The 144,179-nt window shown below is 36.1% G+C and overlaps 2 protein-coding genes and 1 long non-coding RNA gene across 3 annotated transcripts; 2 read left to right on the top strand and 1 right to left on the bottom strand.

Moving 5' to 3' along the window:
- The first annotated feature begins 19,572 nt into the window (after window positions 1–19,572).
- LOC108336798 (gibberellin-regulated protein 14-like) lies at window positions 19,573–21,249 on the top strand. The gene is made up of 2 exons (XM_017573248.1): window positions 19,573–19,828; window positions 21,029–21,249. Exons 1-2 carry the CDS (start codon window positions 19,573–19,575, stop codon window positions 21,247–21,249), a joined length of 477 nt encoding a protein of 158 aa, XP_017428737.1.
- Window positions 21,250–52,986: 31,737 nt separating this feature from the next.
- Window positions 52,987–126,789, bottom strand: LOC108337961 (BEACH domain-containing protein C2). Its single transcript, XM_017574552.2, has 31 exons — window positions 124,965–126,789; window positions 119,068–119,855; window positions 112,180–112,836; window positions 109,886–110,020; window positions 101,439–101,543; window positions 100,570–100,683; window positions 100,387–100,463; window positions 99,119–99,200; window positions 98,514–98,840; window positions 94,398–94,933; window positions 84,780–84,864; window positions 84,465–84,659; window positions 82,587–83,132; window positions 82,369–82,512; window positions 81,613–82,071; window positions 79,302–79,447; window positions 76,819–76,888; window positions 76,552–76,635; window positions 76,418–76,474; window positions 66,032–66,100; window positions 65,853–65,939; window positions 65,658–65,774; window positions 64,534–64,683; window positions 64,247–64,331; window positions 64,016–64,136; window positions 63,311–63,407; window positions 57,294–57,407; window positions 55,650–56,013; window positions 54,058–54,851; window positions 53,697–53,819; window positions 52,987–53,381 (listed from the first exon to the last, which is right to left on the bottom strand). The coding sequence occupies exons 1-31, from the start codon at window positions 126,787–126,789 to the stop codon at window positions 53,307–53,309; spliced, it is 8,628 nt and encodes a 2,875-aa protein (XP_017430041.2). The 3' UTR covers window positions 52,987–53,306.
- A 6,038-nt stretch (window positions 126,790–132,827) lies between these two features.
- LOC108337659 (uncharacterized) lies at window positions 132,828–134,129 on the top strand. The gene is made up of 3 exons (XR_001832931.2): window positions 132,828–133,262; window positions 133,368–133,433; window positions 133,733–134,129. It is a non-coding gene; the product is annotated as an uncharacterized LOC108337659 (long non-coding RNA).
- The last annotated feature ends 10,050 nt before the right edge of the window (window positions 134,130–144,179 follow it).

Genomic DNA, 144,179 nt, shown 5'->3' with positions numbered 1-144,179 from the left:
ACTAATTCCCAGGAGAGAAACCGTGGCATCCATCCTTTCAACAAGTGGTGGTCCCTCTTGTCCCCATTTTCTTCTTTTGTGCTGGCTTCATTTGGCTATGTAGTGTAATTTGCAAATCAATCAATAATCCTTAAAATTTAATAATCAAGGTGTTGCTTCACGTGAAAGTTGTGTGACATGGCCCTCTCCTTCTTCCTTCACTTGTTAAATTTTGGATGAAAGCAAAGAATTGTTCCAGCCGTAGAATGTGAGTTGAAATGCCACTGTGTTGCTTATTTTAAGTGCATGTTCCAGCCAAGACAAAAATTGAATGCTTTTCTCCAAATCTCCAAATTGGAAACCTCGTGGCAAGAAAGGGTGTGGTGGATCCCACTATTATTCCAACTTAGATGCTTCCAAAATAAATTTTTCATGGGCACTAGGCCGTGAGCTTTTGATAGAAATGAAAATGAAAAAGATCACTTTTGATGGTCCCCATACCGTGACATTTGCTTAAAATTTGGCAACCCACTTTCTCTTTAATGTAAAATTATTTTCCTCATTGAAAACAGTATTATGCATTCCAACCAAAATATATATATATTCTTTAAAAGCTTCTCATGTGATGGCAACGCCTTAGTGTTGCTAATTTCCATCCAGCCGTGAAACATTGGTATTACTTCTACCACTTTCCATTCCTTCATCTCAATTAATTGGCTAAGTGTTACCATTCCAGCCGTAACACCATTCCTCTCTTTCCTTCCAAATTAAAACCAAAATTCAAAAGTTTCTAATTAATGGCTTCACAAAAGAAATTAGTCCCTGGATTTTACCCAAGAATTTCCCTACAATTAATAATGCAAATATTAAGCTTAGAAAATTCAAATTAATCAAAATAAGAATTTCTAGTCAATTTAAGCACAATTAGTAAAAATAGGAAAATACTGGACATTTAAGCACAATTCCCGGATTAAATTCGGTACAATAAACTAAGTGAAATGTAGAAAATAATGATTCATCATCGGGCAATCTTGCCATATGTGGTGCTCCATCTCTCTGTTAGGTGGCAGCCCCGTAGGCTCTACAAAAACCACGTGATGTTTGTCCAGAAGTATCTCCATTTCTTCTTTTTGTTTTTGGGTGAGGCCTAAATACCTCTGCGCGTCATTATGGGCCTCCATTGAGCCCAATTCCCAAACCATGAACCAAGCCTCTACTTTATCAATTTTTTGACAAAGCACTAGCTCCCACCACTTTACGTTCCAACGTGGGGTCCCCCTTCACCATTATCTCATTCCCTCCTTGTTGATACACCATTTTCAGCTTCCCCTAGTCCACCGTCACTTCCCCCAGTTTCTCCAACCACTCCACCCCGAGAATCACTTCTACTCCCCCTAGTTCGAACAGGTAAAATCATTCAACAATCTTAGCATCCCCAACTCCAGTGCTGCCTGCTCACAACAACCACTGATTTTCCTTTTTTGGCCGTCTCCCAGACTCACCATATATGGTCAAGTATCCACCACTGCCATCTTCAGTTCCTCCACCACCCTTCGATCGATAAAGTTGTGGCTCGCGCCACTGTCAATCAAAACCAGTACCTCTCGTCACCCAATTCATCCTCGTAACTTCATCGTCTTGGGTGACGTGAGTCCGCCGGCTGATAGAGCCGATAACTCCATCTTAGCAATATTCAACTCAGTTCCCACATCGCTTTCAATTTCTTCCTCCTCCCCGCTAAAATTAGCATCCTTAGACCCCTCTTTGGGCAGCGATGGCCGGGGCTGAAGGATCCGCTGCACCTGAAACATCTCCCCTCCTTTCTCCGTTTGATATACTCCAAGTATGGTAAATTGCGGACATTCTGATCACTTCCGTCGCTGTTGATTCTCTCGTTATTTTGCCCCTGAGTCGCGTCTTTCCTAATAAACCCAACACTTTTAGCCGACCCTCCTCGTACCGTCGTGTCACGATTAGATTCCACCCGCGTCACTGCACCTGACGTTTTTCCCCAAGAACCTTGATTCTTGGACATACATCCTCCTCCCGCTTTTGAAGTCGTACACAACTTCTCCACGTCCCTCGCCACTCGCATGGCGGTCATCAAATCAGGTGGGTCATGCGGTCTGACATGATCACCCACCTCTTCCCGTAGGCCGGACATGAAATAACCCATAATCTGTTCCTCGGGTATCTGGTTTGTTTGCCCAACCAACACTTTGAAATCGCGAATATACTCCTCCACCGGCCCCACCTGTCTTATGGTTGACAGCCTCTCATAAATTGTCCCCCGTGTTCCTCCCCCGAAGCGTATTCCCAAAGCCCTCTTCAATCCATCCTAAGAATGGTTCCTAGTCTTTTCCCGCCAAAATCGGAACCAGTTCTCGGCGTAGCCCTCCATGCTAATAAAAGCCAATTGTAGCTTCTCCTCCTCAGCCACCCTTTGGACCTTGAAAAACTTCTCTGCTCTGCCTATCCATACCCATGGCTCGCCCCATTCAAACATGGGTAACTCAACCAGTTTCCTCCAATTGACTAGTCCTCCTTGGTTACCTTCTCCGCCTCTTCCCCTTTCGCCGTTGGGTCCACCCCCATTATCATTCACCAACGATTGACTCTCATCTTGATGTTGGCCTTTGTGATTGTGATTACGTTCTCCAAGCGCTTTCAAGATTGCTTGAATGTCCTGTTGTATCGCTGTCGTCTCTTGTCGCAGAGCCCCCGTGTCTACTTTTGTCTCAGCTATTGAAATCTCGACCGCCTCTAAGTGCCCTTCAACAGCCACCACTCTCCCCTCCATTATGCGCTAGCTTCTCCTCTCTAATTATAATTCGGCAGGTCGGACCAATTGATAGGTTCCTAAATTGGGAACCTAATCAAGAATGCTCTTCCTCACACAAGAACACAAGAAAGGACGAAAGAATATAGAATGATATTCAAAGAATGAATGTTTGTACAGTGAGAACAGAGGCTTAACCCTCTTCACAAGTCAATACCTGTCAACAACTAACTCTCCAAAAGTCCCTCTCCCACTAACCAACCCTTTATTTATAACTTTCTCATCCTCTCCCCCTTAATTGTCGATAAGCTAAATGATGACAACTAACTCGCTCTCTTATTCCTTCTCTCATATACAATCCACCCCTGCTTATTATTCTTATGCCTATCAATTTCTGTAAGAAGAATTGATCTTGACACTTTCATATCCTTTTCAATGTGTTCTTTGAGATCTTACAAAAGAGAGAAAAGCTCCAAGAATCAAGAATTATCGTGGTGATAAAGTCTTGAGGATTTCTTGTGAAGCAAGTGACTGAGGAGGATTCCATGGAAATATCTAACTCAGATTAGGGTCTCAGTGTTTTGTGTTGAGTCTAATTGTTTGTTTTGGCTTTGCTATAGTTTTCTTATCGTTTTTCTAATGGCAATGATTGCCATATGTTTTGTGTTTCATTTGTTTGTAATCGTTTTTAATATGAATGAAATTAGATTTCGTTTTAAATTAATTTTTGGGAATTATATCTTTGATTGATGACTTATTCTAATTGATATAAATCGATTAACCTATGTGTATATATGCAATTTGACCAATTTTACTATTACATTGATATCATTGCATATTCATATCTTAACTGTGTTGATCACGATACATCATTGATACTAAAATGGTTGATCTAGTTAAACCTGAAAGGGTATGCAAGAACAGTGCGTGCTGATTGAGCTATAATGGAAGTTCAACATTACTCTACAACATGAAATCGATTAAAATGAAATTCTAATCGATTGGTTTTCGTAACTTGGTTTGAAGATTCCAAACTTCTGATATCTTATATCTTTAAACCTTGTATGATTATCTGTTAATTGATTATTCTGCTTATATTACTATATTGATCCGCTGTGAATATGTTTTGAGATTATAAGTGATAAATCTATTTTGTTGGTTCAACATGTATCAAATTACTCTGATATCAAGTGATTCAAATTGCTCTGATACATTGCTTGAATAGGCTTGAGTGATACATACTCTGATATATATGTATTATGCATCTGTGATTTAATGCTTAAACATGCATAATGACAGGGGGAACATTGTATACGATTGATTAGTTCACATGTTTTTCAAAACGGGAAGAAAATAAATGAACTCGTGTGAATGTTAGTAATAGGGAGATCATCACATTAATTATGTTATTTTAAATGATGCAACTCTATATGCTTTTCAATTATATTATACTCTCAATAACTTTTTTTATTAATATCCAAAGGGGGAGAATAATTTGATGTAATTGAGGAGAATTGTAATTATGGATAATCTGTGTTTAATCTGTGATTGTGACTGTACAACATGGTTTTATTAATCATGGTTGTGCATCATCAAAAAAGGGGAAAATTGTTGAGATTGTTGATAGGGGAGCACATGATTAGCTAAACCCACAATCTCAGTGATATATGTGTTTTTGATGATGACAACACATAGTTAATGAAAACACATGTGTATGTACTATGTTACATGTTACATGTTTTTATGCTTACTGTGTTATATTTGTATAAGCATAATTGTGAACATATTGTGTTGATTATTGCATACTACTGTATTAGAAATGTGTTTTTATCTTTTAATTAATACATTTGATTATTGTTAATCTATTATAACTGTAAACTATATTCGACTAGATTAATAGCGCAATCGATTAAAAGACATATGATTTGTTTTATACTATATATAGATGCATGATTTGATTTTTGTAACAAGAATTGGTCTTGGCACTTTCATATCCTTTTCAGTGTGTTCTTTGAGATCTTATAGAAGAGAGAAAAGCTCCAAGAATCAAGAATTACCGTGGTGATAAAGTCTTGAGGATTTCTTGTGAAGCAAGTGACTGAGGAGGATTCCATGGAAATATCTAACTCAGATTAGGGTCTCAGTGTTTTATGTTAAGTCTGATTGTTTGTTTTGGCTTTGCTATAGTTTTCTTATCGTTTTGCTAATGGCATTGATTGCCATATGTTTTGTGTTTCATTTGTTTGTTATCGTGTTTAATAGGAATGAAATTAGATTTCGTTTTAAATCAATTTGTGGGAATTATATATGTGATTGATGACTTATTCTAATTGATATAAATCGATTAACCTATGTGTATATATGCAATTTGACCAATTTCACTATTACATTGATATCATTGCATATTCATATCTTAATTGTGTTGATCACTATACTGCATTGATACTAAAATGGTTGATCTAGTTAAACCTGAAAGGGTATGCAAGAACAGTGCTTGTTGATTGAGCTATAATGAAAGTTCAACATTACTCTCCAGCATGAAATCGATTAAAATGAAATTCTAATCGATTAGTTTTTGTAACTTAGTTTGAAGATTCCAAACTTATATTTAAAATGAAGTTCTAATTGATTGGATTTCAAGATTCAGTATTTATTTCTCTCAAATTTAGAAACACAATATTTATTTCACTCATATTTTTAAATTTACTCAACACTGCTACCAAATTTCGAAATTCGATTAACACTAATATAATATATTTACGTGTTTTAATTCATAAATGGTTTGTGATATTATTATTGATATAATACTATTAATGATATTATAACTTAGTATAATAATATTAAGGATATAATCTTCCATCGTTAATTATTATAGTAATACTATATCAATTTTTACTATTTTTATTTATTATAATCAAATTCACTCGCGAAAACAAATTGTATTCTTTAAATAATTAATTTAAATTATGATATTCCTTCGTAATCATTAATAATAATTGATCTACACAATTGTTTTTGCATGGTATTGTGACACCATAATATTTCCAATAACTTATCACAGGTTTACATAACAATATAAAATTAGAGTTTATATTTTTACTAAGTAATTTGTGGTTCAATTTTTTAACTTTATTTTAATATTTATAAACACTAATTAAATTTATTTTGATAAAATTTAGTAGGTTACAAAATTTTCCATGCATGCAATATATGACTAATGTATTTATAATTCAACATTATTATTTAAATAATGAATTATATTGGACTCATTTGATCCCTCATCTATTTTATGTATAGAAATCTGTTTAAAAATTTTATACTTAATTAGTTCAGATTTTAATAACTAAGTTTAATAAATATTATATTTGATAACAAAATAACCCTAACTAAATACAAATATTTGTTGTTATATTTATTTAGTAATACATAATCCTCTCGAAAATGAGGTAAGTTTTTGAATAAAATCGAAACACTTTTGAATAAATACCATAATTTTTAAATTCGGTTTAAGAACTCATGAGATTTTAAAATTAGGTATTTCTTTCTTTCAAATTTCGAAATTCATTTATATTTCTTCTAAATTTTGAAATATAGTATTTATTTCTCTCGATATTGAAATCCTCTTAACACTCTATCAAATTTCGAAATCCAATAAAAACTAATATAATATATTTGCATATAAGAATTCATAAATGATTTATTATTAATACTACTAATATATTAAAACTTATATAATAATATTAATGATGTTATAAGTTATAATATAATAGTATTAATGATATAATTTTCCATAATTATTTATTGTATAATAATTTATCAATTTTTACTAGTTTTAACCGAATTTGTCACAAAAAAAATTGTATCCTTTAAATAATGAATTTAATTTATGATATTCCTTCATATTTATTCATTAATTATAATTGATCTATTTTTAAATTAATAATAATTTTTTTATGGTATTGTGGCACCATAATGTTTCCAACAATTACCAACAAGTTTACATAATAATAAAAAATTAAAATTTATACTTTTACAAAGTTTAATGTAATTTGTGTTTTATGTTTTTAACTTATTTTAATTTCAAATATTAAAACACTAATAAATACATACCAGATTCAAAATTTGACTAAAGAATTCATCTTATTTCTACTTTCATTTAAAATATACTAAACGTTTATAAACAAATATAATTAAATAATGTCGATTTATTGAAAAAAAAATAGTTAAGAAAAAGAGGAATAAGAAAAAATTTGATACAAAAATGGGATGAAAATGAACAAAAATGAAGAAAACACGTGCCACTAGGTTTAAGTTAATAAAACTGAGAATAAAAATGGGTGATAGATAAGTGGGATAATAATAGGAGATAATTTTTTTTTCCCTTATGAAAAATATAGTTTTGACATAAAAGAGAAAATGATAATAGGATGAGAGTCAAGAAGACTAGTATAAGACCGGATGGTCACTATGGAACCAAGCGGTCGAATATGATAAATACAAGAGTCTAAATTACAATCAGAGTTGAGAAAAGAAAATCATCTCCGATAAAAGTTATGAGTGTACACCCTCATTACTTCTATAAGAAGTTTTCTATCCTCAAAACTTCAAGTTAGATATAAAATTCTTTATCATCTAGATTTGGATAAAATGGTAGAACATACCATTTAGACTTAACTTTCCACAGGAAAGGCACGACAAACCCATAACCCGTAGGTTATCCTAAGAACAAACTGCTTTGATACCATTAATGTAACATCCCAAAAATATAGCTGTAAACTATATTTAAGAGTACTTACATTTACAATAAAATAGAACACTTACAGGAAATAAAGCTAACTTATAGTTATCCTAAAATAATCATAAATTTAAAACTTACAAAAATCCTACACTGATACAACCCACAAGAGCAGACTGATCGGTCATACAAGAGGTGTATCAACCGAACAGTCCTATCTTAAGGGGTTGAAGACTCCTCGCTTAGCACTTGCTCCAGAGAATCCTCTTCGCACTCTGCTCACACCCACAGGGTGTTCATTGCAAGGACGTAGACGACCGAACGAACAACATGACAAGACAGGAAAATAAGGGTAAGTTAATGTAATTTAATTATAAACACATCTATACATTTCATGTAAGTTCAAACCATGTGAGACCAATCGCTACATTATGACAACACCGAACACAAGAAATCATGTACAAATCGAACACCATAATTCATATATAGACCGAACAATATGTCTTGACCATCCGGATTGTATGAATATGTAGCTACAGTCGTCCTTGCACTTGTGGTAGTGCAACAGCTGACACCAATCAAGCTACAACCCAAGGTTAATCCCATAATACCTACCTCAACACCCTAAGCTGGTAGGACCTCCTACTATTCTCACAAATGAAATATCTCTCTCTATGTGAGAATGATACTCATAAAATTTCAGGATGAACGCCAACTTATCAATATCCAGATTCATACTTTACAATTCAATAACCATCCACGTGACATTCCGTCTTGGAATTCTCTTCCATAGTATTTGAAAGCATAATTCTCATAAATTAACATAAAAAATCATTCATTAGTTATATTTTCACTCATAAGACAAAGAGAACCTGTGAACATTGCGAAAACCTTCACACTATCCAAAAGATAGGACCAAACAGTCCATAATAGATACAACTGAAAAATTGCCTAAGCTAATTACTGGCTGATCATTAGAGAAAAACCAACCTCTAGGAGCTTAGCCCAACCTTAAGAGTTTAAAACAATCGCTTAAGAACTTAAACCGAATGCGTATAGCTCAGACCGAGCGCTAGTACGAGACCGAGCACTACTAATAACGAGCGCTAGTACAAGACCGAGCAATACCAAGAACGAGCGCTAGTACAAGACCGAGCACTACCATGAACGAGCGCTAGAGACCGAGCGCTAAAACAAGCATTACTGCCAGTATAAGACCGAGCGCTTAACAAGAAACCATGCACACACATAAGGCCGAACGGTCATGAACGGGTAAGACTAAAGAGACTAAACCTAGTTACTGACCGAGTACCTGAACATGGTCGAGCGGCCTTTCAGTATATGACCGAGCGGCCCGATCTCTATGACTACCGAATACTAGTGTATGACCAAACGCTATAATCCATCGAATACTACCAAAACCGAACGCTAATACATAGTACTACTAATAGCGAACGCTAACTGTAGTACGACTAAGAACGAATGATAATACCAACCCGAAGACTACCGAGGTCGAAAACGAGTACATTTAAAACTGAACGTCAATATTAAACTGAACAACACTAAGACCGATTATCACTATGAAACTGAACAACACATGAACGAGCGCTCGACTTTCTACATAACTCTGCAGAACTTCTCAACCAATTCACAGGTTTCGTCAATACACAGAAATCAAGCCAACAACAAATTATCCACACATGCACACGTCCAACAATGCCAATACTAATTCATTTACTTTTACACACATGCATCACTACAAGAAATTGGCGTATTACCGAAGGGTTTTTACAGACGGCTTCTCGGCCTTCGGTAAAAGTAAGTTACCGACGGTCAGATAATTGGTTACCGAAGGCCATGGTGAAATGCGGTCATTACCGGAGGATTTTTTCCGAAGGTCATTGGGTCATCGGTATTGGCTTTGGTGAATTAACTTACCGAAGGATATATGACCCTCGGTAAGGTGTTGGTGTAATTAACCCCAGCAGACTTGGGTTTCCCTCTGGTAACTTTCATTTTTCGAGCCAAAAGTTTCCCATTCTTTCTTCGAACCCTCACCAGCATTCCCCCCTTCTTTGTTGCCATCAAACCCTCACCAGTTTTCCCCTTTCTTCGAGCCATCGAACCGTCACCAACATTCCCCAAATTTGCGAGGTTTTGTTCACGGACGTCGTCTCTGTCCTTCGCGCTTGCATTCCGGTGGCGGTCCGTTCTGTGGTTGTAGGGGCTGCATGACAAATTCGTTGTCGCTGCGTCAGGAGGGCTTCGTGGAGGAGGCGACAACGGTGACGAGGGGCTGCGTGACAAATTGGTTGTCGCTGCATCAGGAGGACAACGTGGAGTAGGCGACAACGGTGGCGAGGGGCTTCTTGGTGCGTTGAGAGCGGTGTGGGGTTCGTGGAGGAGGCAACGACCGAAGACAACACAGCTGCTCGACTTCTCTCGCGTCGATATGTAAGTCTGTTCACTCCTCATTTTTCCCATTTTTAGCTTTAATTATGCTCATATGCACTCCTGTTAATGGTAGACATTCACATTATTCTTCAAATTGTAATTTTTTTTTCATCTGGCTTGCTGAAATGGTACTGATTTCTAGCTCATACATCAGGTGATGGTACCCTATTGGAAAACATATACATATGTATACATGATTTAACATCGGATGGCAAAGTGTTCGTTCCTTATTTTTTTTATTTAATTTTCGTTCTATCCTATACTTGAGAAGTCTCCAGCAACACAAATTTTATCTTCCACTAGAACCAGTTTTTTCATGCAAATGTAAAACTACAAAAATGTTGTGCACAATCGAAATTTTTATGAATATACAATCCTTCATAAAAAACTTTATGTTGCTTGTCATATAGCTATTGCTTCAGCAAATTCTAGATAGATACAACTCCAATTTGCAATTGAACTTTCTTTTTGGTCATTTATTTTATCAGGAAGAATTGAACATTGAGCTAGAATAGTTCAGAATTGAGCTAAGACATGTCCAATGACTTAATGCAGTAGCTCAAAGTGAGAAAGTTGAAGCATCCCGGAAGGTAACATCTGTTTTGTTATTGCCAAAAACACTTTCTTCTACCTAATAGGTACAATAATTTAATGAACCCCTGCACCCTAGCATACCTAAGTTGTTTCCTTGTTAGGTTCTTTGCTTTGACATCCATAAAGATACATTACCCTATTATAGCAATTGGAAGATGAATTCACCTTCCATATTCGGATTTGAAGATGCTCTCTTTAGTGTAGTGTGTGCTTTCTTGCTGCCAAAGGGTGAAAGTGTTCTTCTTATAATAGTAGGGTTGGTCACATTGGACTTAAAAAGAGACCTAAAGTTGAAAAATGAAGTCAGTTAACAAGGGAGAGGGAGAGGATTGAGGAGCACGTTCTAGGGGTCGTGTGTGAGCTTTGTTAGCAATGGGTAATCATGTTCTTTGACTTGGTCTGAACTGTTTTTTTGTGGAGATCAAGGTTGTTGAGATTAATTAGCTGATTAAATACAAAGATATAAATTGTAATTAAGGTTTTTTCTTTTTGTTTTCTCTATGAATTAAGTTATATAACATTAAAAAAAATCAGCAAAAAAAGAAAATAGCTACTTTCATATCAGAAAAGAAAGAAAAACTTGGGAGAATGCATGTTCGTTGTTAAATCAAATATGCAATTGAGTTTAGATTTAAGAGTGTGAAGATATGTTGATTAGGAAAATATGAATGTACATTTTCTGGGCCATCATTAATTCATAATGCAGGTATTAGAAATTAGAGGTCATAAATTTGTTTAGCAAGACATGACATCAGTGTTAATTGTAGTCATAAATTTCTGGCTCTCTTCTTCTTTCTTTATTGTTCTTGCTTTCTTGTTGGCAATAGGTTGCTTTCCTTAATCTTTTTGGCATTTCCCAATTCCACCATGGTTGCCTCTGGAATTTCTTCCTAGGTTAATGGAGGTGTTTTATGCAGTGAGGGGTGAAGAAACTGAAAGAATGAATGATATAATTTGATTAGGATTCATGCTTCAAATCAATGATGGTTTTTACTTGTCTAACAAAAGGTCATTTTTCTTAGTGAATGTTGCACTTTTTGAGATATTAATGAACGTGAGATATCTTTCTTTCACCTTTATGATCATGCTGCTTTTGTGGTTCTTTTTAATTTCTTATTCATGGTGCAACTCTTTCTTGTTGGCGGATGAATAAAAGTAGTATTCCCTTTATCTCCTTTTCTCATATTAAGCATACTATACTCTATTTTTTATTACATTGTTTCTGCAAACTGCTAATACCTTATATTATCATTTTATTTTATAATACATGAATTATGTAGTCTTTATAATACAAGAATAAATCAAAATTGATTAGGATTACAGTAATGTTTAAATAAATTCTAAGGTCAGATTTTCATGTAAAACTTGTCTAAGAAGTCAAGTCTCCCAGTCAAGTTGTTTCCATTTACATGAAGAGCTCCAAGACATGTCAAATTTGCCAAACTTCTTGAAACATTTTCAGAGAGATTATTGTTGGTGAGGTCCAGAAAACTAAGAGCAACTAAAAGGTAGAGTTAACTGAAATTAGATTCACACACAACTCAAACAACATGGTCCAAACTCAAACTTCCTCATACATCATCATTCATTCACAAACAACAAACACATATGCAAATCTTAATTAATTAATTATCTTCCTTTTAATACTTTCCTCACAATTCACATGAACCTTCACACTCTATTATCCGCTTCCATTTCCATCATACATACCTTTGAATTTGACACTTTGGCACCCCATTCTCTTGAAACAAAATTAAACATGTTGCTCACTTTGAAACAATTCATTTTCTTGTAAGTTGAAAGTAATACTCACATGAACAAGATTCTTAGAATCTTTCAGCTATGTCTGTCAATTTAACCTGGTATGATGGAGGGAAGAGATATTAGGTTGAAGTGTGATGGTGCATTGTTCCTAACTGAAAATTTAGGCCATATACAGTGCATCAAATTGATAGCCCTTGCCTAATTTATATGTAATATATGTGTGTGTGTGTGTGTGTGTGTACACACACACACACAAAGAGAGAGAGAGAGAGAGAGAGAGAGAGAGAGAGAGAATAACTAATAGACAAAATCATTCATTATTGTTTTCAAAAGCATCTTAGAAGCACAAAATAGGACAACTTGTTTGGACAAACTTCTCCAGAAACCCTTATACGAGAAAAATATACGAAGAAAATTTGAAATGAGTTTCTTCATGAGCTAAAATTAGTAAATGCATAAGCTAATTTGTAGAAACTCTTTCATGACTTCTCTAAATTCTTATTTTTAACCTGCGAAGATAATTTGAATTTATGGAGAAGCTAATTTCATTTCTTCCTTCTTATTTTATTTCCTATAAGTATTTATGAAGAAACTTGTCTAATACAATTGAAAATGAAACTCCTAATAAGGACTATTAAATACTTTTAAATAATACTATCTGCCACTAGTCACCTGCTTGAAACATCTATTCAAAGTTTTGAATATACTTTTTCAAACAATTGAAGAAATCTTGCCTCCCTCTTACAAACAGATTTATGGCTGCATTGTTGCAATTGAGACCCCCTCTAGACACTTGCTAATAATAAGTTTTCCTTTTTCATGGAAACCGAATAAACACAATAGCACATACACTAGTTACTAGCTACACACCTTGAGTCGTTTGTGTGCTTCTCCCACAGTTCTTCCATCTCTTTTCTTGCGCCAGTTATGACCATCTTTCCGGAAGAAACGCAGAACTCTTTTGTTAAATAGAAACAGGGATCCACCTATTAAGTAGATCAAATGATAATGTTGTCATTTTGAATAAACAAACAAGAATGACAAAGGTTGTCACTTTTTCTTATTTCTACAATCCATCAGAAAAAGGGAAGACGGCTGTTACTGGTTGGCTGTTACGGGGGCTCTTGGGTGAGCTAGAACTTTTCATGATTGTGTAAAATGTACATCACTTCTGCAGGCTTCATCCATCTGGCTTGAGCTTCTTGAACTTTACACATAAATTAGTAGCACTCTTCAATCTTCCCATTTGAACTTTGTTCACACTTTAAAAAAGTTTAAAAAAGGAAGAAAGAATTAAAAGTAAAGTCTTATGCACCTGATTGGGTCATAGTTTGGTTTATATGAAGATTTTCTTTCTAAACCATCAATTTTTGAGTTAAAATGGAAGTGGAGTAGTGATTTTGAGCTGGAAGCGTTTTATAACTCATTTTAGAGTTTAAACACAAATAAAATCATCAAACAAAGTTGCTTGAACATTGAGCTGCGTGTTAAAATCTCTTCCATACGTGTTTTAGTATAAATACAACCAACTAGGGACTTTGTGTAGTGCATAATTTTTGTTCAAGCTACTGTTTGTTTAATTTCTTTGGCCCAAAGTTGTCAAAATTCAAAGAATTTGGTTTGTTGAATTCTGGTGCAGTATGATAAATTTGTTTGGTGATGTTTTAGTTGGTTATTGTTATTCCTTTTTGGATACTATTAGGTAATGCTTAAACTGTTGCTATGGTTATTAAATTAATGGAACAAAGTGTAATGAATAACCTTAAATACACTTCTATTTGATGTCTTAGGTGAGTTTTTAAAGGAATTGTGGCTAGAAGGGGAGGAAGAGAGTCTACAAAGAAGACTTGATCAGGAAAGGATAACAAAGGCGAAGGTATGTTGTTATAAAATTTTATGTTGTTTGATGAATTTTATACAAAGAGTTTCATGAATTTTATGTTGTTATAAAATGTTCTGAATGTCCAGTTTCAATGTTAAGTTATGTTGAATGGAGTTTATGATACTATATACATTGAGTTTTGTCAAACTTTGTTTTGAATTGTTTGAATTTGATTGTGAAATATGTCAGAGTTTATAGACTTAGAACCTAGAACCCAGCTAATTAGAAACTCAAACTACGAAAAGGTGTCATTAATATGCAAGCTCTTAATTCATACTAATCATGAATAGAAGATTTTATACCTTTATTAACCCAATATTGCTGATATTGTTGATCCATGAAAAGGGTGATGAACCTGATATTGCTGATCCAACCTTTTCCGGAGATGGATTCTGAATTTTGAACAGCTTTAGAAGCTCCATAAATACATTACACTAAAACACACATATCAGAGTCTTATAGAATAGAAGAGAGAAGTCTCAAAGCCTTTTTCCCAAGTAAATTATGGAGTTGCCTTCCCTATAATTTTCACCGACCTGAAAACAGGTTAATTGACAAAAAGCTAAAACATTATTCAAATCTGGAAGGACTTCAGAAGAGGGATGTTATGTTTTGAAACGCTAGAAAGACCTAAGAGGTATAGCAGCTAGTTGCAGATAAAGAAAGAATTTCACATCTGATAGGTTTTCATGTTGATGCTTTCATTCACCTTTCTTGTCCACGTGATATAAACATTCCCGCAGCTGTGAGAGCCTTGGATTAGCCAACTTTGTTGTTAACATATTCTTACTATCTTACCTCTCTCAAATGTTAATATACAATTAGTATCCAGAAAAGTAGACAGATTTGCTTTGCGCTCCACATGAGTGAACGTGTGAGAGAGAAAATAGACCAAAAACAACATTCCTCTTTGAAAAGATAGCAGTTCATTTTAAAAAATATCAGTATCCTCTTAGATGAATACTATTCAAAAGCAAAGAATTCCATAAACCACAAATTATAGTATATATCCATGCTTTTATAGATATTTGATTGCCTAAATTATGTTGATGTCTATATGGTGTTCATTTACATTGTCTTTCATTTATTAGGCTATAACTTCATTAAGTGAAGTAGTAATTTAAAAACCTATGGTACTACACATATTCTCAAAGCAATGAGAAGGGTAAAATACACTAAACACTTATAACCTACAAAATATTTGGAAGTTCTCTAGACAAGAGAACTTCAGTAGTAATAAGTTGTCTCCTCCAACTTTAATACACAGCCCCTTAGTATGTCTAAGGCATTTCAATACCGAGGACTTCTCTTTGCATGCCCTTATTGAATGCCTATGACCATAGTGTTCAAATTGTCTTCCATGTTCGACTTGAGTAGTAATAGATTTATTACTTATGTCATATGGAGTGTTGCTGTTTTGGCTAAGTTTTTATTTGTTTGGCTTGTCACAGAACATGACCCATTTTCCCAACCATCGTGGATGGATGTACGACCGTTGTTATAGTGGAAGGAGAGGTTTGAAGGAATCTTTTGTCATCGGAGTTGAAGAGTTCGTGGAGACGGCCCGACGATATCAATATTATGCCCTTGATGGAGGGATTCGATGTCCATGCATCAAGTGCAAATGTACAAGGATTTTGAAAGATGAAGTCGTCAAAGTTCACCTTTACCAAAAAGGGTTCATGCCTAATTACTCGATCTGGACATTTCATGGTGAAGAAATTCCTTCGACCTCCACTGCAGCTGAAAAATGGCTTGCATCAGGTTCGAATACTATTGTACATACATCTGAGATAGATCAATTTGTCTATATGCAAGAGATGGTCGACAATGCTCTTCGTCACCATGCTGAAGAAGCAGACGATAGTCATGATGAAGAGCCTCCAAATGAAACGACGCAGAGGTTTTACAATTTACTTACAGAGGCAAATCTACCTGTATTTGAAGGTTCATCTGAGTCAAAATTGTCAGTGTGCATTAGACTCATGGCTGGCAAATCTAATTGGAACGTTCCCATTCAAGCAGTGGACTTCTATACAAAATTGATGTTAGATTTGACACCACCAAACAATTTCATGCCGAAGAATTATTACCAAGCCAAAATATGTGTTTCAAAGTTGGGATTGGATGTCAAGAAGATTGATTGTTGTGTTAATGGATGTATGTTATTCTATGACAATGACAGTGGCAAAAATGATGCATTGTTGGTTGAATGCAAGTTTTGTGGCTCACCTCGATATCATACAATGCATGCTGGACGGAGGCAAAAAAAACCAATTCCAATAAAGTCCATGTTCTACTTGCCTATAATTCCAAGATTACAAAGATTGTTTACTTCAATGCAAACATCACAACACATGACATGGCATGACGGTAACAAAACTCCGGGATTTTTGCGTTATCCTTCTGATGGTGAAGCTTGGAAGCACTTCAATCGTAAACATCCATCCTTTGCTAGCGAACCACGTAACGTCAGACTTGGTCTATGCTCTGATGGGTTTACCCCGTACATTCAGGCGTCTGCATCACCATATTCATGCTGGCCCGTGATAGTTAGCCCATACAATCTACCACCTGAGATGTGTATGAGAAAGCCTTACATGTTTCTATCGTGTATAATACCAGGTCCATCTAATCTCAAATCATTGATTGATGTTTATTTGGAGCCTTTGATTAATGATTTGAAGAAGTTATGGAATGGTGTTTGGACGTATGACGTATCAAGGAAGCAAAATTTCCTTATGAGGGCAGCCTTGATGTGGACTATTAATGACTTCCCAGCGTACGGCATGTTATCTGGTTAGAGCACGCATGGTCGATTAGCTTGTCCACATTGCATGGAACATACAAAGTCATTCCAATTGAGTTATGGTCGAAAAAGTAGTTGGTTTGACTACCATCGACGATTCTTGCCCATTGATCACCCCTTTAGAAGAAACAAAAAGGCATTTCGCAAAGGGTAAGTTGAAACGGATATGCCCCCGCCCAAGTTCACTGGATCACACGTTTGGAGAAGAGTGAAAGACTATCCAAAAGTCACTGAATCTGGTCAGAATAGGATAGAAGGGTTTGGAGAATGGCATAATTGGACTAAAAGAAGCATATTCTGGGAACTTCCCTATTGGAAAGACAACTTGCTAAGACACAACCTCGATGTCATGCACACAGAAAATAATTTCTTTGACAATGTCTTCAAAACAGTTATGAATGTTATAGGTAAAACAAAAGATAATGAGAAAGCAAGAAAAGATTTACCTTTGTATTATGGACGAAAAGACTTAGAGTTGAAGGCGCAAGGTAACGGCCGATTATTTAAACCAAAAGCAAATTACACCATTTCAAAAGACGAGGCAAGAATAGTGTGTGGATGGATCAAGGAGCTTAGAATGCCAGATGGATATGCTTCTAACTTGTCCAGATGTGCCAATGTTCAGAACGGTACTATTCAAGGGTTGAAGAGTCATGATTGTCATGTATTCATGGAGACTTTAATCCCTCTTGCGTTCAGTTGTTTGCCAATGCACGTGTTAAATCCACTGATAGAGATCAGTAACTTCTTTAAAGATTTGTGTTGCATGACACTAAAGGAGAATTCCCTTAAAAAGATGGATGAAAATATCCCAATTATTCTCTGCAAATTGGAAAGAATATTCCCTCCTGCATTCTTTGATTCAATGGAGCATATTCCAATTCATCTTGCATATGAAGCTTGGCTTGGGGGACCTGTGCAATACAGGTGGATGTATCCATTTGAAAGGTTTATGGGAGAATCCAAACGTTCAGTTAAAAATAAAGCTAGACTAGAAGACTCAATTTGTGCAGCTTACTTGCATAGAGAGACAACCTATTTTTGTTCACATTATTTCAAAAACTTCATGTTGTCCCCCACTCATGTCAGAAATGAAATGTAATGGCAAGTTGAACCACGTGAAGGTGCATTATCAGTGTTCCGACAATAAGGCCGTCACGCAGGGAAAGAATTCACTCATTGGTTAACTGATGCTGAATTCAACTCTGCTCATGTCCATGTCTTAATCAATTGCAGTGAAGTAAAACCGTACCTTGAGTATGTCATCATCCATCTCTTATCTTTCAAACGGTTGAATTATTATACACTAATGAATTTCATTTGTACCAGCTCATTTGTTGTGCTGAGCAAGTCATAGAAGGAAATACTTCTGCTAGAATACACTCAGAGTTTCCCCATTGGTTTAGAAATCAGGTCCGTACTTTTTCCTACATTTAGAGCAAGGTTAATTTGACTCTTGCTTTTATAATTTTGTTAGTACCTTTGTAGGTTTTTAATCAGGCATTAACTCCCACGGTTCAAGAGTTAAGACATCTATCGAATTGGCCAATGAGATGTGTCAAAGAATGGCACACTTAGTTCACCAATGGTTACAAATTCCATACACATGAATAGTCTAAAGGAAAGAAAACATCAAATTATGGTGTGTATGTGAAGGGCCTAACAGAGGGTTGTTATGATGATTTCTGTGGCATCATTCATAAAATATATGAGTTAGAGTACAACAGCACTACTTCTCCAAACAGAGTAGTACTTTTTTATTGTGAATGGTTTGATCCTTCTAGAGCTGGTACTAGAGTCGATCCACGCTTTAATATTGTCGAACTCAACCAGAGATTAAGATATGGACTGTTTGATCCTTTCATTCTACCAACTAATGTTAGACAGGTTTATTATGTGCCATATCCACCATTCCGCAATATTGACAAGCGTGGTTGGGCCGTAGCAATACAAACCAAGCCTAGAGGTCGCATTGACTCAAATCAGGTTGAGGAAGATGTTGCCTACCAACTTGACCAAATGTCACAACCACAAGAATTTATTGAAGTTGAACGTATAACCGCATTGGTCGACCCTGATGGTGATGGAGATGAATTACAAGCAACAATACAAGGTGATGAAGAACAAGAAGAAGAGGAAGAACAAGAAGAAGAAGACGAACAAGAAGATGATGATGATGATGACGACGACGAAGAAGAAGACGAAGATGATGATGATAAAGACGATGATGAAGAAGAAGATGAAGATCAAGATCATGATGACGATGATTGAATGTTGGACATCCATTGTAGCAAATTGAACTGTCATTTCAATAGAGTTATCTAAAATACCATCTTAAAAGTTGTATGCAATTATTTATACATTTACTTTAAAAACCACTGATCCTTCGTTAATCATTTCTATTTTTTCGCTTTATTTGTAACCATTTCAATGCAGTAATGACAGGACAAGGTTCAGAACGTCCTGATAAAGGAAAGGGGGTAGCAAGGCCTAGAAAGAGGCAACGGCAGGCACCAAAGTATGTACTTAGGGTGCCTGCTAGACTACTCACCACTACTGTCGGTAGTACATGATCTATGGGGCCTCCTCCTACCCCTACAGTACAGCCTCCTACACCTGCAGTAGACCCTACTCCTACACCTGTAGTAGACCCTACTCCTACCCCTGCAGTACACCCTTCTACTACCCCTGCAACAGACCCTATTCCTCCTCCTATAATTATAACCCCCACTCTTGTCCCTGACCCTACTTCTATACCTTCCTCATCTGTTATACCGCCTTCTGACACTGTCACACCATCTGCTGATCAAGATTCAAGTGCTGATGGTGAAGGTCTTGACCCGCCCCTCCATGATCGACCATGGATTGAGCCGTATGGTAAAGGGTAAGTTTTTAATCTCTTGATATAATTTGATGTTTAAACCCTACTGTAATTCAAATGACTTTTATCCTGCAGGGTTATTCCATCTAGGGTTGCTTCCCAGGCCATCACACGTTCAATTAAGCAACAGTTTCTAAGTCCATGGCCTACTTGGGGAGCAATTCCTGATGACGACAAAAAGCCATTCTGGCAGCGCTTTCAGGTGAACAATCTATTTAACTAATTGTCCCTCTTATTTTAGTATGTTCTGTAATCAATGTTTGTTCTCTTTAATGTTACAGATGAAGGTGCAGTGGAAACCTGAACATGAAAGTCAGATACATAGAAATTTCCACATGAAAGCATCTCATCGACTGTCAGAGATGTTTAGGGATGCCCGCAATGCAGAACAACGCCCTTACTGGCTGGGTGAAATAATTTGGAACTCTTTACTGGCTCATTGGAATACAGTAGAGTTTCGCAATAAATGTGCCAAAGCTCAGAGGAACAGAGCGTCTGAAAGGGGTGGCACCCTGCATACTGGTGGGTCGATCACCATTCATGAGCATGTCATTCGTATGGTATAATTTCATTACATAACTTTTTCTTTCATATATAAGTTATGTATTTATTTCATACATACACTTGTAATTCTAAATTATGTTACAAGCACAAGCTCTGGGACGCGCGGTCCATGTTGATGAGGTCTTTGCACAGACTCATGTAAGGAAGGGCACTAATCAATTCGTTGATGAAAGATCTCGGAAGACTCATGTAAGAAAATAACACTATTACTATTACTATTACTATTACTAATTTTTCATTTAAGCTATTCTATCATTCCCTAACATTGCTTTTAATGTTTCAACAGGAAGAATTTTCTACGAGACTTTCACAGGTTAGATCTGAACATGAGTCAGCTCCTAGACCGGATGATGCCAATAATGCAGAAGATGACATCCGTAGGACACAGTGCTGGATCGACATCGTTGGTGGGAAGAAAAAGGGATGAGTGTACGGTGCAGGAAAACTTGCTGCAAACTATACAACATCGAGAGGAGGTACTTTGAAGCACCAACCTTCTTCTTCCACCACTACTCCTGACGAGGTCGTTCTTCGCCTCACGCAGGCACTACAGCAACGTGACCAGGAAATCACTGATTTGAGAGCAGAGTTTACAAACTTCAAGGCCTTGGTCATGAGAGTGTTGCCTGCTACTTCACAAGATGAATTAGTTATCCCTCCAACCCAGCCACAACCCTCCTTGTCACCCGTTGTCCCTCAGCAGCCCTCATTAGTCCAACCCTCATCAGTCCAACCCATAGTAGTCCAACCATCTATACCGGAGCAAGATGATGAAGATCATTCTGATGATAACTATGTACAGTATTGAATTCATTTTGTTATAATCAAGTTATAGAAACAATTGGATATTATCACATTTGGAGTTTACATCATTTGGATGTTAGATCAGTTAAATGATTTGGATGTTAGAATATCATTATGTTACATTCTTATATGTTATTAATATAAATACATGTTCTATGCATTAATCGATGTTCTATGGATATTATTGATCAATGATTGCATCTTTGAGATGCACATTATGCAGGTCTGTATGTGCTTGAAAATTGTTATGCAGGTCTGTTTGTGTATGAAAATTGCTATGCAAGTTTGTTGTTGGTTTCATAATAAATACAAATGACTTTGAAATCTCCCTCGATCTTACCGAAGGCTTTCGCCCTTCGGTAAATACCAACGCTTGCTGATTACCGAAGGCTTTTGCCCTTCGGTAGATACCCACGTTCGCTGATTACCGAGGGCTTTCGCCCTTCGGTAATTTCCGAAGGGCAAAAGCCTTCGGAAATTACCTAAGGCTTCTGTCCTTCGGTAATTAGCGAAGGCTTCTGCCCTTCGGTAATTAGCGAAGGCTTCTGCCCTTCGGAAATTACCGAAGGGCGAAAGCCTTCGGTAAAGTACCGAAGGGCGAAAGCCCTCGGTAAATGTTAGCGACAAGCGAATTACCGAGGGCTTTTTGGCCGTCGATAAGCCGTCTGTAAATGTCTTCTACCGACGGTTTTGGGTTGTTTCCGAGGGCTTTTGGCCTTCAGTAATTCCCTTCTTTTTTGTAGTGCATAATCATCAAACAAGATATTCATACATAATAAATCATAATTAAATTAACTAGCTTCCTTTACCTCTATGACCGAACCGAGAGCTCAGCAACTACAGGCTCGATTACCACCAGAAATCCTATGAACACTTACAATTCACTGATTGGTGAGAAAAGACCACGCAATGACCAAAATGAAGTTAGAAAGGGGAAAAGAAGGTTAAAGAACACTTGCAAGCAGTCGAACTACCTTGCATGAGACATAATTTTCAAGATTTTAACCAAACTCAATAAATGAAACTTACGCGTTCAAAACACAGGTTTGATCGGTGAGAATGGAAGTCCTTGACACTAGGATAGCTTACGCACAATCTGATTGTAGATCAGATGAGGTGAGATGAAAGATTTTTAGAGAGAATTTGTAGAGAGAAGGAGGAGAAAAGAGAATAGAGCTTTGAAGAGTGATAATGGTTTCTCAAATAATGAAACCAACTTTGAATTTAGCGTTTATATATCAATATTATTGTATTATGAAATGTTCGATCCCATTATCTGGTGCCACTTGTTCACTCCTAAGACTGATTTCTCTCAGTCTTTACATGAAACACCTGTCCCTCTCTCTATAAACTAATTTTTCTGGTTCTTACAATTTTCTTTTTTTCTGAAATTAAGATTTAATTATTATAAACTATTGGCTTAAATTAGATTCATTAATTTTGAAAAATAATTAATAATTAATAGATCATTAATACTTAATAAAATAGATTTCTTGTATTCATTTCAAAAAATGCATGATTAAATCACTACAAGAAACTGAGAATGAGGAAAGTTGTTCTTAGTCTTCACCAGAGCAAGTACTCCATTTTTTACTTGTTTGAAGCTTCTACAGTCTTAAACTTTATTATTGCAGGAACCATATTTCGTCGTACAAAATTTCTTACAATCTCAAGTAAGAAAGAGGCTATTTAGGTAGACATTGATATAACGAATAAAGAAAGGAGCAAAACATTTAGAGAACAAAAACAACCTAGGGTATTTTACTTTACCCACCTCACTTATGTATCATTTATTTACTGTTCTTTATAATAAATGCTTGGATTTTAAAAAAGGAGAATAAGATTGTTAGATATATTATCTTTATTTTATATTTATCTTTTATCTTTATCCTTTATCTTTTAGTTAGTTTGTTATTATTTCTTATTTGTATTTTGGGTTTAGTCCATATTTCTTCTATTATAAAAAGAGAACCCTATGTTTGTATTTAACACAAGGGAAATTAATCCTAAATATAGTTTTTCACTATATTCAACATGGTATCTAGAGCCTAAGGTTCTTTTGAGAAAAAAGTTTATGGCACCTCTACCACTATATCCGCTGTTGTCGGCAGTAGCACCATCTACCGCTGCCGGCAGCGCCGTCGTCTACCGCTGTTGTCTATCGCTACCATTACCAGAGTTTCAGTTTCGACTGACGATCACATGGTTTTGATCGTCTCGGCCAGACAACCATCATGCCATTACTGACGCCTTCATCGGAGCTACTATGCGCTCTCAGCGCCTTTTGAAGTTTTGGATTTGCTCCCTTTTTCGTCGTGCATGGTGGAATGTCTAGTAGTAATTTAGAGCGTCGAGGTCGTTTGTTTTCCGTTTTCAGGTTCATCGTGTGTTGTTGCACGTCCCGTCTCCTCTCAGGCAGTTATTCAGAGCATCGAGGTTGCTCTTTTTCCTTCTTTAGGTGCCTTGATTGGAGAATTTTTAATTTTTATAGTTTCTTTCTCTTGTTCATTCATGGCTTCTTCCGCTGCTGTCTCTTCTGTCATCTCTTTTATCAACATTGCATTTGACCCATCCATATATGTTTTTTTTACCATGGAAAAGATGGTTTTGTTAGTTTATTTATAGCTGTGGTGGCGCTCCAACAATTACCTCTTTATCCACTAATGGCAATTGATGAAAGCAACTTCACTCTTCACGAATGAGCGGCTTCTCGGACCAGAGGTGGCAGCGGAATTGGAAAACGCAGATGCAGTTAGAGGTGCACAGAAGGTGTTTGTGAAAATGTCTGGTGCGGTTTTTGGAGTGTGTAGGCAGAGGTTCTAGCTCATACGACCTTCCAAGAGAGAAGGAAGCTAGAGATAAGTGTGCTAAGAAGGCACAAGTCAGTGAACCTGAAGAAGAAGTAGCTGGAACCAATTCAACAACATTTCTTTATACAATTCAAGTTAAGTTTTTACAATGAATCAAGCTCATTTTTATAGGTGCGGATGAGTTGGGAACTGTGCAAAGGAAGCTATTCAATTAACATGTGCTGATGGAGATGACCATCATGGTTTGCATTCTTCATAAGAACAACATTTAACATGTGTAAAATGTGAAATGGTTGATGAAGAAATGCTGGCTGCTTGTTTTTTGGGTTGGGCGCATGCTTTGCTGTTTCACATGGAAAATGTGGAAAATGTTGGCAACTGGTTGTGTTCCATGTGGGAAATGTTCTTCAAAGGTGAGAAGCTACATGGTTGGCTTGGAAAATGCACTCTTCTTAGCTTCCTTTGTGCTCCTTTGATTGACAAGCTTCCTAGGATGTGTACGAATGATTTCCCCACCTTTATTGGTGACCTACAAAACAAAGTAAAGGTATTTAGTTTAAAAGAGAATTTGTCTAAGACTTAGATAAGGAAAGAGTTTTGGAAATCTTTATTCTACTTCCCTTTCTTTAGTCTTAGTTATAGTTGATACTTCTTTGGATGGGAAGTCCCTAACGGGGTTGCCATCATTCCCTCCTTCTTTAAAAACGATTTGTCCTCAAATCGGGAAGAAAGAAAGAAGCAGAAATTTGGTTTTTGTTTTCCTTCTGGATCAAAAATATATCTACAAAATATAGCAAAAATGAGTATGAAGAAGATGTAAACAAAGATAAGAAGGCAAAAGAAAAGTCTTGTATTTTTGAAAAATATTTTCTGAAAATAAGTCTTGGAAAAATGGAGAATTCCATAATCCCAAGTTATTTGATTTTTATCTTGAGTTACTTGTTTACACAAGGGTAACATTAACTCAAGTTTTGAATTCCCATATTTGGAAAATTATTGCAAAGAATATGGGATGACAATTGATTTAAAAGGAAAATTAATAATGGAAGAGTGCACAATAATGGGAAAAGAAGTAAAGAATGAGAACCCTTCCCTTTTAGGTTCCATGGTAATGGTAAGAGTAGGAGTTGCCAACATTAGCAAGAGCTCCTTCTTTTTACTTTCCTCTTCTTTCTTCTTTTCTTCCTCTCTTTTCTTTTCTTCTTCTCTTCTCTCTCATTTCTCTTTTTCTTCTCTTATCTCTTCTTTTCTCTCTCTTTCGTCTCTTTCTCTCTTCTCTTCTTTCTCTCTTTCTTCTTGCCTTTGTTCCTCTTTTTGTCTCTCAACATCTCTTTTTAGTTTTAATTCTATTTGCTTAGCTTGCAGCTCCTTAAGTTTAATCTTAAATTCTAGTTCTGTAATAAGGAAACCATTGTCATTTAAGCTTTCAAGAAATGTTTTTCCATCTTTAATGTAAGCTCTTAATAATTGGAGGTTTCTGTTAATATGTGAAGGCACAAACTCTTTTCTCATGCAAGCTTTTAATTCAGACCAATCATGAATGAGAGATTTTCTACCTATCCTAACATGATATTGTCTCTCATCCCACCACTCTCTAGCATGCATTTCAAATCTAGATGTGTAGAGACTAAGGACATAAGATTCACTATTACTAGAATGAAAATAGGATTCAGGTTTACTTTTTCTAGCAATAAATGGATGCATGTCATTAATGTCCTTTTCCTAAGCTAGGTATGTTAAAGCACCAATATCCACACCAAAGTATGGAATATTTGCCCTAGCTTGTTTATACAATTCATCCTCAATCCGATCAAATTCATGAAAGGAACAAGTCCTTTTTCTAGCTTCATCAAGTTTTCTTTTAATTTCTTTGAAACTAATGAATTGATCAAAACTAGAAGACCAAGAGGACCTATATGAACAAGAAGACGGATATGAAGTATAACAAGACATCAAAATTTTTTTTTAGATTTTTGTGAAGGACTTCTAGAAAGATTCTAGAGGTAAAATGAACCAAATAGCTCCCAAGAAGGACAGGTAAGTCACAAATGGACAAGCTTAAGAACCTTGTCCTTCCTAGCCAGAGTGTCTTTGGTTGTTTCTTACCTTAGTGTCTAGGTAGAAATCTTTCAAAACTTTTTAAATGCAAGAATGCTATGAACTTAGAAACCAAAAGAAGGTTTATCTATATGAAACACGCTCCTAAGTACCACGGAGACTTAAAACATAAAAGTCAACAAGCAATGTAAAGTAAAGCAAATGGAAATGAATGAGACACGACCGTAAGTGAAAGTGCAAGTGACACTTGGAGCCACTTGACACACTTTCACATTAAGAAGTGGAAACTAACCTATTACAATGTTTGATGGTGCACTTGGAATTGCTTGAAAAGCATTTTTCCAAGTCACTTTAAGTTGAAAATGAACACAAAATATGGAAAGAAATTACAAAGGTTTCGTGATACCAAGCCAAAATTACAAGTAAAATTTTTACAAAAGTAGCAAAGCCAAGTGTGGCTGCTGTTTCACAAAGTGCTGGTCCAAAATCATGAGCAAAAAGGTGGTATAGTTGTTGAAACTGCTGTTGAAATTGGTGTGGAACAGCAAGAAAGAAGTGCACTTGGAGTCCAAGCTTGTGGCCCTTTTAACACCTCATCCACTTTCTAAGATGCTACCCCCTTGAAACAAGGAATCTGAGGTAAAACAACTTCACCAATTCATCACAGCCCCCAAAACAAACACCAAACAGTCAACAAAAACCAGCTGCTACACCAGAAATGAACTTTTGCAGAACAAATTTTGGGCACAAATTAGAAGCCAAACAAGTTGAATTCAAGTGAATGTAAGCTTGGAATAACATAAGGGACACAAAAGGAACCTAGGAGAGGCACTAGAACAGATTAAACAAGCAAGAAAAGACTCAAAACAGTGATGAAATTGTGTGCTTCAAAACTGTTTGATAAAACTCAAAACTGTTTGATGAAATGCCACAAAGAATAACAGATTTTGTGTTTTCTGGTTTTGACCTTTCAAATTTGGATTGCAGGGTGTAAATTGCTTTTTATGATTGCTATACACTTGGATAAGCATATAAATGTATCTGGAAACTTAAACCCAGCTTTTGCCAATCCAAAAATGAAAATTAGAATATGGCTAATGCCAAACAGCACCAAAAAAACATTCTGCACCAGAAATATGACTGAAAATTGGTGGTTTCAGTGTCAAAATTGATTGGCAGTGACTCAAATGTGTAATTGACACCTCAAACAGTTTGAAATCAACATTTGGAGTATGTGCAGACTGTTCAACAACAAAGAAAGGAACCACAACAGAAAATCAATGGTCCACTTGCCAAATTCAAGCAAATTCAATGGTTGGAAACTGATTTTGCAGTGCTGGTGTAAAATTGACCAAATGAATAGTAACTACAAGTTTCAAATGGTAAAATACACATGCACAAATGTTTAAATTGCACTGAAACAATCAGATTCATTAATTCACAGCAGTTGTAGCCTAAAATGCAGCAAAATGTGATGGTTTAAAGGTGAATTCTACATATAGGCTTCTCAAGGACCATTTGAACACTACACACAAGTTTCAAATGACACCATACACTTTCTCAATTTTTCATAATGCATAAAAACAGCTAGATGCTCCACATCACAGGTTGAGTTGCTAATTATGTAGAAATTTGAAGCAAAACTGGACCAGAATTAAAAAATCAGTGGAAGCAAAGCTGGATGGTTCAAGAAACATGTAGGAAAAGTCCTAAGCAACTAAATCTAGCTTGGAAATGTGAACTAGCAGATTTAAAATGGCCTAAAACATGGCAAGGATTACAGCATGGTGCAAAGCTGGACAAATACTGTGACAACACTGTTTTATTGAAATTTGAATCAACTCACATATGATTTTCACAAAGCAGTAGTTAATCTGAGTTGATACAACTTTAAACATGTTTAGAAACTTCAAATAAACTTGCACCAAGGTTCAGAGACAAAAATCTGGACAGAAACAGCTTGCACAGATTAAAACAGATTTGAATATTTGATGCTGAAGTTGCTAATAGTTTTGGATGAACTCAACCACTCATTTTTTTGAATTATGCACTTTACAGGAATTATGAGGATTTGAGAACTGGTTAAACACATCAAACAACTTGTGTAAAGCTTTAGAATCAGAAAAACTTAGCCAACACAGATTATAGAAGATTAAACCAGAAAATGAGTTGTTGTGCAGAGTTGGCTACTGGAAAACAAAGCTTGCATTGCTTTCAGCTCCAATGATCAAAGCTGGACATGATGTCATTGCTTATATGATCAACATATAGCTAGCAAATGCACTAGAATCAATCAACAACGAAGAAATAAAGTTGGAACAGATTTAAACACTTGACAGCATGAAAACGGCAAAAACATTTGCACAAGACTTGACAAAAACTGAAATTGATTTATAAAGCTTGATTTGAACTCAAACAAACAAAGTGCACCGATTAAAATGAAGAACAAACACTAAGGAACAATAAATGAACACAAACATCCACAACAAACACGAAATGAAACCACAGAAGTAAGGAAAAAAAATCAAACAGTGGCAAAACTGGAACAACACAAGACAGAAGTGAAAGATGAATGAAAACGTGACTTATCTCTTGGAGACTTGTGTGGACGACCTGGCTCTTGATGCCAAATGATGGAAGCAGCTTCACTCTTCAAGAATGAGCGGCTTCTCGGACCAGAGGTGGCATCGGAATTGGAAAACACAGATGAAGTTGGAGGTGCACGGAAGGTGTTTGTGAAAATGTCTGGTGCAGTTTTTGGAGTGTGTAGGCAGAGGTTCTAGCTTAGACGGCCTTCCAAGAGGGAAGGAAGATAGAGATAAGTGTGCTAAGAAGGCACAAGTCAGTGAACTTGAAGAAGAAGTGGCTGGAACCAATTCAGCAGCATTTCTTTATACAATTCAAGTTAAGTTTTTACAATGAATCAAGCTCATTTTTATAGGTGCGGATGAGCTGGGAACCGTGCAAAGGAAGCTACTCAATTAACATGTGCTGATGGAGATGACCAACGTGGTTTGCATTCTTCATAAGAACAACATTTAACACGTGTAAAATGTGAAATGGTTGATGAAGAAACGCTGGCTGCTTGTGTTTTCGGTTGGGCGCATGCTTTGTTGTTTCACATGGAAAATGTGGAAAATGTTGGCAGCTGGTTGTGTTCCATGTGGGAAATGTTCTTCAAAGGTGAGAAGCTACACGGCTGGCTTGGAAAATGCACTCTTCTTAGCTTTCTTTGTGCTCCCTTGATTGGCAAGCTTCCTAGGATGTGTACGCATGGTTTCCCCACCTTTATTGGTGACCTACAAAACAAAGTAAAGGTATTTAGTTTAAAAGAGAATCTGTCTAAGACTTAGATAAGGAAAGAGTTTTGGAAATCTTTATTCTACTTCCCTTTCTTTAGTCTTAGTTGTAGTTGATACTTCTTTGGATAGGAAGTCCCTAAAGGGGTTGCCATCAGCATTCTTCAAGGGCGATTTGCAAGAAGAGATTTACATGGAGAAACCTCCCAGATTTGTTGCTCAGGGGAGTCTTCTGGGTTGGTATTTCGTCTTCTATGTCGTCTTGCAAATCATTAGCAATTTGGTGTCTCTCGAGTGGAGAAGCAGATATTTTCATTAAGTCTTTATGAATTATATTAGTAACAAGTTTGGTACATACGATTTGTATACACCAGCTTGAGGGGGAGTGTTAGATATATTATCTTTATTTTATATTTATCTTTTATCTTTTAGTTAGTTTGTTATTATTTCTTATTTGTATTTTGGGTTTAACTCATTTCTTCTATTATAAACAGAGAACCTTATGTGTGTATATAACACAAGGGAGATTAATCCCAAATATAGTTTTTCACTATATTCAACAAAGATTTAATTTAATTGATTTCTTTTTACAGTTCATTAAAAAATGCTTGGCACTAGAAAAATATATATAGAATATATTACTTATTTTAATATTTGTTTTGCTTCTGGTTATATGAGAAAAGGTATAATTAATTTCTTTCTATATATATTTGGTCTAAATGCACTTAATAAGAATTCACTAGATTTTCATAATTTTATTATGTTTTTTAATAATTATTAATATTATATATTGTTAATATTAATTTATTAAATTACATAAAAATATAGAATTAAAATTCTATAAAAATATATGAAATTTTATTAAGAAAAACATTCTAAAAATTCATACTCATTGTTATATTTGTAAACAAATTATTTATTTTTATTAATTTTAGTGTGAGATAATCTTTTACACTTTATTCACTTAAATAGATTTAAAGAAGAGTAATTAAATGAATTTGAGAAGATTTAAAAATAATTTTTTTATTATTTATTTGAATGTATTTTAAAGATAAGTAAAAATAAATTTAGATTTATCTTAAAATTCTTTCAAATTCATTCAATCAGTTTCTTGTATATCTATTTAAATGAATAAAACCTTAAATAATCACGATTTTTCAGTAACCTACATTTGTGGATTGTGTCACTCATGCACCCTTTCACTGTCACAAATAGAAAACAAAACAAACCAAAATTTTAACTCGCATTTAAAACGTGGAAAGAAAGATCAAACAATAAAGCGTCGTTGGATTTGACTGGGTAAACAATTCTCAATAATGGTGAAGAGGGAACATTGCTATCGCTGTAATTAATGCAAACAGAAAAAAAAAATTAATAATAATAAATGAAGCACGTCTTATCACTGTCCAATGCTTCATGAAATTCAATTGCAAAGGTCCATAACTGGTTGGAACCTGTGCCTCATGTACCTTTTCACTCTCAGAAAACGAAACAAAATTCAATAAGCATATTCTTATAAATATTCAATAATTTTTTAAATATTCAAGTTTTCAACAATTTAACTAATAAATATCATTCATAATATAAATTTAATTAAAATATTTTTTTAAGACTTTAAAATTAAATAAATTAGGTTTAAACTCTTATTTGGTCCTCGTATTTGTATGTCGTGGATCATCGTGTTTTTTTCGATATCAATCAGGTTATAAACTTGTAAAAATGAATCAATTAAGTCATCTCCGTTAAATTTTTGCTGACGCCGTCTGCAGATGCTGAAATGTAATTTTTTTTACTTGACGTGACAATATGTATTAAATTGAATGAGTGTTCTGTTGTATAATCAACCATTCCTTCTCCTTCTTCTCTTCACGCGTGAGAGAGGAGCTCTCTCATTCCTCCATCAATCGTCTCTTGAGCGAGGCCGGCCGCCACGAGCTAGGACGCCACCAACGCCACTGGTCGCTGCCAAGCTCACCGCTGGTCACAACAAAATTGTATCGTTTTCGAAAGGAAAGACGGAGCTGGGATTTTCCCTTTCCGTTTTTTGCTTGGTGTATTTGCTTGGTCTCCCAACAAGGAATCAACACTTGGGAATCCTAAACTGACCCCATCTTTGCTTCTTCCTAGTTGATCAATTCAATCATACATTCTAATCAAAATTGAGCTAATGGGTACAACCAGCCATTGATAGAAGCTGCAGAACAAAAATACTGCAAGTGCAAAAACATATGTACATGGAGATTTCAGAAGCCAAAACTAGTCAAAATTCCTTGCCACTTTAAGGGATATACTACAAGTACAATTAATTTGAATTCATAGTTTGTTGTGTTAATTGCAATTATGTTGGCCATATACTGGTTTCTTTAAGTTGTAATTTGAAGAGTTCTGATCGTATATATTGTTCATAGAAAAAAATACTGATATTCCTAGACTTGTGTTGTGTTTAACACTTGGAAGACTGTATCCAAGTTTTGTCCATACCAATTGTAGTTTATTAGAGAACAAGGATTATACATCTTCAACACTTTTTTATATTCTGATATTGGGTCATCTTCAATACCGCTTCGTCTATCGCTAGGTTGAGGCAAAGAAAGTTGTTCCCAGGGAGGAATTACCACTTTTCTTATACACTAAAAAGCCACATGCAGATAAGAATTTGAATATTAATGTTGAGTTATTGATATTAATGTTCAGTTATGGGAGCTTTTAGTGTTTATGGGAGCTTTTAATGTTAGAATTTTCATCCTCAGAGTTTGGGGAACTCCTCCTAGATATTGGTAAAGAATCACTGAAACCCTTCTGCTGCTCCAGCGCTACCAACAATTATTATTCCTCCGCACACAAGCCTTCAACCTGCAAGAGAAATATAGAAATCTAAAAACCCAATTGGAGTAGAAGTCGTAGTTGTAGAGACCACCCTACTCGCAATCTCCACCATGCCAGAACACCATCTTCGCACATCACCGTAAAAACACATTTGCAGAGTGAACTAGACCGCGAACATCTTCTCAATCGTGACCTCCATCATCAATCTCACGCAACCATGACAGCTTGCACCTCCATTCGAAACCTGCACCCAGATTCGAAACCCAATCACAAAGAGGAAACACTATAATTTTAACATTAACCAATTAAATTTTGCCATTTCATAATCTTTTAATCAAACAGTACACATCAACATATTAAGTGGGCACCATGTCAGCAACTGTAAACGGCGTCAGCGAAAACTTAACGGAGATGACTTAGTTGGCTCATTTTTACAAGTTTATGGACCTGATTGAGATCGAAAAAAACACGATGACCCACTTGAGATTTACACAAAAATACGAGGACTAAATGAGGGTTTAAACCAGTAAATTAATACTAAATACCAATTTTAGTCTATAATTTCGTTAGATGGTAAAAAGTGATCCTCCTATTTTTCAGAAGTTCATAGTGGTCCCTTATTTTGTAAATACGGTTCAAATTAATCACTTTTTCTTTTACGACGTTAAAAACGATAATGTCCACCATAACCAAAAGTGAATGACTTGTCCAATTCTTGATTGCGTGGCAAGCTCAAGTGAATTACGTGGCAACATAAGGTTTTAGGGGTTTTTCGTGAAGGAGAAAATGAACTTGCGATTTTGGTCTCGCAATTTTAAGGGTGTTTAGCGATTAGGGTTCTGAATGAATTGGAGATTTTTGTTTCTTTGTGGTTTTAGGGATTTAATGTGGAGGTTTGGTTTGACGAAGGAGCCTAAGAAGGGATTTCTCGACTTGGACGAAGGGGTTCTTCGCGAAGGAGAAGATGAACTCGCGATTTTATGGGTTTTTAGCGATTAGGGTTTTGAACGAATTGAGGATTTATGTTTTTTTGTGGTTTTAGGGATTTGATGTGGATGTTTAGTTTGACGAAGGAGTGCGAGAAGGGATTTCTCGACTTGGACGAAGGTGGTATACAATGGTGTTTTAGGTGGTGTTGTGTTTCTGGTTTACAAGTCGTGGCCACAGATGTTTAGCGGTGGAGCTCGCAATGAAGGGAATGATGATGGTTTCTGGGTTTTTCATGGCTGTGCGAGAAGATTGGTGGTGGCGGCTCAAGGAAAATACCATGGTGTTTGCTGAACGCGAAGGTCATGGCCATGGTGAAAACAATGGCTGACAGCGAGACTCGTGGTGGTTTGAAAGTGGAAAAAGACTGATGGTTAATGGGTGGAGAAGTTGAGTCCTTACCGTGGAGGTGATGGTACGAGGTTACTGGTACGAGTTTGGACATTGGTGGTGCAAGGCTGACGACGACAAAGGTGGTGATCGGCGAAGATGCGGTAGGTGACAATGGAAGGGGAAGGCAAGGGGAGTTAGGGTTTTTGGTGGAAGAGGGTAATAACGTGGAAAAATGTGGTGATGTGAGAACTTGTGGTCTTTCACTATTGGGTAGGGTGGACATTACATCATTAGTGTTTTTAACGCTGTAAGCAAAAAAAGACTAACTTGAATCGTTTTTACAAAATATGGGACCACTATGAACTTCTGAAAAATTGGAGGACCACTTTGAACACACCTAATGAAATTAGAGACCAAAATTGGTATTAAGCCTAAATTAATTTGTTGTATGAGTTTAAGATTGTGTTTGTTTGGAAATAAAACACTCATGAAGGGTATTTAAGCATTAAAATTTATGGTTACTATGTTCATTTTGATGAATTTGAAAGTTTCATTTTGATGAATTTGAAGGTGAGAAAAGACGATGATTTGTAGGATTGAATGTTTTTTTTCATTTTTCACAAATTCCAAGAGGTTGAACTTAAAGACAAATCAAGAATTCACAAGTTTGAGCTTGAAGACGATTGAGGAATCCATGAAAATGAAGAGAATTTTAAGGTTGAAGACAAACAAAAAAATTCCTTATAATTCATTTCATAATGCAAATTGAACGAGGTGAAATTAACTCCACAAGGTTTTGCCAGATCGTGTAATCTATAACCGATTCTACCAACTTAGAATTGAACAAGTGAAGAATGTAATTCATTCCACGATTTCTTTTGTAAATGATTCCATGATCTTGGAATCGATTACCTACATGGACTAAGCTTCCTATGCTCTTTTCATAGACCAAGTTTCCCCTCCTGTTTTATTTGTCGTGGCTATGTTTCTTCAACTTTTCCCAAACATAAATAAATATTTCAAGGTTACTCTTAGTATATTTGCTTCGAGACAATCATGGACAAGGTTTCTGACTTGAGACTTAGCTACAATGTAAACTTTATAACATGTTGTCAAGACATGGTCTACGGAACGGAGCCTTCTATCATTACCGTAATATGACAACAATTTCTAAAAAGAAAAAAAAAATAATTATAGGAAAGATTAAAAGTTGCTCCAAATGTGTATTTTTTTTTTCTGTATAAGGAGAGGATAATGTTTCAATTGGTATGCGACCTATTAGGAGGAGTGATGGTCGAAACGGTTCTCACGGAATTGGTTATGAAGTTTTGAAGTGGGAAAACAAATAAGATAATGTTATGAGAGTTTTGCTTACCTCTCTTTGGAATTTCAAATGTCACTTACCTCCTTTTTGAAGTTTTCTAATTAATTATTTTGTAAGAGTTTTTACCAAACTTTGATTATAGTTATTTTGAGCTTTTACTTACATTATTAATTTTAATGCAGATTTTGATAGTTGTTTCTTAAAGTTTTTTCTGAAAGTTTTTGGGATTCCTATAATCCATGCATAATGCTACCAGTATTTCTAATAGCAATTGAAGATGATGCCGATTTGGTATTTTTATCCACTTCCATCCATTCAAAAATTAAAGGTATTCCATAATTTCATATATTTGTGCTTTTTTTTACATAATTACTATGTATTTGACATAATTATATTTTGAAAATATTATTTAAACAAAATATTTTTTTTTAAATAAATATTTTATTAATTATTTAATTATTTAATTCTATTATTTAAAATTATTTTTACTAAAAAATTATGTTTTTCATAAATATAATTTTATATTACTATTACCCTACAATTTGATAATATTTAATTTTTATCTATTAAAACATTTTTTTAATTTATTACATCAATTGATAAAAATTTTTATTAACTTTATTTTCGAATTCATTCTAATTATTTTTAAATTCTTTAAGAAAACAATACCTAATTTATTCAAATTGCTTCAAATTGATCGATTCGCTCTCCCTAGTATAATTAACCTCAAATGAATACATCTAAAATTCGTTTGCTCAGTATATAAATTGCATGTGGAGTTCTAATAATGTTCGTAAGTCAAATTATAAAAGTTAATGAAAGAAAGTCAAATCTGTATAGTTTTTACCATAAAATTTAACCAATATGTTTCAATTTTAAAACTCATAAAAAAAAGACTTTAGATATAATAAATAATGTATTATTGAAGTTTTGGAAATTTAGAATATAATATAAGTGAAATTTTGACAAAAACTAATATTTATAAGAATTTTATGATGAAAGAATAAGATTAGATGAAACTTTTTAATTACTTAAAGGTCATCACTTTCTACCATATATAATTGACTATAATCTATCTATTAATTTTATAAAAAAAAAAATTGAGAAAAAAATGATAATATATAATAATTGTGATAGTCTCAAACATGATAAAAGAAACATTCACTCTAGCCAAAATATGAGAATATTAAATTAATTTTAATAAAATTCACACTAACTTTTTCTATAATTAATATATATATATATATATATATATATATATATATATATATATATATATATATATTTTGATTATTAAAGAGAAATAAATAATAGGTATAATTTAAGTATAAATAAGTCATGCATTAAAAAGAAAAAAAAATATAAATAAAATATAATAAGAAAAATTAATAAACTTATTATTTATAAATTCATTATTTTAAACTTTTAAATTGAAATAGCTTATTTAGTTTTGATAAGATCTAGATAAATTTTTTGCACAACAAAATGAAATGACTATTTTATATACTTTAAAAATATGTTTAGTCAATCAAGAAAAAATAAATATGTTTATCCAATTAAAGATTTCAATGTTGCTGCCTTATTTTCTTAGATAAAAAACAGCAACTAAGTTTATTGAAACCTTTATAAAATCTATGTTAATCTCATTAAAATGTTTGTATATTATTTTTTGACAAATTAAAATCACTTAGATTTGTGGTAAATTAGGTGTTAGTTGCATTTATTCTTATATTTAAAATGAATATATTTTTTTTAAAAAAAGATTAATGTGCTCACCTTGACTCACATGACTTTTATGGATATTTGGCCATATGAACTTGAGAGTTGCTCTCTCCACCACCCCAAGTGCTCCCTACACCTCAACACTATTTTTTATATTGCAAAAATACTCTACGTTAATTTAACTTTATCTTTTTTAAAATCCTAAATCTCCCTACACCCCCTCACCTGCCACGTCAGCTCTCCCTTCTACACAGAAACCCTAATTCCATCACCACCAACCTTGCCGCTGCTGCCACCAACTTTGTCACTACCAAACCTTATCTCCACCACCATCAACCTCGCCGTTAGCCGTGAGCCTCCATGGCCATCACCATCAGAACTGCAAATCCCCGTCATCTTTAACCATCACCGCGAATCCTTCATTGACGCCGCCAAACCCTAGCTTCGTCGCCATCCTCACCACCATTCCTCAGCGAGCCGCCTCCACCATTAACGCATCAGCTCCTCTCCATGAGCTACTCGCACCAGGCTGCACCACGAGAACCACTTTGCGTCGTTGTCGCACCATCTACAACGACGAGATCATCTTCTTCACCAGAAACCTCCATTGCGAAACCTTCACCAACCTAAATCGCTCCCTTGCGCGAACGTCTTCTTCTCCATAATCTCCCCCCTCGCGTATTCATCTTCAACCCTGCACTTAGAAGAACCAGCCTAAGAACCCCAAATCAAACCCAAAACAGAACCCTAAAAACCTAATGTCGACGCTGCGACTCACGAGACCTGCAAGAAGAAACCAAAGCAAACGTAAAACCCAATCGCTCCCGTGACGGTCAAGATTGAAGAGATGAAGGCCGGGATCAGGACGTCGTTTTCGTCATTGTGGAGTGTCCCCGGTGCCGAAAAGTCACCGAAATTAAGAGGGTTGTTGGGGATATTTATTAACTAGATAAAGTTGTACTGTTTATTTGTTTCTTGTTTACCATTCTGTTTGCTTTAAATAGTAATTCTATTTCTGATTCATGTTATATTCCTGAATATTGTGTATTAGTAATGAAACATTTCAGTTGTCTAGCTTTTTATCCCCACATGCATTTGAAGAAGATGAAGACAAATATGAAGATGATATACCAATCAAATTGTGTAAGGATACATTTGATGCATCTCTAGAAGATCCCACCCATACCCTTGGATAATCAGAAACCTCTACTATTACCTCAAATGACAAGCGCCATTGTATCTTAAAGATGTGGATCGGGAGCTGGAAATGGAAGATGTTTCAGGTCATCCCAAGGATAAAAGGCCAACACTTTTTAACAATTTTGATCAAATTGATTTGCAACTTCAGGTGTCAGATAGAAATTTGGATCTGACTCCAAGGATTTCAAACGAAATGCCAGCTACTCCTGAGCGTTCCCGGTGCACCTAAACGGATGTCGACATCTGTTTGTCCTTCAACAAATGTTGATACTCATGCACGGATGTTGACATCTATTTAAGAATCCAACACATACTCATATCCATTTAAATATTATTTAAGGGTAAAATAGGAATTAGGAGGTGCAGGGAGCAGTGTGTGGTGGTGGAGAGAGTAACTCTCTATGAACTTTTTCAAAAGCTTTTTGGTCTAGGAGTTTTTTTTTTCTCCCAACCCTTGGGGGTCAGGACCAAACTATTTAAGGAATCCAAATTGTTAGGTCTACTCATATGGAAGTTTATCTCATTCAGAAGGACGAATTGGGACACATAAACAAAGATATATTAGCACTTGTTGCAACAAATTTGACATATTACCGATGGAAAGTGGAGAATGCCACTATTAAAGGTCTGATCTTGAATTAATTACACAAAAAATAAGTGTGGTACGTTATTTCTGAACCACATAGTTTGTCAATAATGACTCCTCTAAGATTTATGATCTAAAAAAGATCATAAGCAATGATGGAACACTTGAGGCATATTTCGATTCTTTTCAAGGATTAAGGATGGAAAATAGATTTTTAAAGCTAAATCCAATGTATGTCTTGATGATGCTCAAATGTTTACAAATGTATTACAAGAAGATCGTGTTTATACATTTCTATATGATCATGATGATTGTTTGGATCATGTAAGAGGCTATGTGTTGAAAATGAAGCCATTTATGTCTCTTAAGCAACATCAGAAGGGAGGACAATTTCAAAAAATTGTTACAATGGCAACAAAAGGAGCACAATTTCAACAAATTGCTAGAAAAAGAAGTTTATGAAGTGGGGTAAATATGAAAAAAGACAATTAAATGCTGAAAATGGTTGTACACATTGAGAACACCGCAAGTCCTCTACCAGTGGGCACCCAGTGTTATCTTAGCCTCTATCAAGACTATCCTAGTGACGCTCATCATCATCATCACCAAAGTAGTGTGGCGTCTAATGCTCTACTTTCATGTTTGACGTTGTCCACCAATGGAGTTGAGTTGTGCTCTCTGTTTTGTGGTGCAACATTGCTTTAGATTGATTCTAGTGCTTGACTTTCACTAAATGCTTTCTAGATTACAAACTTGTATGTCTTGAAATGAAAGCTTCCTATTCAAAATTGGACAAAAAGGTATGGGGATTAGTAGTGTAGTTATATTAGAGTAACCCAAAGTGTAATTATTTACAAAAAATAAGTTAAAAGTTACATAATAGTTGATTTTGTTAGTATAAGATAACTAAATTAACTGTAAAAATTAACATTATCAAACAATAACTATCAAAGACCATTGACTTTAGGAAATAATTATATTGAGCTAGAGGAACTTAGGTTAGGCCTTTATACTTGAAACCTTCACTTAAAATCATTACGAAAACATTGATAAAGCCTTCACTTTTAAGAAGGAAAATACTGATAAAAAGAATAAGAGACTTCACAAAACACGTCTTTACAATTTACTCCTTTTCTGCTCAAGTAATTCAGCTCGTCTTTAATCCAACTCCTTTCTTGCCAAAGCTCCAAACCGAATAAGAATATCTGCCAAAGCACTCCGATGCTTAAGTCAGTTAATTAGTCTAAACGGTGATCAAAGCAAAGTCTTAAATTCATAATAAATGCGATGACCTACCATTTACCTTTGATCTCTATTTATAATTTTTTAGATGGGCCTAAGATTAGTGGAATCCTAATCATGGCTCAATATCAGCCAACCATTATTTTCATACTTAATTTTGTTACTAAACACACCCTTTTTTACTTAGAAGCTTGCTTGAACTCATGCTTTTGCTTTAGTTTTGTGAATAAGTGAGTAGAGGATATACTTAATGATTTTATCACTAAATTCTCTTAATTTTGTAGGTTATTGATATAATTTGGAAGAAGAGCAAAAGTAACAAGGAGTTGGAACCAAGAAAGGACAGAAACAGTACCAGACCGAACGGTAGGATGCGGGAGAATCCAAACCGAACGGTTAAGAACCCAGACCGAACAGTTACTGAGACTGATCGAACGGTCAGATAAAGGAGAAGACAAAGACCGAACGGTTCATAACAGAGACTGAACAGTGTTAAGGTGGTGGAACTAGGCCGAACGGTGTGAGCAAGAAAAGAAACTACCGAACGGTGTAATTGAGGACCGAACGACTGTAAAAAAACATAGACAAACCGAACGGTTTATGAGAGGAGAAGATGAATGAAGTGGTAGAAGACATGCCGAACGGTCAACAGTGTAAGATCGATCGGTAAAAAGTGAAACCGAACAGTCATGTGTCATTTGTGTGCCGCAGCTACCGCTGAGCGCCGATTTGGGGCGCTGAGCGTCGTCGACATGGGCTTGGACCCATTTTCTGTTATTTTTCTGATATATTTTGGGCTTGGACTCGTTTTCTGTTATTTTTCTACCCTATTTAAAGACTTGCACGTCCTAGGGTTAGTATCTTTTGATGGCTTGAGCATAGAAACACATTTTTCACCCCTTGGGGGTAGATTTGGAGATTGTGATGGCTCTCCTCTTCTCTTTCTAGGGTTTTTCTATCTCTTCCATTCTTTCATTCCACTGTTCATCTAGTTCTTCCATAACGATGGGGAACTAAACCTTATTTGTTGTTAGGAAAGATGTAACATCTTAAACTCTCATGTATTGAATTGATTCTTGATTATATATGCTTTACTTCATTAGTTGTTAGGGTTTTTCCTCTTTACTCTTTGCATGCTTTGTTTAACTCATTCAATTGTATGATCTTTGATTTAGTCGATATGGACACATATGGGGAAATCTAGAACTAGGCAAATTATCCCGGAAGCAATATTACTTAGACATAGGAATAGGAGGATCAGTTGCCTTTAAGCTTCTCTGCGAATGTAATGCATGATTAATTGCTAGGGAGAGAAGACATTGTGAACTAGGAATTAGGAGTATGCTTTCTTCACCGAGACATCGGGTTTAAGGTAAATTAAAAAGTGGCATTAACATTAATAAAGAAGATGAATTCATATATGCATGAAAGTAAATTAGGTGAAATCCAAAGCCAACAACAATATCATCAACTTCATCCATTCATTCTTGTGTTTAGCCTAAGTTGATCAAATTATATTCATGTTTATTTTATTGCATTTGCATTCAAAAACCCCAAAATTTGTTCTTTAGAGTCTTAATTAGTTGAGTAATCACATAACTGTTTAGTGTCGTGAGTCTCTTGGGAAACGATATTTGGTCTTACCATTTATTATTACTTGATACGATTCTGTACACTTGCCGAGGTCTTAACAAGTTTTTGACTCCGTTTTCGGGGATTAAAAATTTGTTTATCATATGCCTCTTCCAAATTCGAGAGTTCTAGCATATGTGACCAACCACCCTTCTTCCGTAGCTAGGTCATCCGGCCATACAATACACATAATAACTATAGTTCAACAGTAGAAGTCATCTGAAGATGAGTCAGTGTTGACTTTCGTATCATGACAAAAAACATCTAATATGTAAATGTTAGGCTCTAGTTTTTTCTTTCACATCACTTATCAAAGAGACTAAATTACCACATGTGATGAGTTGGGTATGTCAACAAGAAAAGAAGATTAACATCTTGCTTCAATAAAATATTTTGATGACGATATTTTATGGAGAAGTGTTGAAGAATTAAAAAACTCTTGGATTCAAAAGATACATTGAAGATTTAATAATTTAGTTGTTTACTAACAGTTGAATTTATCGTTATTTGTGATGCTTTTTTGATACTAAAATAACCCTTTTTGACTTTGAAGGTTGCATAAACTCTTGTTTTAGTTGAATTTGGTAAATAAGTGAAGAGGGATTATACTTTATAAATTTTATCACTAATTCCCTCAATTTTGTAGGTTATTGGTATGATTGGAACAGGAGCAAAAGTGTCAAGGAGTTGGAACCTAGGAGGGATAGCATAAGCATTGGGAAAGAAGGCTGAAGAAGGAACGTAGGTCGCCTAATTGCCCTTTTTAGGGGCCCTCAGCGTCAGAAGTCTCGTAAGGGCGCCTGGTTTCCCCCATTTGGGGCGCTGAGCGCCACTCTCCTCGTAAGCACGCCTGGGCGCCCCCTCCAGGGGCGTTGAGCGCCATCCAGCCACACCGCAGGACACCTGGTTGCCCTCAGCCAGGGCGCTGAGGGCCAGTCTCTTCGTAGTCACGCCTGGGCGCCCTTAGCTAGGGCGTTGAGCGTTAGCGACATTGACCCATGATCCAATGTTGATATATTTAAAGGCTTTTACACCTTAGGGTTCACATCTTTGGACGGCTAAAGCAAGGAAACACTATTTTCGACCCTTTGGAGGGAGATTGGGCATGCGGGAGCTTTCCTTCTAACTTTCTAGGGCTTCCATTTATTCATTCTTCCATTGTAAGCCAAGGTTCTCCATGACAATGGAGAACTAAACTCATTTGTTGTTGGGGATGATGTAACCTCTAAACTTTCATGTATTTTAAATATGATTTAAACATTTTATGCTTCTTTCATTGAATGTTAGTGAGTTTCTCCTATTGTTAATGCTTGTTCTGTTTTGGCCACTCATGACTTGATGTTTGATTTATTTGAGTATTGGGAAATATCTTATGAATCATGATCTGAAGGATTTCACCCAAAGGTAATATTGCCTAGGGATAGGGATATGACGTTTGGTTGTCTTAAGCTTCTTTTCTTAATGTGGAATTGATTGTTAGGGTTTTCAAGGGATTGTTGTCAAATAATAAAGACCAGGCTTTTTACACCGAGACATCGAGTTCTAATTTAGAAAGAGACATTAACATTCCAATGAAGAAGATGAATTCTAATATGCATGAAAGTGAAGTAGGTGAAATCTAACCCCAACAACATCATTGTTAAAATAGAATGACTCAATTTCTCACACCAAGAGAGGGAGGGGGGGGGGGGGGGGGGGGGGGGGGTTGAATTGGTGAAGCATAAAATTTAAAACTTTCAAAATCTTTTTCACCAAAAGAGATGCCTTTATAATTTTCTTGAAACGCAAGTTAAAAGATTTTCAAAACAGCAAAAATTTAATCGAATGCGTGTAAAGTATAATCGATTGATGTAACAGAGTAGGGATAAGAAAGATCAAACACTGAGTTTTTATACTGGTGAAAAAGATTTTCAAGCCTACATCTAGTGTCATTCAAACTACAAGAAGCCAATGCACTATATTGATCAAGATTTTTATAGAGACCTCACATCAAAAATATAAAACACCTCTCTAACCCTCTAATCAAAATATAAGCACTACACAAACATACTAGCAGAGGGGAATCCCCTCTCCTGCAGTCCAACCCCTTTGACGCACCCTCAAAGTCAAGAACGCAACACATCCTTCTTCCTGTAATCACAACAGGGAACTCAACCCAATCTTCAGCAGATTGTAGAACCTAATCTTGCAGTAGACACCCGAATGTGCAGATAGATCAGACTTTGAAAACTCAGCAATTCTTGCTCTTCAAGAAATCACAATTAGTTAATCACCACGGTCAAACTAGTTTCTTGAAGCTTTTTCTTTTTCTGTAAACTTTTCACTTACAGAAATCAAATTTGCGTCAATATATACATGAACTCGTATCAGACGCAACATAATCGACTTTGCTACTAATGCAGTCGAATACACCAATTCAATTATAACAGATAGTAGCAGTCAAAACAATTAATTGAATTCACAATTAATACAGTCGAATAACATTTAATGCTTGGTCAACACGTTTAAGAATATAACCATTGTAATAGTTATATCAAGCATTAACATATTTCAAAACAGTAACAAACTTAATTAAATACATATCGCATGAAATCGATTATGCAGCAGTGTTATGCAAAGTTTTGAAAAATTTTCTCTTTGAAAAACTCTCACAGTACCCTTGAAAACGTTTGGGCAAATACATGAGTTTTAAACGATTCACCCTATAATGTAATCGATTTCAAACTCTTATTTTGCCACACAATTAAAGTTCAAAATTAGTGCTTGTGGTTTTTTCATCCAAAAACATGTGTCATGCATTCATGTATAATACAATCACATATATAACACAGTGAAATGCAATGAACAACACAACAACAACACAATCATGTTCTCATATACTCATATAACCAGTAAGCATAGAACATGTAACACATAAAACACATGTGTTATTAATTATGTGTTGTCATCTTCAAAAACTCAGATATTACTGAGATTGTGGGTTCAGCTAAACCAGTGCTCCCCCTATCAACAATCTCAACAATCTCTCCCTTTTTTTATGATGCACAACCATGATTAATAATCAACCATGTTGCATAACTCAATACAGATTATCAATCAATTACTAATCAACATAATTCTCCTCCTTTGGGCATTAACAAAAAAGGTAAGCACAATGGTATTGATATACAAATAATCAAGCATATAGAGATGCATCAGATAATCATAAAACAAGTAATGATGCTCCCCCTGTCAAAGATATTCACATGAAATCAAGATATTCTCCCCCTTAAATGAAGACATGTGAAATATATCAATGATATGCAATGCTCCCCCTATCAATATGCGTATTTCAATCTCAAAATACAGATGCACAATATCATATCAGAATATGTCAGAGCATTTATCAGCATGTAATAACATTGTATCATATCAAATATATCACAGTAATAACATAGTGATACTGATTCAATCAAACAACACATTTTAATCTCTTATTATCTCAGATATTTTATGCAGCAGATAAGCATAAAGATATAAGAATAAACAATCAACATCAAACAAAACAAGATCTAAAGATATCAGATATTCCAGTTTTGGAATCTTTAAACTGTTGTTGATGTTTAATTGATTTGATCTCAGTTAGAGTCGATTTATTGTTGTAGCATATCCCAGATTATCCAGTTCCATCCAGTCAACAACTAATATTCCTGCAAAACCTTTCTAAGTCTTTCCAAATCAAGCATTTTAGAATCAATGTTATACAAGAATTAATGTGTGAGTATGCAAATGTATGAAAGTAACAGTAATCAATAATTCATTCACATACAAGCACAGTGTAATCGATTTAATCAACTCAATTTTTTTCAATTTACTGATATACTCTTTGAATCACATATTTGATTAACACTGATTTCATTAATATCAAACTTGAAATACAATCAGGTAAAGCCAAGACAAAGATGACATATAAACCAGTCCATTATAGAAGAACACAAGACAATACAGTTAACATAGGAAATAAACTAAAAGCACGCACTCCTAGTAACCCTATTTTGCTTCAGATGTCTCCATAGAGTCCTCATCAGATGAACTGTTTTCCCTTTGTTGTGAAGCATTGTCAAGTTTTCTTTCAATCTGATTAACTTTTTCAGTCAAAATCCTGAACTGATCAACAGCAAATCTCTCAAAATTGGTTTCAAGGAAGAAGTTTGTGCGTTCTTCATTTACAGCTAGTGTACTTCCTAAACTATTGACCAAGTCTTCTTCATCTTTGAACCACCAACCTTTTTGCAGTCTTTACCAATCCGAAAGATGCAATAGTATTTTTGTTTATTATATTTGTGCAATTGCTAGAACACTTTTGCACGCCACAAATATCCACCCCTTGAAGCACAAGTATTTGACTTACAAAAATAGCATAAGCCAGAGATTGCCTGAGTGCAGCATTTGTCATATGATCTTTTAACACCTCCACCCAGTTGGTGGGAACATCATTTATTGCATATAACAAATTAACATCTTCGGTAGTCATTCTATCTTGTAGTAGTCTTCCAGGTAGAATTATCCATTGATGGGGGTCGCACCAGCACCAAATTTGATGTGCAATAAGAATGCAGAATAAATTAGGAAGTGACTCTTAGGTCGTCTCTCAAGGACCAAATGTGGTTCGAGAATTAGGTCAAACACGTAGTAGGGGGGGTTTGAAAGTGATTTTGTGATTAGAAATGAACTAAATCAAAGCTGGAAATTAAATACAACCAAACATAACTGAAAACATTGAAATAAATGAACAAAACATGAAGACCGAACAATCCTACAGATGACCGAACGATTCTATATTGAGACTGAACTGTCTCTAAAGTAAGTCCGAAAATTGAAAATGAAGGAAGATAAAGAAGCCGAACATAATAGACAACATAGTGAAAAAAGCAGTAAATTGAACGATCCTATCTATTAAATTATAGGCTGCTCGGTTTAGACCAGCCATCTAATTAAATCTAGGATTGAAAAATGGATGAGTCGGTGATAAAAAAAATAGAAAAATCGAGTGGCAATTAATTGTGCACGCATTCTATGCTAAGGAAAATGGAACACGAACAAGCTGGTGGATAAAAGCACCATCCAACGGTGATAAAAGAGCTATCCAATGCAGACCGAATGGTCTATATCAATCAAATTCATAAGCACAGATGGCAATAAGCGTGGAAAGCACACAACAGCAGTAATAAAACTTCAATGGCAATGGTGCGTGAACTAATTGAATGCAGTGGATAAATAATTCAAAAAAACTCAATGCTTTCCAATATATATAGAATATAAGGAATAATTCTCGGTTCATACATTAAGAAAGAAAGAAATAAGGAAACTTTGTGGAGCAAACCCTGTGCACATTCCAAATGAAATCACCGTGCATTTCTCCATTCCAAGACATCACCGTGAGCACTACTTCTCAAATTAAATCACCATGCGTTTCTCTCAAAGCCAAAATGAATACACTGCATGTGCCTCCTGCTACAATGAATCAGCGCCTCTTTTTCTAAAAACAAAATGAATTGTTGCTTCTTCCAAAAGAAAATCACCACATCTGCCTCACAACTGAACGTCACCGTGCACCATTTTGTTGGACGTTACATTTTGGTCGTCCCCTCCCTTCAAAATGGAAAATGTGTATGTTTATGTGGGTGGCGGTTGGCACCAAAAACCTAGGGTGCCAAGTCAGGCACCCGTTTTGGGCCTAGCATCCATTTCCAAAAGTTGGCCAAAAATGCACGTTGGTTCAAAAAGTTTTGAAAATTGAAATTATACTATAATTAAATTTAAAATGCCTATGTGGAAAGTCTTGAATTATGTGGCAGCCTTTCTAATGTCCTAAAATGTACTTCCAAAATTTTTCCTGCAATCAATAATGAAAATAATAAGCTCAGATAATTCAAATTAATTAAAATAAGAATTTCTGGTCAAATTAAGCACAATTAGCAAAAATGGGAAAATACTGGACATTCAAACACAATTCCCTAATTTAATCTAGCACAATAAGCTATATGCATGTTCAAATCAAAAAGGTCTTTTATGGATGTAATGTGGCCAAGGACAAGGAAGGATATAATATGGATGAGAATCTATAAACCAAAAGAAATAAAGGAGCAATGGGGAACAAGTGTAAACACATTCAAAGCACATCCAAAACCTTTATTTCAATCATCTTCTTGACTCCATTATTCTTATTTTTTTTTCTCATTTTTCTCTATTTTTTTCTTTCTTTTCTCATCCTGTATCTTTTCTTTTCTCTCTATTTAGGACACAACTGTAAGAGAAAAGATACACAACATATTTACAAAAACAAAACGAGAAGAGAAACCAACTAGCCAATTCATAAGAATCCCCAGGAAGACCATACTTGTTCCTAAAACACTTCCAAAGCTCCAAAATTCCAAAGGTTAAGGTAATCATGGTTTTTCACTTAGGGCTAGTGTATGAGATTCAAAACAAAGAAATGGGGAAAGTATAGGCTCAAAGGGGTTATCAAAGGATAAAAACAAGGTAGGCTTATTTGGCTAGAGAGGCTCAAGAACAAAACTACCTTTATCACTTCCAAACATGCATAACAATCAAGAATCATCAAAAGAGTCAAGCCAAGGCATATGTGCAAGCAATCAAAAGACATATCACACACAAGAAAGAATATCAAGTGGCTCAAGTTCTCACACAAGGTATTTCTGTCACATTCAATCAACCTCTCAAACATGATAATCATCTTCTCAAGCAAAGAAAAGCAAGTATTTCAACCAAATCAGAGTATCAATGAAGTGACAGACACATCCACATCCTAAACAAAGTCCATAAAGCAAGGGAAACATGCAAAACTGTACACAAGACACAACAAAAACAACCTAGAAAAGAAAAAATTTTAACAACGAAAACAAAAACTAACAAAAAAAAATCAGAATCTCCCCCAATAGACCACACTTAAACTACACAATGTCCTTAGTGTGTCACAAACAATAAGATCAACAATCAAAAATCAGAACAGTGAACAAATCATGGACAAGTGCAATACAAGTGGGGAAAGGAGGAGAAGGGAAGAGAAAAACTCCCTAAGTTATGGTGGAAGTTGCCAATTTTGGACTAGTAGGGAGTTGTTTCCACCACAGGATTCAACAAAGAAGTTTTGAGGAGGAACTGCTTCATTAGTACTGCCCTATCATCCAAAGCAAGATGTTTCTTCTTTCTTCTCCAAGAAAACTGTTGCATCAGTAGCTCTCCTTCCACTAACAGTTGTTGAGTGTGTGACACTGGAATAGAGACCTCTCCGAGCTTTTCTGCACGTCTTTCCTCCCAAAGAGTTGCCTTAATGTTTTCAGAATTCCTTGCTTTCTTTAATTCTGCACAAAGATCAAGTTCACAATTAGTAGCATTTGTCTAGACTTTGGAATCTGATTGCATCACAAAATTTATCTTTGTACAAATGGAGCAAGAACCAGATTCACAATCACATTCAAAATTCTCAGAAAACTCTATTAGATCAAAGTTTAGTACGAACTCTATAAAGTTATCAGATTGCATAGTTTTACCTCAAAATCAATAACATATGCATCATCAACAGAATCAAAGGTCAGTTCAAGGCCATTATCATTCAAAATTTCATCACGGCAATCATGTACATTCAAAACAACATTTATACCAATGGGTTCAATGGCTGATACAAAATAAAAAATTTTAGAATAATGAATCAAATCTGTATCAGTTTCAATCATAAACCCTATAGAATTAGTGTGCAGCAAATCACATACATTTAAATGTATAGGCAAATCAGGTAAAGTGATTGGAATCTCAGGTTCAGAATAAACTCGTTTTTGCTCATTGAAAAATTTCTTACCAATCTCCAAGTCATTAGCTGCATCCTCAGGGCTATCATATATATCAAGATTAGTGCAAGGATAATGAACATTAGGTATGTCAATGTGCTCTATAGGGAATAATGAATCCAAAACATGAGCGTGCACAAGCATATCAATATCAGAATCCAGAACAGGCTTTATGGGTTCAAGTTTTACCAATTCAAAAGCATTAAAATTTAATTGAACCTTAGATACATGAATAAGGATTTCAAGTTTAGAGTAAACCTGCTCAGGTTCTTCCTTTGCTACCTCAATTGGATTTTCACCAGCAAAACTTGCATAACAACTTCTTTGCCTCTGTTGGAGTTCTGTCCAGCAAAGATCCATCAACAGCTGCATCCACAAATATCCTTTCATTGCCCAAGAGCCCTTCATAGAAGTAAATCAAGAGCAAATGCTCTGAAATTTGGTGGTTTGGACAGGCTATGCAGAGCCTGTTAAACCTCTCCCAATAATCTGCCAGGCTTTCTTCTTGAAACTGCTCAATGGCAATGATCTCCCTCCTAATGTTGACTACCTTTGCTGTTGGAAAGAACTTGTTGAGGAAGTAGGGGTGGTCTATTTGTCGAAGCACCTTCACCAAAGGTCTAAGAATTGAAAGCAATTTTACAAGATCAGTCGATTTAATGAAAATAGTAATCGACTAGTTTTTCAAATATTTTATGAAAACCAGCTTTGGGGCCAATTGTTAAAATAGAATGACTCAATTTCTCACACCAAGAGGGGGGTGAATTGGTGAAGTATAAAATTTAAAACTTTCAAAATCTTTTTCACCAAAAGAGATGCCTTTATACTTTTCTTGAAACGCAAGTTAAAAGATTTTCAATGCAGTGAAAATTTAATCGAATGCGTGTAAAGTATAATCGATTGAATGTAACAGAGTAGGGATAAGAAAGATCAAACACTGAGTTTTTATACTGGTTCGGCCAAGCCTACATTCAGTGTCCTTCTAACCACAGGAAGCCAATGCACTATGATGATCAAGGTTTTTATAGAGACCTCACGTCAAAAATATAAAACACCTCTCTAACCCTCAAATCAAAATATAGGCAGTATACAAACAGATTAGAAGCAAGAATCCCCTCTCCTGCAGTCCAACCCCTTTCAGGCACCCTCAAAGTCAAGAACGCAACACGTCCTTCTTCCTGTAATCACAATAGGAAACTCAACCCAATCTTCAGCAGATTGTAGAACCTGGTCTTGGAGTAGACACCCAAATGTGCAAATAGATCAAACTTTGAAAACTCAACAATTCTTACTCTTCAAGAAATCACAATTAGTTGATCACCATAGTCAAACTAGTTTCTTGAAGCTTTTTCTCTTTCTGAAAACTTTTCACTTTTCTGCAAAAGAATATGAAAATGTTAGAATTACAAAATTCTCTTACAGATATCAAATTTGCGTTAATATATAGATGAACTCGTATCAGACGCAACATAATCGACTTTGCTACTAATGCAGTCGAATACACCAATTCAGTTATAACAGATAGTAACAGTCAAAGCAATTAATTGAATTCATAATTAATGCAGTCGAATAACATTTAATGCTTGGTCAACACATTTAAAAATATAGCCATTGTAACAGTTATATCAAGCATTAACAGATTTCAAAACAGTAACAAACTTAATCGAATACATATCGCATGCAATCGATTATGCAGTAGTGTTATGAAAAGTTTTGAAAACCTTTCTCTTTGAAAAACTCTCACAGCACACTTGAAAAAGTTTGTGCAAATAAACGAGTTTTAATCGATTCACCCCATAATGTAATCGATTTCAAACTGTTGTTTTTCCATACAATTAAAGTTCAACATTAGTGCTTGTGATTTTTCCATCCAAAAACATGTGTCATGCATTCATGTATAAAATCACATATATAACACAGTGAAATGCAATGAACAACACAACAACAACACAATCATGTTCTTATATACGCATATAACATGTAAGCATAGAACATGTAACACATAAAACACATGTGTTATTAATTATGTGTTGTCATCATAAAAAACTCAGATATTACTGAGATTATGGGTTCAGCTAAACTAGTGCTTCCCCTATCAACAATCTCAACAATCTCCCCCTTTTTTGATGATGCACAACCATGATTAATAATCAACCATGTTTCACAACTCAATAAAGATTATTAATCAATTACCAACCAACATAATTCTCCCACTTTGGGCATTAGTAAAATGTAAGCACAATGGTATTGATATACAGATAATCAAGCATATAGAGATGCATCAGATAATCATAAAACAAGTAATGATGCTCCCCTGTTAAAGATATTCACATGAAATTAAGATATTCTCCCCCTTAAATGAAGACATGTGAAATATATCAATAATATGCAATGCTCCCCCTGCCATTATGCATATTTCAATTTCAAAATACAGATGCACAATGTAGTAATCAGAATATGTCAGAGCATTTATCAGCATGTAATAACATTGTATCAGATCAGATATATCACAGTAATAACATAGTGATACTGATTCAATAAAACAACACAATCATGTTTTCATATACACATATAACATGTAAGCATAGAACATATACACATATAACACATAAAACACATGTGTTATTAATTATGTGTTGTCATCATCAAAAACTCAGATATTACTAAGATTGTGGGTTCAACTAAACTAGTGCTCCCCCTATCAACAATCTCAACAATCATCATCTCATAATATCAACCTCATCCATTCATTCTTGTGTCAAGCCTCAATTAATCAATTTGCATTCATATTTACTTTTGTTGCATTTGCATTTAAACACAAACAAAATACCTTTTATGTCTTGATTAATTAAGGTATTACACAACTGTTAAGTAAACACAAGTCTCTTGAGAAATGATATTTGGTCTTACCATTTTATATTACTTGATATAATTTGATACACTTGTCAATATGTTAACATTGTTGCAGTCTTGTAATATGTGTTTTATTTAAATTAATAGACCAAAAATTAAGAGATTGAACTCAATCAGTAGAGTACTCAAGAAAAGTTTTATTTTATTTTTCGAAGAGCCTTTGTCCTATTTCACCTCAAGGTTATGAAGGAATAATGTACAAATACAACCAAGATGACGTTCACTAGAGAAAGGAGAAAACTCTTTATCACCACTGTACCTCAAGCATGAGGGCTTTTGTTTGGAACGAAAAATTGAGGCGTCCTAGACCAAAGGACATAATTATTGCCTAGTATTATGTGTTCATTTAACTTTACGTGGTAAATTCTTTTCCTTTGGAATGCATTTTGTACAAGTGCGTTTGTAAATGAAAGTTGAGATTATTTTTCATTTGTAATGACATTATAAAATGTTGGGGCAATGTCTTCAAGACTTAAAGGTATATCACAAACGTTGTGGAGCTCTTGAGTGAACGTTTTCTTGTGATACTGCGGGACGGATGATTTCGTGGAAGAATGAGAAGTTGTATTCACAACCCAGATCAAGAAAAATTCAAGGCACCACAGATTCGTCATGAGTAGCAGCAATATTTGAGACATAATGAAATCATAATTGTGGGCACCCTTCATAATATGTATTTGAATTTCGATTTGTCACATTTCAAAGACTAGCCCTCCTTAGCCATTGAAATTAATACATGGTATATAATTTGACTTTTGTTGTATATAAATCTAAAACAACAAAAGGAAAATGAACAATATTCTTTAATTGAAATGAGAGTGATAAGACATCACTATATTGTTTGCCTTCCAACTGCGTTGCTATCACAATCAACATCAAGGAAAACTTATTAACTAACCACTGTTATATTTTTATTAATATAAACAAAAATATTTATGGCAGGTTGTTACAAGCGAAAAGTATTAGTCGAAAAAAGGTTTACCATATTTTCATTGACCATAATAAAAAGCAGAGAACAAAACTGTTATGACCCTAACCTCAGTCAAAGCTTATCAGATACTAATATTTGAGTTCAAATGGGACAGCAAAAGAGCACTGCTAAAACTAGTAACCTAACCACTATGGTGGTAACCGGTCAGAGTTAGTCTTTACATATGTTACAATATGTCTCTGAGAACATGCAACGATAACACTAACAAACAGGAGTATTCCATTCTATTTTCATAATAGTTATTACATATAAAAGATCATGTAATCCATATTTGTATGCCTTAGAAGCTTATCATTTTATGAGATGCTTAAGACCATCACCTTCCCAACCAAGCTTGAGCATTTGATCGACCACTTTCAAGCTCAACTGCAAGAAGCAATGAGCAGCGAGAATTACCAACCATTTGGGTGCATTCAGTCCAACAGGCACATAAAAATATCAAAAACTATCATACCGAACAGGTGTAAATTGTAAAACTCCAAATAATGTGCAAATCTAATTATTTTTATGAAACTAGATTGCAGGTGAAACATCAACTTTTATGCTTTTATCCAATTTACAAGGATCATAAAAAAAATCATTGCTTGGGATCGTGGAATATTTAGAAACAGGATTCACTAGTAAATCGTAAGCAATGATTGATATTTGACAATGATCCTTATTAAGAGTGATCTAACTTACAGTCGGATCAGTGAAGACAATCAACTGTTTATCCCAAGTTGAAACCAAAAGATTTGTGTTATCTTTATTTAGGGCAAGAGCTGTGATATCCTGTCCTTCTCTCAGCTTCAACACATGAAACACCTACACAAGTTAGTATGGTAGAGTGGTTAGTATTGAAAAACAGTCCCAAGGATATGCATAGCAGGAAGGAAACAGGACTCCTGATGTTTGAGAGAATCAGAATGCCGTTCTTACTGAGTATTTTCTTATAATATGCAAATATTGAGGAAGTTTGAAGGCACATAAAGAAACAGTTTGATGAGAAATGAAAGATATGATGTTCTTTCGACAGCTCAATTTAAACATCTTAATATTGTACCTCCAAAGTGTGCAAATCCAGGAAGCAAATTGAAGGTGATGGAGCATTTATTCTGTTGGTATCGTGAGTTTCTTCTGAGTCTGAATAAAAATCTTCATTACCTGACTTACTGGATTGCGAATTCCAACTGCTATTGTAGGCTCTACCATTTTCTTGAGAATTAATTCCAATCAAAGCACTCCATCCATCAAGAGAAATTTCCATGCAACAAATGCTGCTAGAGAAAGGTAATTCTGATTTTGCAATCAGAACACCATTAAGAGTAAAGGTACTGATAATATGCTTTGATTCATTCCACACCACGACAATCCCTTCAGAGGAAAGGGAGACAGCGTGAGCCAACACACCATCCAGTCTTCTGACTAAACGTCCCTCCCTTATAGAGTGTAGGAGAACATCTGATGAGTGGGAGCATGAAACAACCATTCGAAGACCTGAGTTAACACAACAACTGAGTATTTCACTGTGGTGCCCCCTAAGTACCTGTATAGGGCCCTCAATACGGCGTCTACGATTCTTTTCCATCAACAAATGTGATGAAGAACTACTGCCAGTTGAAGGCCTCATGCCAGTGCCATTCCCAGTAGAAGATTCTGATGTGACACTTGAATGAGATGCAAGGGCCCTATGTATTCTCCAGAGTAATACTGTTGTATCTCGGGATCCTGTCACCAGGTAGTCACTATTCGGTGAGAGACCAAGGCAAGTTACAGGAGCACAGTGAGCATAGGCTGTTTCCAAGGTTTTAGCTCCATCTGAGGATATTAACCTGATACTATTATCAGCATGCCCACCTAATCAGAAGTCCAATTGGCAAGTTAGATGTGAAAGACTCAGACAGTTTAAAAAGTTGCTACTACAAATATAGGTCAAGTTTCTTAGATGAATTTTAAGATCTGAGAGGGGGAAGAGAGAGTATTTTGAAAAACACAAAAAGAACTGCATTCTAGAAATAATACTTCTCTTCTTCAGCCTAGAGTTTATAATGGTTTTCGATATTATAACCATATGTTGAAGACCAGTCCCACTCAAAAAGATCTGGCTTAATTGAAGTATATTACTAGAAGGCCTGCTTAATTGAAGTATATATTTAAAATCTGGCTAAATCAAATAACAGGTCGCTGATATGATTTCTCTGCATTGTTTCGCTACTGCTTCAACTAGTGATTATTTTTGAGCAAATAACTGAAGAAGTTGGAACTATTTACTTTTTACATCTATATAGTTTTATTCTCCTTGTTCTTATACCTAAATCTTTTCCAAATAACAAATTTTCCCTTGGTGTTAATTCATAGCTGCAACGCCACATACAATTTTGTCTTTTCTAAGAAATACTAGAACATAGGGTATATACCAAATGGCTATATAAGTACTGTTAACGTTCCCCCTTTGTTAATCCCCTTGAGAAAAATTCCTTGAAATTGATTAATTGTATTATCTGTATTTCCAGGAAAAATATAAATCCATGCTAATGGCAATGGTTATTATTTTAAGCTAACTTCTCATATAAGAGGTTAATTACCAGAAATAACCTTTTCACATACTACTAGTGGCAGGATATTTTAATAATACTAGCTCGTCTAGATTTATACCAGTAATAATTTCTTTGTCACATGTTATAGAGACAATAGCTTGGCTTCTAATTCCAGAAACAGGAAAAGCCAATGCTTGGGGATATTGCCACTCTTCACCAGTACCAGCAGGACCTTTTAACATGCGTATAATCCCACCAGCGGAACCTGATGTAGCCTTTCCATGATGAAAGAGGAATGGTGTACCCTGACCATCAGGTGTATTGGGTTGCCACTTGTGCTGTGCAACATGAGCTGCTGGTGCATTTAAATCAACAACCACAACCGTATCTGAAGACGCATGGATGGCAGCAGCTGGTAGATTGCACTGTTCAGGGGATGGAATGGCATATGACTTGATTGCTTTTGGGTTGCGGAATATTGTCTGATAGACATAAATATATACATTACAAATTTATCATTATAATCACATGCATTGATCATTGGCAGTTGAGCAAGCATGGAACAATAGGAGAGCACTTCGAAGCATTTCACCACAGGTTTTAAACAATTCTTAAAACAAAGGAGACACCTTATATATACATAAAATCTACTGAGGAGTAACATAACATAGTAATGAAAAAAGTAGTCAGAGGTACTCGAAACAGATAAATTGGGCTTTCTTTATGACTGGGTAGGTAGTGTCTAATCCAGGATCAATTTATTTTTTCTCTTTCTACTAGTAGGAAGGAGAGAGGAAGGATTCATAATTCTTAAGTTTAGAAGAAAATAATTTCTCTTATTATTTCCCATTACATACATTCGAGATATATACATATATATATATATATATATATATATATATATATATATATATATATATATATATATATATATATATATATATATATATATATATATATATATAAATTGATTAGACAATTTAGAAAACAAGTACAGTCTATTCTAGGAAATAAACTCCAGAGATTGCAGGATTATTATACTAGTAATAAAACTGAGATACAACAAATATACAGAATTAAAGTCAATAGGAATAAAATCTAAATCTTTCTTTACCCTAATGTTCTCCACAAATAGGATGGAGATACTGATCTCATGTACAAGTTTTTTTTTTTTTTAATTTGTTTTTTTATAGGTGGAGCATATGGCTGGAGTATATTAGAATACTTTGGTCTGTTAATTGGATACAATTTTTACTAAAATCTGTTTAATGAAACTTAGTTATGCACATAATACATGATTTGTAGTAGCTACCTTAAATCATTTAATCGTAGTAACTTACTTAGTAAAAGATTTTCTTACGAGACAAATAATGAAACAGATGGAATATTTAACAAATAAAAATAAAACCCTTTTTGTATTGAAATACTTAAGGGAATCAAAGTCAATGGTAAGTAAAATATAAGAAATGGGGACGAGTATGGGTTTTGGTCATGTTTGGGGTTTTTTCCTGTAAGAGTTTAGAATTAGTGAGTAATTTAGTAAAAAGAAATATACATTTTTCTCTTCATATAGGAACCAAAATAAAGAAAAACAGCCATTATCCATGCATGGGTAATGGCTAATCATGAATTATTAGTTTGCTTGATGACTTTTGTATGTAAATCTAGACACATTGCAGAAAGCCAAAATAAAATATGGGTAACAAGACAGGGAGCACACATACATGCTTACTCAGAAAGAAGTAATCAATATCAAAGTTACCTGCAAATGAAGAACTTCTGATAGTGGCTTCTTCTTCAAGTGTGGAATAGTCAAAAGTTGGGATGGTGTTTGTCCAAAATAAGCAATCTGATCTTGTGTGGCATGCTGTTGCACCTTTGCATGTCATGCACAGTAGAAAGTACGAGTGTTAACAGAAACAAGTCAGTTTGGATAGTTTGTAGATGTATTACTTGTAAGTTTTCTTTGTACATCTGTAGATTTATTAGTAAATTACTTTATACAGATGTCAGTTCTTATGCAGTTGTTAGTATGTAGACTGTTGCTTCCAGTACCCTATCAATTTTCTTCCAGCTCCCCATCCTAGTTACTGGAAAATTTTTCCAAGTGGGTGAGTATTTTCTGGAAATGCGGGTAACTGCCTTGTTGAAAAATGTTTCCAGAATTGGTTTAGTGTGTTCCGGTAATAAAATCCAAAATGATGAAGTCCAGGCAGAAATTTGATGGGGTGCAAGAAGAAACAGCCTAGTAAGTAATATCTATAAATATTTGCGTACTCATACTTTCAAATGTGATATACGTAATAAAAATTCAGTTCATGTTCAGTTCTCTTTCTCTCTTTTAACCCTCAGTTCAATTCATCTAAGACGGCATCCAAAACATTTTTTTTTACGATCAAGCTTCTCCACTCAAGCTTCTTCACTGAGTTCTTCATGATTCAGCTCGCTGTTGCTTCTGTTCAGTCAATTTAGTACTTTCTATTGGTGAATTGTTATAGGTTCCTGATTTTGAGATTATCTTAGTCTCTTTGATGCTGTTCATAATTTTCTTCATTCCCATTTTGCAGTGGTGAATTATGCATTCTGCTGCTGGTTCATTATCAGTTCATAATTTTCTGTTTTATTGTAATTGAGCTCTGTGAAAGTTAATTGGAAGTTGCAATCAGTGAATTGTCCTCATAGCTACTTTTTCTTTTTGTGATAGTGAATTGAGCTTTTTGAACAATGACTTTGTTCTTATATCCACTTTTCTTCTTTTCAATTGCACTTGGCAATAGTGAGTTTTTCTTTGCACAAGGTGAATTTCACTTTGGACAAGGTGAATTTCGCTTCGCAAACGTTTCCAACAACTATTGTTGAGAAACTTGATGATTGTAATTAGTGGCACTGGCTTCAATATGTTGAACCAGTAATCAAATCGCACAAGTTACAACGATTTGTTGTGAATCCAATGGTTCCACCTTGCTTTCTAACTGATTGCGTTGCTGACAGTATCGATCGTGAGCATGAAGCTTGGGAAGTTTGGTATCCAACGTTACTGGTTTTGTACTCATTCATATGAAGTTTGGGAGAAAATTCATGAGTATTTCAGTCTTCAAACAAGTCTTGTACATGACAGCTGCGTACTACAATGCATTCTATCAAACTTGGTTCCAAATCAATGGAAGAGTATTTGCTCAAGATTAAATATTATGTTGTGAGCTTGCTGGGGTTGGTGTTCTTGTGCGACATGAAGAATATGTTCATGCTATTTTAGAAGGTGTTTCATTTGACTATGCTCCAGTTGTATTTGTTATTGAGAGTAAGAAATGCACACCTTTAATTACTGAAATTGAAGTTCTTTTGTATGGACATGAAACATGCCTTAATTGTTATGCTTAAGAGACACCAACTTTAGTCCCACCACACTGCATTACACTCAAGCTCCTTACACTTATTGTGACAGCCATTGTGGAGGCTTTCTCACTAGAGTATCCTCTCGTGGTGGTAGTTCTTGTTGGTATCAAATATACTTTTATTGAAAATAAAAGCTTTCAGAAATACAAGAAACACTCTTAACTCTCACAATGATGCACACAATCATCACAACTCACAATAACTCAACACAATAAATAACATACTCACTTTCTCTCTTCACGGTGGTGCTACACCAATTTTCCCGTGGTTCTCCCTCTCTTCCCACACACTCACACAGCTTTCTTTCTCTACTGCACTTTTGCTTATTTCTTTCTCGGTGGTGGTGGTTTTCTTTGCACACCTTACTCTCCTTTTATAACCAATAAAAGAGCTAAACTCCAAGAAGACATTGGTGCAGATTTTTGGTGCTTCAGCAGACAAGGAAAAACACTTTCCTCAAAATCCTCAACTTTACAAAGTAGGGAACATTGGCTTCCTTATTCAACAAGTGGGCCCTTTTAAAGTTTACCTAACAAAACTCCCCCGTAAACTTTAAATTGGTCTTCTTGCACTGTATCTCATTATCTCATTCCAATAAGCCTTTTGCAATTCTCTAGCAATGTGGTTGGTAGTGGCTTGGTGAATATGTCTGCGGCTTGAGCTCGGCTTTCAACATGTTCCAGCTTGACCTTTCCTTCTTTGACTTGTTCTCGGATGAAATGAAAACGGACGTCGATGTGCTTGCTCCTTCCGTGATTAACTGGGTTCTTTGCCAACTCGATTGCCGACTTGTTATCAACTCGGATCACAGTCCCTTCATCTTGGATCACTCCCAAATGCTTTAATAGATTTAAAAGCCAAACTGCATGACACACGCTCCAACAGGCCGCCACATACTCTGCCTCGCAGGTAGATAGAGTTACAATGGGTTGCTTCTTAGACAGCCAAGTAAAAGCTGTATTTCCAAGTAGGAATACGTAACCTGAAGTACTTTTCCGGTCATTAATATCACCACACCAATCACTATCTGAGTAACCCACTAGTCGATAGTCATCTGATTTTGAATAGAAAAGACCAAGTGATGGTTCCTTGAATATATCTCAAAATTCTCTTCAAGGCCTTCCAATGTGTATAGCATGGATCCTCCATGAATCTGCTCATTATCCCAACACTCAACATTAAGTCAGGTCTCGTGCTTGTAAGGTACCTCAGACTTCCGATTAAACTTCGATATTTGGATGGTTCATATAAAACATCAAATACTTGGGAGAATCCTAATACTAAGCGTAAGAACAATGCTCAACCGAGTGCAATAATGATGAAGTCTACTTCTCAAGGTAATGCCAATAGTTCTTGGATACCAGATTTTGGTGCAAGCTTCCATGTTACTGGTGAACCACAAAACATGAAATAGTGGTGCAGGTTTGAGTATTTATGGTGGTGGTTCCTCCTCTTTTGTCACCTTATGAGTCACTTTTCAACTAAATATTTTGGTTGGATGTTCCTTCCATTACTAAAAATGTGTTAATTGTTAGTTAATTTGAAAAAGATAATTTAGTTTTCTTTGAGTTCCATTCTAACAAATTTCTTGTCAAATCATAGGGACGAATAAAGTTCTTTTTTAAGGAATTGTTGGTGTTCATGGACTTTATTCGTTCAACAATGATTAGCTTCATAGTCAATCTTTTCAGCTGCATTCCTCTTCTAAGTCCATTGGCTATTCTGCTCAACATTCTTTTTTAGTAAACTCTTTTCAACAATGTCAATAAGGCCAATCTTGTAGATAATAGTGTACATATGTGGCACAATTGACTTGGTCATCCAAATAATCATGTAATGTAAATTGTACTCAAACATTAAAATTCCAGTGTCTAATAAAGCCGATTGTCAATTTTGTTCATCTTGTTGTGTTGGAAAATCACATAGATTGCCTTCTCATGTCCCTAGATCTGTATATTCTCCCTTAGAACTTAATTTCGTTGATCTTTGGGGACCTGTACATCTTATTTCTCATGCAGAATTCAAATGTTATGTTTTTTTTGTTGTTGCTTACTCTTGATACACCTGGATATTTCAAATAAAGTCTAAATTTGAAATGTTAATTGTATTTCAAACCTTTAAGACAATGGTTGAATCACAACTGAATTACAAAATCAAAAGTGTTTGACTCAGTCTGATTAGGGTGGTGAATATAGTCCCTTTACCAAAGTTTTAGCTCATCATGGTATAGTTCATAGACTTATTAGTCCTCATACTCATTGTTAAAATGGTGTTGTTAAATGTAAACTTAGGCACATTATTAATTTACCTTACATTGTTGCGTCATGCTTCTCCTCCTTTACAAATTTGGGATCAAGCATTTATTATTGCAGTATATCTTATCAATAGGCTGCCTACACCATTGCTAGAGTTTTCCATGTCGTATTCTGCTTTTGTTAGGGATTCTGAAAAGAATTCCTAACCAGTTCTATCTCTACTCAAACACCACAGTCAAGAATTGGAAAAGAAAGAAGAGTATGATTGGTATTCACAACAAAAGAATCAAGATTACACTGTATCTTAGGAGCTTAACCTCCTTCACCTGGTGCTAAGACCGGTCTACACATACAAACTACTCAACAACCAACTGAAACACTAAAGGTCCTAATATATAGGCCCTTTTCTCGCCCCCTCACTTAACTGATTAGCAGTTAAGTAGTTAGGTGTTCTTAACTGATTAGCAGTTAAGTAGTTAAGTGTTTAAGTGTTCTGTTTCCCCTTCCTCCTCTCATATACTCTCCACGTCCTAACAGCTTTGTTTAATAAACATTCAAATTTTCATTTCCTCAAAAGTTTTGATTGTAAGATGACTCTAAACCTGACTCTGATACCATGTTAAGAAGTGGACTTTAAGCTTAACTCAATCCTATAAAACCAGCTTGTAAGATGAGATTTGCACCCACTATATACTCTAAACTGGCCTTATCACTAGTCGATGTGGGACTTCTAATACAACTTGATGTCAATATATCCTTTTTGAATGATTATCTTGATGAAACAGTTTATATGCAACAACCACCTGGTTTTGAAGCAAGTGATCAGGCTCTTGTTTGTGAGTTGAATAAAGCAGTCTATGGTTTTGTTAACCACACTTGTGATGCCTCTCTCTTCATCTACATAAAAGGAATTAAAAGTTGTGGTTTATGATGATATAATCATAACTGGAAGCTCTATTACTCTCATTCAGAATATTACAACTTGACTTCATGCACCTTTTTCCTTAAAACAACTTGGTCAACTAGACTATTTTCTTGGCTTTGAGATATAATATTTCTCTGATTTTTCTATTCTCATGACTCAGACAAAGTATGTAAGAGACTTGCTTCATATAACATCATTCAATTTCATCCCCTATGATCTCCAATTGCAAGTTGTCTAAACATGGTATTGATCTTTTTCCAGATCCTATTTTATTTCGTTAAGTGGTTGGTGCTTTGAAATATGCCACTCTTACTCGGCCAAAAGTTAGCTTTGTTGCAAACAAAGTTTGTCAGTTTATTGCTAACCCATTGGATTCTCATTGGGTTGTAGTTAAATGCATTTAGGGTTTAGGGCAAACTCAATGTGAGGAATTTTCTTCTGAAAAATCTTGTCCTTGAGTTTGTGAGGGGATGTTAGTAGAACCAAGTCAGTTTGTATAGTTTGTAGATGTATTACATGTAAGTTTTCTTTGTACAGCTGTAGGTTTACTTGTAATCTACTTTGTACAGCCGTCAGTTATTTTACAGCTTTTAGTAAGCAATGCCAATAAATGCATCTTGTACACATACTTTCTGATGCAATATACATAATAAAGATTCATTTCATATTCAGTTCTCTTCCTCTCTTTTCACTCTGGATAAGTTATTTGTTGAGGTCTGATGCTTTTATAATATTCAGAGGTGTTGCATATGATTGATGTTGTTTGTGACGCAAACATAGTTCGGCGAAATGCCTCCTTAGAACTCTTTCTAAAAGTTATGCAATCACATTAATTGCTTTTGATTAAAAAAAGAGATAGTAATGCCACAAGGGATTCTTTTTCTAGCTCTAATTTTAACAAAAAAGATGAAAGCGATTTTTTCTCCATCACATCTGTTATATTTTCCTCAGTTTCTCTACATCTTGTATTGGTCACAAGGGAAATTTATCATGACAAACAAGAAAGCTAACCAACAAAAAAAGGATTGCATTGTTTATCAAGCTTAAGCAGTTAATTTCCTTACTAATAAAATTATGGAAACAAACACATATATAAGTGACAAACATAACTATAGCTAACATGTACTTTAGTCCTTTAACCAAAGAAGGTAGTTCTCATACAACAATTAATGTGGAAAATATAAAGAGGCAACGGAGACATACTGGGTCAGATATTTTATCAATATCCACTGTCCCTTCATAAGTAATGTAAAAGAAAACATTATTTGCTGCAATAGCTTCTTTTCCCCGTTGCTTATACCTGCATGGTTAAATCCATTTAATGTAACCATATGCATATTTTCAAGGGACTAAAATAAAGTGAAAATTTAAAAAGGAATGCTATAGATATGTACATAAAAAATGATAGAAAAATAAAACTCATGAATAAACAAAAGGTTGTTAGGAATTCAAGTATGATTTGAATGTCTCACCTTGAATAGAAATGAGAAAGTTGAGTGACATATAAGAAAATAAAGACCCACAAACATGAACCCTTAAGGTTTTATGTTAAAGGTGGTGTCAGGTCTTTTATATGTGTAACTTATGGCTCATAGGTTGTAAATATGCTCAGTTTATCCCAGTAAAGAAAAATGGTAGGTTTATCTTGGTGTCTGACTCAAATGGAGACAAGTCCCGCTGTGGTAGAAACCCAACAATAGTAAGGGTAAGGGGAAGTTGTTGAGATAAATGGCTGGTACAAGCATGTCTTGTTGTGGAAAGTGGTGTCAAATCTCTTATATGGGCAGCTCATACTTCGAAGGTGGTGAATATCCTCAGTCTATCCTAGTAAAAATATCTCAACAGCTTTGAACCAGGCTTGCAAGCCAAAAGAATATGGAGAAAACGAAAAGCAAGAAGAAAACCTACCCAAATATGAGATCAATCCACTCATGCAAATGAGAAGATACATATTCACTCTCCAGAGCCATCCTATGCTTGTGCACAAAATCAACTGGATTCTCGGCCCAAGCAGGAAGTTTTACAGTATCTGGTATGACAAAAGTAATTCTCATGAAGGGGTAATAACTTTAATATGCATATATATGTAGTCACAATTTCTTCTTAAAAAGAAAATGGAGAAAATCTCAATGAGTATACCAAGCTTTCCTCCCAATTGTGTTGTGCCAAAATCAATTGAATTTTCATTTGTGAGGACCTCAGGGAGGTAAAATAGCTCAGGAACCTAAGTTCAGATTGAAATAGGAAAAAAAAAGAATGAAATATAAGTTTGAAGAAAACCATGGGAAGCATTTAAAAATATAAGTACTAAACACATTGAAGTCCTCCAAGAACAACTAGAAGTCTTTGATATGCAAGTACAAAAAACTTTAATTAAAAGCATTCAAGAAAACCAATCATGCTGTTATAAGTTAGTAAAGATATACCAATTCCTTCACATCACTCATGTCCTCAAGAACTCCATTCCAAGTAGCAGAAATATCAGAAAACATTCGATCTGCATGATCAAATTTTCCACCTTGAAGTTTGATTGCAAGAGTAGTGAATGGTTCAACCCTAATAAGATAATACAAAACCTGTAAAAGATAATAACGATTAACTAATGCAAAATGAGCAACTAAAATGCAACCATATTAAATGCTGTCATTTGCATACTGGGTGATAGCTTCTATTGCAACTTCAGAAGAACTGAGAAAAAGCATCGTGATTTGGATTTATTGTATGACTTAGAAAGGAAATGGGAAATTTAATGCAGAAGCCAAAAATAACTACAGATGCTAACAAGACCCTTCCGAAACAGCCTCTTTACATGTGTGTGTGTATATATAAATATGTGTGTGTGTGTGTAAGGGTAGGGCCACATACAATGACCCTTTCCTGTACTTTCTCATGCAAGAAGCCTTTTAACGCTGGGGTATGTTAGTAGCATGCCAACATACAAGAAATAAAAATAAATAAAATAGCATAACATTAAAGTGCCCAAGTTTACACTAATCACATTTTGTGAGGTGTCTTTCTGCATCAGGACTTTGTTGACAATACTGAACGTAAACCAACCTTACTTTAATATCCTAAGCATTCATAATTTGATTGGTATCACATGGAAGCCATTTTGTTTGATCTTAACATGATTGACCATTTAAAGCATCCTGGCAAAAAATCTACATCTTATTCCCTTTAAAAATCATCTAGCCCAAAATCAATAAATATTCTCTATCTCCCTTTTTTGTGAGCGCCATAGGTTCAGATGATTGTACATTTGATACTTCTAAGATACTCACATAATGCAGCCAAAAATGATCCAAATTTTATTGAGTGTAATTCAGGATAGGTGAAACTTCGTATATTTCAAATTGGGAGTTCATGCAAAATATTAAACTTGACATCAACTCAAAGTTAATCACTTAAGCTCCATCTGAATCAACCATGTAGAGGACACTAATTTCTTGATAGAACTCACAAGTAAGAGAATAAACCAAAGACTAGCGTCAACAGTCTACGTACTAAATTACCAGAGGAAAATTCAAAGGAGGTGGAGAGTGGGACCTACTGTTCCTGCACTTGAGTAGTGTGATCCATAGTGGAATTTAGGTATTACGGGGTCATCAAAGCTGGAGTATCTCTCTTGAAATTTTTTAAGACGATCTGGGTTCAGTGCTCCAATTGGCTGCATGATATAAAAAATTACAAATTTAAAATATGAAGTAATTTCCCTTGATTTCATCAAAGCAACATTCATGATAACCTTTGAAAGATCCCGGTAAGAAGAAGGATTAGAAAGATCCAAGCTCTTTGAACTGTAATCAGAAAGAATCCAGGGGAAAACTGGATACTGCAAAAAATTCATAATGATAAAATATATAACATGAAGATAGAGTTAAAGAGTTTAATTATAGAATGCAATAAGTTAGTAGCGAAGATCACCTGGGTTATATCATTATAACTACGCCCAGCCAATGTATTGAGTTGCATTAGATACTCAAAATTACTGATCTGCATAAGGGCACCGCAAAATCAAAGTTAGTAAGCAAATTACATTCGAAACTAATTGCTTGTCTGGGTAGCTGTTACTATAAAGTATGATAAAATTTTCAACAACTTATGCCAAATTTCATATGTTTGTGTTAGAGATACCAGAGCACCTCTGCTGCTAATCAATACAATGGCATACACAGTATTGCTATTTTAGTTCAGTTAGTTTCGTTTGGCTTAAGCGATTGCTTAGAAAGTGATGGAGAAAGGACCAAAAAATATAACAACTTGACAAAGAGTAATAACGCAGCGGAAATTCAATCCCTCTTCTTGTGAGAATCTGTGAGGAGCACCAAACAAATAGAACAAAAATACAATCCAAAACACAACGATGCACCAACAATTTTTAACATGAAAACCCCTCAATGCAAGGGTAAAAACCACGAGTAGTCCAGACCAAAGAAAAATACACTAGGATCAATAATAGGGTACAAAAGAGTCTCCAATAATAACACCAAATGATGTGTTCAATAAGCCAAGGATTTGTTTTATAGAATATTATGTGCTTGTTTCCTAAATTATCCAATTAATGTATGTATATATATCAAATGTATGTATTGAAGCTGAATAGAGAGAAATTATTTTCTTCTAACTTTCAGATGGTATAATGTTAGGTTCCTTTATTCAGGAAACCAAAACAGATCACTCTATTCTCAAACAACTCTTAAAACAACAGAAGATGAAAGTATATGTATGTATTATATTAATTTTGTAATGTATGGAAAAAAGAAATACAAGTAAATGTACCTAAGGAAGCCTCCCTTCCTCCACTGGAAAAGATGTCCAGTCTCTACCCAAAAGGAAAAATATCTGATAACCCTTCTCTCCCTATTCTATTATTATTTATACTTTCTGATAGGAACTGGAAAGTTTATGAGAGAAGAAAGAAACAAACGTCTAAGTGGGACGGGGAAGGAGCCGAACGGTTAAAAGCAGCAGGGACCGATCGGTCACATGCAGGGGGAGCAGCAGGGAACGATCGGTCACACGCAGGGCGAGCAACAGGGAACGATTGGTCACATGCAGGAGGAGCAATAGGGAACGATCGGTCACATGCAGGAGGAGCAATAGGGAACGAGCGGTCAAATGAAGTAGGAGCATAAGGTGAATGCCGAACGGTTGAGGGAGAGGGTGAAGTAGTCGTTCGGTTGAACAAGAGCCGTTCGGTTGAACAATGGAAAGCATAACTGTATTATCAGTTTTGGGTGGAAAGAACCTATTATAAATAGAATAATCGTCAGGCAGTATCAGGTGAGCCTGGGAGATGGGCAGAAGAAAAGGACCCAGGGGCTGTGCAGGAATGTAATACTAGAGATAGGAGAAGTGGAGATAGGGGAACATTGTTACTTGTTCGAGTTAGGAGGGGTAGACGTGATATTGGGAGTAGATTGGTTGGCGAAATTGGGAGAAGTGAGTACTGACTGGGGAAGACTAGCTATGGTCTTTAGGCAAGGAGGGAAGCAGGTAACAATCCAGGGGGATCCCACATTGGCCAAAGAAGTGGTGGCGCCAGAAGCCCTGTTCAAAATGGAAGAAATAGAAGAGGTGACAGTAGTATGGAGCTTAGGACGTATGGAGGGAAAAGAAACCAGAGAATTAACTCAAGGATTGTTGCAGCCCTTACCGATTCCCCAAGCAATTTGGAAAGAGATTAGTATGGATTTCATAGTGAAGCTTCCCAAATCACAGGGCCATGATGCTGTGCTGGTTGTGGTAGATTGATTGAGTAAGTACGGGCATTTTATTCCCCTAAAACACCCCTACAAAGCTCGCATAGTGGCCGAAATCTTCGTGAAGGAAGTGGTGAGGTTGCATGGGGTGCCGATGACGATTGTGAGTGATAGAGACCCTCTATTTTTTAGCCTGTTTTGGAAGGAGTTGTTCAAAATACAAGGCACCCAACTCCAGATGAGTACAACATATCATCCGGAGGCGGACGGACAAACGGAGGTCTTAAACAGGGTTCTAGAGGGATACTTGAGATGTTTCTGTTCTGAGCAGCCAAGGAGTTGGTGTTCTATTCTCCCTTGGGGAGAATACTGGTACAATACCAGTTATCAGGGGGCAGCTAGGTGTACACCATTTGAGATTGTGTATGGAAGAGCCTCCCCCCCACATTGAAAAGATTTATTCTAGGAGAAACCTTAGTGGAGGCCCTGGCGCAAGAATTGCAAACTAGGGATCAGGCATTGCAGGAGCTACGGTTTCATTTGATGAGAGCGCAAGATTTGATGGCCAAACATGTTAATCGCAAGAGGAAACCAGCAGAGATAAAGGTTGATGAATGGGTCTACTTGAAAATCAGGCCTCGTAGGCAATCTTCTATGGCTGTAAGGCTGTATCCAAAGCTTTCGGCCAGGTATTTCAGGCCATTTAAGGTGGTGCAGCAAGTGGGACAGGTGGCTTACAGGCTGCTATTACCAGACACAGCGAGGATACACCCTGTATTCCACGTGTCGCAATTAAAGTTGGTGGTAGGTACAAAGAGGGTGGAAAAGGAGTTACCAGAGGGCTTGCAGGAAGAGGGGCCCTCATTTTGGCGACTACGTGTGTTGGGCCGAAGACAAAAGCAATATGGCGAGGATCTGGTTGAACAAATATTGATTGAGTGGCAGGAAGGTGGAGTTGATGGGGCCACTTGGGAGGACTCGGTGGCAATACAAGATCAATTTCCAGAATTTAACCTTGGGGACAAGGTTAATTTTCAGGCGGAGGGTAATGATAGGAGCTGGAAAGTTTGAGAGAAGAAAGAAACGAACGGCTAAGAGCGACGGGGAAGGAGCCGAACGGTTAAAAGCAGCAGGGACCGATCGGTCACATGGAGGGGGAGCAGTAGGGACCGAGCGGTCACATGCAGGGGGAGCAGCAGGGAACAATCAGTCACATGCAAGGGGAGCAGCAGGGAACAATCAGTCACATGCAGGAGGAGCAACAGGGAACGAGTGGTCAAATGAAGTAGGAGCATAAGGTGAATGCCGAACGGTTGAGGGAGAGGGTGAAGTAGTCGTTCGGTTGAACAAGAGTTGTTCGGTTGAACAATGGAAAGCATAACTGTATTAACGGTTTTGGGTGGAAAGAACCTATTATAAATAAAATAATCGTCAGTCTGTTGGATTAGGTTATATTTTACTCGTATAGTTAGGGCATTGGCCTGAGGAGGGGGATTAGGCTCCCGTAGTTACCCATACTTACGTCCATACTTACATCCATACTTTTACATTGACTTTCGATACTGTTAATGTGCAAATAAATCAATACGTTTCATTCATTCTTCTGGTTTGTGTTCTCGTTGTGATTTGCGAGAGAATGAAATTAGGTTTTCGATTACAGAAACCTAACACTTTCTCTCTATACAAACAAGCTAACCTCTTTTCCCGCCTTTAGTTTCCTCCCTCTTTATTCCTTCTCACGTATAACTTTAACTTCCTAACATTAACCTCCGCCTCAACATCAACCTTGTCCTCAAGGTTGAAGTCAAGGAATTGTTGATGTAATGCTCCTCTTCCCAAGTGGCACCCTCCAATCCACCTTGCTGCCATTGTATTAGGACTTGGGATATCTCCTCCCCTTGCTGCATTTTGTTGCGCCAATCTTTCAAATGTACCGAGAGATAAAACATGGTACATTAGCTCTGCTTCCTCTTCAGGGGCTTTGCAAATCCATGATAAACTGAAGGAGTAGCCACTTGATAGACGCAGTGCAGAAAGGCATATCTGTCCAGTTTGACAGTAAGTGGAAACTTTCATTCCCAGAGGTATTAAAAAAAAAATGGAATAAGCCAGTCACCATGGCCAATTTCCTATAAATCAAGGCCTGATAGAACATTAGCCACGTTACCGTACTCCAACAGCGTACTAGATGTTGTCTCCTTGCAGGCATTATGCATGGACTCTTAACAGAATTAACTTGATCATTTTCAAAAGATATAAACCTTGCTTCGTCCTTCAAAGCATTCTGTCTTATACGTTTTCTAGTCATTCTTACATATGATTTGTTAGACTTAGACTTAAACTGATCATCTACAGTATTAGAAAGTGGGTTTTTAAACCTAACTCAACCTCACAAAACCAGCTTGTAAGGTGAGGTTTGCACTTCAGTTATATATTATAATTTTGCCTTATCTCTATTCGATGTGGGACTTCCAACACACCCCCTTCACACCGAGGTATAGACATCTCGTGCGTGATAGTAGAAATTTGGTGGTCTGATAACGGCCCCAACAACGGGTGGAAACAGAAATGCCCACTTAGAATTCGCTAGGATAGGCTCTAACCATTGTTGTGATACCATATTAGGAAGTGGAAAATAAGATTGATTTATTACTCTCAATCATAAAAAATACATTCTCATACCCTTTATTTGTAATAATTTAATTCTCCTAAAAAGGGAAATAGGGAAACTATTAGGAAAATATAATAAAATAAAAGATTATGTATCTATTTCCTCTAATTAGGAAGATTCTAAAGATATTATCTCAAATTAAAACATACAGCTATGATCCTTCTGCTATTATTCAAATCATGAGATGCTCCTTCCTGGCAAAGTTGCTGCAATTTCTCCACTTCTTCAAAAAGAGTTTCCTTTTTGTGGCTTTCCTTCCTCAAAAGCATCTGATAGTCCGCTAACTGGTTGTCTTTGAAAGCCCTTAACGAAGCAAGCTCAATTCTCAAATCATTGACTTGTCCAAGAAGCTTTTCTTTCTCGGTCTTCAAGTGCTCTATGACCTCTTCTGCAACTGACAAGCAATTGATGAATTTAAGTTGTTGTTCTTCGTTAAGGTGTTCCAAATCAGATAGTTTCTTAGTCTTGACTTCGGTGTACTTGTCATGGAGCTTCGTGTACAGAACCTCCAATGCACGCACAAACTGCACTGAGTTAATTTGAAGTTGAAGTCTATCTTCCTTCAATAGGATTTGATGGCCCTAAAAATTCCCTCAAAATCCCCCAAAATCTGCTTCAATCCTATCTCTTCATTGGGAGTTAAGTCACTCTCTTTTGTCTCCCCCTCCATCAATTCAGCTTGACTCAAATTCCATACTAAAATCATGGTTTCGATCTCTTTTTCTTTTAGGAGTGCTACGAGAGGCACCACTTTTCTCGTCAAAGTGGGATCCCCCTTGATCTCCACCTTTTTCCCTTCTTGCTCCACCTATATAATGAGTTGTCCCCAGTCCACCTTAATTTCTCCCAGGGAAGCCAACCAAGTGACTCCCAATATCACATCCACACCACCCAACTCAAAGAGATACAAATTTCTCTGACTTCCAAACCTTCCAACTTCACTGGAACTCCTATACAACAACCCCTGATCATCTTCTTTTGCCCATCCCCTAAGCACACCTTATAAGGGAGTGTGTCGGTGCTTTTCAACCCCAACTCCTCCACCAACCGCTGTCAATCAATACCAAAACCCTTCTTCCTTGCACCCAACCTTACAATTTTATTGTATTTGCTTGCGTCAACCCTCCTGCAGAGAAAACAGACAACTCCATGGTTGTTTGTTCCATTTCGATAGTTTCCTCTATCCCTTCTTCTTCATCTTCTTCCGCCAATATCATCACCCTCAGGCTCCTCTCAGCACACCTATGGCCAGGACTGTAAGGGCCTCCACAGTGGAAACAACGCCCTTCTTCACGCCTCTTAATATACTCGGGATAAGGCATAGTCCTTACTCTCCTTCTTTGGGCGTTCCCTCCTTCACTTTTGCCTACTCTGGAGCTCAAGTTACTGGAAACACCCTCTTTCTTCATCCCTTGCCCTCTGCCGACATTCACAGACCCCTCCGACGACCCTCGATAGGTTTTCGTCCTCGCGATGGTCCCTAAACTCGAGGAATATCTTCCCCATGTTGCCCCTCCTTTTCCTATCGTTCCGCCACTTCCTCGCGATACAAACCTAGCCTGTTCGACGTCTCGAGCTCGCTCCATTGCTGTCAACAAATCGCATGGGTCGTGCGGCCTCACCATATTTCACAGTCCCTCCTGTCGCCCAACAAAAAAGTATCCTAATAATTGCTCCTCATTCACTCCCGCTGCCTACGCCACCAAGCATTTGAACTCCTAGATGTACTCGTCGATGCTTCCCTTCTGTCGCACGGCGGCCAGTTTCTCACAAACGGTGCCCCTATTCAGTCCACCACACCTCCGCGTCAAAGCGACAGTAAACATTTTCCAAGTCGGATGCCTGGTCTTCTTCCACCAAAAACGGAACCAGTAGCTATCGCCTCCCTCCATACATATATGTACAAGCTTCACCTTCTCCTTCTCCATCGCGTTCTAGAGATCGAAGAATTTCTCTGTCTTTGCGATCTAGCCCATGGGATCTGCTCCTTCGAACGTTGGTAGTTCAACGCGCTTCATCAAACTACGTTGTGCTTCTCCTCTGTCCTCTTCCACTTCATCCTCCAAACTCTCCGGCGGTCGTCGTTCGCGTTCGGCATTGGCAGAATCGCGACTTCCTTCGGAGCTCCGATCCTGGTTCCTGGAACGTCGTCCGAAAGGTTGTTGGAATTTGTGAGTCATTGCTCGCATCTCAGCCTTCAATTCCTCCACCGTTGACTCAATTGCCATCACTCGTCCCTCCATTCTTCTCCTCTACCGCTCACTCTTCACTCTTCTTCCCTTCGATACAGATTCGACAAGTGAGACCAAAGCTGTTAGGTTCCTTTATTTAGGAAACCAAAACAGATCACTCTATTCTTATACAACTCTTAAAACAGCAGAAGATGAAAGTATATGTATGTATTTATTAATTCTGTAATGTATGGAAAAAAGAAATACAAGTAAATGTACCCAAGGAAGCCTCCCTTCCTCCACTAGAAAAGATGTCCAGTCTCTATCCAAAAGGAAAAATATCTGATAACCCTTCTCTCCCTATTCTGTTATTATTTAGTCTTTCTCTCTCTACTAACAAACTAACCTCTTTTCTCGCCTTTAGTTTCCTCCCCTTTTATTCCTTCTCACATATAACTTTAACTTCCTAACATATAAGAGCTTATGATCCATGGGAACCTCTAATTGTGTGGTTTAATTGCAACCTTTCTTGTTGTGTAAACCTAATTGCACCTTCATTGTTGCACGACCATCATTGATATGCACGTTTAATCAATTTATTTCTTTGTGCCTTAATTGCACATAATTGTAATTGCCTGAAATGAAAAACAGTGACAAGCTTTACAATGTAGGAGAATTCTAAGGTGTTCATTCAGCCTATCCATTGAATAGAACAAATTTATCTAAATGGTTTCCACTCATTAAGACCATCTTCAGAGGAAATGGAAAAGCTAGCCATTTAACTTTATGATTATCTTGTTGAAGATGATCCAACATTTAGTTCATGGGACAAAGAAGACTCCATGATGATGGCTTGGTTATGGAACAAAATGGTTCTAGAAATCAATGACACATGTATGTTTCACAATTCAACAAAAACCATATAGATTGCAATAGAGAAAACCTATTCCAAGGTGTTGTTAGTAGGATATTAAATGTTATACTTGAAGTTGTTAAAACCTACTAAAATGTTCCAAAGATCTTTTTTGTGATGATTACTTTAGGGTAAGAGTTCTCTGGATATAGATGTTGATGTACTATTTCAAATGAATCAATTTGAATAAATATCTTCTTTCATTTAAAGTTATCCTTTCATGTTGGTTTTGGTTCTTTATAGGGTTGCCTGAAGTGCACCCAACTTGTGGTTCTGTTTGTTGCCACACCCCAGAGCTTCCCCCAGACCTTTGTTGGAGACAGCGCTAGATCTACTGTTAGGACATGGAGGGTTTATGAAAGGAGAAAGATAGTAGAGAAATAAAGATGAGTACTTAACTGTTGAGCAGTTAAGGGGGCGGGAAAAGGTCTATAAAAAGGACCTCTTTTGTAGTTACAAGTAGACAGTTTTTACCTTGATGTTGTAGAGCGGTTCAGACTTGGTGAAGGAGGTTAAGCTCCTGATTTTTTCCCTGTGTATTCTTGATTCTTTGATGTGAATACAATTTGTTTCTTTTACAATATCTGGCTGTGCGTTTACTGAAGTGTGCGAGTAAGGGAGAAAGTTAGGATTCTTACCAAGATTCCTAACAAAGTGGTCCGACCTGCCGGATCGAAATCGGGGGGAGAACAAGATGGACGGGAAGTTACATGCTCTGGAGAACCAAATTGAAGGAAGAATGAACGGGGTGGAAGGACGATTGGAGCATATTGAAATGACCGTGGACGGTTTGAAGGCGGAATCAACGTGAATCGTCAAGATTCTATTGCGATGCGCAAAGACATCCAAGAACTGATGAGGATCATGGGAGCGCAAACCAAACAGATAGAAGATAACTCCAACGGGAGCCAGGGGTCGGTCAATGGCCAACGGAGGGACGAGGTGGAGAGAGAGAGACGCGGAACGAGCGGAGGGGCAACTCAATTGGCGGCGAAAGGTGGAGTTACCCACCTTTGAAGGACCGGACCCTCTGAATTGGATTAATCGGGCAGAAAAGTTCTTTGAAATTCAGAAAGTAGCAGAGGCGGAGAAGGTCGAACTGGCGTATCTTAGCATGGAAGGGAGCGCCGGCTACTGGTTTAAGTTCTGGAAAGAGAAAGCGAGTGACCGCTCGTGGGAGGGGCTCAAGGAGGCTTTGTTGATCAGGTTTGAGAGTGGTAATCGAGGGGGGATTTTTGAGAGGATGGCGGCGGTAAGACAAACAAGCACCGTGGAGGAATATGTGCGGGATTTCGAAGCGCTGGTCAGATAGACAAAGGCGTTTTCGGACGACCAACTATTGGGATATTTTCTGGCAGGCCTAAGAGAGGAACTGTGGTGTCAAATTCGGCCACACGATCCGCGAAATCTGATGGCGACAATGAAGAATGCACGGGATGTCGAGGAGGCTTTACGTGGGTTAGGTTTGAGTGGGTGGAGAGCGCCCAAGAATTTCCAATCATGGGGTCGAACGACGGGAGGAGGAGCGGGTGTAGTGAGAACCAAACCGGCGAGGAGTAACCCAGGGAGAAATGCCGCAACCGAGAGCGTCAGATCAGTGAGACGAGACAGCGCGGCAGGGAGTAGTTCGGCGAGAGGAGGAAGCCCCGTGGGAAGTGATAGTAGAGGAAGGAACTCGCGAAACCTTCCCTACCTAGAATTTCTAAAACGAAGGGAAGAAGGGAGGTGTTTTAGATGTGGGGGGGCCTTCAGCCCTGGGCACCAATTCCTTGAGAAGAGTTTACGGGTAGTGTTATTAGCGGAAGATGAAGAGGAGGTCGAAGCGGAGCCACAACGAAGGGAGCTATCGGCTGTTTCGGCCAGCGGATTTGCAGATGGAGGGGCCATCTTGCTGGCCAACCAAGGTATTGGATAGAAGGATCCAACAGCAAGGGGAGGAAAGGCGGGAGCAGGTTCTAGTTGAATGGCAAGCAGGAGGGGAGGGTAATGCAACTTGGGAAGACAAGATAACAAAGCCAAAGCATTTTCCAGAGTTCAACCTTGGGGACAAGGTTGATCTTCAAGGGGGGAGTAATGTTAGGACATGGAGGGTTTACGAAAGGAGAAAGATAGTAGAGAAATAAAGATGAGTACTTAACTGTTGAGCAGTTAAGGGGGCGGGAAAAGGTCTATAAAAAGGACCTCTTTTGTAGTTACAAGTAGACAGTTTTTACCTTGATGTTGTAGAGCGGTTCAGACCTGGTGAAGGAGGTTAAGCTCCTGATTTTTTCCCTGTGTATTCTTGATTCTTTGATGTGAATACAATTTGTTTCTTTTACAATTTCTGGTTGTGCGTTTACTGAAGTGTGCGAGTAAGGGAGAAAGTTACGATTCTTACCAAGATTCCTAACATCTACGCTAGACCTTCCCAGAGCTTTAACCAAAGTCATCTTTTGGTACGTGCTTGGTAGTCGTGATTGGTAAGAACTCCAATTCCTCTTTTCATGCTTTTAAAACTTTATGTAAGGACTCTTGGGTTCCAAACTCTGGTGCGACAAACCATAAGACCCCTAGAATCTATGCAATCATTCCAATATATTTTATTTCCTTTTTATAGGAGAATGTATTTAGTAAAATATTTCTTTTCTAACTTTCACTATTCAAGTATATGTTACATGCGATGTAATCCAATTGGATATGTGATACAAGTGTTACACATGTTATATCTAGTAAGGAATAAATGGTTAGTACAAAAACAAATCATCAACGTTTATGCTTGAATTTAAACATAATTTCTTTTGAATAAACCAACTTAATATGTGAAAAATGCAAATCCAAACACACTAAGGTCTTTAGAGATAAGTAGCTTCTCACCTCCCACCTTGCCCAACGCTCCATAAGCTGGGTTCTTTTCAAAAGTAGTCCAGGCCTCTGAAAAATAAATTAATTTATCCTAATCTCATGCAAAGAAATTTATGAAGACGAAAATTCAGAAACAAAAATAATACCTGGGTAGCTAAATATATATTGTTTAAATACAGAGGTCGTGCATGAACAATTGCTTGATATGCATTCCTTCGCCCATCTCTACTCTGCAAAGGAAATTTTGGTTGGGAGAATTAGTTCTGGGAATGTAAGGTTGCATCAATTACCAATCATTCGCTCATCAGTATGATGTTCAAAAATATATTAAGATTAATTGTGGTTAAAAGTCTCAAAATATTATATTTCTGAAATATGAAAGGAAAAAAGGTAGCATATTCTAGAATTAGTACCCCAAAGTCAAAGAAGAAGTTGGAACGGTCCACCATAAATATCTCTAGTGCACTTCTCCTAAGAAGATATCTGTAAAAGGCATCAATTAGTGACATGCATACAACATTAAGTTTCACTCCATATGGACAACAACTTTGCAATATAAACTGTCAAAAAGAAAACATCAAGTAGCTAAGCAAAACTGAAGAAGGTGCAATTAGATAGGGAGATATTTCCTCAATGGATTGCTATTGTTTTCAGGCACCTACTTCATTAGATTATTTATTATTGCACTATACCTTCCCTCAATTTGAATAACAAATTTAGAAATATCCCTAAAAGAGGAAAGCAAAACATGCACTAGAAATGATAGACCTTTCTAATATCCCAAAGCAATGACTCCTTACAAGGAAGCATGAAAGCTACTCTATCCCACCATAACAAATTCACCCTTTCCACCTCACACTCTCATCCTACTAAAGTTATGGGATTGTACTCTCTCTCTCTCTATGCCTAATTCTACCAGCTCAGCCTACCCTTTTGCTATCTCCAAAGTAATGGGATTGTACTCTCTCTAACTAATTCTCCCAATTCAGCCTTTCCTCTTGTTATCTCCCTTGTTTTCCCTTTTCTTTTCAAGAGAATCCACTCTATTGGCTTTGTGGCTACCTCTTGGACTATCATTTCTTCAGGTCCACCACTTCTTTCTTGTCTCTCATCACTTTTGGTGTGTGTGGATGAAGTGTTTTTAAGTGTTTCTACTGTATGTAGGATATTAAATACATTACTAGAAATTGGTAGAATGTCAAATTTATTACTAGAAGCTAATATAAGTTTTTAGAAGATTATAGAGATCTCCTTGTAATTATTACTTTAGGGTTAGAGTTCTCTATATATAGAGACTAATGTAATGTTTCAAATGAATCAATTGAATAAAAATCTTCTTTCTTTTATATTAATTCTTTCTAGTTGGTATCAAAGCTCTCGATCTCAGGAGCCCTCCTTCCGTATTTCTTCTTTATCGTCTTAGTTAAGGTTCCTTTTAGGGTTTTCTAAAGTCCACCCATTTCCTTTAAATATTGGGATTTCCTAAAGTGCTCACAACTTGTGGTTTTGTCCTTTCTTACACTCCGTTGTCCATCGGAGTTGCTACCAGACCTTAATTAGACCTTCACCAGACCTTTGCTAGAGCCATCGTTGGACCTTCGTTGGATTTGTTGTCGGAACCTCGTTGGTGTTGTTGTCAGAGTCATCATCGGGCTTTCTTGTTAGAGCTTCCGCCATTGCCATCATCAAAATTGTCGTTGTCGCCGCCGCACCATATCTAGAGCTTTTCTTTGTCTTATTGCTCTCTTTTAATTGAGGGGATTCTATTATTTATTTAGCATGACAACCCCACTAAGCAATGTTGAGCTTCTAACTTCAAAGATACATGCACTACATGCTGAAATTGAATGTTTGAAATCTCGGATGGAGTCTACCAGTAAGTCACCTTCTGGTACTTGCTCTCTAGCTATGACTGGTAAAAACTTCACTTTATCTTTTAATGTTTCTAAGACTTTATGTAAGGACTCTTGGGTTCTCGATTAAATGTATATTCGTTGGCTATGCATCTAATAAGAAAGGATATCGTTTCTATCATCCTCCAATTTGAAAGTTTTTTATCTCCATGAGTGTCACTCTTGATGAAATTAAATTTCTCATACTACTCATGATCTCCATGGGGTATTGACATAGTCAAGGTGATCATACCTTGTTCATCAAGCATTCCCCAAAAGGTAAACTTACACTACTCTTAGTCTATGGTGATGATATGATTGTTGCAAGAGATGATGAATATGAAAAACAAGTCGTGAAAGAAAAACTTGTTGCTTAATTTGAAGTGAAGGATCTAGGAAAGTTAAAGTACTTCCTTGGGATAGAGAAACTGGATCGTGATCTTATCACTACTTCTACGTCCCATCTACGCTTCAACTTGTAGAGTTGTTTACAAAAGGTCTTCCCACCTAGTGATTTCATGATCTCATATGCAAGCTGGCTGGAAATGATAGATATCCATTCACAGCTTATGGGGGAGAGTTGTAAGTAGAATATTAAATGCATTACTAGAAGTTGGTAGAATATTAAATGTATTACTAGAAGCTAATAGAAGTTGTTAGAAGACTATAGGGATATCCTTGTAATTATTACTTCAGGGTTAGAGTTCGCTATATATAGAGGATAATGTACTATTTCAAATGAATCAATTGAATAAAAATACACTTTCTAGTGTTTCCTTTGCCCCCAATTTTATTTAGTGCATAGTTATGTTTTTGGCTTTGCCATGTTCCACCATTTAAGATAAAAACAACAATGACATTTAACATACTATGAGTTTTTCTCATATCCTAAAATATTTAAGATATATATATATATATATGTGTTTATGTATATTAAAATAAAAATGATTGCAAGTGCATATAATAGAACAATAAAATAAAAATATTCAACAAAATAAATTCACCTTCTACTATAAATTTGATGAAGAGTAGATATTAACCAGCTGTGATTCTTTTCTTGGTCTCGTGTCTCATAACCAAATTTCAAACCATCCATCATAGTGCTCGTCTCATTATTGTCAACTATAAAATTGATTCTCCTACTGGTAACCTACAACAAGACAATGGCATTTCAAACTAATGCAGTTGAACTATATTTAAGGCAAGAGAATAATTTGTATATTCTTCATCCATTTTTCTGACAATGAAAATAGCAGCCCAAATCTTAACTAACTCATCTATAATTTTTCATGTATTTGATGGTAGAAAGTAACCAAAAGCTACAAAACCAAGAATAATGATAATAATAAGAGTAACTGAGAGATAAGTATCATCGGCCAGAGTACATTCATCGTGATCTTATCATGTGTCCCACACTCCCCATGCACTGCTCAAAACCATCAATTCTACAATATCCTTACACTATTGTGATACTTCTTTTCTACAACCCTTTTGCTGTTAAGTGTGTCCTCAGCCCATGGACCAAATCTTTAAGATAGCTCTCATCCCTTCGAAAGAAGTAGAAAAGGAAAAAATGTGGCGTGAGTCTTGTGGCATGAGTCTTGTATTACACTTTGGTACATTTGGTTTGGTGCAATTCTCATGTATCAAAGTATATCACAACACTTGGGTACAGATAATGGTAGGATTAGGTATTTGACTTCTACTTAGTGTATATAGCATGATTTTTTAATCGGTTTCCTTAGCAGAATTGTTGAAGGATTGTGGAACCCTACTCCATCTATGCTTTCTTTGATATTTTGTTTTTTATGAATATTTTAAGGAGACTATTTCCTAGGACTAGAATCAGCAATGCAACTTCATAACTACTCCCATGATCATTAATTTATTTTAGCATGTAATACATGAACCACATACTTCTAAATTATCGGAATGTGAAAATATGTGTAGGCAATAAGCAATAATTGTGGAATCAGAATATAGATTTGTCCAGTTAATGTGCAATACATATACCCATATTTCAACACTCCCTCTAAAGCTAAGGATAAATGTCCTCCATTACCAGGTTGGTTATGAGATTATGGAAGTCTGAGGTATCAAGTCCTTTTATTGAAACATCATACACCAATTTCTTTGGCGGAATGTATGCATGCAAATTAAATCTTCTTCTAATTTTTTCTTAATGAAGTGTCTATCAATTTCTAAATGTTTTGTTCTCGCATGCTGAATGGGATTATGTGCAATGTCTATTGCTGATTTATTATCTTAGTAGAGCTTCATGGGTCCCTCCAAATACTTCAAGTCATCTATGATAATTTTTAGCTGCAATAACTAACATTGCCCTTGTGCCAAGGAACTAAATTTTGATTCTTAGATGATCTTGCTACCACATTTTGTTTTTTGCTTCTCCATGTCACTGAGTTCTCACCTAGGAAAGTACACCATCCAATTGTTCATCTTTTATCAGCAAGAGAACCTGCATAATCGGGACATGTAGGCTTCAAGATTTAGTGTTCCATTTCTTTTGAACAATATTCCGTGTCAGAATGCCTTGTTTTATGATGCATATTCTTTGTACAATTTTAAATACATAATTAAGAGATTTAAAAACATTTCTTAATTAGGACGATTAATATATTTATTGTACAGGATCATTGATCCTTAATTGTAGGGATAGAATCATAAATCAGGATTTTTAATTATTATATCTAAGTACTCTATTTAAGATAATGTGGCCTAATCTGATTGCATATCTTAGTTTGTAAACCAGCAAAGAAATACCCCAACTGTTCTTCAAAAATATGCAGAATTTGCGACATGAACAATTCAAAATTTTGGATGTAATCCTCTACTTTATCATTCTGCCTTATTGCTGCCAACCATTCAAACACTGTGTTGCAGTCCCTGCCTCCAAATCTCCTATTCTCATAATTTAGGGTAAAACGTATATATCATTATGTTGAGATTACATATTCATATATACAATACTAGAAAGATATTTTAGGAAGTATAATAATAACTCCTAAAGAAAGAATCCCTATATTTCAGGGATATCCTAATCATACCTAATAAATATAATCTCCTAAATAAGGAAGAAATATAATTAATAAAAGCAAAGACTTTTAATAGAAATAATATAGATAAAAAGATTCTAGCACTCCCTCAAGCTGGTGAATAGGTATTTTCCATTCCCAGTTTACAAACAATACTTTCGAACTTGTTACTGTTCAGCCCCTTTTCAAAATTATCTTTTCGTATCTGCTATATCATCAGGATCGTTATAAAATTACTTTAAAATTAGATCATGAAACTTACTTGGAAGGTTCCCTGTACAACCCGAAGTGGCTGGACCATTGTTGAGGGTAACTCAATAACAATTCTTTCATCAAGCTCACTTGGAACATAACCAGGTGCAAAGGCTGAAGAACTCTGAACAATACCCTCGTCACTTTCAGGTTGAATTCCATTGGAATCTGAAGAGTTTTGTAGAGTTTTCTCAGCTCCTTTCGAAAATTTCGGCTGATTCTCTATTTCATCTCCTATATCATCAACTGTAAGATCCAAATTTTCAGTTTCTATATGTTCTTCCTCTTCATTTATACCTTCTACTGTAATTGCTTCCGCAGATAAAACTCGAGTGCTCGGATCATTATTCTCCCTTGAATAATCCTCATAATTGGCGGCAGAACCTAAATGATCAGACCCTCGATAGTTTCTTCTCATACATCTTCTCATCCTAGAAGAACTTTCCATAAAATCTAGCTTCCAGAAAACCTAGAAAAAAATATAAAATAATCACAATCGTGACTGAACCATTAAAAAATCGTACACAAAAATATGAGCATCAGCTGAAAAGAGCTATCGAGCTCTTTTTTAAAGTCCAAAGCCCCCACACTAGTTCTTTTCGAATTCTAGGATTTTATTTTTTAAGCAGGTAGACCTAAGAACACAAGCAATATAGATCTTTCTAAAGGATTTTCATATACTCTGTAAAAGAGAATATATGGTCAGAAAAATATGAGTGGCAACCAAGTTGGTGGCAACAACGTGGAACATTGTATCATAACATACTCGATATGGGTTGTACAAATAATCTGCAAAAGGCCCAAAAAGGCTTCTCATCTCGATTAATTGTCGAATAAGTTTGCGCCATGCATGAATTCCAATGCTGATACGATGCCGAGATATTATACATGCACGGACATGCCTGTCCATCTGGCAACAAAGAAATCTTTAACACATATATCTCAATGTAATCTGAAAACCATAGTAACAATTAGCAGACAGACCTCAGATCGTTGCATATTCCTTGCTAGGGCAAAACTGGCAACAAGAACAGCTATAAATTTATACGACAGAGCATTGAAATCTTTCTCGTATATCGACTTTGTATCAACTGGCTGCAGACATTCCATCCAAGCAACTCCCATTGCTTCAGTAATATTCCACCTCTGAACCCGCTCCATATCACCAGCAGTCCTTCGCTGTGTAGATGTAGCCATTGCAACGGCACTCAGACCTCTTCCAGAACCAATTCTTGAAAAACGTTGGACATCACGAGCAGCGGCCAAAGCAGCATCTTTTGCTGCTGCTTTGTTCTTTGGTATGGGTGGTGTTTTGTTAGGAATCGTTGAAGGTTTTTGAAAGCTTGAAAATGTTTGAAGCCTAGCTTGTTTCCTTTCCAGTAATGAGGTTTCACGCCTAAGCTGGGGATTTGTTGAAGGAGCGTGATTTTCGCTATCCGAAGTACCAGCTGCAATCATAGATAATGCCAATGCAGCAGGTGGAGATGCAAAAGCGGCAGCCCAGACTGGAGATATCAAATCAAGAGAAGCCTGAAAGAAATTCAGATGCATAATTAAGTTAATGCACCAAAATTGGTATAGATGAATATAATACTAGAGCCATGAGAGAGTTCTTGATTAATACATCACTTGAAATTTGTACAGGAGGTTTTACCGGAGTGACAACAAAGAAATACAATGAAACATACACCAACCATTATGGATGTTTTGCATATGTATGGAAAGATCTGTGGTTAGACAATGAATAATAGCAAATCTAAGCTCTACGTTGTGAATAACTAATATATATATATATATATATATATATATATAACAAATTTAAAAGAAAATTAAAAACAACATTTTAAAGATATGGTTAGCGAGCCCCTCTTCCGCATCAATGATGTGTGTTGCTCCATTGGCCTAAGTTAAGTTTTTGATGATGTCCAAGCTTAGCATGGTAAAGACTTTAAAAAGCTATTGATAGTTGGTTTTAGGATGTGTTGTCTCTTGAATTATTATAGACCAAGCTAGAAATTCTAAAAACCCATTTTAATCTTAATATAATCGATTAAGATTAGGTATGACATGAATTGAATCATTTTTAAATATATAACTGTGATAATTATCTTTTTAATTGATTAGTTTAATAATGTAATCTCAATTTTACATTATTAACCTAATCAATTAAAAAGATAGTATATTCCAGATCCAGAACGTGATTTTCAATTTATGGATAGTGCATTCCAGAACAGTGAAAGTACTCTGGATTTACTACTCCAGAAAACCCCAGAACAAGTGGGACGAACAACATTCCATATCCTTAAAAATGCGGAATGAATTGGTTGAAGTTGGCAATTCTTGAATGGACATTTTAGAAAAGTGTTCCTGAATGACCAATCCGGAAAGCTGCCCTTCTTTCAAATCTGATTTGTTCTTATTCTTCTTATCTTCGTATTTATTTTGTAATCCAGGTGGTTGGAATCTTTTTAGCCATTTCTGTGTAAACAAACTCTTACAAAATTTTGATGATTGAAGAAAAAAAAAATTCTTCTCCTAAAATTATACGATACTAGAGCTTCAACTTTGATATATATTCTTAAACTGTACATCATTCTCTTGTAGCTCAAAAAAGTATTTCTGTTGCTACTGGTCTTCTTAGTACCAAATAAAATTCCAAAGCTCATGTACCAATGATTCTAAAGCTACTAACAACAATAAGTATAGGTTAATTTATATGATTAGATTAGTACTTGTACTCTACATACTAAAAAATAATTTCAGAAACGTAGTTTACATGTAAAATTGTTTATGCATAATGAGTGCAAACATATCTGTGACTGTTTAAGTTTGATCACATATAAACTACGTGAATTGAATTACCTCAACTGACTCAGCATAAGCAGCTAGTTCATGATCCTCCACCGTAAGAGGGTTCAAACCATCAGCAGCCGCAAGTTCATGAATTCCAGCCAAAAGAGGGCGCCATCTCCTTAGGACAGCAATAAATGGTGGTATGATAGCCTCAACATACTTTTTGCGAAGAATCTTTCGGTCTATGCTAACAGCATGGTATACCTACCCAAATATTGTATATTATGGTGATTACAACGATTGTAGGCAAAAGAAAGACAATGATAAATATTTTGGATAACATAGTAACCAAGAATATAAATGTTAAACGGAGTCAATTCTAACCTCTGAATAAATCACACAACATGCTACCAAGACTCTTTGTTTCTTAGCATCAGAAATCGGCATGTTGAGAATAGGTGAGAGAACACTGTCATATAAGAATAAGTAATTAAATAAATAAGACGACAGCATTAACGGGTTGAAATTGTAGAATTTAGGTAAGCAAGGAGCAGAGAATAGTATAGACTCAAAATAGAAGGATAATACATTAATATGGCACACCGTGTGATGATATAACGGACAATTCACTAACGTTTATTTTTACACTACAAATAAATCTAAATACTATACTCCAAAGTCAATCAAGCCAGGAAACAATTAACTTACCAAAGATCAGACAAAATCCATTAGAATAAGATAACTAAATACTCCTATTGCTCCTCATGAGTTCCAAACATCGTTGTTTATTGAAAATTTTCTTAATTGCAAAATTTTCTTATTAGTTTAATCATTTTCGAAATCCCTCCTTATGCAGAATAGTTTGAAATAAGTCCTTCTATTATTCGTTATCATAATTAGGTCCCTATTCATGTAAAATTGATTCAATTGCACCATTGACGTTAATTTCAGTAACGACGTTAAGATTGTAGTCACGTGGCATGCTGACTTTGCAAATCTTAACCATGTGGCAGAGTTAGATCGCATTACCTGCAATTTAGTTATTTTAAGTTTTACAAAACTAAAATTTAATTAAAATAAAACATGTTATGCTAAATTAGGGATTATTTGCACAAAATCAAGTAACGAAAGTAGGGTTTGAGTGGATTATTATTTCTTTTGGTTCCAAATTGTGCTTCACTCAATCAAATTAGTTGTTCATAAAAAAATTAGGGTTTTGTTGGTGGAAGCAAATTGACGGCATGATTAAAGGAAACATGATTTGCTCTGATTGAGTCTCGTACATGCTTATGCCGCCACAGAGCATCGCTGCGATTCGCCCGACCTTCATCAAATTGCAAGAATCGTGCAAGCAACCACACCTCCGACCACAAATCGTCATCTTTACGTCTTCACCTACGAACCCAAAAAAATCCCCAACCAGAAACATCAAACGCAAACCGCCATTGCCGTGAACCCTAATTGCGTCTCACAAACCAGATTTGTATCCTCCATCATCTTCAAGCACCCAAATCGCTGTTCAAAACCTGGAATCAGAAAACACAACTCAGTTCCCGAGTTCTCTTCTCCGCGAGTCGAACTTGCAGGAATGAACCTGCAATTTCTTCGAGCCATGAACCTCCAATTTCGCGCAACAGGGAAAGCCATCATCAGACCACGAACACCATTACGCTGCCATGTGCCGCCGCAGATGAAAGGGGTGAAACCCTATTTGCGTTAGCAATCTAAAGAGAGAAAAGGCATAGGATCAAGTTTTCCCCAATTCGAAAACCCAAATTTTTGGGTGAGAAAGGGATTTTACAACCCAGGCACCCATGTCACAAAAGAACAATTTCGATCTACAGTGAAACCCTAATGTTGTAGATCGACAACTTCTTTGATTGAATGATCCCCAATTTTAAACGAAAACCAAAAACCACTAAAACCCTAATTTCACTACTTTTGCACAATGAACATAATGTGTGACAAGTTTTTCTAAATAATCTCCAATTTAGCATAAGACCTCTTTTTTAATAAAGTTTTACTTTTATAAAACTTAAAATAATGCCACTAGGTAAAACATATTTTACCACGTAATGCGACTTCAATGTGTCACGTGATTAACATTTGCAAATTCAGCATGCCATGTGACTCAAATGTTAATGTCGTTCACTCAAATTAACGACAACGGTGTAATTGAGTCAATTTTATACAAATAGGGACCTAATTAAGATAAAAAATAATAGAAAGACCTATTTAAGACGCTTGTGCATGAATAGGGACCTCGAAAATTATTAAACCTTTCTTAATTGCAGTGACACCTAGCTTGAGTTAGTGATGGCCTCTTTGAGGTGCCTTAATTGTAGTCTCGAGGGTGTGCTTTAGGGTTTTCTTAGACAAACTTCTACATAACAAAACAACGTCTAGAAGAAAAAGAAAAAATTACTAGAGTTTTTTACCTAAGTTGAAGTTACCTTGTGCACAAATTAAAAAAATTAAAGTTTGAAGAAGTTATGGGAGAGAGCTTTAATAAATTAGCTTATGCATATGCGAACTTTAATTTATGAAGAAATTCTTTTCATTTCTTTTCTTCATATTTTTCCTCTTTAGAAGTTATTATGGAGAAGTTTGTCCAAACAAACCCATCGTCTCCAATTAACTAGCTATATGACTTGAATAAGGCTTATAAATTTTGGTCAATCATCAACATCCAAGTTAGTTTTGTAAGATTCAGTTTGGTCCTAAGCCTAAATTCCAAAATGGTGTTATTGTCTATTCTTGAACTGTTGCGTCATCTACATTTCCACGCTCCAAATTAGTAGCTTAAGGTGAGAAGGAGAGTGTTGAAAAGCCACCTGACTTGTAAAAACCGGTCATTTGCATTTGCTGTGACCTTTTCAAATCTTGCCTTAATTGTAATTGTTAGGATATTTATCTTATTTATCATCATTATATTGTGTCAAGGGTTACCCTATTTATCATGATTATATTGTGTCCTTTGATCATAAATCTTTTGTTATACAGGATCATGGTTTAGGGAGACAGATTGGAGAAGGATATGAAGCTGGCGAATTATACTATTTTGGATCTCGTCCAAGGGTGTCCTGTGTTGCTGCTCCTAATCCTAAAGTGCTACATGATCGATTTGGCCATCCTCATTTGTCCAAATTAAAAAAGATGTGTCCTGAACTTAGTGGTCTCCAAACCTTAGAATGTGAGTCATGTCAATTAGAAAAACATGTTAGATCTTCCTTTCCTAAAAGGTCTCAATCAATATGTAATTATAGTTTTTCCATCATCCATTCTGATATATGGGGACCTAGTCGTATCTCCTCCTTTGGTGTTAGATATTTTGTTACCTTTATTGATGAATATTCAGGATGTACTTGGGTTTATCTTATGAAAAATCGTTCTGAATTGTTAGTTATCTTTACATCCTTTTTGAATGAAATCAAGAATCAATTTGGTCAAGTAATTAAAATATTAAGAAGTGATAATGCAAAAGAGTATTTTTCATCCTCCTTTTCTGCCATCTTGAGTTCCCATGGTATCTTACATCAGTCTACTTGTCCTCATACACCACAACAAAATGCTATATCAAAACGAAAAAATAGACACTTGGTTGAAACTGCCCTTACCCTTTTGCTTGGTGCCCATATTCCTGTCCATAACTGGGGCATGCCATCTTAACTGCATGTTATCTTATTAATAGGATGCCCTCCTCCTCTCTTGATAATAAAGTCCCTTTCTCCATTTTGCTTCCTAATGATCCTTTCTTTCATACATCTCCCCGAGTTTTTGGTTGTGTATGTTTTGTTCATAACATGTCTCTAGGTCTAGACAAATTCTTCGCTCAAGCTCTCAAATGTGTCTTCTTACCTATTCTTGACTTCAAAAAGGATATCAATGTTACTCTCCTGAAACTAAGAAGTATTACATGTCTGCCAAATGTCACATTCTTTGAATAGACTCCTTACTTCTCTCCATCTGTTCAGGATGTTTCTATCCTCCAGCAGGTCCTTCCTATTACAATGGCTGAGTCATATAGCTCCACTGTCCCTGTCATTCCAAGTCTTGATCACAATCCTCCTGCACCCATTTCTCCACATACTGAGATCATCCCACACAGGGCCCTAATGGATAGTCCACCTCCCCAAGACCATGGTGAATCTCCTACTTCAGATTCTTCTCCCTCGTCACCTCCTCCCACGCCTCCTGGTGAAAATGATTCAGCATGACCTATTGCCTTCAGAAAAAGTACTCGTTCCACTCGAAACCCTCATCCCACTTATAATTTTCTTAGCTATCATCGATTGTCGCCCTCCTATTTTTCTCTTTTAGCTTCAGTGTCTTTTGTTGTTATATCCAAGAATGTGAAACGCGACAAGCTATGATTGCATAAATGCGGGCTCTTGACCAAAGTAATACTTGGAAGCTGGTGCCCCTTCCCTCGGGCAAAAAGGCGGTTGGTTGCCGATGGGGTGTATGCAGTTAAAGTCGGTCTTGATGGTGAAATTGATCAACTCAAAGCCCGACTTGTTGCAAAAGGTTACACTCAGGTTTATGGTCTTGATTATTGTGACACTTTCTCTCCTGTAGCCAAGATGACTACTATTTGCCTCTTCTTTGCCATGGCAGCCATTCGTCACTGGCCACTTCATCAATTGGATATCAAGAATGCCTTCCTACATGGTGATCTTGAGGGGGAGTCTGGTATGGTATGCAAACTGCATCGATCTCTATATGGCCTCAAGCATTCAGTTTTTTACTGTCATTCTTCTCTTGGGAAATGTGTTTACTTAATAGTATATATTGATGATATTGTGATTACAAGAAATGATGTAATTGGAATATCTCAACTAAAAGAGTACTTCTTGTAAACATTTTCAAACCAAGGATCTTGGAAGTCTGAAATACTTCTTAGGCATTGAAGTAGCGCAATCAAAAGATGGAGTTGTAATCTCCCAAAGGAAGTATGCTCTTGATATATTACAAGAAACATTCATGATTGATTGCAGACCGGTAGACAGTCCCATGGACCCAAACCAGAAATTAAGGATAGAAGAAGGTGAATTATTCTTTGATCCAGAGAGGTATAGGAAGCTGGTGGGAAAACGGATTTATCTCACTATTACAAGGCCAAATCTATCCTTTGTAGTTAGAGTGGTTAGTCAGTTCATGAAGGCTCCATGTGTTGACCATTGGAATGCTCTCATTCGTATTCTAAGGTATGTCAAAAAGGCTCCCAGGAAAGGATTGTTATCTGAAGATTGTTGAATATAGTGAAAAACTATATTTGAATTAATCTCCCTTGTGTTAAATACACACATAAGGTTCTCTCTATTTATAATAGAAGAAATATGGGCTAAGTCCAAAATACAAATGAAAAATAATAACAAACTAACTAAAAGATAAAAGATATAATATATCTAACACTCCCCCTCAAGCTGGAGCATACAAATTGTATGAACTAAGCTTGGAATAGATTAACTCAGTGTTGAACTAGATGATTTGTCTTCGAGAGTGTGAGGCAAACATAGATGGACTAACAGCAGCTTGTGAAACTTCAACTTCAAAAGTGGATGAACGAAAGTAGTGGAGGACAATGACAAACTGCAAGGACTGATTTCCAATCAATGATGGATGAGTGATGGGATCAACAGTGGTAGCTGAAAGCTAAGAGCTACAAAACTGCAGGGACTACACTAAATCCTCATCAATGATGGCTGGGTGACGGGATCAACAGTAGTAGCTGAAATCTACAAAACTGCAGGGACTACACCCATATATATGTGACTTGCAGTGTCTTGGAAACGTACTCCCCCTTAGTGTGAAGGGCGGAAATGTGGAATATCACAGTTGCTGGACCACTAAAACAGAAACAAAATATTAAGCTATAATGTTGAAATAAAGGCATCAAAGATCCAAAGATACGTTGGAGGTCCAAAATTCATTGCTGGACAACTCCGAAGTGGTGATACTTAGCAGTGTATCACAAGAAGATCGGGCTAACTCTAGCCCAAGAAGAACTGACACAGTTGCGTCTGTCTGAGGCGGTAGCGACTGCAGCGGCGGTTGACTGCTATAAAACTGTAGGGACTAAATTGCCATCACTGATGGGGCCTGTAGTGGCTGGAAGCGACAAAACTACAGGGACTGCCATCACTAACTGACGAGGTGATGGGGGCCTACAGTTGTTGGAAGCATACGGCGCCTGGACAGCGGCAAACGACGCCCGTACAGCGGCAAACGGTGCCGAACAACGGCAAACAGTGCCGAACAGCGGCAAACAATGCCGAACAGCGGCAAACAATGCCGAACAGCGGCAAGCGACGCCTGGACAGCAGAAAAACGGCGCCGGACAGTGTCAAACGGCGCCTGGACAGCGGAAGACGGCGCGGACAAACGAAGATGGCAGCAATGGCTGCTCTGAGGGTCTGAACAGAGAGATGAGGACCAGACGACGGCTATGGAGGTGTCGCGGAGACTTTCCGGTGGCCAGAGGGCGGCGCGTGAGCTGTACGCACCTGTTCGCAGCGAACATAGAAGCGGTGCGTGGCGGAGCGTGGGGAATAATTAGACGCCGGCACCGGCGGGGTTGGCCGTCGCTCGAGGAGACGCTTCAGATCTGCTGGTCACCGGTCGAAACTGTGACGGCGGCCGGCGGCCGACGACGGACTGGCCGAAAAGAAGCGCTGCGTGGAGGCGCATGACTGACAACTGGCTCTCAAAACCGACGTGGTTGGCCGTCGCTCGAAGAGACGGTCCAGATCCGCAGGTTACCCGTCGAAACTGTGACGGTGGCCGGCGGTGGCGACGGCGGCGATGGCGGAAAGTGGCGGCGATAGCGATAGCAGCGACGGCAGCGGAAAGCGGCGATGGTCGACGACAGAGCCGATTGGCTGCACTGAGAACGACGGAAAATAGACTGTCGACTGAAACTGTAGGGGCTGCCGACGGCCATGGCGGCCGGCCGCCGGCAGACAGCAGAGATCACTAGAAGAGGATCAGAGAACCTGCTCTGATACCATGTTGAATATAGTGAAAAACTATATTTGAATTAATCTCCCTTGTGTTAAATACACACATAGGGTTCTCTATTTATAATAGAAGAAATATGGGCTAAGCCCAAAATACAAATGAGAAATAATAACAAACTAACTAAAAGATAAAAGATATAATATATCTAACAAAGATAAAGGAACCATTCAGGTCTCTGGGTATTGTGATGCAGATTGGGCAGCTTCGCCTATTGATAGACGGTATACTATAGGATATTGTGTTTTTCTAGGAGGAAACATTATTTCATGGAAAAGTAAGAAACAGAATGTAGTAGCTCGATCAACAACTGAAGCCGAGTATAGGACAATGACATCACTAACATGTGAACTTATATGGGTGAAACAATTCCTTCAAGAGCTTAAATTTTGTGACATCCATACTAGATGTATTGCGACAATCAAGCTGCTCTCCACATTGCATCAAATCCAGTGTTTCACGAGAGGACTAAACATATAGAAATTGATTGTCATTTTGTTATTGAAAAGTTGTTGACTAAAGAAATATGTACTGAGTTTATTGGGTCAAACGATCAACTCGCAGATGTATTGAACAAGTCATTAAGGGGTCCTCAGATTGAGTTTATTTTTTTCAAGCTTGGTACATACAATTTGTATGCTCCAACTTGAGGGGGAGTGTTAGGATATTTATCTTATTTATCATCATTATATTGTGTCAAGGGTTACCCTATTTATCATGATTATATTGTGTCTAGGATTACTCTAATTATCATGTACTCTTGTATCAATTTATTCTTGTAAATAGAAGATTATGAGAGAGATCAATCAAGCCCTCTAGAATTATTTTACAGTTTAATTCTGAAGTGTAATCACAACATTAGTTTTTAGTTTCACATCAACTAGAGATATGACTTAAAGAAAGCTCATAAACTTTTGGAAATTCTCACCTTACAAGTCAATTATTAGAGATTGATGTCTAGGGTCCCTCAAATATCCCAAATGTAATTACTGCTCATTGGTTCATTACCTTCATAGATGATAGTACTGGGGTTACATGGGTATTCCTTCTAAAAGAAAAAATCAGAAAAGTCAGCTCTTTTGTTCATTGTTTTTTCACAGTGGTAAAAATTAGTTTAGTGTTAGGATTTGATTTGATAATGCTAAAAATTGTTTTAATCAAGAACTTAATTCCTTTTGCAGTAAGGAGGGTATCATCTTGTGTCAAAACAATAGAAAAATGAACACTTATTTGACCAAACTCGAACTTTTCTTTTTCAACATAAGGTTCCTTGTTCTTACTGTATGTTATTTAATTAATAGACTACCTTCAATTGTTTTAGCCTCAACAATGATAGGACAACCAATAGTTACAAAAATATTCAAGATAGGTTCTGAATGATTTTATTATGAATAAAACTGTTATGCCAATGTGGGAGTAGTACAACAACAATGAATCTCATAAAACCCAAGCTTTTCGAGAGGACCTTAACTCTTCCAAACCCTTTTCCTCATAAACTCCAAAACTGAAAAATCAACGGCCTATACACAAACTATATATAATAGTCTGTTTTAGAAGGTTACAACTGTAGGAGGTTATAATCGCCTCCTTTATTTATTTCTCCTAATATAAATTTTACCACTGAACCAAGTAATACCCTGCCCTTGAAGTTACACCTGTTCACTAGAGTTTAATTGTTATTGCCCATAACCTGTTTTTCACTCCAGGACTAAGCATATGGAGACTGGTGTCTTTTTTGTTCATGAATAGGTGTTATCCCAGCAACTCGTGGTCTCTCAAATTTTTGGTCTTGATCAGTGGGTTGATGCTCTCACCAAACCACTTTCTTCGCTCGTTTTCAGTCCTCCATTTCAAACTCAAAGTGATGGATTTCATCCGTCCCAATCCCTCACCTCAAGTTTGAGGGGGCCTATTTTATATGTTTGTTATTTGATTGTTATTTTTTTTTCTTGTTTTCTAATATAGTTTTATCCCTATTTCTGTTTTTTTATTTTCTCTTTATTTTGTAATTTTCGGAGGTTACACTAGTTTGTAACCACCCATAACTGCTCATAACTTTTGTCTTTCTCTCTATTAAGTTTTGTCAGGCAGAACTGCATTATATTGTAATCTTTCCAAAACTTAATGTTAAGCATTGATTTTACAGCCACATGACTGTTTCCTATGTTTATTAAATTAAAATCTATTAGTAAATATTGCACATTTTCTATACAATAAATATAGATTAATTGAGTAATAAATTCAGATTTGTTTGGAAGAAATCCTTGAAATTAAGAGACTAGGATTAAGAGTTTATTTGGTAGATTAGCTCCTGATTTATAGGTTTTATGTTTGGAGATTTATTTGCTTTATTTAAGGAGATTTAATTCCTTTCATTAGGGTTTCATTTTTCCATTAAATACCAATTTATTGTTTGGTTTTGAAATGGAGAAAATTCCATAATTTTTCTATTTTTCACAAAAAATAACCAAGTAGAAATGGAAAAAGCGCGTCTTAAACACTATGAAGATAATAAATGTGGTGATCTTATGGCTAACATAGGGGTTGATAATAAATTGGACTACTTTTGGTTTGATTGTTTACCCCGTGGTAAACACTGATTCTTTTTTAGGAATTGTTCTAAGCTTCCAGAATTTAGTTTTTGTTAGGATTCTGGGTCGGTTTTCTTTTTTTGGGCACAGGTTCGATTTAGCCTCCTTTTGCTTGTTTGTATCTTTTCTTTTTTTCTTCTTTAATGGATGTTTGTGTGATGACAAATGATGTTTGAAGTTTTAGGGTGCCAACTTAGGTGGAATGCTAAAGCTTCATCATCCTGATGTCTAACATGATTTTTTTTTCTTCAAAAAAAAGTATTGGGTGACCAAGAAGAAAATAAAGCTAATGTCAATGTACCAACCTTAATGGAACTTTTCCAGGTAATGATAAAATGTCATTTAAGAATGAATAAGTGAGCTAGAAGTAATATGATTACAGAGGTTATTTTACCTCCACAAAAGTGCTGACTGCAGTTTCCTTTCTTCACTCATCTTACTGTCAATCCCATCATCATCTTCCCTCATCGATAGAAGAACCATCCGAAGCATGCACAAGAATGGCTGGTCACTGTCTAACAGCTGGTATAACGCAGTCATTGCTCCCATTCCAGTACCTGACCCTCCACCTATACCAAGACCACCACCTTTCCCGGACTCATCTAGCAACAATGCTTGCAGCATTGCTACAGACTTCTTCACCAATGGAAGTTCAAGCCAATTGCCATTGTCATCTTTGTCCAGTAAGGACTTCCAAAATTCCCATCCACTCCCTCCACCACCAAATGAAGCTGTATTTGATGAAAGGCCAACACCGTACCATAAACGGCTTCTATATTTCCACCCAATTGCTAAATCCTTGGCACAAGATCCATATGATACAAAAGCACTAGAAACAGACTCATACGGATCAGCTGCAGCTGCTGCGGCAAGCTTTTCAATAACTGCAGCAGATATCTGACCATTTGCATCAGCCATTAACGAAAGTACCTAAAAAGTTGAGAAAACAAGTCACACCATTATAAAAACAAACACATGCATGACCATAAGTGAGTGTGTGTGTGTGTGTCTGTGTGTGTGTGAGAGAGAGAGAGAGAAGGGGGTTATAAAAATTGAATCAACAAGACTGCAAATAAAATGGAAGTAGGGAAGAGAAGGGAACGGAAAACTAGAAAAAACTTGATCCTAAGGACCCTGCCAAATGTTAAGTGTACATATTATAGTCAACTTGTATAAAGAGTCAAACTTGTACACTTGTAGGTTTCTTTCATTGTATGTGTTCATTTTCATTGTACAGCTGTCAGTTTATAATAGCGAGAAGCCATCTGTCTCTATAAATACTTCTTATACATAGTATTAATGAAAATATTCTGTTCTTGTTTAGTTTTTTCCTATCTTTTCTCTGTTCAAATTCTCTATGAAAAAAGATGGATATTTATGGAGAAAACAGATATAGCATTTGTTAGGAATCCGAGAATAGGATCCTAACCATAACTCTCGGTCACTAAAACACACACTCACTCAACAGAAAGAATCAAATAATGGGTATTTTATTCTATGAAATGAATAAGGAGAAACACGTGTAAGACGAGGGTCTAACCCCTCTCACCAGGTGTTGCCACCGGTCTATACAAAGTATATGATTTTTCTCTCTGTCTAATCACAGTATAAAGTGTTATTCCTTATATACCCATATTACCCGCCCTATTTCTCACCGCTTCACCGCTAAGGCAGTTAGGCCTTCTTTTTCTTCCTTCTTTCATAAACTATCCAACCCCTAACATTACCCCCATCCTGAAGAGGAACCTTGTCCCCAAGGTTAAATTCTGGGAATTGCTCTTGGATAGTAATCTTGTCTTCCCATGTCGCTCCATCCACCCCTCCTTCATTCCATTCAATTAGCAATTGCTCTCTGGTCTCTTCTTCTAGTTGTTGTTGTCTTCTATTCAGAATACGAATTGGCCAAATAGTTGGGCCCTCCATATGCAGATCAGCTGGCAGCTCCCGCTCTACACTCTTCGCTCCAATTGCCGGTTTCAAATGTGATGCGTGGAATACAGGATGTATTCGAGCAGTGTCTGGCAACAATAATCTGAAGGCCACCTTCCCCACCTGTTTTTCTATTTCCCCCCTTCAATAAGTGTGGATATCTGTAAGGGCACACATTACTGGGGCCTGTTCCTTCTTTCAGAATTATCTTGTGCTCACTCTCTCTCTCTGGCGGTAAATCTTGAGGCTCATGAAGCACTTGCTGAAATTTTTCTAGCAATTTTTCCAACTCACTCCCCTGTTTTTCTGTCAGATCTTGCTTCTCCCCTTCTCCTATAGGTACTTCCATTTGTCTTAATCCCCATATTACTGCTACCGCCTCTACCTCAGTAATTTTGAGCAGCGCTTCGGGTGCTATTATCTCCCTAGCCAAAGTCGAATCCCCTCGGATCGGATCATCACTTCTTGTCCTCCTTGTTGGAACTTCATGGTTAAATTACCCCAATTATTCACTACTTCCCCCAACTTAGCCAACCATTCCACCCCTAGAATCTGGTCTACACCTCCTAAATCGAAAACATAATACTACTCCGTAACTTCAATATCCCCCATATGTATTACTACCCCTTTGCAACAACCCTGGGTTTGTTTCCTCTGTCCGTCCCCCAAACAGACAGAATGAATTTGGCCTTTATCTACCTCCATTTGCAGCTCCCAACCAACTTTTGGGATATAAAATTGTGGCTAGCACCACTGTCAACCATGATCATCACCACCCTATCACCCAAACTTCCTTGAAGTTTCATGGTTCTCGGTTGAGTCAATCCTCCTGCAGATAAGAAAGATAATTCTAACCTCTCATTTTCCACCTTCACTTCGGTTTCTCCAGGTTCTTCCTCCTCATCCTCGCCCAAAATCAACACCCTCAAGCTGCGTTCCGGACAACGATGACCAGGGGTAAATTGCCCCCCACACCGGAAACAACGTCCCTCTTCCCTTCTCTTGAGATATTCGTGATAAGGGAGGTTTCGCACTCCTCTTCCCATGGTGTTGTTCCCCGTAGCACTCGCACCCCTTCCCGTCGTATGTCCCGAGTTTCCTTCTCTTCCCCCAGACCCTACGCTCTCCATACTAGTCGTCCGCCCTTCGTGGTTTCGCATTGGTTCCACTCGAGTTATCGTCCTCGTCGTTCGTCCCCCCGACCCTTGTGGTCGATTCGCACCACCACCCCAAGTCTTAGCTCCTCCCGGTAGGACCTCCACATCTCTCGCAATTCGCATCGCCGTCATTAGTTCTTGGGGATCATGCGGTCGCACTCTATTCCTCACGTCCTCCTGTAAGCCTCCGAGGAAATAGCCTAGAAGTTGTGTGTCAGTTACTCCGTTCGTTTGTCCTACCAGAATCTCGAAGTCTCGAATGTACTCCTCGATTGTTCCGGTCTGACGGTTAGTCATGAGCCTCTCAAAAATCGAACCCCTGTTCATGTCCCCAAATCGTCCGATCATCGCGCATTTCAGCCCTTCCCAGGTGCGGTTCGTCGCTTTCTCCCGCCAGAACCGATACCAATAACCAACGCTCCCTTCCATGCTGACATAAGCAACTCTGACCTTCTCTTCCTCCGTTACCCCCTGTAGCTCAAAGAAACGCTCCGCTCGGTTGATCCAGTTCAGAGGATCCACTCCCTCAAATACGGGAAGCTCCACCTTCTTCCTCCAATAAAATTGCCCCTCAGTTCGCTCTGCATCGCGCGAACCTACATTCTCATCCTCTCGCCTCGTCCTCTGCATGCCGTTCATTGAAGCCTGACTCCCATCCGATCTACCTTCGTGTTCGTGGTTGCGATTTCCCAGCATTTGCATGATTTCCTGAAGATCCTGGCGAATAGACACCGAGTCTTGTCTTATCGCCACGTTTTCCGCCTTCAATCCATCTACTGCAATCTCTATAGCTTCGAGCTGGCTCTCCACCACGTTTAGGCGTCCTTCGTTTCTTCCCTCCATTACTCTAATCTCTCTCCCTCGAATCCGGCAGGTCGGACCACTCTGTTAGGAATCCGAGAATAGGATCCTAACCATAACTCTCGGTCACTAAAACACAAACTCACTCAACAGAAAGAATCAAATAATGCGTATTTTATTCTATGAAATGAATAAGGAGAAACACGTGTAAGATGAGGGCCTAACCCCTCTCACCAGGTGTTGCCACCGGTCTATACAAAGTATATGATTTTTCTCTCTGTCTAATCACAGTATAAAGTGTTATTCCTTATATACCCATACTACCCGCCCTATTTCTCACCGCTTCACCGCTAAGGCAGTTAGGCCTTCTTTTTCTTCCTTCTTTCATAAACTATCCAACCCCTAACAGCATTGCAAAAAAATAAAACAGAAATTGAAACTTTAATAAGCAATGTATCAAATTATTGATTTTAGAAAAGGCTTATAGAAAAACAGGATGATATGCAACCATTGTATGAATTTTGAAGGAATGACACGAAGAACAGTGGAGAGATAATGCAAATTATTGTATTTATGACACATAGCATGCATGCACATCTACTTTTAAATTACTGTATGCATACGTCAAGAGAGACTCCCCCAGAGTTGCTAGATGCTGATGTGCGATCACCCCTAACATCTGTTGATTCTGAGCTTGTGAATGATGATGTTAAGTTATAATGCACTGGATAAAAGAGAGATAGGGGAGATGGAGAGCCATCTGCAGCACGTGAAGAAGATGACTGCTTGCATTGAGACCTTATATGATCCTCAACAAGCATTAGTATCACAATAACATTCTCTACTAAAGCCACAGACAGGTGAGTAGCGTTCTCAGCCTCTGCCTTGGCAGCATCTGGAGACAAGCCCTCAGAAGCAACACCAGCAGCAGCCATGGCAATAATTTGAGTCTGCAGTAAGGAAAGTCTGAATGTAGACGTTATTTCTGTTTTTCTTCCACTCGTTTCAACAAAAGGAATATATATAATTGCAATAGTCCGTGTTCTTATACATTCACACATTTCTGTGAGTAGTTGAGAAATTGTTTTCTAGATGAGCATATACATTAATAACCAAAATTAACAAGTAGGGAAACAACGTCAAAAGATGAAAAGGACAAATTATCTTGTAATGGGAAAATGAAACTGTTCATTAGGAAAAATCAACAGAGGTTGGAAACAATATGTACCTGGATCTGCAACTCACTAGAAGCGAAGTCCAGCAAGCCACCAAAGAGCCTTCTCTTAAATGTAGGTAATGACTCTTCACGCCTTCAATACATGAACCAAGGAAGAATTGTCGCATAAACCATTATACCAAGGTAAAAAGAACATCTCTTCAGTGTAAACTTTTTATCAAGACAAGGGAATTATATGACAGTATAGAAAGAGCCTGTGAAAGATATGCCTAAAATTCTCCTAATAATTTTCCACAAAGCTAGACTAGGATTATGGCATTGAATTCAGAGAAGGAAAATGTAAGAAAAGAAAAATAAAATAGAGTACATATCAGCAGAATAATAGCATAGATCAGTGTTATCAAAGAACTGCTCATCCATTACCAAGAATGCCACTAATCTATTATTCATGCCTGTCTTTCAGACATCATTTGTTCCTCATTGAGTTCCCTGTCAATCAATGTGGAGTATATCTGGGAGTGACTGCGAATTTTATTAAATATTTAAACTTCAGTGAAACTTACAATTTTTAAAAGATCGAGAGTATCTTTAATTCAGTTAACCTTGGGACTAGCTTCACAACCTGGCACATATATAGCAATGATATGTTGTGTTTCAATTCCAAATCGAGGCTTCAAGAAAATATAATTTTTATTTCACTAGAAACAGTGAAATAGGATAATTTAATAGCATCGAAAATTCTGCCCAGAATATTTATAGAAAAGCAGTCACTCCCAAGGCTTGTGATCCCTTTGTATTTATCACGATATTTTAGTATTGTATTTCAAGATATTATAACTATCACATTAATCAACATAACAAGGGTAGGTCATCTACTTAAGTGTATGCTACTTGATTTTATTTTAAATTTGGTTGGAAAAATATGAAGATATATTATAAAATTAATAGTAAAAATCATAATATGTCAAAAAAAAAAGTAATTGAAACTAAAAAATACAATTAAAATAATATCTCTACAAATAAAAAACTTATAAGAGTTTATAATTAATAAAAAAACTAAAACTATAATTACCTCAAAATATATTCTGCCAATAAAATAAAAATAAAATTTATACAAAAGTATCAAACATTTCCATATTGATCATTTGTGTCAACAGATAATTATATCAAACACTTTAAAATCCAATGAGCTAATTAGCTTTTTAGCTACCTTTTCAAAATATAGCCAATGTCGAACAATATCAAGTAGCAAAAGGAACATACTACCATGATGGAGCTGAATAGTAATAATAACGAGCTCCAAATGGATACAAACTTACCTAATTCGCTGCTCTCCTGTGCTAGATCCACCAATAATTGAAAGCCATTCTGCACAATGAATTGTTGCTTCAATATCCTACAAATATAAAACGATCCACCAAATAAAAAAAGAATTAATATAAAAATATTAAAAAATAAACTATGGCAAGATCAGACACTAGCCGAATATAATGCAAATGAACCTTCCATCCGTCCTTTTGGCGCATTGAACGTTCTAGCATTATAACAAGGAATTTATATATTATGTCCTCTATGTCCCCAAGGCGTGTCGAATCAGATGATTTGCCTGGACCCAACTGTTCAAGCAAAAAGAAAAAAGCATGCTGCATAAATAATAACATTACACAAGAAGTTTACATGTATTCACACAAATCAATTAATTTTCAAACCACAATACTTTGAAAACATAGCCCTCTTGCACCCTTGTTGTATTAGTGTAGTATAAACCTAGTGCAGTTCATTATGCTGTGTTTTTCAGTAGCTGTAGCATTTTTAGTTGTTATATTATTTCTGTTTTAACTGACAGACACGTGTCATATGCACATACTCTATAGGGTTCAAGCTCTATAGAGTTCCATGATCTTGTATTCTCTATCTAAAATCAGAAATTTTCTCTCTTCCTCTCTCTCTTAGATGTTCCTCTTTCTTCCAAGGTAGATAACTTTCAATGAAAACAATCCAAAAGGTAAAATCTCAATCCTGGATTAGGATCATATATAAGGTTTCTAAAACAACATGATAATATTTTTCAAAATTTATAAATTAAATCAGGTTTTCTACTCTAAGAAAAAGTTTTGAGACTTAAACCATTTAAAATCAAATTTATTAATACTACAATGATTCATAAATACCCTTGTGAATTATTTGCTTCAGACATTGTTTTTGAGCCACAATGTTGTGATAATCAGTCATGACCTTGCAATAATCCATCATAAGTTAAGACTTTTTTCTTGAAGTTTTGAAGGGGAGACATAAGTGTCTATTAAATTTTATTGAAGAAAAATGAAGGATAGTAAAAAAAGGCAAAGATAAGAGCTTCATAAATTTTTACCTCATAGTTTGATATTAGGACCTCGAGAATCCATTCAGGCCATTCCTCCATATTTGTCAGAATCCCTTTATTTTCTGGATGACTGCAAGCCAAAAATAGAAGATCCTGAAATCATACACAAACAGGGAGCTTAAAACTAGAGGGTCAGAAACAAGTTCTCAATTGGGAAGTACATGCACTGCTGGAACTTTCCATCGGACTCAATTCCATAAACAGACTTTCTGTATGGCAGCGGCATTTGCATGCACTGCAATACTTAACTATGTACTTAAAGCCAAAACTTGCCGAAAAGCAAAACTTTGCTCATAAAGAAAGAAATGGAGAGACTATAGAACTAAATGTGACATATAACCAACATAGCTTAAATCTTTTTATCTATTTTTTCAATAACCTATGGATTGAAAACTAAGGAAGTCTCATAGAGCATGATTTCAAGCTCTATGAATTGAAACAGTCTCCTACTGTAATGAAGACCATGGGATACAAGCAAAGCCTAGGTGACCATATACTATTTATTAAGCCTTTCACTTCAAGGGGTTATACTGTCTATTCAGATCATATAATTGTAATTGGAAATTATCAGGCAGGAATGGAAGCCTTAAAACAATGTTTGATAACTTTCAAAATCACGCTACTCATTATGTATGTTAGGAAGTTCTGTGTTTTATCCTTGCTATATTTTTAATATTTATTACATGTGTATCTTGCTTTTAAAACTAGGATTTTGTATTTAAAAACAATCCTATAATTACAATGGTTTTTTTTCCTTAGAATTTGTTGTTAGTAGGATATTCAATGCATTACTGAAAGTTGTAGGTAGAATATTAAATGTATTACTAGAACTTGATAGAAGTTGTTAAAAGATTCAAGAGATCTCTTTGTAATTATTACTTTAGGGTTAGAGCTCTCTATAGATAAAGGTTAATTTACGATTTCAAATGAATCAATTTGAATAGATTCTAACTACATTGACCTTCTTTATTTTATATTAATATTTTCAAGTTAGATATAAAGCTCCTGATCTTGGGAGCCCTACTTTCGCATTTATTCTTTACCCTCTTAGTTATGGTTCCTTTTAGAATTGGTTGAAGTGTACCCATTTCCTTCAAATATTAAGGTTGCCACCCAACTTGTGGTTTTGTCACCGCTACAGCACCCCGTTCGCAATCAACCAGAGCTGCCACCAGATCCTCACCGAAGCTGCCACCAGACCCTAGTTGGACCTGTCATCAGACCTTTGTCAGAGCTTTTTCCAGAGTTGTCGTCGTACTTTTGCCTGAGTTGTTGCCAGAGCTTCCACCATTGCCATTGTCAGAATTGTAACTATCGTCACTGCTGCAACTGTCAGAGCTTTCTTTTTTTGTATTGCTGTTTTAATTAAGAGGGGACTAAGTGATAACTCAATTTCATATTAAGGCTTATTACACTTCATTAGGATTTTTATTTTACCTTTCATTTTTTAGCTTGGTTTATCAATTTTTAGGAAGTTTGGGAGCTGCAGTACCACCCAATGCCATGAGCTTCTCTATGGTGACATTTTTTCATTTACCAGTTTAACAATGTTGTAGTCTTGATTTGTGGTTAGTTTTTTATTCCATATGTTTTATGTTCTTCTTTTCATTATTCCATTTCCTTTTATTTTATTGCTCTTCCACCTAATTTTAGTGATTAAGGTGATATTAGTATTTCTCGGGCATTTGTCCATTTTTAATGCTACATTCCAGTTTTGTATGTGTTTATCTTAGTGCTGAGATGAATGGTTGATTTTGCACAATGAACTTCTCTGATTTTCTGAACTACTATTTCAGTCATTGGTTATGCATTGTTTTACTATGCTATTTGTTGCCTTTTTCATCTTTTTGAGCCCTGAGTTGGAGCACCTACTATTTTATTGATGCTTTTCTTTTGATATCTACTTTTACTATTTAGTTTAATCATGCATTTCATGTAATATGTGTTGCACTTTACATTCCAGTCTTGCAATTTCATTTCCTCAGTTTTAGTGAAAGTAGTTCCTATTTTATTCTCTATTACACATTTCTCTTTTTGGTTAAATTCTGTTTTGATGTTGCAACTATGATTTCATTAAGTTGACTGCATAGTACTCGTTTTTATCTCTTAACTGTTTTATTTTCAATTTCCATTGCACCTTCCTCTCCCTGTTACACATCTCATCTCAGAGTTCTGGCTTAGTAGAATTTTTGTTTTCTAGTTTCACAGCCTGTATTTCATGGTGTTAAGTGCTGTTTAATTATTCTAGCCTTTAGTTGTTACTGCTTTCTGTTATTGCTTTTGAAACCCCCTAAAAATCTGTCTTTCAACAAGTCAATGAACTCACCGCAGTAGTTCTCCTTGGACTGACCTGACTTGATTCTTAAACTACAGTAGAGGGGGTTAGTTCAGTTTGTTTGGGATAGTTTAGGCGACAAAGTTCTCACCACTAAGGAATCCCTATTATTTACTTAAGCATGTCATGTTACATGGATTTTTCTCATGAAAGAAAAATATGAAGTTTTATTTGACAAATTCTTCCATATGGTAAAATCATAATTCGGGAAGTCAATTAAAAGTTCATGTTCTGATAATGAGTGGGAATATGTAAATCAAGACACGTCTAAATTTCTTTCTGAAAATGGTGTTGTTCATGAATTTACTTGTGTGAATACACCACAACAAAATGCATTGCTAAAAGAAAAAATAGACATCTTCTTGAGGTGACACAGACACTTATTTAGAAAAAAAGGAAATAGGGTTACGTTACAGAATTAGTTACTAAACAATGTAAACAGGGGGTAAATTACCCTGTTTCTTTTTTGTAGTACAGAAAAGGTGTGATAGGTTTCTTGGAAGGAAATCTATCTAGACACTTCACTAACACACACCACATGGGAAGAAAAGATAGTAAAATCGAGTAAATCTGTTATTATTCCTCCAATTTGTACACCCAAAGCCTCCAAGTGAGCCAAGTTCCCCCTCCACAGGATAAATGTTTCCTGTCTATACAAAGAATGAATTTTCAAAACTAAAACTATTACAAGAGTACACCAGCTCTTTATAAGAGCTCCTTTCCCGCCACTAACTGTTATTACAGTTACACCTCATTTATTCTCCTAACCTCCTCATTCCCTCTTCTCTTTCTCATAAACTCTCCATATCCTATCAAGGTGCTTTGAAATCATAAACTTGTATTCTCTTGGTTAATACACTCAGTAATAAACTCCAGGAGGTAGATTGTTTTTGTTTCTCTTGATTCAATTCCTCTTGTTATTTAAACAGAACCCAGTTGAGCATATTTCTTTTTATTAGTTTTAAACTTATTATCAGACTTATTCAATTCCTATTGTTGTTTAAATATGTTGGAAATCCAAATGTGAGTCTAAGTCCCACATTAGATATGTTGGGAACAAGGGCAATAAAGGAGAGAAGAGAGATTTAAACAACACTAAGAAGTATTTGTTTTGGTGCATTTGTAAACCTTACATAAGCTTTCTTATATAGCAAAGTGAAGAACACCATCTCACAATACTAAACAATGTGGGACTAAAACACACTACAAAAACTTAATCAAACTACACAAAAAACTAACAATTCTCCCACTTGGAGTTTGATTATTACATAGTGTAATTGCCTTCATCATCAGTTATTCTTGAAGGCCAATTGAGGTACTGCAAAGCCTCAATTTTTCTGTTGTGACAACCTTTGTCAACATATCCGCTGGGTTCTTACTTCCCAGTATCTTCCTCAACGTTAGTACTTCATCCTCAAGCAGAGATCTGATGAAGTGATAACGGAGATCAATATGCTTCGTTCTGGAGTGAAAAGTTGAATTCTTAGCCAGATGTATTGCACTTTGACTATCACTGTGCAAAACAGTCTTTTCCTGGATGAATCCCAACTCTGTCAACAATCCTTGAAGCCATATCAATTCTTTGCTAGCTTCTGTTACTGCTACATATTCAGCCTCTGTAGTGGATAGAGCAACGATCTTTTGTATTTGTGACATCCAACTAACAGCTGTAGTTCCAACAGTAAATATGTAGCCAGTGGTACTTCTTCGATAATCAATTTCTCCAGCAAAGTCTGCATCTACGTAACCTTGTACTTTTAGTTCACCTTTACTAAAGCACAAACACTTCTCCTTAGTTTTTCGTAGATATCGCAAAATCCATTTCACAGCTTCCCAGTGAGCTTTACCTGGATTTGACATAAACCTGCTTACAACTCCCACTGCATAGCCAATGTCTGGCCTTGTGCATACCATCGCGTACATCAGACTTCCAATGGCTGAAGCATACGGAATCTTAGCCATAATCTCTTCTTCTTCTTTTGTCTGAGGAGACTGATCCTTGGATAGACGAAAATGACTGGCCAAAGGAGTACTGACTGGTTTGGCCTTGTCCATGTTAAATCTCTGCAAAACACGGTTGATGTACTCTGCCTGAGATAACTGCAAGACTCCTTTTTGCTTATCTCTCGTGATTTGCATTCCAAGAATCTTCTTTGCTGGGCCTAAGTCCTTCATGTCAAATTCTTTTGACAATTGCATCTTCAAATTTCTGATGTCTGTTATATCTGATCCTGCTACTAACATGTCATCAACATAAAGTAGCAAAATGACATAGTTGGACTTGTACCTTTTGAAGAAACAACAATGATCAGCATTGCACTTCTGGAAACCTTCCTTGTGCATGAAGCTTTCAAACTTTCTATACCACTGTCTTGGAGCTTGTTTCAGGCCATACAGGCTCTTCTTCAATTTGCACACCATGTTTTTCTTCTTTCCTTCTGAAAAGCCTTCAGGCTGGTGCATGTAAATCTCCTCATCTAGATCTCCATGAAGAAATGCAGTCTTCACATCCAATTGCTCTAGGTAGAGCTCCTCACTAGCCACAATACTTAGCACAGTCCTGATAGTATTGAGCTTGACAACTGGAGCAAAGATTTCAGTGTAGTCAACTCCTTCTTTCTGCTGAAATCCTTTGACAACCAGTCGGGCCTTGTATCGCTTGGAACCATCATGGTCTTCTTTCACTCGATACACCCATTTGTTGTGAAGGGCTTTCTTTCCCATAGGTAACTCAACTAGTTCCCATGTCTGATTTGAGATCAAAGACTTGATCTCGTCTTTCATAGCAAGCTCCCACTTGTCGGCATCCGTGGTTTGACAAGCTTCCATATAATCTTCAGGCTCCCCTCCATCAGTGAGTAACATGTAGTCTATGTATCTCCTGTTAGGCACATGGGGCCGAGAGGATCTTCTCAATACAGGAGTTGGAGTAGGAGGTTCTAATTGCTCATTGTTTTCTTCATTTGATTCCTCTGGCTGAGGACTCCTCAATATAGGACTTTCTGGGATATCTTCCACCTCTGCATAAACTGGTTCACTCGTTTCTGATTTTCTGGTGTCAGTATTATGCATGTCCTTGTACATCACTTTTTCATTGAAGATTACATCTCTACTGCGGGTCATCTTTTTGTTTTCATCATCCCATATGCGGTAGCCAAATTCATCTTCACCATAACCAAGAAAAGTACACTTCTTTGATTTTGGATCAAGTTTGTTTCTAACTTGATCGCTAATATGCACATATGATGCACAGCCGAAAACTCTAAGATGTGAGAGTTTTACCTCTTTTCCGCTCCATACCTCTTCCGGTATCTTGTGCTCCAATGGTACCGATGGACTTCGATTGATCAAGTAAGCTGCTGTGTTGACTGCTTCTGCCCAAAACTGTTTTGGTAAGCCTGACTGTACACGCATGCTTCTGGCTCTTTCAGTCAACGTTCGATTCATACGCTCAGCTACACCATTGTGTTGAGGCGTACCTGGCACGGTTCTCTCCATTCTGATTCCGTGCTCATAGCAAAACTTCTTGAATCTGGTGTCTACATACTCACCACCATTTTCAGATCTGAGCTTCTTAATCTTCAATCCTGTCTCATTTTCCACCATAGCTTTCCAAATCTTGAAAGCTTCAAATACTTCAGACTTGTGTTTCAGAAAGTAAACCCATACCTTTCTGGAGTGATCATCGATAAAAGTCACGAAGTATTGGTTCCCACCAACGGATGGGACAGTCGTTGGTCCCCAAACATCGGAGTGGATGAGCTCAAGCCTTTCTTTCTTTGGGGTTCTTCTACTTGTCTGAAAGCTCACTCTCTTTTGCTTTCCAAGTATACAGTCTTCACACATGTCAATTTTTACTGACTGAAGACCTGGTAGTTTTCCTTTTGAGTGCATGACCTTCATCCCCTTCTCACTCATATGTCCAAGTCTTTGGTGCCATAGATTGGGACTTTCATTTGTTGCAACTGCAATCAAATGACATGCTCCTGCTGTCTTGTAAAGAGTACCATTCTTTTTGCCTCGAGCAATTGTCATCGCACCTTTTGAAATCTTCCAATCATCACTGTGGAAGATTGTCGTGTAGCCTTCACTGGCTAGCTGGCCCACTGAGATTAAGTTCTTCGTCAGGTCAGGAATATGTCTGACATTTTTTAATTCCCATACAGACCCATTTAACTTAATCTTTACTACACCTTTACCTACAATCTCACATGACTGCTCATTACCAAGGTAAACCTTACCAAGGTTTCCAGGAACATAATTTTCGAATAGTTCTTTCTGTGAGGTTGCATGGAAGGATGCTCCAAAGTCTAACACCCAAGACTCTTCCTTGTTTTCCAACGAACATATCAGCGCATCACCTCCTCCTGAGGTCATAGCAACATTTGCTTCATCTTTCACCTCTTGTTTCTTCGAGGCACTCCTGCATTGATTTTTGTAGTGACCAGTCTTCCCACAATTCCAACATTCGATAGTTTTTGATTTGTTAGAGCTTTGATGATTTCTGGATTTGGACTGCCTCTCCTTTGACTTGCCGCGTCCAGTTCCTCTGGTTGAACTTCTACCTCTTGACTCTGTATGCAATACTGAAGAGGTTGAGGGTTCACCCGATTCTCTCCGTCGGATCTCTTCACTGAGAACTAAGTCACGAACATCATCAAACTTTAACTTGTTGCTTCCTGAGGAGCTACTCACAGCTGTGAGAGTAGCATTCCAACTTTCTGGTAGGGAAGAAAGAAGTATTAGAGCTCGTACTTCTTCATCGAAATTGATTCCAACTGAACTCAACTGAATTGTAATTGTGTTGAGTTCGTTTATATGTTGCGCTGTTGATGTGCCTTCTGTCATCCGTAGGTTGAACAACCGCCTCATCAAATGAACTTTGTTTGCGGCCGACGGCTTTTCATACATGCTGGAAAGGGCCGCCATAAGACTAACTGTAGTCTTTTCTTTTGCAATGTTGAAAGCAACATTACGAGATAACGTCAAACGGATGGGTCCGAGAGCTTTTCTGTCTAGAAAGCTCCACTCATCTTCCTTCATAGCTTCTGGTTTCCTGCCTGTGATAGGTTCTTGCATACCTTTCTGATACAGGTAGTCCTCTATTTGCATCTTCCAAAAGCCAAAGTCCGCACCATCGAACTTTTCAATCTTCATCTTGCCTTCGTCCATTGCCATTGCTCCTACTGCTTTTGAAGAAAAGCCCCCACTAGTTCTCTAAACTGAGATCCCAAGAACAAGAGAAACAATCTTTTCTGATGTGGAAGATCAGACACAGCTGCAACCAGAGAGCATACTAAGAAAATTTACTCTGACCAAATCTTTTCTGATGTGGAAGATCAAACGCTGTTGCAACCACAGAGCATACTAAGAAATGGGCTCTTGATACCAATTGTTGGGAACAAGGGAAATAAAGGAGAGAAGAGAGATTTAAACAACACTAAGAAGTATTTGTTTTGGTGCATTTGTAAACCTTACATAAGCTTTCTTATATAGCAAAGTGAAGAACACCATCTCACAATACTAAACAATGTGGGACTAAAACACACTACAAAAACTTAATCAAACTACACAAAAAACTAACAAGATAAATGATAAAGTAGAGCAGTATATAAAGATGAAAGACCCATTAACCCATTGCCTTAAGGTTTTGAGTACAGGGTGGTGTCAATCCCTTATATGGTGGGCTCATATGTCATTGGTGTTTGTATCTCCCCATAAACCTCCTCCTTGATAAATCCAACAAAACAGAACCTAATTGAGCCTGTCACTTTCTTTTTATTAGTTTTAAAGTTATTATCAATCTTAGCTACTCTCTTAAGGAAGTAAAGAAATTATTTCTATGTTACACCACAATCCTTTTGATCTTAAAATATTGGCAACATTCCCTTACAACACCCAAAAGAAAAAGGAATAAGTGTCTAACAAGAAACTAAAATTCCTAAATTAAGAAGTACTTCAATAAGTAAATTGCTATAAGAAAATCAAATGCATAAATCAAGAACATTAGAAAAGAACACACTAAGAAAACCTAGGCAAAGATAAGATATGATGCACAACTATTGCATGCATATTGTGAAAAAAATTGTTAAGCCAATACCTGTAGTGCTCTGCTCAGCAAAGGCCTAGGTGCAAATGGAAGGGAATGCAAAAGCGCTATTAGCAGTTGTGAATGCTCAAAGCGATGGCCAGGATCATTGAAATCCAGCGCATTCTCTGTTGAAGAAGCATTTATCTGAAATAAAAAAAAATACCATAAAAAACGTGGCAAAGGAAAACGTGAGTTATGTTAAAAAGATATCCAACGTGGCTTCAAGGCTTTGGTGTATTAATGTTTTAACAATATAAGACGGAATCTTTCATTTATAATTGAGCATTACCTTCTTATTTCAATTAATATGCTTCCTATATAATGAGAAAAGACAAAACTTAGCCTATTCCAAAAAAGTGAATTTTAGTCTTGTTGAAATATGGCTATAAATACTGCACATTTACTGTATAATAAATATAGATTTGTTTATAACAAATCCCTAAATTAAGGGTTTAGGATTTGTTTACTGCACTGTGAGGCTTGTGAATTATATAAACATGCGTGTATCTTTTCCCATTAGCAACAATAGAAGTTCACAACCTTTCCAATTAATCAGTAGTGATATATGGGAACAATCTACTATAACTAGTATCTCTTGGTCCCATTGGTTTGTAGTCTTTATTGATGATTGCACAAGAGTTATTTGGATCCATTTGCTTCACAAAAATATGACGTGACTATTGTTATTTCCATCTTTCATTCAACGACTCAGAATCAATTTGAGGTCAACATAAAAAGATTTAGGTTTGACAATGCTAGAAATTATTTCAACAAAACTGCCTATACTTATTTTCAATACAAAGGGATATTGTTGACAAACCCAAAGAAAAGAATATTTCTGGCAGCAAATGGATATTCACAGTAAAATGTCAGGCTGCTGCGTATATTGAAAGGTACAAGTTCGCTTGTTGATAGAAGATTAATGACTGAATATTGTACTTTCCTAAGTGTGAAATTAGTGAACTGGAGAAAAAAAAGGGGGATGTGGTGGCAAGATCATCGGCTGAATCAGAGTTCAGGCCTGCACAAGGGCTGAGTTATTATGACTAAAAATTATCTTAGACGACTTGAAGGTTAATTTGGGCATTTACTATACAATAACTACAAAATTGTTGAATAATAAATATATATTTGTTTGCAAGAAAGTCCTAAACTTAAGGGATCGGGATTAGGAGTCTATTTCGTAGATTTGTTTCAAATTTAGAGTCTTTAGTTATGGAGATTTGTTTCCTTTATTTCATGAGACTTATTTCCTTTTATTTGCATTTCATTTCTCCATTAAATACCAATTGTTACAAATTATTTCATGAGTCTAACTCAATCTCACAAAACAAGTTAGTAAGTTGAAGTTTACACCTATTTACAAATTATAATTTGATCATATCTCTAATCAATGTGCTCTCATCAAGGACCGGACATCTCAAGCAAGGAAATAGATATTTGTGGGTAGTCTTATAGTGATCCAAAAGCAAGTAACAAAATAGACCCAACAAACCTTTCTAAGATTAGCTCTCATACCATCTCAAAAAGTGAATTTTAAGTTTAACCTAACCTCGCAAATATAGCTTTAAGTTGGGGTCTCTTGATACCAACTTGAATTAAGATGTGATAATAAAAGCAGTCGTTTATTGTGCTCAGTTGATGTATATTATATATACAAACATGCATTTATATAAGAAAAGTACTATCCTATAACACTCAAGCTAGGAACATACACCCAACACTGCAGTTTTACGAAAGTTGAACAATAAAATAACAGTCACAATTTTAACATCATTATAGATATGTCTAATTAGAATCAATTTATAGGAATCTGAATAAAACATATCACATCATGTATATTCATAAAAACTTTCCTATAATTATCTGCATTAGTCGCAATTAATATGTATTTCTTGCAATCATGTAACGTATACACAGTTTCAACATCTCTTGCATCTATCTCTCTTTCAACAAAATCTTAAATATATTTGCAAATTTTATCTCAAAGTGACATACAATGCAAATAACATGGATAGTACACATACAAAGCAAAGAATGTAAGAACTATATCATATAGAATTGAGTTGGAAGAATTATAATTTTTTCTCATATTGAAAGAAAAAACATACATTTACACTCTTAGAAAGAAAGAAAAACCTATAAGATGATAATGGCCAAAGAAAATAAGCTTATACTAAATAAAGCATGTCCATTTCAATAAACACAATATTTTCCATTTTTATACTGGCAAAATAGTATCCTACAATTGGCATGGACTAGGGACTAGGGACTGGGGATAAGGTAGAGAGAGTATGTCATACCGAGGCAGTCAATAAAGTTGTATAGACATTGTTTGTCAACAGCCTACACGGTGCTGCCTGGAATGCCTTTTGTAAGGCGTAAAAAAGAAAAGAAACCTTATCTTCAAACATTGTACTTCCACCATCTTGCAGTCCAACACCCAAAAGGTTGCTTGCTGTATCAAGACCAGAGCGGGAACCATGCCCCAGATGCCCAGAAACTATTAAAGCACCCAAGAGACCAACAATCCCAACAACAATGCCATCACTTTTATCAGCATTATAAACATTTTTCCTAGCACTGTCAGCACTGATGGATAGACTTATGCCTCCCAAATTCTTGACAGATGGAGTTTCTGAGGTACGTGTCATCCCTTCAATATACACATCAGGAGAACTAGGACCAATATTACTGCAACTATCAGCAGATTGAGAACCTTCATCATCCTGATATGTTTCTGTGATTTCACAGCTACCATCATTTTCATTTTTTTTAAATTCAGGATTCTTTGGTGCCGATTCAAGAGCATCACTTTCTCCAGCTTTAACTTCCCTTTGGAGAAGAACAAGAAGAGTTTCTATCCCTCCACATGCTAGGAATGCTTTTGCAAATGAGTGAGCTCTAGCTGTATTCGGCTGCACAACCAACCTGTAGAAGAGATGTAACACCCTAGCAATCTGTAAAATAAAGTAAATAAAGAGTAAAATTTCTTTAAATTTTGATAACAGAGATTTTAAAAATTAAACCAAAGCATAAAAAATTTGTGTTACATTGTTCAAATTTCCAAATAAGCCACTAAGCTTGAGATTAGTAATAACCACAAAGAGAAGATGTGGATTACTTGTTTTCAGACAAAGAAGAATATAAAATATCAATAACCCTGAGTTTCTGCTAATTTAGTTATGCAACAATGTAAGGTATTTTACTAGTTAATGGCTCATAAAGTATATTTAGAGAATACAATGTTATACAGAAAATAGGGTTTAGTTTTCGGAAAATTACAGCAGAAGTGTCAAAACTGTTGGAGTTCATCCTCCCATATAAATTGTAAAAGCGTGGAGCAAGTTAGAAGCTCTAGTTAAAGGGGACATGTCATAGCACTTTGTAATCAATGTAATTAATTCTCAAGTTTAAAAGGAGATGATTTCTTTCTTCTTATTATTTTGGAAATAAGAACAAACTATTCTAGGGAATAGCTAGTAATAAAAACAAGATAAAATAACTATACAAAATTAAAAGCAATAAGAATATTATCTGAAACTTTCTAAAATATATTTGAAACTCCCCCTCAAGCTAGTAAATTAATGTTCTTCATTCCGAGCTTTAATATAATTCTCTCAAAGTTACTGTTGTTTAGCCCTTTGATGAGTATGTCTGCGAGTTGTCCCTAGGTAGACACATATTGAGTGCAAATCATTCCATGGTCAATCTTTTATTTGATAAAATGTTTATCCACATCAATATGTTTAGTTCTATGTTGTTGTACTGGATTGTGAGTTATGCTAATTGTGAGTTATGCTAATTGTGGATTTATTGTCACAATATAACCTCATAGGCTCATCGCTCTTCATGTTTAAGTCTTTCAATATACCCTTCAACTATAAGAGTTCACATTGCCTCCTACCTCCATTGCTTCTTAAGAACTAGAGCAATGATCAAATTTTTCCATGTTTATGGCCTTACATGGACTACCTGATGATTATCCATATATCTGTGATTAGATTTTAGAGTCCCCAATTGTACCTACCTCTACTTCCCCTTGTTCCAACCTATTTCTTTGTGTCAAGTAAGTCAACCACTAAATACCTTCTTCAATCACTTCTGATGACACTTCAGCATTGGTATCTCAGTGTGATGATCACAATTTCCATCACAAGCCAAGAAAAGGGAATCACAAGTGTGAACATTGTCACAAGCTCGATCACAAAATTGATAGGTGTTATACCTTACATGATCATCTTTGTTAGGGCCTACCCTAACAAAGTTTGTTGTTTGTTGGGTCTATTAAAGCCTAAGAAGACACATTTGAGAGCGCGAGCGGAGAGTTTGTCTAGTCCTAGAGACATGTCATGAACAAAACATACACACCCAAACACTCGGGAAGATGTGTGAAAGAGAAGATCATTAGGAAACAGAATGGAGAAAGGGACTTTATGATCAAGAGAGGAGGAGGGCCTCCTATTAGTAAGATAACATGTAGTTAAGATGGCATCCCCCAGTGATGGACAGGAATATGGGCACCAAGCAAAAGGATATGGGCAGTTTCAGTCAAGTGTCTATTTTTTCATTCTGCTATACCATTTTGCTGTAGTGTATGAGGACAAGTAGACTGATGTAAGATACCATGAGAACTCAAGATGGCAAAAAAGGAGGATGAGAAATACTCTTTGGCATTATCACTTCTTAATATTTTGATTACTTGACCAAATTGATTCTTGACTTCATTTAAAAAAGATGTAAAGATGGCTAATAATTCAGAATGATTTTTCATAAGATAAACCCAAGTACATCTTGAATATTCATCAATTAAGGTAACAAAATATCTCAAACCAAAGGAGAAAATAGGACTAGGTCCCCATATATCAGAATGGATGATGGAAAAATTAGAATTACATATGGATTGAGACCTTTTAGGAAAGGTAGATCTAACATGTGTTTCCTAGTTGACATGACTCACATTCTAAGGTTTGGAGACCACTAAGTTCAGGACACATCTTTTTTAATTTGGAGAGACGAACCAAATCTGATGGTCACCGGACTGAACTGTATCGATGGCCGGCGGCGGACGGCGACGAAACAATGAAGAACAGTGGCTGACAACATTGAAGAGGACAACTACGGACAGCGGCAAATGGCACCAAACAAATGCTACGAGACAAAAACCAGAGTGGACCCGCTTTGATACCGACTTGAGATTGAAACTGTAAACTAATTAAGAGGGCTTGATTGATCCCTCTCATAATTGTCTATTTATAAGAATAAATTGATACAAGAGTACATGATAAGTAGGGTAATCCTCGACACAATATAATCGTAATAAATAGAGTAACCCTAGACACAGTACAATGATGATAAATAGGATAAATATTCTAACACTTTCTTTTAGCTATAACAAAAATTCACAGTTTGAGTCCACCATAAAATCATAGATTCGCATTGCACATTATAGTCCTTGAGTATGGCTATAAATCTTCTGAACATTTAGTTTTTATGTCCAAGTAATGTTCAGCTCCATCCATATTAGCTTATGAGCCCCTAACCCCTACCAAAAATGGAGGAAAGTGCTTAGGGAAAATAAGCATGATTAGGAGGGAGGTTTCTCCACCTTTCTTCTATTAGTTTGTTTAGTTTTTGTCTTAAATAAATTATAGACTCATGTTTGTTTCTTGTGTTTTGTGGGGTTGTTAGTGGGACCTCTCCTCTTTAGGTTGTCACCTTCTAGAGAAATGGAAGGCCATGAAGGTATTTAGCCATAGGGAGTGTACTCACCACAATCCTAGTTTTGCCAAGAAGACCCCTTGGAAATGGAAAAGAAGAGCATCTTGGATTGGAGTGGGGACCATTATGCACTTGGAGGAGAAAGAATGCACCTTTTTGATGATTTTGTAATGATTGGAAAATATTCTTCCTCTCCCTCAACATTAGGCTTCTAGAAAGATACTTTGTGATTTTGCTATATAGCTCTTCATCTTTGTATTATTGCTAGGAGGTCATTCTGTTGGTCTATTTAAGAGGATCTCCTTGCCACTTGTAAAGGGTTGTTAAAGGAAGAAATATAAGTTATTATCCACTTTCGGTTGTGAGTTCCTCCCTTTGAGAGTGAGCTATCTCTTGGTCTTATTTTGACATTGGTGGCAACCACCACTCATCATGGGTTATCCATCCCCCAAGTGGCGTGCCACTTTGCCATCCCCTTCTATTTCCTTTCTTTTTTTCCCTATTTTGTTTCATTTTTCAACTTATTTTATACTAAGTGTTGTTATTGTGCTTTTGTTTATTTTCTTGTCTTTTGTTATTTTGAATCCATCCTAGATTCTTTCTTTTAGAATCTCTATAAAGAGAACTTTTACATTTAGATAGCATTATCATCTTAATATCCACTATGAATCTTCCTCAAATTTTCTTAAGCAACATAAACACAAAAGCCTTGTCCTCTAAAAACAACACTAACTCTTATGATTAGCATACTCGCTCACAATCCTTTTCCTTGATTTGTTTCCAAAGTATTCAACTTTACGTCATATATTTGAGAAACATCCATGGCTTTAGGATATGCCTCTTTACCTCACTCCAAATCTCCATTGCGAAGTAGAGAAACATAAATGTCACTCTTTTCCGGGATCAGAGTTGCATAGCCAAGCCATGATTGTTGAATCGTCTTTATCCCATGTTTTAAATTTTGGATCCTACATGTCACAAGCAACATCGGTCAAGTGATTCGTCCTCCCTTTTCCTCAGAATAGTGCGAATGAATTGGGACCATAAATTAGGACCATTTTATGTAGCTCTCCCCATTCAGTCCATAGACAAAATGCATGTTCTTCAACTCTTCAAAAGATTGAAATTTATTCTCCTCTGTTTCAGCCATAAGATATTGTGCGATGAGGGTACAAGATAAAGGAAAAGAAAACGTGCCGCGACAAAACAACTTTTGTGCAAATGAAGGTTGTCTAGGGTTTCAATCGCACAGTTAGAGCCTCCCAGATTTTTGAGAGTTATAATATCTCTCTCACACACACACACACACATATATATATATATATATATATGGGGTTTGCTAATTTACGTACGCTCTTTTTTCAGTTGGTACATCTTAGTAATGTATAGCAGGTTTTAGTACACAAAAATACCCTCATATATTATGGATTTTAAGCTTTAAGGTCAAGGGTATTTGAATAATTTTCATTCTCAAAACTAAAAAAAACAAGAAACCCCCAAACCCTTGCTCACCTCCCTCATTTCTCTCAACCCTTTATCTTTCATCTCTCTCACTCCAACATTTTCTCTGTCATCCAGTAGTCCCAACTGAAAAATTCAGGAACACTCGTTGTTAAACAATTTCTTACCAAAAAATGATTTTATAATGAGTTTTCATTTTATAATTTTTGTCTTATCTAATTTTCATAAGCATAATGACATCCGAAGGAATTGGTAATTGGCCTGAAAAAAATCAGAAACACTCGCGGTTAAACAATTCCTTACAAAAAATGATTTTGTAATGAGTTTTCATTTTATAAATTTTGTCTTATCTAATTTTCACAAGCATAATGACATCCGAAGGAATTGGTAATTGGCATGAAGGGTTTTTTTAAAGATAATGATTCAACATCCACAGATGATGAGATTAGAGAGGTTAGTGAAGATAATGAAATTGAAGAGATCTTGAATGAACCTTTGCCTGAAGGCAAATATGCCAATAACTCAACTATTTACAAAGCTATATTGTTTAATAGTGAGTGTTTATGATTTTTTCAATTAGGGCTACAGTAGGGATGACAGATAAAATGTTAGAATGAGAAAGATGAAAGTGAAAGGGTTGAGAGGAATGAAGGAGGTGAGTAAGGGTTTGGGGGTTTCTTGTTTTTTTTAGTTTTGAGAGTGAAAATTATTCAAATACCCTTGATCTTAAAGCTTATAATCCATAATATATGAGGGTATTTTTGTCTAATAAAACCTGATACACATTTCTAAAATGTACCAACTGAAAGTACGCAAGTTAGCAAACCCCTATATATATATATATATATATATATATATGTATATGTATGTATATATATGTATATGTATGTATATATATGTATATGTATGTATATATATGTATGTATATATATATGTATGTATATATATATGTATGTATATATATGTATGTATATATATATGTATGTATATATATATGTATGTATATATATATGTATGTATATATATATGTATGTATATATATATGTATATATGTATGTATATATGTATATATATATATATATATATATATATGTATGTATACATATATTTCTAAGCTAATTTCAGTCTGTACTGAAATCAGATCTCTAATTATGAGCATATTTCTTTATTTACTGAACATGGACTAATAAGAAATAAATACGAGATTTCCTAGCTATTGTACATGACCAATCCCACACAAATACATAACACTTTATTAAAGAAAAATTGTTCAGAAAATAATATAGTTAATGAGCTACATTAGGATATTAAGTGTACTGTTAAAAGCTTAGAAGCTATAAAAGATTCTAGAAATTTCTTTCTAATATTTACTTTCAAGATTAGTCTTCCTGTATATACATGGATCCTCTTTTATGTTATTGAATTGAATAAAAAACTTCTCTTGTTGATATTAATCATTTTCAAGTTTTACCATCAAGTAAATGGTAGATGGGCTCTATTGACAGAACGACTCGAGACTTCTCTCATACTTATGACAGAACCACTAATCAAGGTTTGGTAGGATTTCTCCAAGCAATTTCTGCCACGTCCAGTGTAATTTTGATCAATCAATAATAACAAAGATCGTTTTCTTTTCATAGAGTAACAAACTAAATTTGTAATAGATAGTTATTTAAAAAATAATTTATAAGTTGCTTTTTACTGCATAAAGTTTTAAAAATAGAAAGCAAAAATATAAAAACAGAGTATATAAAAAGTTTCTAAAAATTCTTAGAACATAAAACCAAAGGTAAAAACTACAAGAAAAACCCATCGGAAGCATGAAATACACAAGCAAAGCCTTTCGGCATACGGTAACCTCAACAAGAATGGCCTAAGAGGATGTTATCGTATAATACAGTATTTCTGTATTGTATGACACGAACTGCAAAAACGTGACATCAGAATATTTTATTATAAGAAACATGAATTATAATATGTTGCGTGCTTCATATTAGCGTATTGCTTACCTGACCAGGTTGTCGACAGTCAATCATGAACCCAAGTAAACATCGAACATCATCTGATGCTAATGTAGGAGATGCTGCCACTATTAGAAGTTCAATTACCACTAAGAGCTCGTCAACCAACGCATTGACCTCACCAGTAGGTCTTGTTGATCCAGTTAGATGAAAGTTATTTACTGAATCCTTTTCCGGAACAGTCCAATAGCTTCTTCTACAGCCATCAAGAAGCATTTGAATGGCATTGGCCTCACGCATCACTACCGACTCAGTGAAAACCATGTCGGCAAGTGATGATAGAAGCTTCTTTTGTATGCCATAACTACATAAACTCCAAATTTTTAAATCCAGTAACAGTGTGGTGAAGAGACGCACTTTGAGAGTATGGTTGATATTTTGAGATAGACAAAGTGAGACAACTGCAACAACAAGTTCCTCATCACCTACACCATCATATGTTCCTTCACAAAGTGAAGCCAGGGTTACGAGAAGGTGATTTAAAATCTTTGAAAGAATCTCAGGACCTTTGCAACGAGCCAACTCCTCATTGTTCCTCGGATATTGAATGGCCATTGATATAATTCGAAATATTGGACCAGCAAGGGATGAAGTGGCTACAGACACAGAAATATTCGCCTTCCGTGGTTCTAGAGTATCCTCGTGTACATTGCTAATTGCTAAGGGAAGCAAAGATAATGGACCACCGTAAGCCAATGCCCACAAAGCCTCCACAGGTCGAATTCGTGTAGCAACGTGGACTTGCCCTAGAACCTCGGCTGGGCGTCGAAGCACTCCTGAATCACAATAAAGGAACCCATCATAACAAGTACAGCAGTGCATATTTTACATGCCTTGATAAAAGAAATTTTATAAAATGGTCTGATATACATGAAATTATTTCACTAAACTTAACGATCTGGATTTTAAATACTAGAATATTGTACACAAAGTTGTTTCCTAAGAAGGATTTAAATACCAATACTTTGTCTATAGACATGATTTATGACATAGTATTGGGGGCGTCATTTAATCCATGTAACTGACCCCACCTTCCTTGTTCAAAAAGACTTGGCTATTGTTGTTGTTGGACTTCCTTAGAACAAGCCATGGAATATCCAACAAATAATCAGTGATGTCAAAATTAAGAACTGACGAAAGATGGAAAGAACCGGCGACCTCAAGGGGATTAGTCTACACTAAAACTAAAAATAATAAGAAAAGGAAGAGACTAGAAAGAAATAGAGACTAAAATTGTAACTCCTTCTACTAATCTGTAGTTAATTCGTAAAATCAAACCACATAACGGATGAAGAAACTGAATTCAGCTAATCAAGCGCATGAAAAGACAGTTATATCATGCCTGGTCAGATAAGCATAAGTTACACATAAAAGAAATCCACTATGTTACTTACTCGATGACTCAAATATTGCATGGTAAAATATTCTGTATTTTCATGGGCACGGTTCTCTATATAAATATGAAATTACAATATCTTCCAATAACACTGTTTTCTTAGAAGTGTTATTATTCATTTTTATGCTAAAAACACTATACCACCTAGGTTTTTTTCAATACATTTATAAATGGATTTCATGCTAATTCATAACAAGTGTGAATAAACAAGAAGCGTGCAATTTACAGGAAGAGAACAAAAAAAAGAATAAATACATTGGAAAATATCCTCTTAATAATCAAACAATTATTACCACGGAGTGAGAAAGGAAAACCCTCATGATACTCATAAAAGATGTCAATTGCCAACGCAAAAAGGTTGTAAGAATTTTCTAGGTACATCATATAAATCTACAAATAAAACTTTGACTTGAAAGAATTAATATGAAAGGAAAAAGATTTTTATTCAAATTGATTAATTTGAAATAGTACAAAAGGATAATTTATATATAGAGAACTCCAACCCTAAAGTAATAATTACAAAAGGATATCTAGAACCTTCTAACAACTTCTATCCACTTCTAACAACTTCTACTAGAACATTTAATACCCTATTAACAACAGTTCCCCTTTAAGATGATGAATAGATATCAAAATGTGAGATCATGAAATGCTTAATGGAAATACCTTTTTGTGAACAAATCTGCTAATTGATACCCTGATGGAGCATATGAAGTAGTGATAAGTCCACTATCCGGGTTTTTTTAATAAAGTGTCAATCTATCTCTATGTGTTTGGTCTTATCATGCTAGATTGGACTCTGAGCCATGATAATAGCTAACGTATTATCACAATCAAGAATAATAGGTTCTTCATATACCACTTTAAGATCATTTAGAATAATTCTCAGCCATAACAATTCACACACCCCATGTACTATACCTCAGAATTTAGCCTATGCACTAAACCTTGCAACAACATTTTGTTTCTTACTTTTCCAAGTTACCAAATTTCCACCCAAGAACATACAATATCCTGAGGTGGATTTCCTATCTGTGATAAACCCTGAATAATCTACATTAGTATACACTTCCATTCTTAATTTCTCATTCCTCTTGAACAATAATCCCCTTCCTAGAATTTTCTTCAAATATTGAAGGATTTTGTTTACAACTTGTAAATGTCTCTTTGTTGGATCATGCATGAACTGACTAGATACATTCACAACATGGGCTATGTCAAGTCTAGTGTGAGCTAAGTAAATGAGCTTTTCAACAAGTCTTTGAAATTGGCTTTTATTCCCATTAGAACTACCATTATCACTACCAATTCTATGATTTTGTTATACAAGAACTTCAATCATCTTAAAGTCAATCGTACCTGTTTCCATGAGAAGATCGAGATCATACTTTTTTTAGGAGATAAAGATGTCTTTCTTTGAGTAAGATAATTCTATCCCAAGGGAGTACTTAATTTTCCTAGATCCTTCATTTCAAACTGGGCAACAAGCTTTTCTTTCAAGATTTCTTTCTCATGTTCATCATCTCCTACAATAATCATATCATCAACATAGACCAAGAGTAGAATAAGTTTTCCTTCTAGAAAATCTTTGATGAACAAGGTATAGTCTCCTTGACTTTGTCGATACCCCATGGAGATCATAACCTAAGCGAGTCTACCAAACCAAGATGGGGCGATTGCTTGAGTTCGTATAAGGCTTTCTTCAACCTACATACTTTATTCCCTTCTTCAATAGGCCTAAAATATGAAGGAATATCCATGAAAACTTCTTCATCTAATTGTCCATGCAAGAAAGCATTTTTCATATCTAATTGTTGTAATTCCCAACCCAAATAAGCTGCTAATCAGAGAATGATTCTAACCGTGTTCATTTTTGACACTAAAGCAAATGTCTCCTCATAATCGACACCATAAGTTTGACTAAATCCTTAAGCAACTAACCTTGCTTTGTAATGTTCCAATAGGCCACCATATTTATATTTTGCACTATAAAACCATTTACTTCCTCCTATCTTTTTAATCCCGTGGTGAACAATTTCCCATGTTGGTTCTTCTCTAGGGCAATCATCTTTTCGTTCAAAGCTTGAACCTAATTCTTATCCTTCATTGCTTCTTAAACTGAAGTAGGGACTCTAATTGCACCAATGGCAGAATGGAAACTCTCATATTGCATAGATAGTTCACAAAATGAGAAATAGGATACTTGGTACAAGACCGAGTTACTTTTCCTAAACCAATGGGCAAGTGATCAAGGTCAGGTTCACAATTAATATTCAAGGAGTTTTTCAAAGGTTCGAGGATGTTAAAAAAAGGAGCACTTACCCCTGGGTTAGATGATTGGTGTTGTTCTTGAATCAGGTTAGGTTGCTTTTGTCTCCTATGATATTGTAAATGGAAGAGATTTTTCGGACAATTAACTTTTAGAGCTAACTCAAGAACAACAATGCCCATATTAGGAGAAACTTTAGAATCATGACTAATTTCTAGAGTTGACCTTGACTCGGGGACAAAGACCCCTTTGTTAGGAGAAACTTCAAAGATATCCACACGAGATGTGCTAGGAGATGTATCAGGAGTACCAAGAGTAGTATGAGATGGTTCTTGTAAGAAAGGGACAAGATGACTTACGAAATTCAAAAGGCTTAGCTTCAAAAGAACTCTCGCCTTGAAGCTGAGGACGTTTGTAAAAAGATTTAGTTTCAATAAAAGTGACATCTATGGAGATAAAAAAACTTTTGACTTGGAGGATGGCAACAATATCTGAGAATTCTCAAAAGTAATGTATGATTGGAGACAAGAGCTCCTATTTGTATACTCATACTATCTTTAGTTCCCAAGTTGTTAAAACAATACAACCCTCCTTATTCTATAACCTTCTTTCCCATTCATGACCTAAGGTGTTCTATGACCTTCTTTCCCACTCATTGTTAGACAGTTATATCATTTACAGTTAGGTGTATTCTCGGTATCCTGTACCTAAGCTATCTACCGTATAATACAATGTATAAATTCTATTTAAATCAATGAAAAATATGTTTGGCTTACAAAAGAAAAATCAATGAAAAATATCACTTTCAGAAATTTTGCATTTCTCTCATTCTCTTGTTCTTAACCTTGCATCACGAGCTTGAAAATCCATAGCTGTAGAAAATCCCTATTTTTTGGTTCCATCTCCTACTTACTACAACCAATTATCACCTCTCCTATTTAGTTCATTACTTAAAATTGATTTGATCATAAGAAAGCGTTTTTGACAGTAAAAATATCACTTTATTTTATTAAATTACCAAACAATTTGGCTGAAGCGGAAACAATATTTAGCATTTAATATGTATTTGTTTACTAAAATTTTTTTCAAATTCCCCTTTTAATCCCTAAATGTTAACTTGTTTTAGTCATAGGTAATCATGTGACAGCCAAGTTAGTTTCATGTCATAAACTACTCGGATGTGAATTCACATGTATAATTATGTCAGTAAACTATATATACACTTTAGGTCATGATGTCACAAGTAAGCTTTTGAACGGAAATAAAATTAAGAAATGTTTGAAATATAAAGGACATATTTAAGGTTGAGTGGGTAAAAGAGAAATATTACCATGTCCAGTTATTGGGATACGAGTCCCATTAGCAATAGTAATGTTTTACCCAAAAAAAAACATATGATGTTAAAAGAGATGAGTAAGGGATCATATGGTCTGTCACACTAGAATCTAGAATCCAAGAGTCTTTATATAAAGTTTGAAGTTCTTACCAGTCACGACTACAAAGCCAGTACTAGAAGGTGACTTACTATAGACACATGAGAGATTTCAAATATTCAATTTCAGCACATAGTGCATGTATCTCTAAAGTTAGAAATTCAACATTGCTTAGTAGAGTTGTCATGCTTAAATAAATAATGGAGATTCCTTAGCCCCCTCTTAATTAAAGGAGAACAATAAACAAAAAGTTCCGACAATGATGATGGTGATGATAACAACAATAATTCTGACGATGGCAATGGCGGAAGCTCCAGGGACGGCTCCAGCAAAGGTACGACAGATGGGGTGCAGCAACGGCACAGAACCACAAATTGGGTACACTTCAAGTAACCCCAATATTTAAAAGAAATGGGTGTACTTTAGACAATCTCAAAAGGAACCTAACTAAGACGGTAAAAACAAATGTAGAAGCAGAACTCCCAAGATTAGGAGTTCTGGTACCAACTTGAAAGAATTAATATAAAATAAAGAATACTTTTATTTAAATTGATTCATTCCAAATCGTAACTACATCTGTATATAGAAAACTCTAGCCCCAAAGTAATAACTACAAAAAGATCTCTAGAACCTTCTATGAACTTCTAACAACTTCTAGTAGAGCATTTAATACCCTATTAATAACACTTAGATTATCAAGCATTTTTTTCATGAAAAATAACATAGTTAGGCAGTAGCAGAAAAATGTATATATTACCGTAAAATCAACACCCAGAAATTATCTGACCTGCAGCACCAGAAGGTGAAGCATCTGGACAGAAACGCCCACTGAGCAAACTAGGATGATAGAGTAGGTGAATGAAATCTCCAATTTCTGCATCCAAAAGAACACTTTCGTCTGCCTTGCTCTGCACATGGGCATTTGTTGCTAGCCATGGTAGCCCTGCTCCATTGCCAAAAGAAGGTACTATATCCCCTCCTCTAGAAGCCAAGCGTGCCATCCTTTCAGGGCCAATTGGTTCCTTGAAGATGTAAACAGGCCCCATCTCCGCAAATAACGGGCACTGACGGCGTCGCCGTTGCAAACCGGCCATAGTAGGAGGAGGGTTAGTTCCTATGCAGCAAAATGCAAGGGGTTTGGAAATCCTGGGGAACTCAAAAGGACGAACTTCGTGTAAAGACCCATCTACATACAATCTAATTTCATTTTCTGCATTCCCAAGGATACCATTCTTGCTTGTATGTTCAAGACCAATGAAGTACCAGCATTGTGGTCTAAATGCATAAGTAAAATGTAAAGCAGATTTCTTTGCCTTTCCACAACCAATTTCAACAACCAAAAATTGAGCATGAAAGTAAGCCTCTATACCCTGATTATCAGCAGATAAAAAACTGAATAAACGTGGCATGTGTACCGTACCTTCACCAGCAAGAGCACTAGCTGCTGCAGCAGCCGACATAGCTGATGACTTACCTGATTTAGCAAATGCAGCCGCAGCAATTGCAGCGGCTACTGTTGCTGTATTTAGTGCGTCAGCAAATGATTCAATGTAGATCCATGTTGCAAATGCATACCCGTGGATAAATGGCCAACGACCCTCACCTGGACCCAGCAAACCAGAACTTTCCCCATCAAACTCAAAAGTGCAAGCTGGTCCATTAGATTCCTTTTCACTAATTGCTTTTTCCAATGCAAGCATCAAGCGTGAAGCCCAAATTGTGGTGAGTGTTCTTGGAATGACTTGAAACCATCTATGAAGATCACTAACAGTAAGAGAATGCCCAGCCAAGTATTGTATGCAGCGGCACAAAGGAGTTCCATCCCACCTTATTTGCCCATTTAAGCCAACGTCTACAGTGAAAATTTTTTCTGCTGTTCTCAACAGTACTCCTAACAGACCAGCCATTGAGCACATTGCTCTGTTTCTGGTGCACGCCCTTAATATAGCAAGAAGTCCCCTTACCATTCGTGTCCTAGGTGACATGACAACATCAGAATCACCAACGTAAGGAAGCCAGGGAATCAGTTCACCTGACACAATAGCTGCCCGAGAGTTCAGCATTACACTAGGAGGATTATCACCGTCCTCTTCAAAACTTTCGACACCGCCCATTGTTGCAAGAAGTGAATCTACTATTAAGAAAGGCACACTGTCCATTTCTTCACCATTCCCAAAAATTTCTACTCCGCTTGCAATATTCTTCAGTTTCTCCATACCTTCAGGTTTCCCCATTATAGCAGAATCAATTAAATGCAATAATTCTGCAGACGAATTTTGCCCTGCATTTTTTTCCCAATGCTTTTGTGGAGAACTAACAGAAGAATATGTAGGCGAACCAAAATTAACTGATGGAGGATACTCATTGTCGGTGTGACCAAAATGCCCCTCTGACCCAGGGCTAGAAGTAAGATGATCATGTGGCATGTCAGGAACTGGGTAAAGATCACCCTCTGTTGAGTACACCCCAGATAAATATTTTAAATTATCTCCATGTACATTTTCCTCCTGAGGACTCTTAACAACTCGCTCCATTCCCCTATTATTCACTTCATGACCATGCAATCCATTATCAGATATTTTTGTCTCTTTTGGTTCTTCCTCTTCTTCCATTATACTATCACCAAAAAGCTAATAAATACTCATTCAAATGACTAAACCAGCAATCCACCTGAAAATAACACAATTAAAAAATTATCCATTCAAAAAGTTTAAATTAGAAAACGAAACTAATAACCGATATCAAGAGATTAGAAAAATGTATAGTATAATAATATTTGCAATCGATAAACAGTAAATTACAAAACTAAAAACAAACACCACTACAAAATTTCGTCAAAACTCAAACAATAAAACCGTTAAAAAGCGCCGGCTTAACTTAGTAACTCAGAAATGCGTTCTCAATCACCTACACTACTTGAAATTCGCTACCTGGTTATGATCATTCACTCACACTATCTGAAATCAGCTCGAACCCCTCACACATTGCGAGAACAAATCAATGCAGCAGAGATAGCTTCATCGCATCAAAAACGGAAACACTTTCATGCATACATTGCACGAAGCCAAAAAAACATTGATCATGGTGACAAAATCAGCATTGTTTCGGTTACGTGAGATTCAAGAAAAAAACAAATGGTTAGAAATGGATACCTCGGCGCCGATGAACGGAGCGTAAAGTAACGTTGAGACTTGACCGAAGCTCGGGAATGAAAATGAGAGGGAGAAAGAGAGAGAGGGCGAATTGGGCGCGAGAGTGAGGGTGGAATTGGGATTTGGCAAAGTGACTATAACTAACGGAGAGGCTATAAGTATTTTGCCGTTTCTGTCTGTGTGGTTTTGCCCAGTCAAACATGGAATTTTGAGAAACCAACGGTTAGCTCGATGGTGCCTTTATTATGTATCCTATTTTACCCTTTTGTTTTTCACTAATTTTTTTCCAGGGAAATTTTCTCCTTATACATTTCTTTTAATACATAATAAATGTGTATTATTACATTATAATTATTCATAAATATTAAAAATTGTAAAATCAGAAAGTTAAATATGCGTTGAGAACCGAATAAGGAATATGAATCTGAACCCAACTCAAATTTTCTTAAGAAAATGTTTTATAAATTATTGAAAGATAAGATCGGCAGTTTAACATAATGATAAGACTAAATGTGCATTAATTTATTAATTTACGTAAATAAGATATTCAATCTAGTTTTTATTTTATACAAGAAATGAATGGACAAAATTAAATTATGGAATTCATAACTTCATTTCATCTTAATGAAAATTAAATTGTGATGATCTTAACTCTATTATTAATGTTCAACTGAGTATGTTAAAAGCTATAATCTTTAATTAGAATATAATTATAACCTTTTTAAGAAGGTAATAGTTTGGGTTTGAATGTTATAATTCAATTATAACTTCATTTAATTTTATAAATGGACTATATCTATAACTAATAGTGAAAAATAATTATTTTTATTTAAAATCTTAACTTATGTATTATAATTTAATTGTAACTTAATTGACTTTTTTTTTAAGATAAATCAATTTTGTAAAATTAGTTAAGTATAAATTCAGGAACACGGATAATTTAAGAATAATATATATATATATATATATATATATATATATATATATATTATAATTTATTCAAACTTCTACTTAAATAACTAATAAATAATATTTTGTGTCTTATACCTTCACTTTCTTATTTTAAAAGATGACAGAATCATGAACAAAATTTTCTGAGGCGTGTAGTTTTACTGTCCTTAAACACTTATCTACGGTGCATTGTGCAAGTTGCCGAAGATACACAGGAACTTCTCATAATATCTCTGAGGATCTCAGAACTAGCAAGAATCTCTAAAAAGAGTATAAAATAAACCCAAAATAATTTTAGAAGAGGAAAAGAAGAAATGAGAATGAGAAAAGACTGATTTGGGATGTATTTTGGAATGGGGAAAGAACTCTCTATTTATAGAGCGAGCTAGGGAAGAATAAAATCAATAAAAGACAATAAAAGCAATAAATAATTTGACTGATGCAACGCTTAAAAATTTGATTGTTGCTTATTAAAAATATTAACGTTATCAATTAATTAAAGAATATTAACATTGTAAAACGTTCCAACACCAACGTTTAACTTTTGCAATATTATAACAATCTCCCACATAATGCAAAAGAGAGTTGAAAGAAAAAAAAAATTATTCTGGGTCTCATAGGATGTAATGCATCAGAACTGGTATAACAGGCTATATGAACCAGTCTTAGATTTAGAAACTTAACACACAGTGTAGTTGGTATAACAAGCTATATGAAACAAAGACACTTGACATGTGTTAGAGGTTTATCAATCACAATACACCCCCACAATCCTCGCTGTTATAGTTGTGTTGCGCTTACTAGGCCATGCATGTGCCCGGTATTCATGAGTGCTCTAGAGATCATGCCAAGATCTCATGCAAGCGACCCCACTTGACACTCATATAGGTGATTTCATCAAGTGTATGGTGCAAATCATACACCACCCATAAGGGATATGAAGATCATTAAAAACTTTGATTAATTACAAAGTTTAATCTCTCAATAATGTAGTCTCTAGCACTTTCACACACACCATAGGAATGAACATATTTGATTTAAAATCAAATTAGTGCTATCAGAACTAACAAGTGACTTGTTTTTACCCATATGAACCTTATTCATGGGATCTCCAATCACAAAGGTTGGGTTACCATCACTTGTTTGTTTGCTAGTGGCTTAAGTCTCATTCCCCTCAATGTTTCTAAGATCATATTTCTTTCCAAGGGTTTTGTCAGAGGATCTACTAGATTTTGTTCTGACTTAGTTCCACTCTTTAGCAACTACTTCACCAAATTGTCTCAATTGGATATGTCTATTCTTTCCATTGTAATTCATTTTTTTAGCTATAGCTATTTCCGATTGGCAATCACAGTGTATTGATACCGATAGGGTTGGTTTCATTCGTAATGAAATGTTCGCTAAGAACTTTTTCAACCACTCAGTCTCATTATCAGTCATCTCAAGAGCAACAAACTCATATTCCATTGTTGATTTTGCAATAATTGTTTGTCTAACTGATCTCCATGTAATCGCATCACCCCTAAGTGTGAATACATAACCACTAGTGGATTTTGTCTCATTTGGATCAGAGATCTAGTTAGCCTCACTATACCCTTCTAGTATAGCGGGAAATCCACTATATTCAATGGCATAATCCATTGAACCTCTTAAGTATCTCATAAGCCTAGCAAGTGCATCCCAATGTTCTTGATTTGGACATTGAGTGTACTTACTCAGTCTACCTACTGCATAAACAATATCAGGTCTAGAAAAGCTCATCAAGTGCAGTAAGCTCTCAATTATCTGGGCAAACTGAGGCTGAGATATAGATTCTCCTTTATTTTTCCATTAATTTAGAATTAGCATCATAAGGGGTATTCACTGGTTTGAGGACATAAAACCTAAACTTCTTAAGAAGTTTCTCAATATATTGTTCTTGGGATAGTAATATACTATCTCCCTTCCTTATAATTCTAATACCTAAAATCACATTGGCTTTACCCATGTCTTTCATTTCAAAATTTGATCCTAGAAACCTTAATTTTTAAATATTATCTGATTTGCATGAGTCAATCATTAGCATGTTGTTCATATATAAATATATAACGAAATATTCTCTACTTCTAGATTTAGAGTAATATCATTAGGTGAAAAGCCAAATTTGTTTCTTCAAGTAAGTAAAATTACCTATACCACCACAATTTTAAAATATTTAAGATTGGTAAACGAGAAAATACCTGGTTGTGTTTCTCTCATTTGTAGGTAAAGTATACGAAAAATTACTCAAGTACCTCATCTTCTTATTTCTTTTCCTTTCTTTGGAGAGAAAATCGTTTCCACCTTTCCTCAAACATTACAAAGGCATGACACATGAAAGTTTTGTCGCCTCATTTTCCTCTTCTTCATCCTCATTCGCGGTCCCTACAAATGTTATCAAAAGCCACCATTGTTGTGAGCATCTTGCTACCCTTCGGAAGTTCTGTCTAGCGAAGACATCGACTTTTGACACGTCCGTAAGTGGTTTTGCAAATACCGTTTGAGTTATGGAAACAAAGTTTTGATCCTTCAGGATTGGTGTGAGCCCTAAGTCCTTAAGATTGTTGTAAAAGGCTAACAGAATCACAAACAAAATTTCTTGAGGCATGTAGTTTCACTATCCTTAAAGACTTATCTACGGTGTATTGCGCAAGTCCCCCAAGATACAACAAGAACTTCTCATAATATCTCTGAGGATCTCAGAACTAGCAAGGATCTTTACAAAGAGTATAAAATAAACCCAAAATAATTTTAGAAGAGGAAAAAAAGAAATGAGAATAAGAAAAGACTGATTTGAGATGTGTTTTGGAATGGAGAAAGAGTTCTCTATTTATAGAGCTAGGAAAGAATAAAATCAATAAAAGACAATAAAATCAATAAATAATTTAACTGTTGCAACACTTAAAAATTTGATTGTTGCTCATTATTAAAAATATTAACGTTACCAATTAATAAAAGAATATTAACATTGTAAAACGTTCCAACACCAACGTTTAACTTTTGCAATATTATAACACTTCTTTTTTCTTACTGTTTCTATTAATCGAGATCAGTATGAAAATTTTCAAATATTTTCAAAAAAAATTATTATTATTTTAATTATTTTATCTTAGAATTTGATTTTGGTTAATAATTGAAGTATATATTCTTTTTTTATTTCGGTTCTTCAACCATCGAAGTTGAAATATATATGAAAATTTTTAAAATTTTTCAAAGTTTCTTTTATTATTTTATTAGTTTATTTATTTTATCAGGAGATTGGCTTTGGATATGACTATACATTTTTTTTTTCAATTCCTCGTTGAAGTTAAAAGGTGCATGATGAAAGACATAAAACACTAGAAAATGGAATTTTAAATAGTGTTTTAAAACTTTTTCACAAAAATAATGTTTAATGACTTTAGTAGGAATTAGATGTTTGTGTGTTTTAAAAGAAACTTTAGGAAAACATTTAAAAGGTAAAGCAATAACACAATTTTTATACTAATTTTTATCTCAAGACCTCTTAAGAGGTTTCACTAATCTTTAGAAAGATTATACGAGTTTCACCATTTCTGGTTTACAACAAGTATTATCAACCACTTCTGGTTTCAACCTTAGTTAACTAACTAGACCGTTTAACTCAATTGAGTTAAACACCAAGTGTTTTAATTCACTTCGGAATTTACAACACAACCAAAAAGGTTTTTCAAACAAGTCAAATTTGGATAACTCTGAGAGAGAGAGAATAAGTTTACGATACAAAGAAAATATGAAATACTTGTAAAGATTTTCTTTATAAATGAAAGCGTTAGACGATGCAGAGAAAGAGAGATAATGTAATAGCAAACTTGACTATATGCACGTATTCTTCTTGTCTTCTCTTCACGTAATCATCTATATATAGCCTTCTTCAAGAAAGATCCGTTAGATAGAAAGTTGACTTCCATATAGACTTCGTAGCCTTTTTAGGTAGGTAGTTAGACTCAGGTCTACGTTGCAAAGCCAGTGCCTTATCAGAACTTTGACAAAAGTAGCTTGTACGATTCTACAAAGCTTGAAGCTTTAAGGAAACATCATAATGTATTCCTATCTCTTAACGTCTTTATCCTTCTTGTGTAGGAATTTGAGTAAAGGTCTTGTACTTTTATGATCTATACAAATAAAGAGAACAAAACATACAAGCAAATAGGTGTTTTTTCATACATGTAATAAATGTTTTAAATGTTAGTAAAGGTTAAGGCATATTGCGTATTTGAAACATTTTGGCACATGTAAGCTTGTTGATAGAAGCAAAGTTTAGGAAGAAAAGCGTTTGATATATGATCTTTAGACGATGAAAAACATATTAGACATTTATTTTTACGAAGGCGTTTCTATCTTCCTCCATTGTTTTGGTTCTTTGCGAACACCATTTTTTAACCATCTTTCGTTGTTTTCGTCATCAAATGCCACCACATTCACTACAAGAAAGATGTTTATTAGCGAAGGAATAATACAGATGGTCTTATGTCCTTCGATAAATTTCGTTTACCGAAGGATTAGCGAAGGCTTTTACCCTTCGGTAATGGGGGTAGTGACAGTCCGAAGGAATATGCCATTCTCCCATTCCCGCAATTTAGTGAAATTAGAATTTGGATTTCGCTCTTCCATTCTCGCAATCTTTGTGAAACCATCTCCCCCAAAAACCTCTCTCAACCCTAATCTCCCTCTCTCAGTCAACGGTGGCCATTTTTTCGCACTTCCCCCTAGCCTTTACGACATTCTACCTTTTGTGATTTCATCCACTCCTCAATCGTGGAAGGAAATTGACCCTAAGGAAGTTGGTTGGTGAGGTGAGGGTTTACATTGTCGCTGGAAGGGGTTTCGTGACGGTGGTGTGGCAGCTTGAGGAGGGTGCTACGGCGGCCTGAGTAGGGTTTGCACTATCGCGACGCCGCCAATCGAAGGGGTGCGTGACGAGATCGTTGTTGCTGCGTGAGGAGGTAGGTTCAAACTGTGTTGACTCATTTTCGTTTTGAATATCATTGCATTGCATTGAAGTTGTTGTTCAGTGGTAATGTATATTCTGGTTTTGTGGTTTCGATTAGGGGTTGAGGCACAGTTGTTGAAGGGCTGCAGTTGAAGTGAAGTGTCCAAGATTTCATCATTTCCAGGTATATCATTTATGTTTAAGGACATGTCTTTATTGTATGAACTCTTGCCACTGTATTTGGTTGAGTGTGATGTTGTTATCCTAAGTGCACAATAGATTTGAGCTCCTAAACTTGTGCATATATCAACACTTGTGGCCCTCAACTCTTTATTAGAATCCCTCTCCCTTTCACCATCTCTTGAAACCCATCTTTCAACAACCACTTCTCCAATTGCTTTGTTCCATATGCACATCTAATTACCAAAATGAATGCACTTTTCATTCATTCCAATCCTCACACTAATTCTATTAATTGGTCAGGATGTGGATGGTTTACGCTGCCAAGGACATAGGTACTACACACCATAGCTTATGCCCTGTAACACTTTCATACTCTTTAACATACTGGAAAATTAGAGTATGCTCTGTTGGGTTATAATGATTGGTTGGGTCTAAAGTGAACTTAAAGGTTTAATTAGGTTATGGGAGCTTGTAGACTAGAATTGTGTTCAGAAAATTACTTAGTCATACAAACGTGGAACCTTAAATAGTTTCTGACCCTCTGTTTTGAATTCAAGCCCAAGTTAAAATAACTATTAATGTAGTTATCCAACTCCACTTCTATGTATGTATAATTCACGAATAATTTAACACCCAAACAGGTTTGAATTGGCCAAAATTAGTTTGATGCATACATATAAAGTGTAAGAAAACAGAGGTAAAATCCATTTAAACAAATTTTGAATGACTAAAGAAAGCTATAAATCAACTTAAAAATTATAATCTTCAAGAATTCAATACTCAAAACCTACCAAAGCACTATAAAACTAGGCTAAACAAGGTAAAAGTAAGAACTAAACTAAAATAGAAACAAACTTGTAAAGAAACTTCCTAATAAAGTCTTAAATGTCTAAAGAAAACTAAGAGCACTTCAAAAGTCACTAATTCTAAGAGATTCTAAAACTCACTAAAGAAAGCCTAAAAGTACACTCAAACTAGTATAGAAATGAGGACTACACTAATTGCAGTACACTGCAGCTTTGTAAACAAGTTTTAAATGATAAAAGCAAGTTAAGAAATAACCTAAAACCTACCTCTCTACAAAAACTCAAAAATTGACTATTGAGAACCTAAAACTATGCTAGAAATCTCAAATCATGAAAAATTCTCTAAACTAACAAATGAAGTTGTAATGTAACTATCTAAACATGTTTTAAATGGTACAAGACTATTGAAAACTATGGTAACTAATGAAAATAGGAAAGAAATCAAAATCTGCTTATGAAAATCGGAAAGATGCACTAGAAAGGTCAAAAGTTGCAAATTGCACTAAAGTAACCTAAGAATGTGCAATGTTCTTATCCTTACAAGAGTAAAGTAGTCAAATGAAGCTAAGAAAGATGTCAAATTGTATCAAGTAGCTAAATATCAAAATTTGGCTACTTAAAACCTAAAAAGTGTACTAAATAGGTGAAAAAATGGGAATTCACCTAAAGTAACCTAAGAATGTACAATCTTCATATCCTAACAACTTTAAAGTACTTAAATGAAACTAAGAAACATGTCAATTTCAAAGTAGTACACAAATCTCAAAATTAAAGTACTTAAAACCTAAAAAGTGTTGTAAATAGGTGACAATTTCGAAATTGACCTAAACTAACCTAACAATGTGTAATGTTCTTAGTCTAACAAGTTTAAAGAACTTAAATGAAGCTAAGAAAGATGTCAAATTGTATGAAGTAGCTAAATATCAAAATTTGGGTACTTAAAACCTAAAAAAGTGTACTAAAAAGGTGAGAAATTAGGAATTCACCTATGGTAAACTAAGAATGTGTATTCTACACATCCTAACAAGTATAAAGTTGTGAAATGAAGCTAGGAAAATACTCAAAAGCAATAAACTACCTAAAACTCAAAGTTTGAGTAGTTAGAACCCAAAAAAGTGTACTAAAAGGGTGAGAAAATGGCAATTCACCTAAAGTAGACTAAGAATAATTAATGTTAATATTCTAACAAGTCTAAAGTAATGAAATGACACTAGGAAACTACTCAAAAGCAAACAAGTACCTAAAACTGAAATTTTGGGTAGTTAGAACCTAAAAAAGTCTACTAAAAAGGTGAGAAATTTGCAATTCACCTAAAGTAGACTAATTTTAACTAATGTTAATATCCTAATAAGTCTAAATTAGTCAAGTGAAGATAGGAAACTACTCAAAAGCAAACAAGTACCTAAAACTCAAAGTTTGAGTAGTTTCAACCTAAAAAGTTCACTTAAAAGGTGACAAATTGCCAATTCACCAAAAGTAGAGTAATTTTAAGTAATGTTAACATCCTAACAAGTCTAAAGTAGTGAAATGATGGTAGGAAAGTGGTCATAAGCAAAAAATTCCCTAAAACTCAAAATGACACTACTTAAAACCTTAAAAAATGTAGTAAAAAGTACCTAATTGAGTCATTACAGGTCAATTTTTGTTCTGCTGTGATTTTGTGATATTTGGAAGTTTAAACAAGTCCAAATTGATGTATTAAAGCTGTTAGAACCATTGATATGAAGTTAGAATGACCTATATGCAATTTAGTATGTCAAACCATCATATTTGAGCCATTTTTGGAACTTGCAAAGTGAATCTGAGTTGCATTTCTATTTTATGCATAATTAGAGTTCAAATAAGTGTATTTTGATGACTTAAAACTGTTAAAATGATTAGCAAAGTGTTAGAATGGCTTAGGCACAAAATCACTTTCAAAACCACCAATCTTGAGTCAATTTTGGGAAGTAGAAAGGTGATTTTGAGTAGCAGTTTGGTTTTGAGTTAAATTTAAGTTCTAACAAGTTTCAATTCACCAAACAAAGTTGTTGAATTGGTGAAAAGCAAAGAATAACCTAAAACTCAAAGTTTGAGTATTTAGATTATAAAAAGTGTACTTATAAGGTGAGAAATTGTCAATTCACCTAATATAGTCAACATCCTAACAAGTATAAAGTAGTGAAATGAACCTAAGAAACTAGTCAAAAGCAAAGGATTAGGTAAAACTCAAAGTTTGAGTTGTTAGAACCTAAAAAAGTGGTTCCAAGTTGGTGAAATGCTGTTGAAAATCAAGCCAAATTGCTACTTTTAGAGCTACTTCTTTGTCCAATTCAGCAACCCTTCCATTACCTAGTATGCTACCCCCTTGGACCAAGAATTCTGGACCTTGGACGCCTCACCAAAACGTCACAACACCCCACCACACACTAAACCAGTCACAGCAAAAATCTGCACTGCACTAGATTTTAATTTCAAGTAACAGACTTTGTAGCACAATTTGAAGGCCAAACAAGTGGATTTCAAATGATTTTAAGCCTTGAATCAATAGAGGGACACAAAAGGAACCTAGGAGAGGCACTAGATCAGATTAAGCACGCAAGAAAAGTAAAAAACGAAGAGCCAAAACTAGTGCAGTAAGGTGTTTGATAAAAATGCAACTGTTTGATGAAAGTCTCCAAAGAAGTGCAGATTTTGTGATTTTCGGTTTTTGGGGTTCAAAACTGGATTGCTTGGTTTTCAAATGATTTTTATGATTGGATTATACTTTTTTGATCATATAATTCCATTTTCAAACATGTAACCAGCTCTTTCCAACCCATAATTGAAATTTAAAGAATGTACAAAATTAAACACACTAAAAATGAAAACTGCACAAGAAAAATGGTTTTAAAAGTGTGCTTTCAAATCCAAAAATGAGTGGCAGTGTTTCTAAAGCTCAAGTGATGATTCAAGAAACTTTAAATCATCAATTTAAAGGTGTTTAAACATTGAAACTACAAGGAATCACACTACACTCAAAAATCACTAATTCACTTCTAAATTTAAGCAAAATTGATGGTTTAGGAAGTGATTTTGCATGTAGGCTCAAATTTGACGAAATGAACAGTGCACACAGGTTTGAAATGGTAAAATAAACTTGTTCAAACATTCACAATGGACAGAAACAACCAGATGCTTCAAATCACACTTGCTATAGCCAATTATGCATCATTTTAAACCCAAAATTAGCACTAGAATTGAAAACACACACTAGAATCAAATTGTACAGCATAAACAAAGCTAAAGGAAGTCCTAATTCACCAGATCTAGGTACAAAATCTTAGCTAGGAGATTTTAAATGGCCTAAGACACAACAAAATTCTGATGTAGTTTTGGTGACATTTTCATACATATTTGTCTATAGTAACTATGATTTGTTGAATCTTGCTGTGTTTGTGCATATACAATGTTTGAGCAAGTTTATTTTGCCATTTTAAAGTTGTGTGCACTGTTGAAATGATCATTTTTATTCCTATATATAGAATCATGTCTTAAACCATCAAAATTGGCTTTAAAATGGAAGTGAACCAGTGAATTCACATTACAATCTGTTTTCAAACTGTTTGAGTGTTTAAATATCTTTAAAATGATGATAAAATTCTGCATTGCTGCATTGCTGCATTGCTGCATTGCTGTATTGTTGTATTGCTGTATTGCTGTAAAATTCTGCATTGCTGTAAATTCTGCATAAAATCTTTGCTGTTTTGGTGTAAAATTCTACAAAAATAGCTTACTATTTTGCTGTATAACCTGCATAAAAATCTGGTTGTTTTGATGGTATATTCTGCATAAAAATCCTTGGCTATTTGACCATGTGGGAAGAGCATCACATTCTGCAGCAGCCAGCGCCCTGTTTTTTTTTTCGCCCTTCGGAAATTACCAAAGGCTTTTGGCCCTCGGTAATTACCGAGGTAAATGTTAGCAACAAGGGATTTACCGAGGGCTCTTTGGCCGTCGATAAGCCTTCGGTAATTATCTTTTACCGACGGTTTTGGGCTGTTTCCGAGGGCTTCTGGCCTTCGGTAATGCCCTTCTTTTTTGTAGTGATTGTCATCTCACCACTACTACCAGTCATCCATTATCTTCTCTTCCTTTCCTTTCTACATATCTAACTCCATAACCTCCACTTTGCTTTCGTTTTGATATCACGAGAGAGAGGTTTGCTCAAGTGTTTTTTTTTGTTTTTTTATTTGAAAGGCTAATGCAACTATTTTTTGCTCAAGTTCTTCATACTAGACGCAATTTGTCACTTGGCACTTCAAAGATTTACAAAGCTTTCGGTTCCAATATGTTTTGTGCTCCTAGGTTCATGAAAATTTTCAATTTTGTATAAATATATGCTTTTAATATTTTTTTTGTATATTTATTTTAAATTATTTTTTTATGTTTCATGTATTTTTTTTATGTTTGATATATGTTGCATTAGTATTTAGCATATTTACTTGTGAGGATAATATATGTAATTATTATGGGTATATGTGTTATTTCTGTGTTGGTTTTGTGATATTTTGTCCAGGTTTAATATGTAAGAAAAAACAAAAACAAAAATAAAAATTGAACAAAACACGTCTACATTAGGCTTCAGTTATAACCAAAACTAAAGCATAAATGTGTATTAGGCTTTAGTTTTTGTGATAACTAAAGCCTAATACCCTTTAAAAAGAAAAAATATTTAAAAAAAAATCTATATTAGGCTTGACTTATAACTATAACCGAAGCATAAATGATAGTTGGCTTTAGTAACTGAAGTCTAATACCCTTTTTAATGTAAGATATTAAATTTAAAAGGTATTTGGTCTTACTTCTGGTAAGAACCAAGGTCAAATACCTCTAAATTTATTTATTTTTAAATAGAAAAGAGTTTAAGTTTTGACTATAATTTGAATTTAAACCTAATCTATAATGTTTCATATCTTTTACTATTTATTTATGGCTTCATGTTTCAGTTGATAATCGAAGCTATAAAACCACAATTTTTTTTTATCTTGTCTCAATATGTTTCAGTTATAGAATCAAAACCCAATATCTAAAATAGCTTGTATCAAAACATTTTCCTACACTTGTGTAAAGTTAATCTTATTATCTATACCCAACGAAGCTAAGTGATCAATACTTAATCTCCATATCATGAATTAACTACAAAGGAGATTCTGGGTAAACTGTGCAATGAACAATCTGTGTGCATCGTGACAAACCAAAAACTAAGACAAACTTACAAAAGTAGAGAGAGAAGCACACTTGAGAGCTTTCTGTGAAAAATATTATAAATCAATTTTTATTCAAAGGAGAAGCAAAAAGTACAATTATATAGAGTAGAAAGGCGGTAAATGCAAACAGATGGATATTCTAGAGTGATGGTTACAAAGAGCCGAACTGTCCTAACGGTTAGTCAGGACGTGAGGCGAACGAGTGCACCGAACGGTTAGAGGTGGTGAGACAAGAGTCGTTCGGTAGAACATACAACGAATCAGATGGGTGATCAGATCGCGTACAGGCAGAGACGTCTGATCGTTTAGCAGCGAAAACGATGAGGCATGAACTGATCGGTGAAGCATCACATGAGCCGATCGGTAAAGCATTAGCATAAGCGGTGGGGCATGAGCTGATCGGTAAAGCAATGTGTGATCCGTTTAGTAAAGTATTCATTATTCAAAGGAGAAGCAAAAAGTACAAAAAAATAGGATTGGAGAGGAGTGAAGCTGCTTGACCAAATAGGGCAAGGAGTGACAACTAGCGGATCAAAAAGATTGTTATGGAATGTCCTACTCCTGCCCGAGCTTTCCGATCCCCTCTTTTTTTTATTTCAAGTTTAAGGACATATCTTTTTTAGGTAGGGCCAGGGATCACTAATTAATCGAATGAGCCCATCCCTCTGGCCTATAATTTATTTAGGGGTCGATCCGGCTCCTGCATCTCCATGGGGCCTTGTCATACAAGTTGCTAGGAGTCCCTCTAGTCGAATCAATAGAAGTCCCAATAGAAGTTGACTGACCTAACTCTTCAATCGACGATCTATTGTTCCTTCTTAGTTGCAGATGCCCATGCTTTGATTCGCCCTACCTAGTGATGAATCCCAGTAAGATCAGAGTCTTTCATTCCTCCTCCCTTCAGTCCAATTTGAACCCGTCCCAGCAATGAAGACCTTCCTACTGCAAGGTGAGGCTCCGCCCTTCCCCTAGAATCCACTCCGAGCTTTGAGGAATGGGAGCAACTAATCCAACTTCTTGAGCTGTCGAGATATTGAACAACGAACATTTGAGCAAGCTACCTTGCCTCACCCTAAGATGAGAGGGAAGGTCGATTTAACTCGAATCCTGGACCTGATCTTGAATCCTACACCAGTTAATGATGCGATGGGATAAGTTTTTTTTTTCATTTTGTTGGCCCGCTTGTCCATGCCCAATCCCAATGGACAAACCTCTGATCTGTCCCTAGCTCTAGAATCCACCTGTCCTAGTCCCTGAAAGCCCTCCTATCCTTGGCCTAGCCTTTTTTCTCAACTCGAGTCTTAAGTTCAACGACTTTCATCATTGACGAAGACTTGCGCTAATAAGACAAAGAAGTGGGGAGTTTATGCCTTTTCATTAAACGAAAAGCTTTCAGTCCTTCGAATTCTCTTCCGGGCATGTGTCCTAGCTTAGAGAAACAGGCTTTCTCACCTTTAGAAGAAGCTCGTTGAATAGAAATGGCAGCTTTCTTGACTGACCCGCTGTCACATCTCGAATCGGTCCATTCTCTTGGACGACCTTCCTCACAGGACTCTCAGCATGCTACTAGTCCGATCTAGCTGCCCGGTAGACCAAATCCAGTAGATAGTGAGGCCTGTCACTGGTTGAGGAAAAAAGACGACAAGCTTGTTACCTTTCAGGCAGTTCGGGTTTCTTGTGTCTGACCTTCCAATGATTGAACTTTCCCTTAGCCGTACTCTCTCCTTGCATAGGCATAAGTGATCCGACAGGCACTCTCCGGAACATGAGTTCAGGCATGACACTCAATAGGGCATTCCTGGTGTACCACTGAGATTCCCGGAAGCATGAGTCCAATCTCTCCTAGACTAGCAAGTCTTCCGAATTCAATTAGCAGAATTCACATCTCTCTCTGACTGACTGCATTGGCTCTCTTTCTCTCCCTGTCTTGCAGATTCACAGAGGATGACCTGCAGGGGTCCAAGTAGTTGGAAGCTCTGTCTAGGCAGACGTTTTGTTGGAAGTACTCGCTCTGAAATCCATGAACAAGGTGATCTTCCTGGCTTGCTTGTGAAACTGGGGAGTTAAACAAGGCCAGACAAGCATCTGACTGGCTCGGTAACTGGTCTCTATCTCCGAGTGAAACTAGGCCAGTCAATCGAGCTTAGAGACAATGCATGTTTACCTGTGACTAGCTTCTCTCTTTGATTTCCTTGCTGTGACTAGTTGCTTGCTCTATTGGATTAGTTGTCTTCTCTCTATGACTAGTGCAATCTTGCATGTGTTCCGCATCTGACTTTTGTTACATTTCCGAGTTTTGGATGCTATATGTAGTGAAACAATTGAGAAGGATTTGGTTATCCTTCTCAATTGGAGAAGTTAGAGAGATCATGCTTTCAGTACATATCTCTTCTCTCATTGCATGATGGAGAGTGTCCTTTCTTCTCTCATTGATGCTATTGACAGACTGATCTCAATCCCTCTTTTTGTATTGATCAAAGAACATATTAACATAGCAATCTATGTCAACCCTTTCAAACAACAATCAGAGTTTCAGAGTTAATGTCGAAGTCTAATTCCACTAGGAGACAACAAAGATATTGCTTGCTCAGTCTAGGCAGTCAAATCGGAAATGAGATGGGATTTCCATTTGATTAGCCACTAGGAATTTGTCCTTGTTGACTTCCACCGAAAATCCAATCCACCGGTTATGGAAATTCCTAATCTAATAAGGATAGTCTATCTCCGTATAGGGGAAAAACTCTCCACTCATTTTTCGAAGATAGGCAAAATAGAGTGACTTTTTGATCGACATATCATTGCAAAGGTCCTCAATTATAAGTGAGACAGGGCAGACAAGCCAGTAATAGAAGCTATGCCCCAACTTTTTACCCAACCAGACCTAGGACCAACAATGCTTGTCAAAGAAAGAAGTACAGGTTGTCAGTCCACTCATTGCTATTTGGTAGCCCTTATCAATCACTATTTTCACATTTAGAATAATTATGCTATTGAAACAATCTTCTTATAGCGAGTCAATGTCGGATAATCTAGCAAGAGCTTCTAGCGCAAGGGAGTACCAGATAGAGCTTCAACAAGTGGGAATCAATACAGCAACAAGTCTGATGTTGAATTAAATAGCTTTCATCTTCCAATCTTTCTGAGCTAAGAAGTTTGAAAGGGGCAGTCTTCCATGTCACTCGGAAGGCAGATCAAGGTAGATGAACCAATACCAGATGCTTCAAGCCGTTTGGGGATTGACAATGGAAGTTGGTCATTCTCTTCCCTTCCCGTGTAGAACTAGGATGACTAAAGCCTAACGTCGAAAAAAGATTGACTTTCAAAAAAAGAAAGGAGAGTGGATAACTGTGATGTGAAAGAAAGGTTAGACAGTTGGGTTGGTCGAGATAGGGTTCTATGTCCGGTATCAAGCGAGAAAGAATAGCAGAATACCGATCCACTACATATGAAGCAAAGCCGGGCTTGCCCGTTGAACTTATCTCATCTCGGGATTGAGATAGGCAAAGTTCCCGAACCACTGAGTGTTATCATTATACCTCCGGTAATAAAAACAATTAGTCCGATCTAGCTAGAAAAGTCGTTCTTTCAGTCAAAAGTTTGATGCACTGGCTAGCCTAGACTTCCATTCAGGCACTGCCGGGATAGCCTGAATAAGGTAGCAGTGACTTTCTAGCAAGATACTTTGACTGATCTGCCTCTCCTAACGGCTTGTACCGGTATTCTAATAATGGCCAATCGAGAATAAGAGAGCTAGCTTGGCCTAGCTTGACAAGAGGATTAGAACAGCTTTGGCTAGAGATGGACAAATGCAAAATGTCTTAGAGAAGGAGCAACTTATGACGAGAAGGGCTTTTATAACTAACTCAAAGGAAGGCTCAGAAGAATCCTCATTAGTAGTAGTAGCCTTGGAATGAGTTTGAGGTTGAGACTGGGTTTAGTACATATTTAAATATAGAACCTATTTGTGTTATATATATCTCGAGTTCTAACCATAGCTTCGATACCATGTTAAGAAGTAAACTTTAATCAACCCCACAAAACCAGCTTGTAAGGTGAGATTTACACTCATTTATATATTATAAATTGCCTTGCCTTGCCTCCTCAATTATCAAATCTTCATCCAGTCTTCCACGTTTCCCAACTTCGGAAGTACATAGCGAATCCATCTCACGTACTGGAGTTGGAAGACGTTCAACTTCGTCATGATCGAACGTTGGAGTTACAACCTGTCCGCGTGGAAGACAGCCGCACCAAGCTATATAAAGGAAAGGACGTTCGTCTAGTTAAAATGGTGTGGGACGCGAAGACTGGCGATTCAACGTGGGAAGTGGAGGATGCTATAAGGGACTTGTATCCACACTTGTTTATGGGTAAGTTTTAGATTTTCGAGGACGAAAATTGTTGTAGTTAGGGAGAATGTGAGACCCCTAATAATTAGCAATAATAATTTCTGTGACATCACCATTAATGCACTCCACTTCCACACTCAGTCATTAAAACCTACTCACCAATCTCATACACTACTCTGATCTGCACTGGAAAACGCACCACATCACACGCTTAGGGCTTTAAAAGCGCACCAAACACTGCATGCACGCACACCACGTGTCACGAGAGAAGTTTCCAATTCAGAAGTGGGTGTGCAGGTGTCAGCAGAGGAGACGCTCGTCCGTGGGGCGTGGAAACTAACAAAACTTTAGTTTTTCGAAATTC

The sequence above is a fragment of the Vigna angularis genome, chromosome 9, assembly GCF_016808095.1.
Source record: "Vigna angularis cultivar LongXiaoDou No.4 chromosome 9, ASM1680809v1, whole genome shotgun sequence".
In the NCBI taxonomy this organism is placed as follows: Eukaryota; Viridiplantae; Streptophyta; class Magnoliopsida; order Fabales; family Fabaceae; genus Vigna; species Vigna angularis.
Note: the sequence above shows the minus strand (reverse complement) of the source record. Positions and strands in the feature narration are given on the sequence as shown.

Coding starts and splice junctions, on each gene's coding strand:
- LOC108337961 (XM_017574552.2), bottom strand. CDS start 126,789: ATGGAAGAAGAGGAAGAACCAAAAGAGACAAAAATATCTGATAATGGA. Junction 99,201..100,386: donor ACAGGAGAGCAGCGAATTAG/GTAAGTTTGTAT, acceptor CATGTATTGAAG/GCGTGAAGAGTCATTACCTA. Junction 76,475..76,551: donor ATATATATTTAGCTACCCAG/GTATTATTTTTG, acceptor TTTATTTTTCAG/AGGCCTGGACTACTTTTGAA.
- LOC108336798 (XM_017573248.1), top strand. CDS start 19,573: ATGGGGCCTCCTCCTACCCCTACAGTACAGCCTCCTACACCTGCAGTA. Junction 19,829..21,028: donor TTCAAGTGCTGATGGTGAAG/GTCTTGACCCGC, acceptor ATTTGAGAGCAG/AGTTTACAAACTTCAAGGCC.